This window comes from Euphorbia lathyris, chromosome 2 (genome assembly GCF_963576675.1).
Source record: "Euphorbia lathyris chromosome 2, ddEupLath1.1, whole genome shotgun sequence".
In the NCBI taxonomy this organism is placed as follows: domain Eukaryota; kingdom Viridiplantae; phylum Streptophyta; class Magnoliopsida; order Malpighiales; family Euphorbiaceae; genus Euphorbia; species Euphorbia lathyris.
In genome coordinates, this window is record NC_088911.1 from 49,396,345 (window position 1) to 49,540,523 (window position 144,179).

The 144,179-nt window shown below is 39.1% G+C and overlaps 4 protein-coding genes across 7 annotated transcripts; 3 read left to right on the top strand and 1 right to left on the bottom strand.

Annotated features, from left to right (window-relative positions):
• Positions 1–1,116: 1,116 nt before the first annotated feature.
• Positions 1,117–2,298, top strand: LOC136220412 (HVA22-like protein c). 2 transcript variants are annotated; one of them, XM_066008234.1, is made up of 5 exons: positions 1,117–1,260; positions 1,370–1,396; positions 1,475–1,597; positions 1,673–1,925; positions 2,085–2,298. In XM_066008234.1, exons 1-5 carry the CDS (start codon positions 1,199–1,201, stop codon positions 2,121–2,123), a joined length of 504 nt encoding a protein of 167 aa, XP_065864306.1. In that variant the 5' UTR covers positions 1,117–1,198; the 3' UTR covers positions 2,124–2,298. The 2 variants fall into 2 exon arrangements, with proteins under 2 accessions (XP_065864306.1, XP_065864305.1); XM_066008233.1 differs by having other exon boundaries at positions 1,119–1,260; positions 2,081–2,298.
• Positions 2,299–22,883: 20,585 nt separating this feature from the next.
• On the top strand, positions 22,884–23,695 carry LOC136220413 (disease resistance protein RPV1-like). Its single transcript, XM_066008235.1, has 2 exons — positions 22,884–23,369; positions 23,449–23,695. The coding sequence occupies exons 1-2, from the start codon at positions 22,909–22,911 to the stop codon at positions 23,576–23,578; spliced, it is 591 nt and encodes a 196-aa protein (XP_065864307.1). The 5' UTR covers positions 22,884–22,908; the 3' UTR covers positions 23,579–23,695.
• A 7,950-nt stretch (positions 23,696–31,645) lies between these two features.
• Positions 31,646–39,063, top strand: LOC136218131 (protein FAR1-RELATED SEQUENCE 5-like). Its single transcript, XM_066004888.1, has 3 exons — positions 31,646–36,875; positions 37,234–38,582; positions 38,673–39,063. The coding sequence occupies exons 1-2, from the start codon at positions 36,834–36,836 to the stop codon at positions 38,314–38,316; spliced, it is 1,125 nt and encodes a 374-aa protein (XP_065860960.1). The 5' UTR covers positions 31,646–36,833; the 3' UTR covers positions 38,317–38,582; positions 38,673–39,063.
• A 159-nt stretch (positions 39,064–39,222) lies between these two features.
• On the bottom strand, positions 39,223–60,131 carry LOC136218130 (protein MAINTENANCE OF MERISTEMS-like). 3 transcript variants are annotated; one of them, XM_066004887.1, is made up of 7 exons: positions 59,874–60,131; positions 44,438–44,623; positions 43,786–44,340; positions 42,943–43,219; positions 41,890–42,842; positions 41,375–41,799; positions 39,223–39,365 (listed from the first exon to the last, which is right to left on the bottom strand). In XM_066004887.1, exons 3-7 carry the CDS (start codon positions 43,828–43,830, stop codon positions 39,332–39,334), a joined length of 1,734 nt encoding a protein of 577 aa, XP_065860959.1. In that variant the 5' UTR covers positions 43,831–44,340; positions 44,438–44,623; positions 59,874–60,131; the 3' UTR covers positions 39,223–39,331. The 3 variants fall into 3 exon arrangements, with proteins under 3 accessions (XP_065860959.1, XP_065860957.1, XP_065860958.1); XM_066004885.1 differs by lacking the exon at positions 39,223–39,365 and adding an exon at positions 41,069–41,306 and having other exon boundaries at positions 41,389–41,799; XM_066004886.1 differs by lacking the exon at positions 39,223–39,365 and adding an exon at positions 41,069–41,306 and having other exon boundaries at positions 41,389–41,799; positions 43,786–44,623.
• Positions 60,132–144,179: the final 84,048 nt, after the last annotated feature.

Here is a 144,179-nt window from a genome sequence, read left to right on the forward strand (position 1 = left end):
GTCGACGAGGAGCAATGGTTCAGAGTCAACCAAGGATAAAAAAAGTCAACCTTCAAAAACCACAAAATTTCCAAGTAGCTCGGTGAGCTATGGCAGAAGTTGGAATTGATTCCTATCGAAACTCTATTCCGAAAGGTCCGATTTTATCCGATCAGAAAAAGTCTAGAAGACCTAATCAGATTAGAAGCTGACCAAGAGCATTATAGGTAGGGGATTTTGTCCATTGTAATATTATGAATTTAGTTTCTAGCTTAGTTATAGTTCAAATTATATTTTCGTTTTTTACATTCCGTTAAGTTTATAATTTCATTTTACTTCAGTTTTATTTAAGTATTTTGTTCCATTCATCAAAGAGTAAATATCGCTTTGTCTTTCATCTCTATTTATTCAATTTACATTGTTATATTAACAATCCAATTTGATAAACATGGATTCATTCTCATTCCATCTTAATATGTCTCTTTTTTAAACATTCTTTATTGGAAATGCTTTTAATATTACATTGTTGTTGATGAAAAATCTTAAACCACAAGTAAAAAAGAATGGAGGAAGTAAATGGTTAAAAACAATTTGATTTATAGCATCTCCAATAGAGGGTGCCTAAAAGAGTGGCAGCTGATGTGGCATCAGGTTTGACAACTTTTAAAGGGTGCCCACTATTGGAGTGATTGTGGGTGCCAAGGAAAGTTGTCAATTTTTGGCAACCTTGTTTAATTATTTTTTAATATATTCTCCTAGAAATAATAAATCTGGAATATTTTTTTATAATAAAATAATAATTTATAGGATTATAGTGGCAACTTTTTAAGCAACCTCTATTGGAGCATTTTTTAAATTAAAGTTGCCAAAAATGATGTGGATGAAAAAGACAATAAAATACTATTATTTTAGTAAGTTTTGGTACTCTTTTAGACGCGTATGTTGGAGATGCTGTTAGAGACATATTTTCGTAGAAACAGAGATCTTTAGGTGTTTTATTCCAACAATTTCATGGTTATTTTCATTGCATAAAACAAAATAGTAGTAACCAATCAATCGGTGCCTCTTTTGTTGTGCATACCACAAAGTCTCCTTTTCACACTTTATCTTATTCTCTTTTTGACCCTTTTTTATCATCTTTTCATTAAATCAGTCTCAGTTTACAGTGCTTCTCCACTTCTCTCTATAAACACTCAGCATCTTGCTTCTCAACATAGAAATGGGAGCCTCCAGCAATAACTTTCTCCAAGTTGTCGCCAAAAACTTTGATGTTCTTGCTCTGTAAGTTCTCCTTAATTTTCTTTTGCTGCAGTTTTTGTATACATTATGCTTATTTTCCAACTCAAAAACGACTTTTAATTTAATTAATTAATTCTCAAATGCAATGCAGGCCTCTGGTCACTCTTGTTTACCCTTTGTAAGTTCACATCTCTGTACTCTACTAAATGGTTTCAATCTGAAGAAATTAACTAATGTTGATGTTTATAATTAACAGATATGCTTCAATTAAGGCAATAGAGACTAAATCTCTCTCTGATGATCAACAGTGGCTCACTTATTGGGTTCTTTACTCAATGCTCACCATATTCGAGCTAACTTTTTCCAAAATATTGGAGTGGTAATTATTCATTCAATCATATATATATACTATTAAGAGGTATTTAATATTAATTAAGTAAAGTTAATGATGCAGTTTACCCATCTGGGCTTATGCAAAGCTGATCCTAACATGCTGGTTAGTGTTGCCACATTTTAATGGGGCAGCACATGTTTACAAGCACTTTATTAGGCCATTCTACATTAACCCACAATCTACTGCTCAGAGAATCTGGTTCGTTCCAAGAAGCAAAGATAGTCTTTTTACTAAACAAGATGACATTTTAACTGCTGCTGAGAAATATATGGAACAACATGGTACTCAAGCTTTTGAGAGGCTCATTAACAAGGTGCGCTGTTTGACTTTCCCAATTAAAGTTTATTATTTTACTATGATTGACAACTTGAGATATCTAACTTAAACAACTTGAACTTGAGATCTTTACCGTTCAAACATGTTTTTTTGTATATTAATAATTCAAGATATGTAATAATTTTGCTGCAGACAGATAGGGAGGAAAGAGCAAGGAGGGGAGGCAATTACATGATCTTTGATGATGACTACATATATTGAAAATTAAGCATATATATATATTTGTGGCTTGTTTGCAATGATATAAATGTATCCTGTTTTCTAGGTGAAGTATTTTGTTTATGCAACAACTGAATCTATCTATATATGTTTGTTGGAGTATGGGGTATCTATGTTTTACCTCATTCTTATGTTTGCTTTATCTTAAATATTTTAATTTTTTTTAGATCAAAAAGTTTAGGGATGATTGGTCTCCCCACTCAAAAGTCAGAACAAACCACACACCTAGAATTTATATTGAAATTTACAGATTACCTAGCTAAAATACAGTAGAATGTATAGCTGTCATATTATTGTTTAGGAAGTAATGTCCTTGTATTGTATAGGAAAGAATCTCACTGATTATAGGAAAGTCTACATATTAGCGATTTTAATTAAACCCTACTTATACATGTATATATTCATCGTTATTTCTAAATACAAACATTAAGATTGCAATTTAAATTTATGGTATCAGAGCCACTATTTTATTACAACTCTAGAACCAACTGATTATAACTTTGGAACCAATCCCCTCTTTTCATGCTATTTCTCGGCGACCTCAAATGGCAGTGGCGCTCTTGTCAATCCCATTAATGGTCAGCCCCTTATAAATAATACTATACAATTGCATAAATATTAAACATCTCCTCTTAATTCTGACATTTTAAATTAACAACATGCGAAGATGACTTGATTGATGTTATCATATTGGGTGTTTATTTATGCATTTTGGAGGAGCGTTTAACGTTTTATTCCAAGGATCAGGAAATATAATGTTTGGTTAGATTCATATAACTGTAGTATTTAACATTTTCTCTAAAAAAACTGGAGTGTTTTGAAGCTTTTGAGCTGTTTGTAATTATTTTTTATTAGCGAAATTATCTTGAACAAAGTTTTGTTGCGTTCAATAAATTTTTTATTTTTTATTTTATATAGATTATTTTTATTAATTTGGGTAACACGTTTTTTATAATAGGATAAGGTGCAAAAGCACCCCCAACATTTATAAATAGGAGTAATTTTACTCTTAACTTCTAAAATAGTGCAATTATACCTAATGTTGGCGGTCAAGAGTAATTTTACTCCTAACATTGACAAGTTAGGTCAATTTGAGAAATAATTCATCAAACTATCTTCTTGGTCATGAATATTATCATCTACACTCCACTTGTGCATCATTTTATCATCATTAGTAACAGATTACAAATATATGAATAGACGTGAAATTTTATTAAAAAATAAATATATTGTCTGTATTTTGCTAAATTTATAAATATTTATTTTCAATTTTATCATTAAATCACAAAAAATAAATATGTAAATGATATGTGCAATTGGTGTAGAATAAGAAATAGAATACCTGTGTTTATAATAATGTCTGAAATTGACATTAGCTGTCAATGTTATGGGTAAAATTGCATAATTTTAGACGGTAAGAGTAAAATTACTCCTAGTTGTAAACGTTATTAGCATTTTTTCACCTTATCCCTTTTACAATTTCTTTGTTGATTAATTTAAAACATGCCCATAATAGACATTTTAAATCTAAACAACAACAGTTCAATATAATTTTACCAAACTTTAATAATTAAACAGCTAATAGCAACAGTTAGCAGCAACCGCAACAACTATTAGTTAAAAGCTGAACCAAACAGATAGGGCCAGCCCTGGGCCTAGGCCCGGGGTGCGTCGGCCTAGGGCCCAAGGCCGGAAGGGGGCCCAAAAAATACGCAGATGACCCCAATGCACAGCACCGTCCGATCCTAGGTCCTCAGGCAGTTGGCCCGGCCTTTGTCTGCCCTCCCCATCACCACGCGCACACACCGCGGCAAATGGCGGCACAGGTACGAGACACTAGATGGTCTTGCCCCCCTCTTGGCTTTGTCAAATGCAATTGTGACGCAGCTACCTTTAAAGCTGAGGCCCGGAGTGGGGTGGGAGCTTTGCTTAGATCCTCTGATGGTTCTTTTATGGCTTGCCGTAGTCGCCTAATCCCAATTGTTGAAGATATCAGGGAAGTTGAAGCGTTAGCCCTTCGGGATGCAATGCATTGGTGCATTTATCTTAATTGTATTAATGTGTTGTTTGAGAGTGACTCCTTGATTGTGGTTAATAGTGTCAATTCGTCTGATCCGGACTTGTCAGTTTATGGATCAATTATTCAGGATTGTAAGTCTTTGTTAAGTTATCGACACGATTATAAAGTGTCTTTCTCTCCACGCTTAGCGAACAAGGGAGCTCATGTCGTTGCACGACATGCCTTGTCCAATGCTAGCGAGTTTGTGTCCTTTTCTGCCTCGGTTTGGTTGCAGGAGTCTATTGTTGCTGATTTGATTTAAGGAATGAATTTCATTTTTGTTTCAAAAAAAAAAGTATTACAAATAAATTCAAACTAACATAATGGTATTGCATTGTCTTCCAACTAAAGAAGGCATGAGTTTGATTCCTAGTTTTGTAATTTTTTTGATATATTTTTAATATATAAATATTATGGGTAGTCAAGAGTAAGAAGACAAGTTTCATTTTATTATTTCATTTTAGAATAACTATTTTTAATTTGATTAAATTTAAAAATTAAAAAAAATTTCATTTTATTACCTTAAATTGATTAAATTTAAAATTTAAAAATTAATTTATGCAATGATATGAATAAAAATCAATTAGTAAATTTTATATTAAAGGGGCCCTTACTGTTTGTTTTGCCTAGGACCTCTAATTTATCAGGACCGACCCTGCAAACAGACCCTTAATATATCAATTGAATATCGTCCTAGAGTCTGTAAAATTTGAGTCTGTAAAATTTGATGTGAAGAACGATAGTTGGAACATACATGACAATTCAATTTGAAACTATCCAGACCACTGCCATGTATGTATAGTCGCCGAAACTTCAATTTCTTTATATATCAATTCCCAATTTCGTGATACCAACTATAGAAACAACAAGCAACCCCACCGTCATGTGATAGGTTAACAAATATTTAAAAATATATTATTAAGTTGAAAAGATAATTAAAAGTATTTTTATTTTTTTAAAATGATATTTACATATTTAGAAAAATACAAACTTCAAAATTGAATTACAATGGTATAAAATGAATTTAAATATGAATTTAGTTCATAAACTGTCAAATTAGTAAAAAAAATAAAATATCAAGCATATGATTTATGGTTTTAATTTAGAAAATTGTGTTTTCGGAGCAGTATTTTGTCGAGATGTAAGAATAGTTTTTTTTAAGATAAAAATACCATGGATTGTAATCTAAACTCAACAATGTATTTCTTATTTTTTTTTTTCTTTTCTTTGAAAAGTACGTATATATAATTCCAAATAACATTTAAAAAGAATAAATATGAATAGAAACCAAAAAGAAAACTAAAGAATTACTGTAGCAATTCTCTCGAAGCAAGCGAAGAAGATAGCGTTACTGTTTCAAGCAGCATGAGCAGTGATCCTGGCGAACCGACGCCGGCTAGTCACTATGCTTCCCCGGAGCAAGAAAAAGGTTAAGGGAGAGGATGGGGCGTATGAAGATCCTGGTGCCCAAGACTCAATCCAATCACATGCGAGAAGGAAGGTCACCTGGAAAAATGCAGTCCTGGGCCGAGCTGAAGATGAAGATTCTGATATGGAATTTGTCCCAGAGACTGACCCTTTCCTTCAAGAGGAGCTGTGGCTTGATAATTCTAAAGACAAAAAGGAGGAATATGATGACCCTCGCTGCCCATTGATACGACTATCGGTGGCAGACAAGAAACAGCTATGGAAACCTTGGCGTCACTCCCTAATCATCAAAGTCTTAGGCAAAAAGGCAGGATTTTGTTTCTGCAGCAGAAAATCACACAGTTTTGGGTTCGGGAAGGCACAGTTTCCTTGATTGATCTAGAGAATGAATTCTATATAACAAAGTTCTCAAGTGCTAACGACTTTGAATTGGCTGTGAGGGGAGGCCCCTACCTAATAGTTGATCATGTGCATGCAATACAACGATGGAAACCGAACTTCGACCCCCACAACGCCACAGTCAATCGCATCCTCATATGGGTCAGATTTCTAGGGTTGCCCATGGAATATTATAATCACCTCTTCCTGACCAAGCTGGGAGCTAAGTTGGCAAAGTTCACTCAGTCGATAAGAAGTCTATCTCGGTTGAGAGATGTAAGTTCGCCCGAGTTTTTGTAGAGGTAGATCTTAATAACCCTTTACTCTCCAAATTCAAACTTAGAAATACGGTGCATATAATTGAATATGAAGGGCTCCATATGATTTGTTATGAATGTGGGAGGTATGGTCACTCATTTGAACATTGCCCGGAATCTCAAGCGGTCAGGGAAGCTGAGCTACAATGACAAAATGAGGCGAACCAAGGTTTGGAGCTGGACAAAATAGTCAGTGAAATTATTGCAAAGGATTATGGACCGTGGATGACAGCAAAGAAACCGGTTAGACGCAGAAACAGAGCAAACTATACTGACGCAATGAAAAACCAGGAACAACAACACAATGTACAATCCATGCCTAGCATAAAAGCAATGTTATAGGAAGAACCAGGGCAAAAGGCCCCGCACAGTGGAGACCAAAAGAGTCGAATCCCTTTCGACGATAACGGATAGGGATCACGCTTCAACATCCTATATGGCATGGATGAAGAGGAACAACCGGAGTAGCACCGCTAGGTATACAACCTCCAACTGCAAATACAGAGGTCATCTCAACACCTAGACTAGAAATTTCAAAGGGTGAAACTCAGAATTTGGAGAAAGAACAACAAACTGGCAAACGATCAACCCTGAAACAGGATAGATGTGCCACACACCCCAATGAGAGCCCAATGAAGGTTGATAAGCCGGATAAATCGATAATCTCAGACAAAAAGCTGAAGCATCATGGTAGCACCCCACACACGGGGAAGACAGGTGGTGTAAATAAATGCTCTATCTGATTCAGCCATTCCGAATCCTCCACTCAACTTTAAAAATTCATGGATTGTCTAGTTTGGAATGTAAGAGGTGCAGGGAATAGAAACACACGCCTACATGTCAAAGATATGCTCCGGATTACAAGCCTCCGATTTTTGCTTTGTTGGAAACCAAAGTTAGTGGAAATGCAGCGGATCGAATTGTGGGTAAGTTCCGTGGTTGGCACTGTGTGAGGTCTGAGGCTCAAGGTTGGTCAGGAGGGATCTGGGTGATCTGGGAGGACAACTTAGTGCAAATTAAGGTCCTTCAAATTCATAATCAATTCATTCATTGCGAGGTTAATCAAAATGGCAAGCTGGTGAGTTTACTTTCGGTAGTGTATGCAGCCCTGTGTCTCTATCAACGGGAAATCCTCTGCGAAGAATTAGTCGCGCTAGGCCGGGATATAGCTGTCCCTTGGCTACTTATGGGTGATTTCAACGATATAGGTTCCCTAGATGACCAAAGGGGAGGCAGTGTACAATATCTCAACAGAGCCCTCAAATATAAGGCATTGATGGAGGAATGTGGGGTAATAGATTTTGGCTTCTTAGGGCTTTGATTCACTTGGCGATGCAGACTTCTCTCGGTCCGCCTGGATAAAGTATATGGAAAAACTTTAAGCAGAACCGCCTTTCAGGATGCCTCCGTCATCAACCTTCCTTTCCGCCACTCAAACCATGCACCAATCCTGTTTAAAGCTAATGGCCTGGTGGGGAGCAAGGAGCGCCGCCCGTTTCGGTACCTAATGGCTTGGGAGGACCATACAGGATTTGACAGTATTGTGAAAGATTTGTGGGTCGGCAATATTCATCCAGCAATGGCAGCCACCGAATTCCGTACACGCGCTGTCAGATGGAACACACGTGTCTTTGGCAATCTCTTTGCTAGAAAACACAGAGTTCTGAAACGACTTACAGGGATCCAAAAATTACAAACCTCTGATGATAGTTTGTGCCGACTCGAAAGAACACTTCTAAATGAACTTACAGCACTCCTTAGACAGGAAAAAACACTGTGGTTCCAGAAATCCCGAAGCACATGGATATCCAAAGGAGACCGGACCATAAAGTTCTACCACCTCTAAACGATTATTAGGCGGAAACGGAACAAAATAGAAGCCATTAAAGATGAGAATGGAAATTGGTTGTATGATTTAGAGGATATCAGGCATCATGCCCTTCAATTCTATAAGAAACTCTACCAGGAAGAGACGAATCAGCCTAGTGATCAACTCCAAACGACAACAACTTTTTGGAAGGTTTTAGAGGCACAACTAGCAAGCATATTTCGGCCTGTCACTAAGGATGATATCAAAACATCACTCTTCGACATGAAGCCTACTAAAGCACCAGGTACGGATGGCCTTCCAGCATTCTTTTTTAAAAAACATTCGGATACTGTGCAAGAATCAATTTGTCATTATATTTTTAAGATTTTCGCTACTGCTGAGAATATTGATGTGGTGAACCAAACCTTGCTAGTACTCATCCCGAAGGTCCCCAATCCTACCTATCTTCTCCAATTTAGACCCATTAGTCTGTGCAATGTTGTCTACAAACTCGTAACTAAAATTATTGCTAACCGGCTTCGTCTACTACTCCCTGATATTGTTGTTGCTAGTTAAGGTAGCTTTATCCCCGTGATCTAGATAATGGATAATATCGTAATTGCACAGGAAGCTATCCACTCAATATGCATAAAAAAGCCAGAAAAGGCATTATAGCAATCAAGATAGACATGGAAAAAGCCTATGACATACTAAAATGGGATTTTATTGCTGAAACTATGACCTAAGCAGGCATTCCTCCAAGCTGGAGGGAGGTGGTGAATCGATGTGTAACCAGTAGCTCGATGCAAGTCCTCATCAATGGGGAAATGACATATATGTTCATCCCTACCAGAGGTGTCAGACAGGGGGACCCGATATCTCCATATATCTTTATGTTGTGTATGGCTCGATTAGATCACATGCTTCAAGATGTAGTGGGCTCAAATACCACCAGACCAATAAAATTGTCTCGGAATGGAGCGCCAATTAGCCACCTGTTCTTTGCCGATGATATCCTAGTTTTTCTGGAAGTTGACAACCAACAAATTTCAAGCTTCATAAGGGTTATGGAGAGATTCTGCGAATTCTCTGGCCAAAAAATTAATTTGCATAAGTCCAAATTATGCGTCACAAGGAATGTCCCAATGCACCTAGCCCGTCAAATAAGCAACACTTGCCACATACCTCTTACTAAATGCCTTGGGAAGTACTTAGGTGTTCCATTACTCCACGATCGGGTTAAGCTGACTACCTTTGCTTAAACAATAAACCATATGCAATCCAAACTTAGCTCCTAGAAAGCGAGCTCATTGTCCCTTGTTGGTCGGATTACATTGGTCCAATCCGTCACATCGGCTTCTCCGAACCACATAATGCAAACCAACAAGCTCCCGAATGGTATGATGAATAGAATGGACAAACTCAATCTGGCCTTCATCTGGGGAAATACCCCCCAAGGAAATAAATTACACCTCCTACCTTGGGATAAAGTCTGCCTCCCCAAAGATAAAGGGGGTACGGGGGTTAGGAAAGCGGAAGATAATAACAAAATACTCCTGATGAAGCTGTTATGGCGGTTATGGAAAGAGCCTCAGGCATATTAGGTCTCGGTCCTCACGGCTAAGTATCGGAATGACATCATTTTTAGGGGGGCACAAAGAATTGTAGGAAATCGATCCCACCTTTAGTGGAGCCTTCATGAAGTGTTCGACGAATTTGTTGCGAGACTCTCTTGGAGCATTGGTAACGGGAAACTAGTCTCCTTTTGGGATGACAGATGTGTTGGTCCCTAGTAATTAGTTCCACGGGGGGGGGGGGGGGGGGGGGGGGGGTTAGGAACTAATATAACTTTTTCGCGTTCAATTATGCTGACTAGAAGTTATTTTAGGAGTTTGTTAACTCAGCTTTTGGTCAGCTTGGTGAGATATGTTTTAAGACAGCTTTAGTCAGATGTTGACTAAAGGTATTTTCTTGTAAGTTAGGAATTGACACTCTTGGAGGTCAGCTTCTAACTCAGCACCACTTATTTACTCAAGGTCAGCTTTGGCAATTTATATGCTGAGTAAATAAAGCAAACAACACATGCAATATGAGAGAGAGTTTAGAGATTACTCAGTATCACTTATCCTGGTTCGGCCTCTCTGCCTACATCCAGTCCCCAGAGTCCTCCGGGCTTTTTGAATCCAATACTGAGCTCTTTAACGGTAGAGCACAAACCAATTACAAGGCAGTTGAATATGCAAGAGTACCTTCCTCTATTCGTCTACTCAACTCCTACTAAGTGCTACAACCCAGCACCTAGATTTCTCTACCACTGAATGCTTACAACCAAGCACTCAGCTTAACACTCTCAATATTCCTATTGATCATAAACTTGTTCTTTTTCAACTAAAGAACACTTTAGATGATTACAAAACAATCAATCTAGCATTTACACAGAGAATGAAAAGTTGGTGTAAGATCTTTTTGTATTTGAGTGCTTTCAAGATTTTCTCTCTTTGTATTTTTCTTTTGATGCTTCAGTGATTATCCAAGGTTCTTCATTGTCCTTTTATAGAAGGAAAACTGCATATTTGGATCGTTTGAATTGTTGTTACCGTTAACACCAAAACGGCTCTTTTAAGGGACAGATTCTGGTCAGCTTCAGTCTGTACTGCCATTCCCTTCCTCTGTTTTCTCCAGGCGTCAGGTTTTGTCTTCATGCATCAGACTTGTCTTTTTGTGCCAGTTGTCTTTTACCAATAATCCAATGACCCATGTTTCTTGGAATTAGTCTTTTGTGTGTCTTCGAGGTTTCAATTATTGGTGCAGAAGATTGGCAGACTTTGTCCTTTAGTGAACGGATCCTCCATGCTGTCCTGACTGTCACTCAGCTTCATTCGTTATCTCCGAATGTTCTACTTCCAAGCTGAGTTCCTTCTTAGTCAGCTTCGTTCTGGCGACTTTGAAGGAAGATTCTGATGCTAAGTTCTACTCCACTCAGCTTCTCATACTTTCATGCTGAGTTCCGTTTAACTCAGCTTTGGCTTATGCTAACTTCTAACCTGTCTTACTTTATATATATATATATATATATATATATATATATATATTTGCACTCAATATTGAACAAACACATTAGTAGAATTAAATCAAAGCATTTAATTTTATTGCCTCTTTAATCATGGATGATTTTGTCAAATCAAAATCTTGTGGAAAGGTGTTTCAACAAACTCCCCCATTTTGATGTTGGCAAAATACATAATTATGGAACTCAGTTATAAGTTACCCCATGATTGATATTTTTGAAATGACTCCCTCGTAAGGGTTGCACATATTGTCTTAACTTAATTCTAAACCTTCCAAGATTTTTTGAATTATCTTTAAGACATTTGTGTATACTGACTTAGTTTTAATGTTGGATTTTTCAAGATCTGAATTTTTGAGTTTTAAGTCAGCTTTCAAAAATACTAGAAGTATGTTGTTACTCAGTTTATTATCTAAGTGTTTTAGTGTTAATTTATACTGAGTATGTTTTACTTCTTAACTTGTTTGTTCAATTTTATCGACTATATTGAGAAAACAGTACTTGGCATAGATTAAATAAGAAAATAAAGCAAACACATACATGAAGGTTTCTATGCACGTTCTAAACAAACATTTACTAGACTACATCTAGTTCTACTTCTTCTTCTTCTGAGTTTGGTGGTCAGCTTGAGCTATTCCTTTACCTTTGTCTTTACTTCCTGAGACATTACCTGGAAGCTGAGTTCCACCTTGACTTGTCTCCCCCGTTTTGCCATCATCGGGTTTATAAAGGAAGGTTTCATTTCGTGCGGCATTGGAAAGGTAATGGGAGTAGCGCTGAAGCCGCTTAGTGCTTTCACCCAAACCATCAATAACAGGAACACTGTCATCCTGGACATGCCGAGGAACCCGGAGGGAGCTGCTGTTCATGCTAAGTAGGCATTCAAGGGATTTGCTCAGCCAGGTGAGCGAGCCGGTGATCTGACCAAAAGATTAATGGTACATCTTGAGCAAGGCAGAATCATAGAACATCCGCTGGGCATTGTTGATGCGCATGGCTTTCATAATGGCCTGGGAAAAACTCAGGAGTTCACTGTTGGAAACTGGATCAACATCCATTTGTGCCTTGTTGATGTTGAGTATGCTTACTGCTTCACTCAGCTGGTCAATTGTACACTGAGAAGAGGAGGATACTAGGTCACGCGTACTGGTCAGCTCAGCATGAAGCTTGGTAAAGCATTGTTGAAGTTCGATAGAGGTGGCAAACTCAGCATTGCCAGGGGCGCTTGATTTGGTCAGTTCTTCAGTTAACTTGGTAAAATATCCTTGAAGTTCAGTAGAAGTGGCATACCCTGGATTGACTTCCGTTAGCTATTGAATTTTGCCTTCAAGCGAATTCATATGGTTCGCCATTGTGAGCACCAATTCGGTCAGTTTTGCTATTTGATCTTGATTGGGTTGCCGAGTCTGAACCGTAGTCATGATGCTGACTAGATCCTTCAGTCCTCTGAGTTCATTTAGGAGCTGAGTGATACCTGACAATTGGGAGGACTCAGCTTGAGTAGATTGATTTGCATCAGCTTGAGGAAGGTTCAAATCTTGAAGCAAGGACTGAGCAGAAGCAATGATACGGCGTCCTGACTCTGTGGCATTCAAGTATGTGAATGTTGCAGCATGAGACTCAGAGGCTGGTATTGAGCTTGATGGTGGTGGAGGAGTTGGTTCTTTGCCAGATTGAGTACCTTGATTGGTACCTGGTCTTTGATTGATTTCAGGAGCTGTGTCATCAACATTCTGAGTTGGAGGTGGAGTTTGATTAGGCATGTTGACCTGCTCATCTTGAATGGGTGAAGTGGAAACAGGATTTGATCCATCTTGAGCAGCTTGGATTGGATCTTCAGGGGTTTTGGCTTGTTCCTCATCCTGAGTAACAGAGGCTTGTTTTTGTACGGGATCTGCTGGAGGTGACTCAGTTTCAGCATCATTCGAGAAATACTGGAACTGGATTGTGGAGAGGTCAGTCTCAATATCATCAATAGGAAAGTTGTCCATAAGATCAATTCGCTTTTGTGCCTTCTTTTTGAGTCTCCGTCGTGTTGGAGCTTTTGGGGATGAAGGGTCAGCTGGAATACCTTCACTGGACTCAGTAGCAACTGTCTCCTCTTCTACATATGGATTCTCAAGTTGCTCAGCATGATCCTGAACAGCAACATTTTCTTCTTTCTCAGCTGTCTCCTCAGCATTATCCTGATGTTGCTCAACATTAGTGGTTTCTTCCTGCTCAACATGAACTTCTTCCTCAGCATGAGTTTCAGCTTCCACTTCTCTCTCAGTTTTTTTTACTAGGTCAGTTCCATGACCTTCAGAGATAGCTCCATCTAGGGGATCAGTTTCAACTGTTTTTAAGGTGTTAACCTTCTTCCTTTTCATCAAAGGGGATTCAGGTGTTTCTTCTTCAACCTCAGGCTCTTCTGGCCTCTTTCTCTTCTCTGCTGACTCAGCTTTTTCCTTAGCCTTGTCAGCTTTAACCTTTTCTTGAGACGACAGCCTCACCTTCTTTGGGATAGCATGAATGTCTTTGGAGCAAGTTTCAAGAGCCTTCCTCTTCTTCTTCTTCTTCTTCTCAGCCTGAGCTGTCTTAGGGGACTCAGCATGAGCCTCCACTTCCTTTTCAGGCTCATTTTCAAGCTCAACTTCTAGTTGCTCAGCTTCTTCATTTTCCTCAGCATCTCCAACTTCTTCATAGCCTTTCAAGGGTTGATTGTACAACAATCCATCCAGCAGAACTGCAGTGATTTCACTCCCCAAGCTAATTGTTTCATTTATCATCTCGATCTGCTTGTCCTCGAGAATTTTTGTGATCAGAGAGCCCAAACGGAGTTTCTTACCACCTCGTTGAAGAGCTCCAACTAAGAAGACTGGAAGATTGAGCGGAGTGTAGGTCAGCATGTGCCATATGAAGCACTGCTCAAAGTTAGAGGCAGATGAAGCTGAGCTGAGTTTGGGGAAGATAAAGTTGGTCAGCATGTAATGGACCATCTTTTGTTCTTTACCCATACAGGTGATGGGTATTTCACCTTTATGATCCTTGGGTTTACAGAACCCCTTGATCTTCTCAGCATTGTCTTTTGGCACTTTCTCTTTTGTTGTTCTAAACTCAATTCCTTCGTCTGGTAAATCTAGTAAGGTGGCTAGATAGGCAGGGGTTACGGTGATTTTCTGACCTTTAACTAAGGTCTCCAAATAATCAGAATCATCTTCATGAACATATAGATTCGAATATAATTCCCGTACTAACCTAGGATAGGTTGTTCCTGAGAGAGAGAAGAGACCAGTCCACTTGTTCTTCTCGATCCAGTCACAAAATGGTTTCTCAGAGGTGACGAATCCTGGAGAGAACCATCTGCATTTCAGAACCTCCAGATTGTTGACCTTTTTGTGTAATTTGATCATCTTTCTTTCTATTTGCGTCGAAGGACCCGCGGGGTCAGCCTGAGTGGGTTTCTTTTTGATTTTGCTAGAATTCGAAGCATTCGTGATGTTGAGTGCCTAGTTTTTGTTAACATGATTTTCTCTCTTTAAATAACTCAACATACGTTGATTACTCAGCATGTACTTCTACTCAGCATAAGGTGATTACTCAATATTTATATCTACTCAGTATAATCACATAATGTATATGTCAACTTAGCATAGGGTGATCATTTCAAACTTTGGTGGATAGAAGTTTCTTATTTGTTAATTTACTCAGCATGTTATTTGCACAACCATTCAACATTCCACTCATCATGGCAATCACTCAACATTCAATTTTTCATATAGATTTACTTAGAGTGGATTTGACATACCGATGGCTTCCCTTAGTGTATTGAATTGTTCTAGTGCCAAGGGCTTAGTGAAGATATCTGCAAGCTGCTCATTTGTTGGCACATAGGTCAGCTTGATCTCATCTTTTAGTACGTGATCTCTAATGAAGTGATGTCTTATGCTAACATGCTTCATCCTGCTGTATTGGACTGGATTCTTAGATAAATCAATGGCACTCTTGTTATCACATTTGATCTCTATCGTCTTTGTTTTGACTCCATAATCTTCAAGCTGTTGCTTTATCCATAGGACTTGTGCAACACAGCTTCCAGCAGCCACGTACTCAGCTTCGGTTGTAGACAGGGCTACAGATGATTGCTTCTTGCTGAACCAAGATACTAGACAGCTTCCGAGGAAATGACATCCTCCCGAAGTACTCTTCAGTTCTAGCTTATCTCGTCCATAGTCAGCATCAGTATATCCAATGAGTGTAAAGTCATTTGAAGTTGGATACCATAGACCTGCATCAACTGAGCTTTGCAAGTATCTAAAAATTCTTTTCACAGCAGTTAGATGAGATTCCCTGGGGTCAGCTTGATATCTAGCACAATAGCATACTGAGTACTGAATATCAGGTCTACTAGCTGTGAGATAGAGTAAAGAACCTATCATACCTCGATAGAGTTTACTATCACTTACTCTTCTCATCCTTGCATAGGACAGTATCAGTACCCATGGGGGTTGATATTGGTTTGCAATCTACCATGCTGAATTTCTTTAACATTTCCTTGGTGTTCTTAGACTGACTTATAAAGATGCCATTCTTACCTTGCTTGATTTGAAGTCCAAGGAAAAGTTGAGTTCACCCATCATCGACATTTCAAACTCAGTTTGCATCTGTTGGCTAAATTCTTTGCACAAAGACTCGTCAGTAGCACCAAATATTATATCATCTACATATATCTGTGCAAGTAGGGTATGTTTACCCTTTTTCTTAATAAACAAGGTTGTGTCAGCTTTTCCCCTGACATAGTTCCTGGTCAGCAGGAAATTGGTCAACCTCTCATACCAAGCTCTTGGAGCTTGTTTCAGGCCATACAGGGCCTTTTTGAGTTTATAAACGTGGTTTGGAAACTTTGAATCTTCAAACCCAGGAGGTTGATTAACGTATACCTCTTCGTCTATAAAGCCATTTAGAAACTCACTTTTTACATCCATTTGGTATAGTTTAAAATTCATGAAACTAGCATAGGCACACAATATACGTATAGCTTCTAGCCTAGCAACAGGTGCAAATGTTTCTCCATAGTCTATACCTTCTTGCTGACTATAGCCTTGGGCTACAAGTCGAGCTTTGTTTCTAATCACATTTCCATGCTCATCTAGTTTATTTCTAAAGACCCACTTGGTTCCTATGGGCTTTTGATTCCTAGGTCTAGGTACTAGATCCCATACCTCATTTCTGGTGAATTGGTCAAGTTCTTCTTGCATGGCATTTATCCAATATTCATCTTGCTCAGCATCAGCAAAATTCTTTGGCTCAAGCATTGAGACGAAGGCAACATTACTAAGGTATTTTCTAAGCTGATCTCTGGTCATCAACTTGTTGTTGGCAGCATCAAGAATGGCCTGTTCTGTATGCCCTCTTGGGATCTTTATTTCCTTGGGCAATGTTGAGTCGTTTGGAAGAGGTGTTTCCACAATCTCTACAGGAATAGATTGGTCAGCAAATGATATTTCCATTTCTTGCTTACCTTGGGTCAACTTCTGTATAGATGACACAGAGGCTTCTGGTTGATCAGCGGAAGCTGAGCTTGGTTCATCTTCTTCAAGCTGAGCTGACTTACCTGTGGGGTCAGTTTCATCGAACTCAACATGTACAGACTCTTCTACAATTTGAGTTCTTTTATTAAATACTCTATATGCTTTACTGTTTGTTGAGTACCCCAAAAAGATCGCTTCGTCAGCTTTAGCATCAAATTTAGCAAGGTTGTCTTTTGTATTTAGTATAAAGCATTTACACCCAAAAGCATGAAAGTATCCAATATTGGGCTTTCGTCCTTTCCAAAGCTCATATGGGGTTTTCTTAAGTATAGGTCTAACTAGAGCCCTATTCAGTATGTAACATGCCGTGTGAACAGCTTCACCCCAGAAGTACTTAGGAAGCCTATTTTCACTCAGCATTGTCCTAGCTATTTCGACAATAGTTCTATTTTTCCTTTCAACAACCCCATTTTGTTGAGGTGTTCTAGGAGCGGAGAAATTGTGGTCAATACCACTGGTTTCACAGAATTCATCAAACTGTTGGTTTTTGAATTCTCCACCATTGTCGCTTCTAATGTGAGCTACTCTTAGGTCTTTGTCATTTTCAAGCTTTTTAATCAGTGTGGTAAACATCTCAAGAGTTTCATCCTTGCTACTCAGCAAGATGATCCAAGTGTACCGAGAGAAATCATCTACAATAACCAAGGAAAATTTCTTACCTCCCAAGCTGAGTGGCTGGATAGGTCCGAAAAGATCCAAGTGTAGTAATTCCAATGGTCTTTTGGTTGAGACAATGTTTTTGCTATGAAATGACTTTTTAGTTTGTTTGCCTTGATGACAAGCTTTACATAGTTGATCTTTTTCAAACTTTAATTTGGGTAATCCCTCAACTAATTGCTTTCTAGCTAATTTGGCAAGAAGGTCCATGCTGACATGCCCAAGTCTTCTATGCCATAGCCAGGAGTTGTCCTCTTTAGACACTAAGCATATGTTTTTAGAAAACTATTTTTCTAAGTTCAACATGTATACATTTTCTACACGAGGGGCAGTTAAGATCAATTCATTTGTATTTCCCTCGAGTATTTGACACTTAGTATCATCAAATACAACCTTTCTGCCGCTCTTGCAAAGCTGAGCTACACTCAGCAGATTGTATTTGAGACCTTTAACTAAGGAGACAGACTCAATGGTTGGGTTACCTCCGATAGTACCTGAGCCGACTATCTTACCCTTCTTGTTGTCTCCAAAGCTTACGCTTCCACCTCGTTTAAGCTCTAGTGTGATGAACTGAGTTTCATCACCTGTCATGTGTCTTGAACATGCGCTGTCTATATACCAAAGTTTTGATTTCTCCACGCATGTCAAGCTGACCTGCATTTTAAACTATTCGTTTTTAGGTACCCAATTCTTTTTGGGTCCTTTCTTGTTAGTGTAAATAGGTGCAAAGTCATATTTTAACTTGTGACGACATACATTTGTAGTATGGCCACTTTTACCACAAAAGCCACACATAGTTGCCCTTTTAGGGTGATATTGAGTGTGGTCAGCATTGTTGTGCTGAGCATGCCAGCATACCTTGGTAGTATGACCTTTCTTACCACAGAAGTCACATTGGACAGTCTGTTTGTTATGCCAGCACACAGCTTTTGTGTGTCCTTTCTTCCCACAACAGCTACATTGAGTAAACTGTTTATGCTGACCAGTACCTGAGTACTCAGCATGGGGTTTATTCTTAGTTGAACCTTTTATTTGGTTCTGTAAAGTTGTGACATCCTTTCTAAGTTTCTTTGACTCAGTTTGAACCTCCGTGACAAACTCATGTATGATTTGCATGTTGGTATGTAAGTCAGAGTTGTCCTGGAGGAGATATCGGAGGTCACTCAGCTTGACCTCTTCAATCTCGTCACACCGCCTGCTGAGTGCTTTAATCTTTTTGTTAAACTTCTTAGTTAGTGTATATAAGTCACTCAGGGCATTTACCATTTCGTTTCTAAGCAAAAGTAAGGATGTTACCTCATTGTTGTTTTCCTCCTGCTCGGAATCTTCAGAGAGGTCAGCTTGCTCAGATTGGGATTGGTCAGCTCCATCATCTGCCATGAAACATATGTTGGATGTTTCATTTTGCTCAGCTTCAGATGATGTTGACACATCACTGTCACTCCATGTGGCTACCATAGCCTTTTTGCTTCCCTTCTTCTCCTTTTTGAGGTTGGGACAGCTTGACTTGATGTGCCCAGTTTGATGACACTCAAAACATGTGACAGACTTCGAGCTGTCCTTCTTGTACTTGTCACTTGACTCGGCTTTATACTTGTCATTTCTTCTAAATGACCTTTTGCCGTTTCTATCATTCCTCCTGAACAGCTTCTTCATCTTTCTGGTGAACATGGCTATTTCCTCATCATCAGTTGACTCAGCTTCAGTCGAGTCAGCTTTCATGACAAGTGACTTTTGTTTCTTATCTTCTGATTTTTCTTTCTCTTTAGCTTCAAAGTTTTTCATAGAGATTTCATGGGTCAGCAGGGATCCGATCAGCTCATCATATTTATAGGTAGTCAAGTCTTGAGCTTCTTCTACAGCTGTTTTCTTTGCTTGCCAGCTCTTAAGCAGACTTCTCAGGATTTTCTTCACCTGTTCCTCTTCAGTGAAGTTCTTTCCAAGCCTTTTTAGCTCGTTTATAATATTTGTGAACCTTGCGTTCATTTCTGAGATGTGTTCATTCTCATTCATCTCAAACAGCTCGTAGAGTCTCATATGTTGATTGACTTTAGACTCCTTAACTTTGCTTGTGCCTTCATAGGTTACTTCAAGCTTCTTCCAAATCTCATGTGCTGACTCACAACCTGAAATCTTATTGTATTCTGCAGCATCTAACGCACAGTGAAGCATGTTTATAGCCGAAGCATTATTTTGTAATTTTATGAGGTCATCCTCTGTCCACTCAGCCTCACTTTTAACAATTTTCTCATTGTTAACAGTTTTGTATGGCACATGTGGACCTTGAACAATTGCAAGCCATGCACTCATGTTTGTGGCTTGAATAAAGTTCTTCATCCTATTTTTCCAGAATGTATAATTTGACCCAAAGAATAGGGGGGGTCTAGTGATTGATAATCCCTCAGGGAGTATCTGTGTTGTTTGGTTTCCTGGAAGGAACCGAGTGCTATTCTCACCCATTTTTAGGGATCAGCTCAAGATTGTTAAATCTTTGAGTAGTGAGCTTAGGCTCTGATACCACTTGTTGGTCCCTAGTAATTAGTTCCAAGGGGGGGGGGGGGGGATTAGGAACTAATATAACTTTTTCGCGTTCAATTATGCTGACTAGAAGTTATTTTAGGAGTTTGTTAACTCAGCTTTTGGTCAGCTTGGTGAGATATGTTTTAAGACAGCTTTAGTCAGATGTTGACTAAAGGTATTTTCTTGTAAGTTAGGAATTGACACTCTTGGAGGTCAGCTTCTAACTCAACACCACTTATTTACTCAAGGTCAGCTTTGGCAATTTATATGCTGAGTAAATAAAGCAAACAACACATGCAATATGAGAGAGAGTTTAGAGATTACTCAGTATCACTTATCCTGGTTCGGCCTCTCTGCCTACGTCCAGTCCCCAGAGTCCTCTGGGCTTTTTGAATCCAATACTGAGCTCTTTAACGGTAGAGCACAAACCAATTACAAGGCAGTTGAATATGCAAGAGTACCTTCCTCTATTCGTCTACTCAACTCCTACTAAGTGCTACAACCCAGCACCTAGATTTCTCTACCACTGAATGCTTACAACCAAGCACGCAGCTTAACACTCTCAATATTCCTATTGATCACAAACTTGTTCTTTTTCAACTAAAGAACACTTTAGATGATTACAAAACAATCAATCTAGCATTTACACAGAGAATGAAAAGTTGGTGTAAGATCTTTTTTTATTTGAGTGCTTGCAAGATTTTCTCTCTTTGTATTTTTCTTTTGATGCTTCAGTGATTATCCAAGGTTCTTCATTGTCCTTTTATAGAAGGAAAACTGCAGATTTGGATCGTTTGAATTGTTGTTACCGTTAACACCAAAACGACTCTTTTAAGGGACAAATTCTGGTCAGCTTCAGTCTGTACCGCCATTCCCTTCCTCTGTTTTCTCCAGGCGTCAGGTTTTGTCTTCATGCATCAGACTTGTCTTTTTGTGCCAGTTGTCTTTTACCAATAATCCAATGACCCATGTTTCTTGGAATTAGTCTTTTGTGTGTCTTCGAGGTTTCAATTATTGGTGCCGAAGATTGGCAGACTTTGTCCTTTAGTGAACGGATCCTCCATGCTGTCCTGATTGTCACTCAGCTTCATTCGTTATCTCCGAATGTTCTACTTCCAAGCTGAGTTCCTTCTTAGTCAGCTTCGTTCTGGCGACTTTGAATGAAGCTTCTGATGCTAAGTTCTACTCCACTCAGCTTCTCATACTTTCATGCTGAGTTCCGTTTAACTCAGCTTTGGCTTATGCTGACTTCTGACCTGTCTTACTTTATATATATATATATATATATTTGCACTCAATATTGAACAAACACATTAGTACAATTAAATCAAAGCATTTAATTTGATTGCCTCTTTAATCATGGATGATTTTGTCAAATCAAAATCTTGTGGAAAGGTGTTTCAACAAGATGGCTAGACAACCTAAGACTTCGAGATGAAACCATAATTCCAGTGGCTAGTTAAATCTCAGACTGGAAGGTGGATGATTTTGTGGATAGTGACAGCCAATGGAAATGGGCACTCTTTGAGGACTACTTTGATACTGGTATTCTTCTACGGCTCAGATGTATCCTGGTTAAAATGGCGTCGGATATCAGTGATATGCCTAGGTGGCAGAACTCAACATCTGGGAACTTCAGCTGTAAGGCTACGTATACGTTCATCACTGCTAGGAACCATGAGGCACCGCATATGTCTTGCTTCTCACAAACTTGGAAAATTAAAGCACCTCAACGGACAAAAACCTTCACTTGGCTCTGTCTACATGATAGAATCCTAAGAAACACGGAGAGGAAGCGTCGCCACCTTGTAGAGTCAGGAACCTGTCCGAGATGTAATATTTCAGAAGAAACTGTCTGCCACGCTCTCCGTGATTGCAAGGTAAGTGCAGATACCTGGAATTCTGTTATATCGTTCCCTTTCTGGAATGAGTTCTTCTCGATACCAGACTCGCAATGGTTCAGATACTGCATCTCAAAACTTGATAGATCCTTCGGCGTTACAAACTAGAGAGCGTCCTTTGTCATAACTGCGAGATTGCTCTAGGGCTGGCGTAACAAAATACTATTTCAACCGGACTTCGCTCTCCCCCTGACAAAGGACGCCTGGTTGAGCAACTGGTGAAGGAGAATGAGAATTGCTGGCAATCTATTCTTGCACAAATGAAACGCCCAAACAAGCAGGAAGTCTGGCTTGGATGGGATAAACCCCGCAGTGGAGCCTGGAAACTCAATACGGATGGTTCATGCTGGAGTAGCAACGGGCGAATTGCGGCTGGGGGCCTTCTTAGAGACAACTATGGTAGATGGATATGTGGATTCACCCATAACATTAGGTACGGGAACTCATTCGAAGCGGAATTGTGGGGGATCTTCTCGGGTTTAACAATGGCTCTAGGACAGCAGACGACCACAATACTGGTAGAGACAGATTGCCAAGAAGTTGTTCAATTCATCACCCATCCTTGCCCCTTACACCACCCTTCCCGCGCTATAATAAGGAATATTCAGCTCCTAATAGAAAGGTTTCAGACAGTGAATGTGACTCACATCTATCGAGAGAAGAACCGATGTGCAGATCACTTAGCAGCAGCAGCAGCTTTCGGATCTCCACTTGGGGTCAACGACATTGAGCAGGCCCCTGCAGAATTGCTACGTACCTCTTCTCCAAGCGGACTTCCCTCCCTAGGTTGATTACTACTTAATGTAGCATCTTTTCTTTCTATATCTTGTTCTTTCTTTTTTTCCATGTAACAAAAAGAAAAAAACATTGAAAAAGAAAAAAATAAAATAAAAATTGGAATGAAAGACGAAAATGACATTGAAATTAGAATAGTCAAATGAAATTTGTAGGAAGAAGCATGCAATAGTTGACTTGACTTGGTAATATATATTTGTAGGGAAGGCAAGGCAATATGATTAATAGAATAGAATAGAATGGGTGGTTCTTCCTCAAAAGTGTTCATTAGCTTTAGAGGTGCTGATGTTCGTGAGAATTTTCTGAGCCATCTTTTCTCTGCTTTGGAAAGAAAAAAGATCAAAACATTCAAGGATGAAAATCTCAAAAGAGGAGAAGAAATCACATCATCACTTGTTGAAATTATAAAGAAATCAGAAATATCAATTGTAATATTCTCCCAAGACTACCCATATTCACCCTGGTGTCTTGATGAGCTATTTACAATACTAGAGCGAAAGAAAAAGAAAAAACAACTAGTTGTACCTATTTTCTATAAAGTTGACCCGTCTGATGTTCAGGAAGTCAAAGGAAATTATGGGTCTGCAATAGCTCAATATAATCAACATCCACAGTTCAGAGACAAGGTCAATAAGTGGAAGCTTGCTTTGACGGAAATAAGCAATTTAGCTGGCTTCTATTCTCTTGATTCTCAATACAGGTACTATCTTTTTCTATTCTATTTCTCAAACATATATATATATATATATTCTAATTATTTATTTTGTTAATGTGGTTAGGCCTGAGGCTAAATTAATTGACGAAGTTGTTAAATACGTCGCCGTGAAACTAAAAGACAACGAAAGTATGATCGTAGCTGCAGTAACAGCTGGAGCAACAGCTGGAGCAATAGCTGGAGGAGGCTGCTAGCTATTCGTATTCGGATATCAAACCTGTAATTTACCATTCTACCTTAATTTTAATTGTAATTGTGTGACTGTTATTTTTTAAATTTAATTTGAATTTTTATGTGTTCTTCTGCAATCATTCTATTTCAATTGCCTCAGTGAATTCCTTTTTTATATACATGCCAGTAGATATTATCCTTACAAGTGTAGAGTATCATTTCTTTGCACTTCTCCTCAATAACAATGGTAGTGCTCATCTGTAAACCACTGTTGATTTTAATGAGAAGAAATAACAAGTTTAAATCCAAATACAATTATTCTACCTATGTTGGAGAAAGTTCAGATAAATCTTTTTATAATATACACATCCTTTTCATTTAAATAAAATAAATGGACACAAATAAGTGAAAGCATAGAGTACCATTAGTCAAATACTAACCAAAAATAAAATTGTCAGCCCATGAGATGGATCATCCAATACTAAATGTGTATTAATAAAAAAGTTCAAAATGGATAAGCAGTTAATTTTCTTTTTACATGACAATGACATATATAGCTCCAAAATGAATTTTGACTATCACATGTCAAATTCTTTTTTGGTAGGAAAAAGTTTAGGTAATGGTAGTTCTACCCACTTCCAAAGTTAGGGCAATTTAGACCAATTTTACAAAAAAAAAAAAATATTGATAAGATAAAGTACTAATGTAGCTCAAACTTTATTCTGAAGAAATTTTTTTCAGCCAAGTTGAAGGACCAAATTTGCATATATCTAATAAAAAAAAAACCATGATTTTGTATAACCTAAGTCAAAATTATAGTTGCACTACTATGAGCAAGTATGCCCCCTAATGCCCACCACTTTCTCTCTAAGCTCATAATGATTATAAAAATGCTTGGAATATCCGAAATTCATGTCCAAATCAATCTCACGCTCATTATGGGTAAATTTCACCTATGGTGTACAACATTTGTCCTATTTCACAGTTTGGTGTACAACATTCAATTTGTCTTACTAATATGTACGAACTGAGGGATGACCTCCCACTATGGTGTACAACCGGTGAAAATGACCGGTCAACACGAAAGTCAACACGCCACATCATCCATTTGACCGGTCAAAAAGTCAATATTAACATAAAATTACATATATACCCTTTCTTCTTCTTTTCCATTTCCATTGCTTTCTCCACCTTTTGTAGTTGCAGTTGCCGATTCATTGCTCTCTCTCTCACTCGCTTTCTTCATTGCCCTCTTTTCCACTATACCTGAAGCTTTCCCAAGATTTAAGCATGGAAAAATCAAAGAAAATAAATTTCTGGAATTTCTGGGAATTTTTTTTCCCAATTAAAGCCTCCATTAATGTTTATTTGTTAAACAAATCTAAAACCATAGCATGAAAATTTCTGGACAATTTGATTTTAGGTTTTGATTTTGGTAATTGAACCGTGAATGTCGAATTCACAGATTTTAGAGCATGGGAATTTCTGGGTAATTTTTTCCCAATGTATTTAATCGACCCAATACTATACTTGCTGCAATTATCACCTTCACGCCAACAAATAACTTCGTATTCATGCTGTTCTTTCGCTTTCACACTACAAAACTGAGGCATCTTATCTCGTCTACAACAAACCTGTCTGAAATTTCATATACCCCATCATCTGGCAGTAGATTTGAGTGTAGCCAAGGACTAATATACAAAAATTTGCCTCTTATAAGAAAAGAGACGTATGTCTCGGGCGTTTCATTATCTTGCTTTACGCTTCTCCTCTGACATGTGATGAAATAACTTTGCCATGGCTCTTCTCTCACAATCCTACATCATTCAACATAAAATTTCATGACCTTTTCGCCAGAGTAAATATTCCAGAATGAGCATAGGGTCAAGTTGAAGACGTAATTTGCTATCCAACCATATTGAATATCCGAGAAGATAAGCATTAAGCAGCACTCATTCTGACCTTTGAATCAAAAGGTAAAACTACGAATGCTTATTTGTTGAACAAATTGAAAACCAGAGCATGAGAATTTCTGGGTAATTTGATTTTAGGTTTTGAATTTGGGAATTTTGAACGTGAATGTTGAATTCACAGATTTAAAGGCTTGTAGGTATTAATTAAAGAAAGAGAATTTTATGAAAATAATGGTGAAAATGGCTATTGAATTAGAGAGAGAAAGAGTTAGAGAGAGAAAGGAGTTAGAGAGGGAGAAGAGTTAGAAAGAGAAAAGAGCCATGGCAAAGAGAGAAAGAGAAAGTTGAACAAAAGAGAGTGTATTTTTATTTTTTATTTTTTTGGGATAAAGGGTATTTTGGTAATTGTATATGAGGTGTGTTTAATTAAAGTTGAAAAATGGTGAGGTGGCGCGTTGACTGGTGTTGACCGGTCATTTTCACCGGCTATACACCATAGTGGGAGGTCATCCCTAAGTTCGTACATATTAGTGAGACAAATTGAAGGTTGTACACCAAAGTGTGAAATAGGACAAAGGTTGTACACCATAGATGAAATTTACCCCGCTCATTATCCTCAGTATTGATGCTTCATTCAGCTTAACAGAGAGATGCCTGCTGCAAGCAACGCCCATATATGCTTTGCCAGAGAACGAATCCTCTTGATTGTACCAATTTTAATCTCTTCTCTAATGTCAAGGACTTTTCTGCCAATGGTTTCTTATTCGGATTTTTTCAATTACAATCGGTAGTATCTTCAAAACAAAAAAAAAAATTAGTTGCAGGTGATTTTTTTGAAAGAAAAAAGTATTTTTTTTTTGTCTTTTGTTCATTCACAAGTTTCTGACTTTTATTAATGAGATTTACCCGTTTCCTCCATTGTTATTCCATCCATATCCAAAATTCCAAATTTATATTCAAACGTGAAGAAACTAAAAAAAGCAATCATTATATCATAAACCTTACATATTAGGAATGTCTCGACATAGATATCAAATAAAAATGGACACTTCAGCACATAAGTATTTTGATTTTTAATATGTTCATAAGTACCAAAATAGACTGGTTGTGATCTTGGAAAGTCGTCTGCAGAATGAAACGAAGACCTTCTTACGCAATGATTGCGGGACCATGCGACGAATTTTGTTGGTTCGATCCCACGTTAGTTTATATGGTAACTTTGACGAGTCGCTCCGTTTGAAAGGGTGTATATAGTGTTTCACGGAGTTGCAGTGATCTTGTGCTTGAGTTTCTGGAGCATATATTTTGCTTGAGTTTCTTTATGAAAGAAGTATCTTGTGCTTGTGAGAGTTGATAGCAGTATTCACGAGTTGCGGTGATCGTTCATCCGTTCATACGAATTTATCTGAGATCAAAAGGCAATCAGTTTGAGGTCTTCGCTTTCTGGATTTCGGTAGCGAGACATGAGGTTAGTCCTTTCTTTCTGAGAGCTTGTTAGTGCTTTTCTTTAGTTCTGTTAGAGTTCCTGATAATTGTTCCGAAGTTGGGGGGAGGTGGAGTGTTTCTTTATTATGTCTGCTGAATCTAGTCGGGGAGTGGTGGTGAAATTGATTGGTGTTACCCCTGGTTATTTCATGCTATTTGACTTCGGTATAAATCGTCAGAGGAAGTGTAAAGCTTCTGGGGGGTAAGGCAAGTGAGGGTACGTAGGGGGGAGAAACCTTGGGTGCGAGGCATTCATGTGGTGAGGTTGCCTCCCTCAATTGCTAGGCCCGTTGATGGTGTAAAGTCTGGTATGTTTGAGGTTAGTGTGAAGGTTCTCACTTACCTGGTGAGCAAGGGTGAGATTCTATCATGTTTGTATAAATGGGTGAGGAAGAAGGTTTCCAGCCATTGATATTGCTCCTTGATCTCTTCAAGATCCTCTTTAGTCAAGGAAGACGGTTGGTTGGGGATCCTAGGGTTAACTTTCCTAGGTTTTTTAGCTACCTCTTCGTCTTTTGAAGGTGGGTTTTGAGGTTGAGGTTAACGAACTTTCTTAATAGAAGCTTTAGGAGCCATAAGGGAAAGAAATATTGCAGAAAAAATGAAGAAATAAAGAGTATAAAGAAACTTACATGTTTTGCCAAAAAATCATAGAGGTAGAAGAACAAATGTCGTCTATAGTTATACTGCAATTTATAGAAGAGAAGGAGAATGAAGAGTTTTGAATTCATCTAAAGCACTTATTAGTAGAGGTAATAAATGCTTTAGGAGGAAAAAGGCGCATTAATTGGGAAGTCATAAATGACATCATTACTTTCAAAAGTAATGATGGCATCCAAATGACCGAACAAGCCCTAAAGGGCATTGCAAAAGACTTATTATTTTGAGGGGGGCTACTAATATGGTACGAATAATATAATGGGCTTAAGCACATAAGCTCAGACCCATTATTTCATATATCTGGCCAGTCCATCCAACTAAGAAGGGCCTTTCTAGAATTAATGTAAAGGAGGAGCTTCGGATTCCAAAAAGCACGCTTAAATCACTTCATTGTGGAAATGTAGGTTCCGAACTAATAACAAGCTGACACGTGTACAATGGCACAAACACTAATGTCTATAAATAGCACAAAAATTAGGAATCAGGTACACAATTCTATATTCACTACTTTCACTAAATAGCTTTCAAATTACATATTTCTCATACTAACTTAGGCATCTGAGAGGGTTCGCTCGTCTCCGTCCCCTGTCTGACTGTTTCCTCCCTTTTCAGGTGACTCAAGACACATTATCAGAAAGTAATTGATATCCTAATATCACTAACTAAACTAATTTAGCAAGGATATTTGGGCTTTTAATGAGAATATGCCCCCTCGTTATGAGCCATTTTTGTAGTCGTATCTATGTTGTTAACGGGCCGTTTATGACACGTATATATCAGGTTTGCATGGTTTGGTCTACTTTAGTCAAGCTTACATGATGTATCGATAGGAAGAGAAAGAGTTGTAGGAGTCGCATCTGTGGGGGAAATAGACGGATCAGAATGCTCGTATTACTGGGATGAAGAGTGTTGCGCATGCTGCACACACCGAATTGTACCATCGGTATACCTCAATTCAGTTTGTCTAATCTGGATGCGTTGCGAGAAGTAGGAGAGGCATCGAGAGATGAAGCAATTGAAAGAGTTGGCCCAACATGAGGAAAAGAGTGCCACCGAAACCTAAGAGAAGTTGAGTCAGGAACTTGATATGGTGAAAAAAAGAGTGCGGAGAATGATGATAATTCGGGGATGAATTCTTTTAACTATGGGGAGAATGATGTGTCGAAGATCAAACAATTCAATTTTTAGAGAAATATGATCTAGTGGCAATCGGTAAATTCTGCCAAGTTGTGGAGTATCCGGTTTTTGTGATTTCAAATCTTATGCTGCATGAAAATGAGTCTAATAGCAAAACTCATGGTTTTGCCATGACTTTCGACCTTTTTTAGCCAAATTCGGCCTCTAAGGCTCTTATTTTTACAATTTTAGGTTTTTAGGCGTTTTTAAGAAGTTTTGTTTCTTTAAGATTTTGTCGCTATTGGGATTTGTGTTTCCTTTTTTATTTTGAATTCCTGTTGTTTTTAAGACTTCTTTACCTATTTAAAAGGCTTGCTCTCTTTTGTATTAATCATATTATTAATGAAATTGTGAGTTTCGAATTTCCAAAGTTATGAATTTTGAGGGTTTCTATTAGGGCATTTATGCGTTGAATCACCTATTAGTAATGAGATTGTTTTTGTATTGTTCCTGCTGCGTTAGTTGGTATCAGAGCTAGGCCTAGAGCAACAACTCAAAAATAAGCTTGGAGAGATGACTCAGTGAATGGCCGAACTGTTTATAGATGAGAAGGAAGAGGAAGACATGTTTATTAGTCCATAACCCGTTTTTGACGAGGAGAATGGTGATGATAAGGAAAAGGAATGGACCGAATATGGTGAACCAATCTTTGATCATGAAACTATGGATGAAGAAGTGGTGCATGAAAATGAGGTAGTATATGTTCTAAATCAGAAGGCGATAGACAAAGAAGTTAAGGTTCCTACCAAGAAGCAGCACCATGTTGAGATCGAAGTGGGAGATTATGTATGGATGGGTTTTTTTGCAGGAAATTATAAAAAAGTGTCTACCAAGAAGATTAGCTCAATAGAAATCATTGAGAAGGCGATTCCTTGGATGAGGAAAAGTCTAGGAAAAATTTGGTCCACCTAAGGAGAATGATGCGGACAAAGATCGAGCAATTCGGTAAATTCTGTCATGTTTTAAAGTGTCAGATTCTATGTTTTCGAACCCTATTTTGATTGGAAGTGGTTCAACGGTCAAAACCCATAAAAATGATATGGGGGCTACCCTCTTTTGGCCAAATTCGATCGTCTAAGGCCTCAAAACCGTGAATTAGTATTATTTTCGAATTAATTTGTATATTTCTTTTTAGTTTTGCTTTTCTAATTGAGATTCTATTTTCACATTCCTTTTATGATTCGAATTTAGTATTTTTCCTATTGAATGACTTGTTATCATTATAAGGAGGGAGCTTATTTTGATTAATGAAATTGTGATATTTCATATTACCAAGTTCTTGAGAATTTTTAAGGTTTCTAGTAGCGTATTCGTGCATCGAATCAACTATTAACTATGAAACATATTCTTGTTATTCATGTATCTCTGGTATTCATAAAATCAACAGGTTTATAGAACCCTAGCTTTCTGACATTGAACTGAATCAACAGGCTGCTAGCAAAACCGATTAGTTTCACTGCGTCAGTTGCTTTTAAAAATTTCAACAAATGATTGAAAAAGTCTTCTTGGAAGATGCGATTGAGCATTGCTCAAGTGTTCCTTTTAAGTGGGTAAGGATACTTTATATAGGAGTGAAGAGTCCTATTTAGAATATGAATAAATTAACTTTATTTTATATAGGAAAGAATCCCAATAAGACAAAAATCATTCTATTTAATAGCTATTTAGGGTCATTGAAAAGACTCATACATAGAGTAAAATTTGAGGTGGAGTTAAAAACTAACTCTTCCTCAAATCACTAACAGTATCCACATCCTCTCTATTATTGATGAGTTTATCTTCACTCTTAGTTCCTCCTTATTTTATTTTTTTTATTAATACGTTATTACTAAGGAGTGAATATGATGAGTATTATTAGAGATGATATATATTACTCACTTTTCAAATCATTAAAGTGCCATTGGGTACGTTGTAGTAAATGTTTTAATGGAATGCCCATTACAATGGATGTTCATTATCATGTTTGGATTAGTTTATTGTTTTTATCGTAATGGAATCATAATTACGTTACTCAATTTTTCTTCACAAATTTATGTAATGAAGATTATATAAAAAATACGCATGAATTCTCATTACGACTAGTTCAAATATATATTTTTATTATTTATATTTATTATCTATAATTTTTATTAAACGGTAAAATGTAAAATAAGAAAAATGTGAAAACGGAAAAATACAAAAACACGAAAAATAGAAAAAATGGAAAATGGAAAATTATGAAAAACAAGAAAAAACATGAAACACAAAAAACGAGAAAACGAGAAAAACGCGAAGGATGGGGAAAACATGAAAATGCGGAAACAGAAAATGGAAAATAGAAAAGACGTGAGAAATGCAAAATGCAAAAAAAACGTGAAAACGTGAAAACGCGAAAACGCGAAAACGGAAAAAACGAACAAAAATTAATAAGTTTTTAACCATTATATATGGATGACGTATGCATATGAAAATTTGAGAATAGTTGAAGTTTCTAACTACATTTGACGAAACAAACATAAGTATTGTAATAATACGTACATTTCACCAATTTTTTTAAAAAATTTACCAACCAAACACGGTAATGGAATCATTATTACATTATAATTTTGATTATATTACTATATTGACTATATTACATTATATTACACCAAACGGTACCTAAGTCTTTCTTCTCTCACTATTGGTTTTAGAAAAGATTCGAGAGTGTACTAAGAGTCATCTTTAAGTGCGGATTATACTTCTACAAGTAAAAACCTAAGATTGAAAAATAATAAAATTGGCACCTTGAATAAATTGAAAAATCTATATGAGATAATTTATGGAGCACTAAGGTTAAAAAGGATGGTATATTAGATGAAGATGAGTTAGGTTGACTCTTATAAAGTGGATGTAGATGAAATAGGGATAAGTGTGGGTGGGGTTGATGATGATAATTATTATAGGTATGTGAAATAAGGAACAAAAGCCATCAATCCTTTCTGAGAAAGAAGTAGCACAGCACGCAATTCTTTGGTTTTTTATCACTCTATTCCTTCTTCTGCAATCATCATGTCTCTCCTTTCTTCATCATTACTCCCTCACCCCTTCTTCTTCTTCTTCCTCTTTTACCTTATTCCTAAACTCCCTCTTCTCCCTTCCATCGCAACATCAACCATGGCTTCTCACGAGAAGCAGAAGAAGAACAAACCCTACTCTTATTTTCCTCCTTTCCCTTCTTCTTCTTCTTCTTCGACTCTTTCTTCTCTTCTTTGATTTGTTATCTTTTCTCTTGATTTCTTCGGGAAATGAAGCATCACGGTCCGATTGTTTGCTAGATCAAGCCTATCTCTTTTCAATTAAGTTTTATTTGGGGTTTCTTATGATCAAGAAATGAATAAAGAAGATACAGTTTCTGGTTTGTACGGTATGTGTGTTTTCTTACATCTATATGTTATAATTATCTGTTGAAAATATCAAATATAAGATGATGATGATGATGATGATGTTTTGGGTTTGGTTGGATTGGATTGGATTGGTTTGGTGCAAGTTTGAGATCTGGATTTCTATGTGTATTCATTTATTATGTATGCTTTAAAATAAATAATATCCTTCTTTGACTCCCTATCAGATTTCTATTTCTATTTCTATGCTGATATCTTATGTACTAATATCTATATGTTTCTGTGAAACTATATCAATCATACACTTTTCTGCCACATTTCTACTCAATTAGGGCTTCTTTTCAATTCTGACATCTCTGATTATATTTATTTGTTATATAGCATATTCTTGATAACTTTTGAATAATTATTAATTTGACCTAAGAAATTCTCTGCAACCAAAATCATATTTTCCCTCAGAATCTGCAATTTTACAAAGATTTTTTTGTTATATATATGGTTTGCTTGACAGCTCCTTGGATTACTGCGTTCTTGGAGAAGATGCCATGAGCTGTTAAGCACCAACAGGAAACATAGTTTCCAATCAAATGGGACATGTCCAAAACCTACCTTATATAATCATTACTACTTTGATAAATTCAGCAAATATTCATGTTTCTTAATGTACATGCATGTAGATGAATTCTTATCACTTACCTGTTTTCAGCTCTTAATTCATCAATTCGTGTTCCGTATTCCATCAACTCTTATCATTTACCTGTTTTAACCCACGAATTGAATGAAAAGCTTATACAAATAATTAAGGTTAATAACTTTTATTATTAACTTATATACTTTTCACATTTTTTCAAAAAATAACCCTTAGGACTTGTTTTCAAGTTACTAGATGGATTAAAATTTGGAGAATAAATAAAGAAAAATAAAGGAGAAAAATTGATTGTTACTAATTTTCTTTTCACTCAATTTGACTCAATTACAATGCAATTAGGGAAGTTATTTATAATCTAAGATGATTGTTCACTAAAATATAGCACTCTTCACTAAAATTCTGTGTAAGTTAACTAAGTTTAGTGTCAAATGCATCTTTTAAAGTAAACTTGCTCCTTACTCTCAAGCTTTCTACATTTTTCTTGAAGATTTGTTTACTAAGTGGCTTTGTGAAAATATCTGTCATTTGATCATCCGTCTTGTAATACTCAACATGAACATGGCCTTCATTCACAAGTGGTACTGGATGTGGGTATGCTTTGTCCTTCCATGAATAACGGGCTATTTATGACCGAAATAGTAGAAGAAATGTTGTCACAAACCAAAGTGGTTGACTTGGTTTGCTTCTGTGACTTTCCAAAATTTCACGTAACCAAATCAGCTGACATCTTGTATAAGATGCAGCGATATATTTAGCTTCTGTAGTAGAAAGCGCCACTATTTATTGCTTCTTCGAGCTCCATGAAATTGTGTCATTATTTATTGCTTCTTCGAGCTCCATGAAACTGCGCCACTTTTGGCAGCCTCCTAGTGAATGGAATAAGGTTTCATGAATCTACTCACCAAGCTAACAACATACACGGTGTCAGGCCTTATAGTAGTTAGATACTCCAACAAAACTCCTAAACATGGTAGAATTAACAGCCTTCCTTCACATTCCTTGGATAACTTCAAACCTGTGATTCATGGAGTAGAGACTATATTCAGGGCCGATCCTGAGATTATGGTGGCCTAGGGGAAAAGTAGCAAATGGGAGCCTACTAAATAAGTGGACTAGGGGCAAAATAGCAAATGAGAGCCTGCTAAATAAGTATAAGTGAAAAATAAAGTAAAAAAATCAATTATATGAAAGAAAAATTATATAAAAAAAAGTCACTAGCATAGCTAGGAGGATTTCGAAAAGCAATTGAAATATTTGGATAACAATCTGCTCATTTGGAAAATTGAAGAATTTTAAATGTTAACATTAATAATTTAGATAAAATCATTTGCAACACTTTTGTTTGTTAAAAAATATCATCTGCATCAACATGCGAAAAATTATTATAAAAAAATATAGTCATAAATTTGTGTTATAATTGTTTAGGCCTAAAAATTATATTTATTATCATTGCATCATTTAAGCTTTTAATTTTTATATTTTCTTTTTATAAAATTTTGTTTTTGGGCCCTCTCCATTTGTCTAGATATATGCTGCGATTTGTTTAGGCATGTGATTATTTCTGTAACTGTTGCATCTTTTAAGATTTACTTTCTGTATTCATAATTTTCTTGAAAAAATATTATTTTTGGGCCCCTCTATTCCTTGGGCCCTGGGCAGGCGCCCCTCCTGCCCATGCCCAGTGATAGCCCTGACTAGATTAGCATTCTCCATCTTGAACTTCTTTAGAACTTATTTTGCATAGCCCCCTTGTGAATTAAAGATTCATTTCTTTGATCGATGAACTTCAATATGAAGAAATGATGAAGTGCTCCCAAATCTGTCATCTCAAATTCTGCCATAATGAGTGCTTGAATTCATTCAACATTTCCTCATCGTTTCCGATGAAAGTAAGATCATCAACATAGAGACTAACAACCATGAATCTTCCTTGAGGATCGCCTTTGATGTATAAAGTATGTTCATATGGATATTTCTAAAATCGATATTTCTCAAAATAATTAATGTGGATGTACCAAGCTCTAAGAGATTGCTTCAACCTATACATAGTTTTTTTCAACTTGTACGCTTTATTTTCTTCTCCTTTCATGACAATCCCAGGTGGTTGATCAACATAGACTTCTTCTTTGAGAATAGCATTCAAGAACTCAGATTTTACGTCCACTTGGAACAACTTCCAATTATTTTGAGCAACAAGAGAAATAAGTAACCAAACCATCTCAAGTCTTGAAATGGGAGAAAATATCTCCATAAAATATTTTCCTTCTTTTTGTTGGTACCTTTTTGCAACAAACATTGTCTCGCACTTATTAATAGAGCCATTTGGATTCATCTTTGTCTTTTACACCCATTTTAGTCCTCTTCCACAATCACGATTCATCTTTCCTTTAATTCTCTTTGTTTATTCTCCAAATTTTAATTCATCTTCAACAAATTGACATCAGAGCTCTATTCGATCAGAATGAAAAACTATATTCCTCTCTCTTGTGCCTCTCAATTAACTAAAGAAAATTATAGTAAATGGATTATCCAAATGAAGACTCTTTTTAGATCTCAAGAAGAATGGGAAATAGTTGAAAAGGGGTATACTAAAGTTGAAGTTGAAAATGAGGAAAGATTAACACAGGTTCAAAAGGAGAGTCTAAAAAAATCGAGGAAGAAAAACCAATAAGCCTTGTTTTGGATATACCAACAGGTACAAATGAAGCAGCTTTGGAGAAAATGGCTTGTGCCACTTTGGCAAAGCAAGCATGTGAGATTTTAGAATGCATTCAAATGATATGAAAAAGTAAAAGGGTTCGGTTTCGAACTCTTCGAGAGGAGTTTGAATTTGTATAAAATGGAGTCGGAATCCATTTTTTTATTATTATTCATATGTATTTTCTATAGTCAACTAATTAAGAAGGAATGGTGAAACAATGAATGTTATCCGTGTCATTGAAAAAATATTTTGTTTTTCGGACTCTAGATTTGACTAAATTATGGTAGCCATTGAAGAATCTAAGGATTTGAATACCGTGACCATTAATGAACTTGCAATTTCGTTGCAAGTTTATGAAGAAAGATTAAATAAGAAGAAGAAGGAAGGAGTTTTGGATCAAGCACTCCAATCAAAGTTGTCTCTAAATAGGAAGAATGAATATTTAAAAAATCAAAGAGGTAGTAATTGTGGTCGTGGAAGAGGAAGAGGCTCAAATGCTTATAGAAGATGATATCATTCAAGCAATGAGAAAATTTGATTATTTACATGTTTTTTTCACTCAACTTAACTTAATTACAATGCAAATAGGGAAGTTATTTATAGTCTAAGATGACTCTTTACTAAAACACATGACTCTTTATTAAAAAATACGACTCTTCACTAGAATTTTGTGTAAGTTAATTTAATCTAGTGTTAATAGTATATGTTATACATGTGTGTGTTCTTTTGAGCAAGTAAAAACCTAATATAGAAAATGTCTTCTTCTTTTTTTTGATAGGCGACTAGAAATCTTTATCTACCAATGTTTGTGATGTTTTTGTTTTCAGGAAGTCACTTTAAAATGTAATTATAAAGTTAAGATATTCCTAAAATATTTATGTTTTTCTGCTTGTTTGAAAAAGTCGAGTAATATGTAATCTTTAATTAATTCACATTATCATATATATTCTATGTTCTTTCTAAAATATTTTGGCTAATTTCTCCAATAGATCTTTAGAAATACATGAGAAATATAAAAGTTTGTATGGAGCAGAATTTATATTGTTTTGTTAGTTACAAATTTGAAAGTGTAGTTTTAGATCGCATTTCTTTTAAGTTCAATCTTTTTTTTGTATAATTCATTGATTAGGTTTTCAAAAATATTCATTGCATATGTAGATATAAAAGCTAATTTTGCTAATATACAATGTATAAGGGTATTGCTAAATACCGCCCTTAATTTCCGTTTCACCGCACTGTTTTGACCATTTTACCCTTGCCACTTTTTTCCCCCCTAAAACCTTAAAAACTCTCTCTAGTTTTCTCTCCCGAGCACAAATCCCGGATTTGAAAAAAATGGATCAAAACATTCCCGAAGACAATGAGTTCGAACACGAGGTAATATTACGAGAATTAAAAACGTTATTAATCATTTTTTTATTTTTTTTATTCGAATTTTGCCTGGGCGGGTGGCGATTACCACCCGTTCCTTAGGCCGATCGGATGAACTACCCGATCGGCCTAAGGAACGGGTGGTAATCGCCACCCGCTCCACCCATGGAACGGGTGGTACGCGCCACCCGTTCCACCTTTGGAACGGGCAGTACGCGCTGCCCGTTTCCACCTATGGTGGAACGGGTAGCCTGCCCGTTCAGGCAAAAGTGGACAGAAATTGCCCCGAACTAATTTCGAACGGGAGAAATAGGCCCGAAGTATTTTTTTTTGTAATTTTAATGTAAATTTTTCGTATATTCAGGTACCGATAGAAGATTGGAACCCCGATAACATTGATTATAGTTCGCGTTTTATAACGGATACCGTTTTCCCCTCCAGTCAGGATGCTATTGATTGGGCAAAAAAGATAGCTATTCAGAATGGGTTTGAGCTTGTAATATCTTCGCACAAAAATGGGGGTAAACAGAAGTTGTTGCGCTGTTCACGGGGTGAACGATATAGAGGTGTTGTGAAAAATGATGAAGATCCTGCAATTAGGAAAAGTAAAACTAAAGCGTGCCGATGTAAATTTCAGATTAAAGCCTATCAACATGCAGACCTTTCGGGATGGGGGATAAAGGCTAAGGCTGGGTTAACTGGAATGCATAACCATACAATGCGTATGTATCCAGAGGGAAGTCGGCAAATGAGCGGACTCAGTATCGCATCTAAACAAATTGTGCGTGATATGTCTTCAGCTCAAGCAAAGCCTTGTGCTATTTTAGCAGCAGTTAAAGAAAAACACCCAGAGGACAACTCAGTAATTAAACATATATATAATTACAGGGACAAAATGAGGAGGGACGCGTTTGAAGGTAGAGACCTGGCTAGTCAATTCTACCATATTGCTGTGGAGAACAAATATGTCAATTACACACAGGCTGATTCAGGTGTGATAACGCATGTGTTCATGGCACATCCAGAGTCAGTTGATATGTTCAGGACTTACCACTGGTACATCGGCATTGATTCAACGTACAAAACAAACAAGTACAAAATGCCGTTTGTTGAGATTGTTGGGATGACGCCATTCAATAATAACTTCAAGATAGCGTATGCTATTGTTAAAGACGAGACCGAAGGGAGCTATCGTTGGATTTTGCAAAGGCTGAAGATTTTGCTTGGGGATGATCTTAACCCGACCGTTGTTGTTAGTGACAGGGAGCTTGGGTTATTAAAGCCGATACAAGAAGTTTTTCCACAAGCAGCGCACTTGCTATGCACTTGGCATATTAATAAGGATGTGGAAGATCGTGTGTATAGAATCATTGGAGATAAAGGCCTTGCCTCTAAATTCAAGAATGGCAAATGGAGAACAATATTAGAATCATTAACCATTGAGTAGTACGAGACCAATCTTATGATGATGAAGGAAAAGATGAGCAGGTTCAAAGGAGTTATCTCGTATGTTGAGGAGACGTGGTTGGTGCATAAGGAGAAGTTTGTTGTTGCTTGGACAAAGGAGTTCCTACATTTTGGTAACACAACTACTTGTCGAGTGGAGAGCGAACATGCTAGTCTAAAGCAATGGCTCAATACGGCAACTGGGTCCCTTGACACGGTATGGCAGAAGGTTCACAAGCAGATTGAATCACAAGCAACCAATATAAGGTATTTGCAATTTCTTCTACTGCGATTTTGGAATTTGCATTTAGGGTTGTATCAGTTCACTAACTAATAATAAATTTGTCTTCGTATCAGGTACATGCTTGAACAGTCGCGGCTTCGTCAATCAGTCACTTTCACCGGACGCCCATTAAGCCAACTTGTATTCAAAGTCTCTCATTATTGTCTGCAGTTGTTGAATCAAGAGTTAGAGCGTATGAGAGGGTTGAGCCATGAAGTGTACGTGCGTTGCGGTTGTGTATTGAGAACATCGCATAAGATACCATGTGCATGTGAACTGAAACGAGCTTGTGATCTGGAATAAATGATCAGTTCTGAGAGTGTTCACGTGTTTTGGAGAACACTTTTAATCAATCATGGTCACACTGATGAAAATGACGGGCGTAATGATCTGAACGAGGAGCAGCGATATTTTAAGTCCTTAGTGGACCAAGTCTCTAAAGCCGACCCATCCGTAATGCGTAATATTTCAATGTTTATCCATGATCAACTACACCCTGATCAAGCTCAGTACACCGAACCCGATGTCAAAATTAACGTGCGGGGGCGACCTAAGGTGAGCAAATCCACAAAACGTATGCCGAGTTCTTGGGAATATAATGAAACTCGTCGTGGACAGGCTCGTTCTACTAGTTCATCTAGGAGTCGTGGTAGAAGTGGCAGAATTAGCTCGTCATCCTCGGTACATAATGCTGCCTCATCAGGTAAATTATATCTGATAAACCTAACTTTTTTTATAACTGTTTTGCAATATAGAGTTGTTTTACACTAATATACATGAATGCAGATGGAAAAACGTATCATGGTTCTGAATTCGTACATTCCGATAAAATAGTTGGCATAATTAAACCATGCGTCGAATCATACTACGACGTTGTAGGTGATGGAAATTGTGGTTTCCGTACGGTAGCAACTTACATTTTTGGTGACGAAGAAGCGTGGCAGACAGTTAGGCATCACATTCGAAATGAAGTAATTGCTAACCGTTGTTTGTATCAAAGAGTGTTTGTTGATACTGTTGATGCAGCTCTTCGTAGAGTAAGTTGGGACGGTGCAGGTTGTACGTCGGATTATTGGATGATCGTTTGGGATGACTTGTGGCCGGTTGCTACCATGTACAATTCTGCTATCATGTTATTTGGCTTCTCAGGTGGGGACACATTAGCGTTGTGTGGTACTATCTTACCATTGTATGCCGCATCGACTGCTACAAGACCATCACGTGAGATTTGTATAGCTCATTTAGGGAATCACTGCCAGCACTACATACGTTTAAATTTATCGCCTAACTTTCCGGTGCCCCCTATAGTACACTGGTGGTTTGTGCACCGAGGCCAAAGCGTTGTAAGATGGGAGCGCTTCTATCAGGATAGGGTGACACAGTAGACCAGATTGGCCCAACTTAGGGGATATTAGTGGTTGATATTCTATAATGTTACAGGTGAATTCTGATGAATTATGTGTGGTTCTGTAATGTTACAGGTGAATTGTGATGAATTTTGTGTGGTTCTGTAATGTTACAGGTGAATATTGATAAATTTTGTGTGGTTCTGTAATGTTACAGGTGAATTGTGATGAATTTTGTGTGGTTCTGTAATGTTCCAACGTCTATATTCCAACGTCTATATTCCAACGTCTATATTCCAACGTCTATATTCTCCATCTATAAAATTAAACAATGTTGCTACTTCAGTTATCCACATTTACTCTTTACATTACGATCAACGAAAACTCTCAAACATAAATGGCTTCATCTGATTTTACCAACGAGTTCCCTAATTTTCCTCCCGAGAAAAGCATATGTTTTGCTTCAAGCTTCCGTCTGCTGGTGAGTTTCCAATATACTCACTACACATGCTGTGGTTCTTATGTTATATGTATTACATGCCTTTTGAATTTGCTCTAGAGGAATGGTTGAACAATTTGAATGAAGGAAATATTCCTAGTCATATTCAAACATTTCTGAAGTGGTTTATGCCTATTGATGACTGGAAAGCTATGTTCGCCAGACTATTGCGTGATAATCAGAGGGGAATCATCCCTAAAAAAAAATTCAACTCCATCATCTTTTTAAGATGGACAGAGTCTGAAATTTCTCATGAGGTTCATCGAACTTATCCTTACTCGATCGTGAAAAATTGGGATCGCTATAAATTAGAGGTTCGAGTACTACAGAGTATCAGCGCTTCAAAGAACGATTACCTGCCAGGACGAGCTTGGCCAAGAAATAGAGGAAATGCTCCATGGAACATTTTTCCTGTGGAATATGAGACGAATATTGCAGAGGAGAAAGAGATATACCTTGCAATACAGTCAGGTGTACCAGCGACATCTTCACCAAACATTCAGGTGTACGAAGAAGATAGTGACTAATGTCTTTTTTTCCGGTTTATGTCGTTGTAATGTCTTTTTTCAGTTTATGTCGTTCTAATGTATTTTTACAGTTTATGCAATTTATGTCGTTCTAATGTATTCTTAAATTTGCAATAATAACAAAACATACCACAAAAAAGTACTAAAATATCAATCCACCAAATTCTGTCAAAATAGTACTAAAATACTACAAAATACAGTCATAACTCACTTGGCCAAATGCCAAGCATCCATAATCTCCTCTAACGACTGCCTATATACAATCGCAGCATCCTCGTCCAGATGACTCATGTGATCCAGCACAGTTTCACCCCAGCCAGATAATCGACTAACCCACTGTAAAAAAGTAAGGAACAAAAAATAAGGTTAATATCATTTCACATTACTAGACCAGTCAAGAAAACCAAAAATAACTTACAATCTCACTGTTCGAGCGAGTATAAACAGCCGGTCCGGGTGCAACAATCTCCGGAAGTAGACGAGGGTGTGAGTGACGGGTGTACCAATGCATGTACTGATCCTCACAATCTGATGGAGTATGTGCTGGAGTGAATACAGACAGTATAAGGACGGACGACTGGGGAAAAGAGTCCCAAATACCCTGCACCATCACAGCTGGCACCTCTACACGATACTTCAAATTGGTCCACGGGCGAACAGCCTTAGAAGGCTGCAATATCGGTCTAGGAATGGTCTGCACATGTCCAAGCTGTCGAAGGCATCGCCCCGGCATGTACGGCTCGATCACATCCCGATACCGTATCCATCCAGAATATAGAGTCCTCGGGGTCTCAGTAATGGCATCAGGGCCATACGGCATCCACATGACCTACAGATGTATAAAATTACATTAACACATACAAGTAATACACAAATTTGTTTTAATTGAATAGTATTTATAATTATAAAGCAAGTATACCTCATCTGCTGTCAACACATCAAGCCGGGCACGAAATGCTCTCAACCGCTCATCGCTCTTCTCCATCGATATAGATGGCCACAACGAAGCCCTAGGAAGATCCGGGTCAACTGTAACTGCCTCTCGATGTGGCCTGAAGCAAGGAAAATACTCGTAAATCCAGGACTGGAGCAATGTCATACAACCCGTCATCTGCCCGCAATCTCCTCTGGTAGCAATACCAAGATGACGGTATAGATATGCTAGTGCAGCTGATCCCCAAGAAAGTCCAACGGCTCCAGCCGCCGAGTCCTGCACCTCTAATAGACAAGAAGGTCGGATGCGGTCACCACTCTTGTCTACGAACAAGGTGGAACCGAGCATCAGCCACGTCCAAGCTATAGCCTGGGTCTCAGAAATCCGATCACCTCCACAGCGCTCCATGACGGAAGCGGCTCGTATACCACCAGAAGCATAATGACGGGCATCTAACTCAACCCGAGTCGCCCCAAACAAATCCATCACGCACTCCTTAAGCTCATCAACAGTCGCATCAGCAGTCACCATGGCACCATCTACGGGGATGCGCAATATCTCCCACACATCATGCATCAAAATGGTCATCTCGCCAAATGGCATGTGAAATGATGACGTGTCTGGCTGCCACCGCTCAACAAATGCTGTGATCAGTGCAGCATCTATGTGACTGTGCATAATACCAGGTAAATGGAACAAGCCAGATGACTCGATACGCGACTGAATCGTCCGGAAAGAACCACTGTACCATAATCTCAGCTTCGTGCAATACCCTGATCTGGTATGACACCTAAGGACGCCCCTGTCCTGACCGGCCCATATAGCACATGCAATATGTCCCAAAAAGCTCGGGATCACAGCACCATCAAATGGACCCCCGGGGACGGGGTCCTTCACAACCCAGTCATCCTCTACACTCCTCGATCGCTTGCTGCTACCTGAAATTACAGCAAACGGTAGACATTAATTTTTTAGTATATTTTTCAATAATCACGATTAACACAAATACAAATAAACACATTTTTTAATTTCTCTTACCAGAAGAAGATGTTGCGGTAGAAGAAAATCGTCCGTCTCGACCCCTCGTCACAACGCCACGATCTATGGGGATAGTATCAGCACTAGGACGATGCATAGAAGCATCCCCGTCCATGTCTATACCAGCCGCCTCATCCCGTCCCTCAGCACGCTCCGCTTGTGCAGCATGTGCCCTCCGGGCGTCCGCCATAAACCGCTGCTGCTCCTCCCGGTCCCGCCGAGCAGATGCAGTAACAGGACGTGAAGACGTGCGTCTAGGGTCAGCTCCCTCCTTATCCTGTAATATTATTTATTTATAAGGTATATTCAATTTAACATAATTTTTTTTTCTATACGTTCGGGTTTGCCTACGCCCGGTCCGTGCAATTTTTTTTAAAAAAAATTCAAAATTTGCCCCTTTTTGGCCTGGGCGGGTGGTTTACACCACCTGCCCTAAGGGCCAAACGGGTGCGGCGCACCAGTCGGCCTTAGGGCCGACCAGTGCGGCGCAAATGTTTGGCCCTTAGGCCAAACGGGTGGCGCATGCGCCCCACCATAAGGTGGAGCGCATGCGTTGTACGCGTTCCACCTTAAGTGGAACCGTACGTCGAGCGATCCACCCTAAGGTGGATCGCATGCGCCGCGCGCTCCGCCTTACGGTGGAGCGCGTGCGCCGTGCGATCCACCCTAAGGTGGATCGCTCGACACTATGCATCTCCACCTACGGTGGAACGCATAGTTCATGCGTTCCACCGTAGGCGGAGATGGATTCCGGCGCCCGCCTAGGCGAAATTCTGGGATTTTAATCCCGAATTTCGGCCCGATTACTCACGATTTTGATAATTTTTTTATGGAAATACTTACCGTAATACCCATGTATCCTTTGCCGATGCCTCCTCTTCGTGCCATCTCGTTTTTGGTCGGTTTTTTTTAGAATGGAAAAGATGTTGAGAGGATTTGGAATTTCAAAACTTATGTTTGAAATAATGAGAAGGGCAAAAAGGTCAATACAGGGCGGTGAACCGGAATTTTAGTGCGGTATATAGTCGCCCACATGTATAATAGATGTGAAATAGCCAATAAAAACTTGAATATATATATAACGGTTAATGTTATTTAGTTTGCAAACTACAATATTCAAGATATTTGACCTAGCAATGTACGGTTGACACCGTAAGAAAACATTTGAACTAGCCACTTAAACTAATAGATAAAATTTATCAAAAAAAACTAATTGATAAAATCTAAGAATAATTTTTATATATTACCTCTGATATATTATCATATGTAAATATCTAAATGTGTATAATATGGATTTATTCTATTTGTTAAAACTTTATTAACAAATAAGGCTTAGACAATGGCGCTCTAAGGCTATGGGGCCTTCCCGACTTACTCCACTGCTGCTCCATTCTCACACTTAAAAAAAACAAAAAATCAATAATTCTAATGATTAGTCTTTTAGATCAATCATGTATTGCAATGAATAGAGCACGATGGTATGATTTTAATTTACCTTGTTAATGTAGGATAAATAAAGGACCAATTGAATCATTATTATGGGGCTCAAACCAAAGGCCCATATCGTGAAGAGCTGAAGGAAAGAATTAACATGCTTAATTGGAAAGCTCCAGCAAGAAGGCACCTAATTGTACATGTGGATTAACGGGAGCTTCAGATTTCAACACCACGCTCCTAATCCCTAGATCATGACAAAAATTACGGAGTGACATAAAGGGATTAGGGTCTGTAGCCAACCAACAGTTATAATTTATTATATATATAATTTATAATTTTTTTTATTAAAGGCTGGTTATCGAGGAGGAGCCGAAGACGGACATCCCAGCTATGCTGGCACCCCCGACCTCAACCCCATGACCCCCGAACCAATATTATTAAAAGAAAAAATAAAAAATCCGAATACAAAAGAATGAAAGAGAAGAGAAAAAATACAGAACATGATCAAGAGAACCGGTAAGAGCACCATCCTCCCCTATTGTGAAGAAAAGCCGATTCACAAAAGCCCGGAATATCATCCCACCACGTAAAACTAGAAGCCGTCCGTCCAAAGTTTGCAAGCGAGTCAGCAACTTGATTGCCTTCGCGGAAAATATGAGAAATAACACAGTTCATAGCTTCAACCTGTGTCAAACAATTTAACCAATTCTGTCTAATTACCCAAGGAACCGATGTGGATTTGGTTTTCAGCATCTGCACTACATACATAGAGTCACTTTCAATCCAAATCTTCCGCCAACCTTTGTTGTAAGCCAAATCAATAGCATGAACAGCCGCAGACAACTCAGCAAGGAAGGCAAACGAACTGGTGATTGGAAAAGCAAATGCACCCAGACACAAACCAGTACTTGAGCGAAAAATTCCACCGCACCCGGCCGGTCCAGAGGAACCCAAAAACAGAGGCATCAGTGTTAATCTTCGTCCAATCCCTCGGAGGAAGCTGCCAAACAACCGGGATGATTCGCGGCCCTTTAGCAAGCCTTTTAGGAATCCCGAGCTCTCTTAAAACTTGTGTTTCCACTAACGAATTCCATGTAGTACCCCGACCCGTGTGAGAAGATTCTCTCAAGGCTCTCCAAATGCGTCTTAAAACCATTACTGTTTCCGGTTTTTCATCCTAAAAAATGCATCTATTCCGAGTAATCCACAATGCCCAAATAGAATTTCCAATTGCAACTGCCCATAATTCAGAAATTTGAGAGCTAAAGCGCTGAACTATGGCATCACTTATTAGAGCTTTAAGTGTCGAGCTTGTGTTGATCCGGCGTCCAAACAATGAGCTAATACCTTGCCATATGATTCTAGCAAACGGACAAGTGACGAAAAGATGATCAATTGATTCCACATCAGACAACCATAAGCTGCAGCGCGAGACAATAAAACATCCACGTAATCTCAGCTTATCGTGAGTAGGCAAATAGCCGAGATAGGCACGCCATGCGACCAACGAATGTGCAGGAGGAACGCATGGATGTCGAAGGAAACGACACCATTGTTGCTGATCAACCGGATCCCTAAGCCAAGCATACAACAATTTAACAGTAAGAACCCCACCTATAGCAGGCTTCCACACGCATTTATCCTCCGCGTCCTTTCCACGCTTAATGCGTCGAACCCTACCCTCAACATCTGAAGGAAGCACAGGCAGGTTATTCCAACTATCTCCATCCAGATAATTTTCAACCGAATCCGAACAAGAACGTTGTTGTCGAGCAGTTAACCCAACCTGAGCAGCCAGTGAGGGACACATCCATCCCCCGTTCCAAAAGTTTAAGGTCGAGTTCTGACCGATCCACCAAAGACAATGTTGCGAAATTTCCAAATAAATGCCCTTAACCGAAGCCCAAACAGACGAGTTCAAAACCAAATGACGCGGCTGTCCCGCTTTGTTTAAGAAACAGGTTCTCAGCAAGTTAAAACAGAGCGAGTTGTCCTGAATTAAGCCCCAAACCATCTTCCCAGTCAGAGCCTTGTTTAAAAGAAACAAATCCTTTATGCCAAGCCCTCCATCTTTGAGATTTTGACAACATACTTTCTAAGGAACCGTTACCAGCTTCCTACAGTGAATTGAACCGGACCATACAAAATTCCGTATAATTTCAGTCATACGGCAGAGCAACGTAGCAGGCCACTTGTAAATAATAAAAGAATGAATAAAGCTCCCAGTGATAACAGAATTTACCAAGGCAACTCTACCAGCCATTGACAAACAATTGCCTTTCCATTTAGTAAAATGGGCAAGGACCCTGTCCATCAAACAATTTAAATGTGAAGTTTTTGGCCGGCCAAAAAATAACGGGACACCAAGATAATGAAAAGGAATCTCCCCTCGACGAATTCCAATTATACTGGCCAGATGATTCCCACATCCAGCAGTGACAAAAGAACCCAGGAAAAGCTCCGACTTATTCCAGTTAACACATTGACCCGAAATAGAGCCATACATCTCAAAGACTTCCTTGATAACAACAAGATTATTCATAGAAGCCCTGCAAAATAAAAGAATATCATCCGCATATAATAAGTGAGTGGGAAAAACCCCTAATGAGGTATAACGCATCGGATCCAGACATCCAGTGCTACTCAGAAGTAGAAGCCAACGACTAAGAAAGTCCTCGGCAATTCCAAATAGAATAGGAGATAATGGATCACCCTGTCTAACCCCTCTAGAGCATTTGAAATAGCCACTGATGACACCATTATTGAGAATTGATATTCGAGCAGCCGATAAAATGTTTAAAATCCAATCCCTGAATTGTAAAGAAAAACCAAACGCATCCATTACAGCCAATAAAAAATTCCAGTTTATCGTATCAAATGCTTTCTTGATATCCACCTTTAAAGCCAAATTTCTGCCAAAGCATCTTTTCCGAAGCATATTAGTGCCCTCCGAAGCCAGGGACATGCATTGATGAATACTCCTTCTAGGAATGAAACCAAACTGATTCTGTGATGCAATGCGGGAAGCAACCAAAGCCAACCTGTCTGCCAGAATTTTTGCAATAATTTTATAGCTGAAGTTGCTCATAGCAATGGGCCTAAAATGATTCAAAGAAAGTGCCCCCTCAATTTTCGGAATAAAGACCATAATGCTTGAACTCAAACCAGGATGAAGCAAACCACTCGTAAAAAAACTTTTGACCATAGCAAAGACGTCCAATCCAACAATATCCCAAAAAGACTGAAAGAAAACCCCAGTAAACCCGTCAGGTCTAGGCGAACTGCCTTTATCCATTGAAAAAACAGCCAAGCGAGAACCTCATTAATATTCGGACATTTAATTAGCGATTCATTATCCGAGTCAGAGACCATACGCGGAACAACATCATAAACTAAATCATAATTATGTGGCAGAGTGTCCTCATTTTTAAACAAATTTGAGTAAAAATCAGCAATATGCGTACTAATTATTTGTGGATCAGAGACCATTTCATCCCCAATTTGCAGGACCGATATCCCAGAGGCCGCAGCGCGAGTGGAAGCCATACGATGAAAAAAGCTAGTGTTCCGATCTCCCTCTTTTAGCCATTTAACCCTGATTTTGTCACGCATGAAAGCCTCTTTTTGGCGCAGAACATTATCAAGATGGGCATGTGCATTAAGCTCAGCATGATGAAGATTAGAAGAGTGTCCATTTTCAGAAATATCCGCCTGAATCAGAGCCAGCTGAGATTCAGCAGCAGTAATATTGGCATCAATATCCCTAAAAATTTCTTTATTCCAGCAGCGCAGGACAGGGCGAAGCCTCCTTAGTTTATCACACAAAGCTTGCATTGGAGGCAATCTAGGATGAGTCCCATTCCAAAAATTGGCAATAACCTCCCTAATACTCGGGTGCATACTCCACATAGATTGAAATCTAAAACGAGAAGCAATCCGATTACCCTTTGAACAGCTGAACAACAAAGGACAATGATCAGAATGATGACGCGACAAAGCATTGCAGCTAACTGAATCCCGAAAATCTGTGAACAAAGTAGATAGCAAAACACGATCCAGACGACTTTCAACTCTCGCAGAACCAGCTCTGCCATTGGACCATGTAAAAAACGCCCCCTGTGTAGAAAGATCAACAAAAATCCCTGAGTCAATAAACTCACGAAACTCTCTACACGGTCGCGAAGCAGGAGGCCGACTAGATTTCTCATGAGAGCCAAGGACCGCGTTAAAATCACCAATGAGAATCCAATTCCCTTTTAATCTACTTTGATGAACCAAAATATCCTCAAACATATTAACACGACGATTTGCCCAAACACTTCCATAAACAAAACAAACAAAAGTATTCAAAGTCGGCAAACTCAGGATAACATATTGATCATGCCGAACATGGATACTAGAAGCAAAAGAGGAATTACTCCTAGCAAAAACCCAAAGAGTAGGAAGCTCCCTATTATTCATGGCCACCAAAGAAAAACCAAGTTTTCGCCAAAAGGCATCACTCACTGAGTTGAACTCCACCATAGGCTCAGCCAGACAGAAAAAATCCGGTTTATGAAGCAAACACAAACTATATAAGTAACCCTGGGTATCCCTATTTTGGATACCCCTACAATTCCAAAAAAGAACAATCATTTAAAACGAACCGGAGGTTTACTGGCTCGCTTATCGCGAGATGGCAAATTCTCCGTTGTTGTCATTATTCTTTCCCTGCGCCTTCCTTTCTTAGCGTTGACAATGTTCCAGCTATTTTCCTCCTCCTCTGCCATATCAGCCCATGATTTAGTGTGCGAAGATGATTCAGACGTTGAATCGACACCCTTACAAACAGGAAGAATATTATCCATCCCAGGAGATGCTGGCCGATCAGCATCATCGCAAATAATCTCATCTTCCATTCTGATCTGCGGACTGCCAGGCAAAGCCGAATCAACCTCCTCCACCAGGGTTCGAGCAGCAGCAGAAGGCCCAAGCTCTGAAATAATCCGGGAAGTGACCTGCTGAACCGGAACCACATTCTGCACATGGTTTGGCTTTTTCCCCAGTGTCCTATTCTGTGAAACCATGACACGCTTCCTTTCACTGATCACAGCCTCTGAAGCTTTTTCTTGCTCCTTCCGAACTCCAATTGGTTTTATATTTTTCCTACAATCATATGCCATGTGACCAATATTTGAACATACTTTACAAAAGCTCGGGAGCCGTTCATACACAACATCAATCCATATTTGCTTACTCATAGGGGTCAAAAAAACCCCTATCTTTGGGTACGGTTTTAGGACGGTTTTTAGCGTTATTTAGTTAATAAGCGAGCAATTCTCGCATTTAAATGCTTTTGTGTGAGTTAGTTAGAAATTGGAAATGTTTTATTTACTTTTCGTTGTTTAGGCTCGTTTTATGATCAATTTAGGCAAATACGACCGAAATGGCATGCATATTATAATTCCGTTATCTTTTGAAGCTAATTGATCCGTCAAAAGTCGCACCAAACGAAGCGTTTGCTCAAAATAAGCGATTGGCGGGTCAATTTAGCCTTTGGACTAATGCTATCTGGAGTTTTTGTGCATGCGCAGGGATAAGTTCGGGCGAAAAACACACTTTTGGCATTCGGCGACCGCGCAGAGGCGTGCCGGGCAAGACTGCTCGACGAACTGGCCTATTTAGGCCAGCTCGGGCGAGCAGTGCCTGCTCGGCGAGCAGACCTGCGGGAATTGGTCAAAAAGACCAATTCTGCCCCCACGACTCCACGACCGGCCCCACGACTTCCTACCTGCATAAGGACACGAAATAGGTCAAGAAAAGGGCCCGAGCCGCGCCTATAAATAGGATTTTTCCAATGTAAATTAGATATCTTTTATCTTTGTAATTTTCTTAGCTTTTCACCTTGAGAAATCCTCTCCACCTCCTCCATATCCTTCAAACCTCCATTGAAAACACCTCCGAAGCTTCGCTCACCGAGGATTGCTCAAGCTCCATCCTTAAGTCCTAGGAAGACGCCTGCATTGGTAGACAGGTTCCCTGAAAGGGATTTTTCTTCTTTTATATTCTGTCTAGCCTCTGATCCATGTTATGAATCCTAGGCTCATTGTATCTTCGTGACAATACTTTCATCTTTGATATATATTATAGTTTTGTTTATTCAATTGGTTTATTGCTTTAATCTTTGTCTTACGCTTTGTCTGATTGGTTTAACTCATTCGATAATCCCAAAATTAAGTTGGCACATATTACGAGCTGAATCTGACCTAGTCAGTACCTATAGGATTGGCGACCCTATAGAAGATTAAGCCCAAATTGCTGAGCCTTAGAGCTAGTTTCGGCCTTACAAGGGAATCACGAACTAGGGACCTCAGGAGGATAGGTAGGGTTAATCGCCTCAGACACAAGTGACTTAGATTAGGTTTTAATTCAATTGCTTCAACAATCTATTTTCATTATCATCATATCCCTTCATGTTCCTTCGGATAATTGCATTGGTAAAAGATCACCTAGGAGTAGTTTAACTTAATTAGGGGTAGAGTAACTTAATTAGGCGTAGAATAACTTAGTTAGAATTAGATAACTTAGCTAGGGATAGTATAATTCAACCTAGGAGTAGACTAACTTAAGCAAAACCAAACTCAAAACCCCCAAAGCCTAGATAACACCTGAGACCAAGTAATTCGATACTTGCAGAAATAAATCCTGTGGACGATACCTGGACTTTTCCAGAATTTTATTACTTGATAATGACGGGGTACACTTATCCCTAAGATCGGCCTCAACCGCGTGAGGCCGCGTCAAGTTTTTGGTGCCGTTGCCGGGGATTTATTTCTTCTGCAATATCGAACCAAATGTCGATTTGTTAGTTTAGACATTCGTTGTGAATATCCTTGTTTATATCATTTATACTTGTTTATATATATACTTGTTTATACATACACTTGTTTATACTTGTTCATATTTATACCTGTTTATACATATACTTGTTTATATATACACTTGTTTATATACGATTCTTTTTGTGAATATCCTTGTTTATATCGTTTGTGAATATTCTTTGTCTATACTTATACTTGTTCATATTCATACTTATATATGCAAATACTTGTTTATTCGTTTATACCTCAGTATATATGACATTTCTATACTTGTTTATATCTACCGTGTTTTCTCATGAAACGTGTAGTTGTTCATACCTATTCTTATTTATACTTGTTTATACAAACGTATATTTATACTTGTCAAATTCATCTATACTTGTCTGTTTGTGCTTGTTTATACCTTTTATACTTGTTCATTCTTATATTTATATTTGTTCATATTCTGATTCATACTTATACATACTTGTTTATCTCTACTAGTTTGTACCATATACACCAATCTATATCTGTCAATAAATAAGAATACTTGTATAAAACTGTGCGACCTTGTATGATGTGTATAATTTTCTTTCATAGGAAAAATTTCTGCTTTCATTTATTTCTTGTATTTATTTCTTCTCAGCATATGCCTACAAGATCAGCGAGAATACCGTGTGTCCCTCTTAACCCTGAACTTGAACGTACTCTTCGCGGGAGCAAACAGATTGGAAAACTGAAGCAAGACGAGATCATCGAGCCTATCAAAATGACTGACAATGAACGGAACAATGAACGGAACGCTGAGAACACCGGGCCAGAAACTGACACTCGTCTGATGAGTGAGATCCTGGCACCACACCGACACCAGCATCTGTCCGGCATTGCCGCTCCGAATATTCCGGCCAACACATACGAAATCAAGTCGGGTATAATTCACTTGATTCAACAGACCGGATTGTTTGGAGGGGAGGCACATGAGAGCCCGAATGATCATCTGGATCGCTTCCTAATGTGCGCAGACACTACGAGAACAAATGGGGTTCCTCAAGATGCTGCTAGGCTGAAGTTGTTCCCATTTTCTCTAACTGGGCAAACTTTGGAATGGCTAAGAACACTGGAGCCCGGATCAATCACGACTTGGGCAGGATTGGAGAAGGAATTCTTGTCCTACTACTTTCCTCCCTCGAAGACAGCGATGCTCAAGGGTGAGATCACCTCATTCCACCAACCTGAGCACGAAGCGCTCCATACATCTTGGACCAGATTCAGAAAAATGTTGCGCATGTGCCCTCATCATGACATACCTAAGCATCAATTGGTGAGCGTCTTCTATCACGGATTGACACCCACTAACAGGGCTATTGTAGACTCCGCAGCGGGTGGAGATTTGTTCAGAAAGACAGCAACAGAGGCGTATGACATGATTAATAAGCTGGCTAGGAAGAGTGTGAAGTGGCAAGAACAGAAACTCGCTGGCCCCATAAGACAGCGGGTGTTTGCTGTGGAAGAACAAGAACAAAATCCGAGTGTTGCGGATATAAGTAGGAAGATAGATGTCATGTTGGCTAGATTCAGCCAACCTCCCACCTGTGTGCACTGTGGCGGCGACCACCATGGAAAGGATTGTCAGGCAGGTAGCCCTTTCACTGGAGACGGGGTGAAGATGGTCAATTATGTTGGGGGGCAACCGAGATACAACCAGAACTATAACAACTACAGCCCCAACAACCACAACTCCTACAACAACAATAACTATAGGAGGCCTCAGCACCCGAACCTATCTTACGGGAATTCAAATCAAAATGTGCTTCGACCTCCCAGCGGTTTTGTTCAAGAACATAAAGATCAGGGGCTTGGCATGCCCCCATATCAACAGCAGAATCAAGGACCAATGCAACCTCCTAAGGAATCTGACGAGGTGGTTACTCTCTTAAAGGAGATCTCGGCTAGGCTTGCCAACAATGAAGCTTTCTGCAAGGATCTGAGCAATCAGGTAGCCCAGATCAATAGGGACAGGCAGGAAAGGCCACAGGGTTCTCTCCCAAGCACAACGGAGAAGAATCCAAAGATCCTGAGAAAGGATTGAGTAAGGGGGAGAAATCGAGTTCTCCTCGGTTTAAATTCAAAGCTTGAACAATTATTTCTACAATTTTCTTTTTTCTTTGTTTTGGTTAAATTTGGTTGTTAGTTTTTAATTCGTATTTGCACCCCATACTCTCTCTTTAAAAAAAAAAAAAAACATATTTTTTTCACGCCCTGCTCGCCCAGCCGGTCGGCCGAGCCAGCTCGACCGACACGGGGCCGTTCGGGATTTCTAAAAATCCCGAATTAAAAAAAATAAAATAAGGTTAGGGGATGACTCATCATCCCCTTCCTTACCTCCTTCTTCTTTCTTTCTTTTATTCTTTTCTTTCTTTCCTTCTCTCTTTTTCTTTTTCCCAAACCTAAACCCCAAATCCTCCATACTAACCCGAATTCAACAACTAAGGTATGCATTCTTACCTATTTTTTATTTCTAACATGTTTATAGGTTTAGATTTTAGTTTAGGGTGTTAATTTTTGAGATTTGGGATAAACCTGAGTTTTGGGTTTTTTTATCTTTTTTCTCAAATAACCTTTTATTTGCTTTTAATTCTTGATATTCTTGCAATATATAGTTTCATTATGATCAATATGTGGTTTGGGTATGATTTTTGTTCTTAATTTATGAATGTTTGGAGAAATTGCTCAATTTGGGTAAAATCTCCATTTTAGCTCAAATTCCAACTATTCAGTTTATAGTTGAAAACTTGCCAATGGAATTCTACATCACATTCTTAACACATTTTGGTCACTGGGCATCGTTGATTTTGCACGAATTTGGAATTACGGGTAAATTACTTAGGGACTGAAAGCTCATGGTTTTGGTCCCTAAGTTTCTAAGCTATGGTTTATGCCTAATTGTTGGTTGTTTGGGGGTTTATGTTTATATTTGTGAAGAAATTCTAACTAGTCTGTTTGGTCTATCTCTCAGGTACTATGGGAAGGAAAGGCAAGGCCACGATCACGGTTGACAATGAAGCCGACTCTGACATCGAATTCAGTGACGCCCTACAAGCTAAGTATAACCCACTTTTTGGACTGGTCGGTGAGCGAGAGGGGCTGTTGTATCATTGGTTTTCTAGGCAAGAACTTGCCACTCTGATCATTGTTGACCAAAAATATCTAGCATCTATAGGTCTGCAAAAGGATTTCAATAAAATCCTAAAATTCCACGGTTGGCATAGACTGGCCACAAAAAGGACCCTAGTGTATTACAACTTCACTGTAGAATTTCTGACCACCTTGAAAAAGGAGCTGCCTGCGGGGTGTGGTAAGCATTCTTTCAGACTGAACGGTAGACCATATCGTCTCAGTGACACTACGTTAGCAGCTTTGATGGGAGTCTATAACCATCCAGAGGCAGTCTCGGGTTTTGAGGAACCCATGACAAAAGATAAAGCTTGGGAACAATTAACAGGCTTATCAGAATTTGACTCCCGCACTGCTAGCCCAGTCCACCTTTTAGACCCATTGTTAAACCTTGTACACAAGTTTGTGGCTCACAACTTGTTAGGCAAAAATGAGAGCAATAAGATCTCAAAGACAGAATTGCTCATACTGTGGTGTGTGGCCAACCATAAACCCGTTAATAATATCAAAGTCATCTTTGAAGGCTTTTCAAGCCAAACAAGTAAAAAACGCGGGTCCGTTGGCCTTGGACATTTGGTTACCAACTTCCTTGATAGCCAATTCAAAGATTTGGACATTCAGGAAGCTGGTTTCTACCCAACTTTGCTTAACTCCACATTTCTGGGGAGATCTACTTTCCATTCAGTTTTAAACAGGAACTCATCAGGAGGAGCAAGCTCTAGCAGAAGGGTGCAGAAAAGAGCACGAAACCCACCACAACAGGGAGAAGAAGAACAGGGAGAATCTGAGGAAGAAGGAACTGCCGCAGCAGGAGACCAAATGGAAAACCAAGCGCCGGGGACGGAGGCCCAGTTTCAAGTCATCAACACCATGATGGCAGAAATGAGAGATCTTAACCTACGGACCTTTAACACTGTTCAACAGATGGACCAACGGTTCACTAACTTTGAGCAGAATATGGACCGAAGGCTTTCGGGTCTTGAATACGTAGCGGCAGACTACTGCGAACGCTACACGACTCCACGACTGGTCCCACGACTTCCCACCTGCATAAGGACATGAAATAGGTTAAAAAGAAGGCCCAAGCTACAACTATAAATAGAACTTTTTCATTGTAAATTAGATATCTTTTATCTTTGTAATTTTCTTAGCTTTCACCTTGAGAAATCCTCTCCACCTCCTCCATATCCTTCAAACCTCCATTGAAGACACCTCCGAAGCTCCGCTCACCGAGGATTGCTCAAGCTCCATCCTTAAGTCCTAGGAAGACGCCTGCATTGGTAGACAGGTTCCCTGAAAGGGATTTTTCTTCTTTTATATTCTGTCTAGCCTCTGATCCATGTTATGAATCCTAGGCTCATTGTATCTTCGTGACAATACTTTCATCTTTGATATATATTATAGTTTTATTTATTCAATTGGTTTATTGCTTTAATCTTTGTCTTACGTTTTGTCTGATTGGTTTAACTTATTCGATAATCCCAAAATTAAGTTGGCACATATTGCGAGCTGAATCTGACCTAGTCAGTGCCTATAGGATTGACGACCCTATAGAAGATTAAGCCCAAATTGCTGAGCCTTAGAGCTAGTTTCGGCCTTACAAGGGAATCACGAACTAGGGACCTCAGGAGGATAGGTAGGGTTAATCGCCTCGGACACAAATGACTTAGATTAGGTTTTAATTCAATTGCTTCAACAATCTATTTTCATTATCATCGTATCCCTTCATGTTCCTTCGGATAATTGCATTGGTAAAAGATCACCTAGGAGTAGTTTAACTTAATTAGGGGTAGAGTAACTTAATTAGGCGTAGAATAACTTAGTTAGAATTAGATAACTTAGCTAGGGATAGTATAATTCAACCTAGGAGTAGACTAACTTAAGCAAAACCAAACTCAAAACCCCCAAAGCCTAGATAACACCTGAGACCAAGTAATTCGATACTTGCAGAAATAAATCCTGTGGACGATACCTGGACTTTTCTAGAATTTTATTACTTGATAACGACGGGGTACACTTATCCCTAAGATCGGCCTCAACCGCGTGAGGCCGCGTCACTTACCCTCTCGTTCAATACCCAGTTTAACAGGTAGATCATTAATCAAATCAACATCAACTAACATCCTGGCATAATGCCCAAAGTCACCTTCAAGAGTGGTATTATCAAATCTGATAAGCCCGCCTATGCCCTTAGCAATATCTGACAGAATTTGGGGATCCCAGTATTCCCACGGAAGAGAGTATAATCTAACCCAAACCTGGGCATTCGTTGATTTCACAGCATAAGGGTCAAAGTCTGAAATCCATGGTTGCAAGCGAAAGGTTCCCGGCTTAATATTAATAATTCCCCGCGCGAGAAGCTGATTTTTAATCTCCTGAGAATCCAAAACAACATGGAAAAATCCTCTCCCAATAGAAATTAGGCGCCAAGGTTTCTTCAAACCCCAAAGTTTTGTTAACGCTTCCTTCAAAGTAGGGACCTTCCATGGGGCGTGCCCCTTGTTGAGAATTAACCTACCAATAAGAGAAGACGAACACACAACAGCCTGTCTATCATAAGCAGACTGATTAATTCTTACCGATCTAAGACCTCCAATATCTGAAATCACAGCAGATGAGATGGGTGTCGAATCCAAATTCCCAGCAAGAACCTTTGCAAATGATCTTCCTAAAACCCCAGAATTTGATTTATCCGACTTCAATCCCGATTGCAGCGGCGGAGTTTTCAATCCCGATTGCGACGGCGGCGGAACTCCGTACAATTGTGGAACAGTGGCCCTAGGATTGAATAGAACTCCTATACTAAGATAATTATCCAAGTAATCCATGGAAGAACCAGTGAAATAGAAGCAAAAGGCAAAGGAAAAACAGCAGATCATAATCGCCCTCACTTAAATCTCCCGCTCAATCAAACCCGCAACCAAACCAGCAAGAGAGAAACCGCAAGACTGGTGCGAGAAACGTAGGAGAGGAGAGAACGATCCACAAATTGCTAAGAGGAATTAATTAAGTGGCGGATGTGAGAATTTGATGAAGCAGGAGGGTGATCTTCAATTTTGATCCACCAATCAAATTCGTGAAAAGTGGGATTAATTGAACCCTCCATTTTCTTATCATTCACAATAATTAATTAAATAATTTTAAGTCAAATCATGTTATATCTTATACAAATGCCATTGGAGATTCAAGCCATCAATTAGAGTCCCTCACTGGATCTGTGATCGCCTTCTTCAACTGCCTGTCACCAGAAATATTCCTGAACCTTTCCTCGCCGGACAACTCGAACAGCAAGGCAGACCAGACAACAATGCGAGATGGCGGCAGCCACGCTGACAGACTGCGAAGGAACGAACCGACAACGTAGTGACGTGGACGGCAGGCGGACAGCGGAGGTAAACGATGAAGGCGGAACGGAAGATGTCTCCGGCAGCCTTGGAGGAGGAGCTGTCCAGATCTCGTTCGACCTAATTTCGTGTCACACCCGACCCTAAATGGCATCGGATACGATGGAAAGACAAGATGACGAACGTCTACCTATCTACAAGACAACCCTATCTTCTACGGAATCGACCGATCACTTTTTTTAAGCGTAAAAGCTTATTAACGCATCACTATTAATTCAACCGGATTATCTTTTAACCTATTATATTCTTCACCCAATTTTCCTAATTAAAATGTTTATTAAAACTATTTAAAATTTATTTTTTATTTGGCTTGGACTCGATAATTTTATCAAACTTCCTACGTATCCCGGTTCATCCTTTAATATTTAAATCGGGAATCAAAGCCACGTAGTTCTACCCATCTAAATAATTTATTTTTCTAACTAAACTATTATTACGACAACTCAAAAAAAAAAATTCTAGCAATAATATGGTTAACAAACCAAAAATGATAATTCAAACTTTATAGAAGTTAATCTACTTATAAACTAAATACCAGTTGATAATTACTTGCTAGATTCTTTTTACTCCATACCTGTTACCATACACCCATAAGCATAAGAAGAATTCAATTTACATCATCTTTGTTCTTGTTTCTATTAGTTAAATAAATTCTCTTATAAGATCATTCATTATTCTCATTCTATTCCACTTGTGTTAAAGAATTCAATGAGAATTGGTCCGAGTGGTAAGGCGTTGAATCTCTGCTTGACAGGTTTGAGGTTCGATTCCCCACTCCGTCAAAATTTAGTCCTCATTGGTAGGTGATCTGTAAATTCCACTATAAACCCTCATCGAGGTCTATGGTTTGCCCTGACCTAGGGAGTGGGTAGACCTACCCTTACCTAAACTTTTGTTCACCAAAAAAAAAAAAGAATTCAATTATATCCATGTTCCATTTCATGAAGAAAATTCATATCTGACATATACCGAATAAGCTTTCGTCTTTTTTCGGATTTGTGTAGAATAAATTTATATAGTATGGTTGCCTTAGGTCGTATACATTTGATTTTATTTTATTCTTTATTTAGTTATGAATTTCATAACATTAAGCAGACAAACCAACTCCAAGTTTAACACAACTCCTTTTATTACACAAAACCCAACTCAAAGCCTAAAACGACTCTTTTACCAAAGAATCTCATTTAACGTCTAACGCGACTCTCTTTATCAATCGAATCAACTTGAGTCTAACATGACTCTGTTTACTGAACCATTCAACTCAAAAGCAACTCAAAACCAAACAACTCACGTTAGTGAACACAACAAAAATGTACTTAAAGACCAACTCCAAAACCTAAATCTACAATCACTTCCAGCAATGAAACAATGGTCCCTTGTCATGATATTTAATCTCGGAAGCCACGAGGAACAATTTCTCCCCACCCATGACGAAAGATTTAGATTAATTACATATCTACAACTGAATTCAGACTCATTATTTCTCAATACCGAATGAGTTTTCTCAAGCATTAGTTAAAAGGTTAGTACTTCAATATTGTATCAGATTAGTCCTTGATATATGTTTGATTCTTATCCTTACAAAGTTAATTTATCAACATGGTAATACCATATAACTGCTAAGAAAATTGACTTTCCAAGTGAATTTTTCTAACCTTTGCAAATCTGACCTTACTATAATCAAAATGTTTAAGCTGTACACAGGTAATAGACAGGTTAAACTAAAGCTACAAGTGAGGGTCTAAAATGACCCTTAAGAAAAACATAATGATCTCAGACAAACAACAACAGCCAGGAATAAGTAGAATGCAGGATTTCCTTTACGGAATCAAAGGGAAAATGCAAAGAGAACAACAACGAATACACAAACCAAAGCTAGAGCCAACAAATATCAGTCTCACCTCATGAACAAGCAACATCTAACAACACAGCTAAACACCCATTTCAAATCAAAAGACTCAAAATAACCTTTCTGCCTCTAGGAGTTCTTAGAACACGCAGGAATCCGAAATAAGAAGAAGAATCAAAGTCAGAGAGGGGAATAGGGAGAGCAAAGGGTCACAAACCTCAAACTTACCTTTGCATGTGAGTTATAGACCGACCGAAACTCCTAAAAAACTCAACTTCTACATCAGAGACGGAAACTGCCGCTGCTATCATCCGAACTGGTCCAATGAGGCCTCCTAAAGGTCTGAACTGAGCGAGAACCATAGAAGACGGTTAGGAAAGCCCCATCGAGAGTATTCGAGAGTGAAATTTTGAGAGAAAAGGAGGTCGGTATCCATGGAGTTGAGAGAGAAAGTCGACCGCCCTCCTCCTTCCCCAAATCACGAAGAACTGGTTATGTTAGACAGCTAGATTTAGAAAAAATTTAATTTAAATCCTCCAAACTACTAAAATTTTCAGTTAAGTCCCTTAGTGTTATAATTCCCTCTTTAATTTATGCTAACCTTTCAATTAAATCCCAATTCTTCTAATTCATATAATTAGACCTTATTTATCACATTTCTATCCATATTTGTTGTTTTCTTGATTCGATAAAAGAAAATTCGGTGTCTATAATGAATCTCAATTCTTGTAAAAATATAAAAAAATTACTCGAAAATGTTATCTCGGATCTAATTGAATTAAATGAGTTGTAGAAATATTATTCTCAAAAGTAAATTCAAATTAATCTGCAAAATTTTCTTTGATTTTAATCATATAATTAAAATACTCTCAATTGAAATCAACTTTCATCACAAATAATAAATTAGGTACGGACGTGACATTTCACTCGTCCAGATCCAGAAGATATATATAATTTATAATTACTTATTACAATTTAATTATTTATATAGAATTATTATTATTTGTATATTATTTATAGGAAAAAGTACAAAAATAAACCTTGTGGTTACATCTATTTTCGATCGCACCCCTGTGGTTTAAAAATTTACAAAATGGTACATTGAGGTTCATTCCGTTAGCAAATGCATACTAAATTGACTAACGGTGTTAAAAGTCAAAGGAAAAAGAGTTAATTTGATCTTTATATTTATTTATTTTATAAATTAACCCCCTTTATTATCTAATTATCACAAACAAACTCCAAAATAAAAAATAAAAATCAAATACATCATCTTCCCTATCTCTTTTTAATTTTTTATTTTTCTTCTTCTTTCTCTATCTTCTCTTTCTCCTCTTTTTATTAATTTCTCTCTCTAAAATCAATTGAGTTTGCTGTTATTAAGGTACTTAATTCCAATTAACCAATGTTTTCATTTTTATCCAAAACCTCTGCTTTCGGAGATATGAAGACAGAAAACACAATAAAAATTGGTGGGATGGGATGATTTGATTTTGCATTCTTTTACTCTATTTGAAATTACGCATGTGAGGCTGCTAAAGTAACATGCCCACAAATCTTCACCGGCAAAACAAAATTGTAGAATTGATCTTTCATTACTCCTCATAGAAAGAAAGAAATAAAAGCATAAATTAGCAAACCTCATAAATCGGACTGAACCATCGAAGACGGAATCTGGGAAGCCGAAAAACATTGGATTCGGAGAGCGGAGTCAAGAAGCCGGTGGTAGGGATGTTGAACTCGGCGGCTACAACTTGCATCCATTGATCATCTTTGAGTTCCTGGAGTAAACATACTACTCCAGGATTACCTTGAAGGCTGAATCAGTGAAGGCATCCACCTCCTATTCATACAGATTGAAATTAGGAGATACCATGCATGCACATTAACTTTCGTTTTGTAAATTCCTCAATAATGAATAACTAAAAGACTAGAGATGTTTTTCATATTTTAAAGAAATTCAGTTGATTTTAGAGATAGAAATTTATAAAGAGGAGAGAGAAAGAATAAGAAAAATAAAAAATTAAAGAGAGATGAAGAAGATGGTATATTTGATTTTTATTTTTTATTTTGGGGTTTGTTTGTGATAATTAGATAATAAATGGGGTTAATTTATAAAATAAATAAATATAAGGACCAAATTAACTCTTTTGCTTTTGACTTTTAACACTGTTGGTCAATTTGGTATGTATTTGCTAACGGAATGAACCTCAAGGTACCATTTTGTAAATTTTTAAACCACAGAGGTGCGATCGAAAATAGGTGTAACCACAAGGTTTATTTTTGTACTTTTCCCTTATTTATAATTATAATTATTTATTATACTTATAATTAGTTATATATAATTTATAATTTATTATATATATAATTTATCATTATTTATTATAATTATAATTTATTATATATAATTTATTCTTTATCATGATATACATATATAATTTATCATTATTTATTATAATCATAATTATTTATATATCAAATTTATAATTTCAATTTAGTAGTATTCAGTTCAGTTCAATAGTGTCAGTTCATTTTTTTTACCAATTTAACTTTACATAAACAGTGTCATTTGCCATATGAATTTATTCAAAAATGATAGTTGAAGATAAAGTTAAAAAAATATTACTAAAATTCCTAATTAAGAGTTACATAATTAATATAGTTTTATGAAGATTGAGAGTTTTGAGATCTATCTCTTCTCTTTTAGATCTTTCTCTCTCTTTTAGATCTATCTTCTCTTTTTCAGATCTGGCTTCTCTCTCTCAGATCTGTTGTCATGGTGAAGAATTTTTATGAAGATGGAGAATTTTGAGATCTATCTTCTCTCTCTCAGATCTATTTCTCTCTTTTAGATCTTTTTTCTCTCTTTTAGATCTATCCTCTCTCTCTCAGATCTATTTCTCTCTTTTATATCTTTTTCTCTCTTTTAGATCTTTTTCTCTCTTTTAGATCTATCTCCTCTCTCTCTCTCTCTCTCGGCTAGGGTTCATGGTAAAGCGTGTTAGGGATAGATCTAGGGAGAGGGGGGCTGTGGCCGGCGAGGGGGGGGTCGGATCTGGAGGGGATTTGCGGCAAGGAAGGGGGCGGTGGCCTGGTGGTTTGGGGCGAGAAGGGTGAGGCAAGTTTTGTTGGCGGCGAGCGTGCACCTGGTGTAGATCGGGCCGGGGCGCTTGGCGGGGTGGAGGCAGGGGAATCCAGGGGCGTCGGTAGGGATCTCGTGGGCATGGATGGTGCGTCGGCAGGGTTCTCGCGGGCGCCGCCCGTGCGGCTGGGGACGGATCTTTGCGATCCACAGGCGGCAGATTCGACAAGGTTGTCGCGGCTGGGTGCGGATCAATGGGAGATACGGGCGGCTGGGTTTTCTGATGCCGGGGGTAAGGCTCCCCCAATCTCGAGGGGAGAAGTGGGGCCGGGGGTGCCTGGCGCAGGGCTATGCGCCGATAGTGCCGGGCACTGCCCAGGCGCTGCCGGCTCCTCGGTCGGGCAGTGGGCTGGGGCTGTCGGCGCAGTGCCTTGCGTGGGATCCTCTTCTCCGGGCTGTGAGGGGCAAGCAGGGGCTACGACGGGGAGGCAGGCTGCCTCGGGTCTGGATGTTTCTAATAATTCGGGAAGGGTGGGTGTTGTAGGAGTAGCTCATGGGAAGACGGTCTCCCCCAGACCTAGGGTTCAGATGAGCGAGATTGGTAAAAACTCTTGGAAGGACACGGTCATGGGGGTGGCTGAGGAAGAGCCGGTTTTAGAGGAAGTTTTAATGGTGGGAGATTCTGATGATATGTTCTCGGATTCTGATGAGGAAGATAATGGCCAGGAGGATCCTCTCTGTCCGGTCATTAGACTTTCCGCTGCAGAGAAGCGTGAGCTTAGAGAGAAGTGGAAGGTGTCTTTGATTGTTACTGTCCTGGGTAAGCGAATTAGTTTTAACTATTTTGCCCAAAGAATACAAGCGCAGTGGGCAAGGAAAGGTAAAGTCAGTATTACTGACCTGGAAAATGACTACTATGTCATTAAATTTACTAGGGTTGAGGATTATAATTCGGTTATCAAGGGAGGCCCATATATCATTTCCAATCATGTTTTGGCCTTAAGGCCTTGGGTTCCTAATTTTAATCCTCACGACTGTTCGGTTAACAGGATCTTGACTTGGGTAAGATTCCCGGGCCTTCCCATTGAGTACTACAGTGAAAACTTTCTGAGTAAAATAGGAGGTTTGGTTGGTAAGGTCCACCATGTGGACAAGACTACAATTGGGGCCATTAGGGGTAAGTTTGCTAGGGTATGTATAGATGTTGATCTGGCTAAACCTTTACTTTCTAAGTTCTGTGTTCAGGATAAAGTGTTCTTTATTGAGTATGAAGGTTTACATAACATCTGTTATGATTGTGGCATGTATGGTCATTCTCAGGAGGGTTGCCCTAAAAGGGAGAGGGTTGTTATAGAGAGGGTTGAGAGTAGTGTGCGGATTACTGGAGGGAACCAGGGGTATGAAGGGAACTTTGGTCCCTGGATGGTGGCAAAGAGGCCCGCTAGACGTAGGAATCAACCTGCAGTGGTTCACAATCGTCCTCCTGATATCAACACAAATTCTAAGTCCCTTTCTCCTAAAGCTACTGTTATTCCAAATGTCAAGGAGAAGCCTGTCCTCAAAGCTAGAAAGGAGGCTGGGGTTTCTTCAGTAGCCTTGCCTGGGTCCAGATTTGGGGCCCTGATGATTGAGGAAGTTCAAGAGTCAGACCAAGATGAGAATCATATGGATGAGAGTATTCCAGGATTAGAGTCTGTAGATCCAGTCGAGAAGGTGGTTGAATCTGTGAACCCACTTTGTCTCTAAGGATGAAGCCCAGGGGGGGACCCTGACCCTTGCAGCTAGAAGGATGAAGAATTCAAATGAGGTTAGTATTCCTGTTCCTGGTATTGATCCTGGGATTGGGAAATCTATGGGAGTTAACAAAACTAATATGAAAAAGCTTAAAGGAAAACAAAAAAGTGGCCTTAACACTTTGGCGTTTCCAGATAAGAGGGGGCCCGGGGGTACCTCGGTAAGGCTCTCAGGAGCCCCTAGTAAATACCTAGCTTAGGGTAGGGGTGTGGTCAGTTGTCCTCCTTTCTATGGATTTGTTATTTTGGAATGTTAGGGGTGCGGCTAGCAAGGCTACCCGTATCCATATTAATGATCTTATTAAGCAGTTTAATCCATCTTGTTTTGCTCTTTTGGAAACTAAGATTAGTGGTGAGAAAGCAGATGAGGTGGTTAAGAAGTTTAAGAACTGGCACTGTGTTAGATCGGAGGCAACTGGCCGGGCTGGGGGGATTTGGCTTTTTTGGAGGCCAGATCGGATTCATTTTGATATTCTTAGCATGGATAAGCAGTTCATTCATTGTAAAGTGAGTATTTCCGGCAATACTTCCTTTTTTATTACCCTTGTGTATGCTGACCCTATCTTGTCTAATCGAAAACGGCTCTGGGAGGTTCTCTATTCTATGAGTGTCAGCATTTCGGAGCCCTGGTTTGTGGCGGGTGACTTCAATGATATCGCCTTTATGAGTGATCAGAGAGGGGGATCCAATCATTATGTTAATCGCTGTCTGCATCACAAGAATAGTATGGATTTATGTGGGCTTTCCGATCTGGGGGCTTCTGGTCATAAATTCACTTGGAAGCGTAATAATACTTTTGTTCGATTGGACAAAGTCTACGCTAATGTTTTAGCTCTAACTTCCTTCCCCGAGTGCTCTGTGTTGAACCTCCCGTTCCGTCATTCGGATCATTGTCCTATTTTGTTTAGACTTTTGAGAGGTAAGCACCCTAGGGGTAAGAGACCGTTCCGGTATCAGTTGGCTTGGGAGTCCCATCCTAAGTTTAAAGAGTTCGTTCATGAGAGTTGGAGACCTCATTCGTATGTACTGCAAGCTGCTGAAGGGTTCAGGAATAAGGTGCAGGGGTGGAATAGGAATGTGTTTGGGCATATTATCAGAAGGAAGAACAAGTTATTAAAGAGGATGGAGGGCATTCAACGCAGGTTGGAGGGGAGGTTTGATCATAGCCTTGAGGGCCTCCTTAGAACCCTTCAGAAGGAGCTGGAGGCTGTGCTTAGGCAGGAGGAGTTCCTTTGGTTCCAGAAGTCTCGGAAGTCCTGGATTAGAGATGAGGATCGTAATACCAAATACTTCCATCTCTCTACCCTGATCAGAAGGCAGAGAAATAGAATTGAGGCCATTAAGGATTCTAATGGTGATTGGGTTTATGAAGATGAGGTTATTCGGAACTTAGCCCTAGATTTCTACAGAGAGCTGTTCAAAGAGGAACCTGTTCTTTTGGAGAGGGCTCACTCTATTGCTACATTTCCTTTAATCAGTGAGGATTGTAGTCAGGAGGCCTTTCAACCTATTTCCCGAAAAGAGATTGACCAAGCTATCTTCAGCATTGGGGCTTCTAAAGCTCCTGGGATTGATGGTCTTCCGGCGGGCTTTTACCATAAGCATTGGGATGTAGTGAAGGAAGGCATCTATAATTTTGTCTTGGGGGTGTTCAGTGGTTCGAAGGATATTGAGCTGGTTAATAGAACCCTCCTGGTTCTGATTCCTAAGATTGATAAGCCTTCTTCCTTTTTGCATATGAGACCTATCAGTCTTTGTAATGTTCTTTACAAAACTGTTACAAAGATTGTGGCTAATAGAATCCGTGGCATTCTTCCTGCGATCATTTGTCAGAATCAGGGTAGCTTTGTGCCTGGTAGACAAATGATGGATAATGTGGTGATCGCCCAAGAGATGGTCCACACGATGAAGATTAGGAAGGGGAGGAAAGGCATTGCGGCTCTGAAGCTGGATTTAGAGAAGGCCTATGATCGAATTAATTGGGATTTCTTGATGGAGAGCCTTGAGAGAGCTAGAATCCCGGACAGTTGGAGAAGTTTAATTAAGGTATGTATTTCTTCTCCTGTGTTTCAAGTTATGGTCAATGGGGATATGTCGGAGGAATTTTCCCCGGGCAGAGGAATCCGTCAGGGGGATCCTATGAGCCCTTTCCTTTTTGTTATTGCTATGGAGAGGCTCTCTCACCTGATTCAGGATGCGATTGATAATGGGAGTTTCCACCCTGTGGCGATCAACAGCTTCTGTCCCCAGGTGACTCACTTATTCTTTGCAGATGATGTCCTTATCTTTCTTGAGGGTAATGAGGAGCAGTTGAGAGTCATTATGGATATTCTGGATTGTTTTTGTTCGGCCTCTGGGCAGAAGCTTAATATCCAGAAATCTAGGATGATGTGCTCTAAGAATATGAATCAGAGAGTCTGTAAGAGATTAAGTGATCTCTCAGGTATTCCTCTTACTGATTCTCTTGGGAAGTATCTGGGCGTTCCCCTCCATAGTGAGCGTGTGTCTAAAGGCTCCTTCAAAGAGACTTTGGATAAAGCTAATTCGAAGTGTGCCATTTGGAAAGCCAAGACTCTGTCTCTCGCTGGCCGCCTCACGTTAATTCAATCTGTTAATTGTGCTGCTCCCAATCACATCATGCAGGCTTGTAAGCTTCCGGATCCTGTGCTTAATGATCTTGACAAGATTAACCGTAGGTTCCTGTGGGGGGAAGCTGCGGAGGGCAGGAAGATCCATCTTGTGCCTTGGAGTGAGGTTTGCCAGCCTAAAGATTCTGGGGGTCTGGGTATTAGGAAAGCAAAGGACAATAATAAAGTTTTATTAATGAAACTCCTTTGGCGTATGTGGCAAAACCCTTCCTCTCTTTGGGTTCGCCTCCTTTGTGGTAAGTATCGGAAAGACAAAATCTTCGGGGGCCCGAAAGAGAGAGTTGCTAATTGTTCCTTCCTCTGGAAAGGACTTAGTGCTGTGTTTGATGAGTTATGCTTGGGAGTTGGCCTGGAGGTGGGGAATGGTAAGTCCATTAGTTTCTGGTTTGATAACTGGATTGGGGATAAACCGTTAATTGAGGTGTGTTCTTCCCCCCCCCCCCCCCCCCCCCCCCGCCTAGTGATATACGCAACTGGAGGATTGCCGATATGGTTGACTCGGAAGGGGACTGGATCTGGTCAAAGTTTGATACTTTCTTTAGCCTTGAGACTCTCCTTAGAATGCGGGGAGTGAAGGTGAGTAATCAAGAGGAAGACTTGGATAGGCACTGTTGGGCGCTGACTAACAATGGAGTTTATTCTTGCAAATCGGCCTTTGAAGCTTTCTCTCTCTTTAGATCTGATCCTCCCTCGGATGTGTGGAAGTCGATTTGGACCCTTAAAGTTCCTTTCCGTATTAGGAGTTTCCTGTGGCTGGGCGTTAAGGACAGGCTTCTTACTAATTCGGATAGGCACAGAAGGCACTTGGCTGATTCTGGAGCTTGCAGTAGATGCAGAGGCCATGTTGAGACTTTGTGCCATGCTCTTAGAGATTGCTCTAATAGTAAAGAGGTTTGGAGGAAAATTCTCCCACACCATATTTTCTCTTCCTTCATGGCACATTCTGAGGTCGACTGGTTCTCTGATGGTGTTAGAGGAAAGTTGCTTCCATACATGGAGCATGGTGACATTTTCTTTGCTATTATCTGTCACCAAGTTTGGAAATGGAGAAACGAGGAGATTTTTGGAGATAAAACTGTTTTTATGACAAACTTAGCTGATTTCTTCTCGAAAAAACTTTTCTCTATTATCGATAGTTTCAAAGGAGAGTCCCTTGCCAGAGCCTCTCAGTGTTGTGATGTCCATCTCGTGGGATGGAGCAGGCCAAGAGAGGGGGTTGTGAAGCTGAATACTGATGGTTCCTGCCTCAGTAACGGTAAGATTGCGGCTGGAGGTGTGCTTAGAGATGTAGGGGGCGTCTGGCTTTCTGGGTTCTCCCAGAATTTAGGGTTGGGTTCTTCCTTTTCTGCGGAGCTCTGGGCTATTCTTACTGGAATCAATCTTGCTAAAAGGCTGGGTGTTAAGAGGCTCTCTGTGGAGTCTGATAATTTGGAAGCAATCAAAATGATTTCTGAGAATCATTCTATGGGTCTTAACAGTCGCAACCTCATCAAAGCTATTATAAGGCTTTGCTCCTCCTTTGAGTTCGTAGAGTTCAGACACATTTTTAGAGAGCAGAATCGTGTTGCTGATCGCTTGGCGGCGGCGGGCCATGAAGGGACGTTAGGCGTTACTACCCTTCCTGTTTCCCCTAGTTTCATCTCTCATCTTCTCTTAGAAGATAGGATTGGGGTTAGCTTCCCTAGGCTAATTCCTGGGTAGTTTGTTGTTATTCGTTTTTCTTTTCCTTTTCTACCAAAAAAAAAAAAAATAGTGTTAGTTCAGTTCAGTTTACTTAATTTCAGTAAAAAAGAACAAAGTCTTACACTATGCATTCAGATAGAAGTCCTTCTAGAAGATGTCTCACCATATAATCAAATCCATCCCAAAGATAAAACAGCAAATAGTAACTCAAAACAATCATCATACCATCCAAGTTAATTATTAGAGTCATCGTGAGCCATTAGATTCTTTCTCGTTTTCCATCTTTTGGAGCTAAAAATCATATACAAATTTGTTACTTTCTCTTTCTTAACTGACACATGTTACTCGTCTTTGTGTATACATGTAACTTCCATCTGAGCTTTGAATTCAGTGAGAAAATTGAAGGTTTTCAAATTTATTAATTCACGTTTATTTCTAATGATGGTATTATAATTTTTTTTGCAAGCTCTTTGATTTTCTTTCGATTTCCTAGTAACTCTATTTTTAACCATTAAGAATGCAAACAACAAATGCTCATTAAGAGCAAAAGATACTCCAAGAAGTCCATACTTTCTCCCATCTAGAGAAGCGCCAGCATTATATGTCATTGTCCAACACACACATCAGGAATTTTCACATGCACCTTAATGAGCAAGTGAATTTGTTCATTCACCGTTAGATCTAGGCTTATTAGAATCTAAGTCTCATAATGCTTTGAATCTCCACCTTAGGATTCTAATAAGCCTAGATCTAATGGTGAATGAGCAAATTCTACATACTCATTAAGGTGCATGTGATCAAGACTGTTAGTTTATTTATTAATGAATTTATATATTTTATACAAATAATTTTTTAAAATATTAAATTTATCAACGCAACATGCAAGTACACAATTAGTGACAAACTGATAGTTAATAAACAAGCTCATACTAAGTTACATTTAAAATAGAAAAATTAATGACAGAAAAGTGTAAAAACTTAAAATTGGGTGCTAACAAGTAATTAAAGAAAATTAATTAAAAAATAGAAATGTGAAGGATGAGATGAGATGAGAGGCATTTCAACTCCTCATTCACGCAAATTTACGTGCCTTTGAAATATTTCCTAAAAACCCATTTAAATTCTTTCTCTATTTTTGTTTTTTTGAGCTAAAAAATATGTACATGTTTGTTAGTTTCTCTTTCTTAACTAACATATGTTACTTCTCTTTGTGTATATATGTAGCTTCTATATAAGCTTTGATTTTAATAAGAAAATTTAATGTTTCCAAATTTATTCATTCACATTTATTTCTAACGATGGTATTAGAGAAATTTCGCCAGCTCTCTAATTTTCTTTCAATTTTCTATTAACTCTATTTTCAATCATTACGAATACAAACAACAAATGTCCATTAAGAGTAAAAGATATTCCAAACAATCCATACTTTCTCCCATCTAAAGAAACACCAACATGATATTTGGTTTTATACAATTTGCCCAACACACAGATCTTCAATTAATTAATTTATTAATGAATTTATATATTTTATATAAATAGTTTTTTGAAATATTAAATTTATCGACGCAACATGTAAGTCACGATTAGTGATAGAGTAGTAGTTAATGAACAAGATCATAATAAATTACATTTAAAATAGAAAAATTAATGAAAAAAAGTGTAATAGCTTAAAATTGGGTGTTGACAAGTAACTAAAGGAAATTAATTAAAAAAAAGAAATATGAATGATGAGATGAGATGAGAGGCATGCGCGTGAGGGATCCGAATTTGTCTCCAGGGTGATTGGCGTGGGTTCTGTGTGTGACCGGCGTTGTGTGCAGTTTTTGTCCGATTTGGCTTTCGCCTGTGCCGATGAAGGAGCGGGATCGCTCTAGGGAGAGGGAGAGAGCCAGGGCGGCGTTGGGGGAGCACCTAGGGGGCTATTTTTGGGTGGATAGAGAGGAAGGGAAGGGGAGCGGTGGGTCGGTGAGGTTGGCGGGGGAGAAAGAGGAAGGAGGTTATCGGGTTGAGGCAGTGGCTGGATCTGCCAGGGGGGCTTCGGTGGATCTGTCGTGGTGGAGGTGTGCGTGGACCGCGAGCGGAGTGCGTGGAATGAAAGCGGAGATACCACTGGCGATGGGAGGGGAGAGATGAAGGGAGACAAGGCACATGACCAGGAGGGCGAGCAGGCCGGCAGTCCGAGGGAGTGGGCCGGCAGTCTAGGAGGGCGGGCCGGCAGTCCAGGTGATTGCGGCTCTCGCCGATTCCTCGTCTATTTTGAATTTGGCTCTGAAGACTTTTATTGATGCTTTACAGAATAATTCTAACGAGAAAGGTTTGGGGAAAAACTCCTCGAGAGATACAATGATGGGGGGTGGTAGAGGAAGAACCCGTGTTAGATGAAGAAATTGTTGAGGAGGATTCAGAGGAGGTCTATTCTGACTCTGATATTGAAGATGGAGAACAGGATGACCCATTATGTCCTGTGATTCGCCTATCCTCGGCGGATAAACGCGCCCTCAGGTCTAAATGGAAGTTAGCTTTAATAGTTACTGTGCTTGGTAAAAGGATTAGTTTCAATTATTTCGCCCAGAGAATCCAGGCGCATATCATCATGATTGGAGAATGAAGCTTACCGAACGATGTCTCCCAAGATTTTATGCCCAGTACCTACGACATCAGTAAGTCTTGTTCTACTTTCTTTGCCCGGCTTTAGATTATGTCATCAAATTCACCAGGGCGGAGGACTTTAATGCTGTTATTAATGGTGGCCCGTATATTATCTCTAATCACGCTCTGGCATTAAGGCCATGGGTACCTAATTTTAATCCTCATGACTGTTCTGTTAATAGGATTCTAACTTGGGTAAGATTTTCGGGCTTACCTATTGAGTACTATAATGAAAGCTTTCTTAATAAAGTTGGTGGTCTTGTGGGGAAAGTTCACCATGTGGATAAAACCACCATTGGGGCAGTAAGAGGTAAGTTTGCCAGGGTCTGTATCGATATTGATCTTGCTAAGCCTCTTTTGTCTAAATTCTGTGTTCAGAATTCGGTTTACTATATTGAATATGAAAGCATTCATAATATTTGCTATGAGTGTGGTATGTTTGGCCATGCGTATGAAGGGTGTCCTAAGAGGGAGAAGCTGGTCGAAGAGGTTATGGTGGCTGATAAAGAGAGAGAAGAGGAGATTCGAGGTGAAGGGAGGAACTTTGGACCCTGGATGATGGCTAAGAGGTCGGGTAGGTGGAGGACTCGGGCATCTGTTGTCCAGAACTGTCCTCCTGACATTAGTAAGGAGATGATTTCTCTCCAGATTGCCCCTGAAATCAAGGAGAGGCCTCCCAATAAGAAAGTTGGTCCTGGTAAGGAATCGACCCTCGGTTCTGGATCTAGATTTGGGGTTCTGTCTATTGAGGATGCTTAGGGTTCTGACCATTCAAACGAGCATGCCAGGATTAGAATCTGTTGAACCGGATGCCAATAAAGTGGAGACTGTTAACCCTCTGTTTGAGTCCAAAGCTGTTGCCTTGGAGAGCCAAAATCATGCCTCATTTGGTAAGAAGAAGCTTAATGAGGTTAGTACCCCGAAAAACTTTAATGATAATTCAAATGCAAAGGCTATGGGGGGTCAATAAAATGAATATGAAAAAACCTAAGGGTAATCAGAAACATAACCATAGCTCTTTGGATGTTTGGGACAAAAGGGGGCCAGCTGGTACCTCTTCAAGGCTCTCAAGAGCCCCAAATAAATACATGGTTTAGGTTGCTGGGCCTATGGTCAGTAGTCTGCCTTTTTGATGGATTTTTTTGTATGGAATGTTAGAGGTGCGGCTAGTAAGGCTACCCGTATCCATGTTAAAGATTTAATTAAGCAATTTAACCCTTCTTGTTTTGCTTTGCTGGAAACCAAAATCAGTGGCAGTAAAGCAGATGAGGTGGTTAGATCGGAGGCTACTAGACCTGTCCATGGGTCGGGCTGGGCCGGGTTCGGGCCGGGCCTGACGGGCTTTTCTGTAAAAGTGCTCATCCCAAGCCCAGCCCAGTATTAATTTAGACGGGCTCGGGTCGGGATGGGCTCGGGCTTAAAAATCAAATCTCAAGCCCAACCCATATAAGCCCACCTAAAAAAATATTATTAATTTTTAATTATAAAAAATTAAATTTATACTTAAAATAAATATCTAATTATAAATATATAATATTTTTAATTAATATTAATAAGGCAGGCCGGGCTGAGCCGGCCCGTGATATTTTCATATGGCCCAAGCCCGCCCAAAAAATAGACGGGCTTTAGCGGGCCTGGGCCGGCCTGGGCCTAAGAGTAAATTTTATTGTCTAAGCTCGACCCAAAGGACACCGCCTGGGCGGGCCGGGCGGGTACCCGGGCCCATGGACAGGTCTAGAGGCTACTGGCTGGGCTGGGGGGATTTGGCTTTTCTGGAAGCCAGATCGTGTTCAGATTGAAATTATCAGTATGGATAAACAATTTATTCATAGTAGGGTCAGTTATCCTGGTAATAAACCATTCTTTATCACCCTTGTTTATGCTGATCCTATCTTGGCCAATCGTAAAAGGTTGTGGGAGGTTCTGTATACTATGAGCACAAGTATTTTGGATGCTTGGTTTGTGGCAGGGGATTTTAATGACATTGGCCTTATGAGCGATCAAATAGGGGGTGGGAACCACTATGTTAACAGATGTCTTAACCATAAGCAGAATATGGATTTATGTGGGCTTTCAGATCTGGGAGCTGCTTGTCATAAATTTACTTGGAAACGCAATAATGTTTTTGTTCGTTTGGACAAAGTTTAGGCGAATATAGCGGCTATCTGTAGTTTTCCCGAAGTGAAAGTGTTAAATCTTCCTTTCCGTCACTCTGATCACTGTCCTATTTTAGTTAATTTGGTTAAAAACCATCGGCCTAAAGGGGATAGACCTTTCAGATACCATGTGGCCTGGGAATCTCACCCTGAGTTTAAGAACTTTGTTCAGGAGAATTGGCAGCCCCACTCCAATGTTCTCCTTGCTGTTGAGGGGTTTAGAAGGAATGTGGTGGGATGGAATAGAAATAACTTTGGCCATATTATCAGAAGGAAGAATAAACTTTTGAGCAGAATCGAAGGCATTCAACGGAATTTGGAGATTAGATTTGATCATAGTTTGAATTGTCTTCTTAGATCTCTCCAGAAAGAATTAGAAGCTGTGTTGAGGGAGGAAGAGTTTCTTTGGTTTCAGAAATCATGGAAAACTTGGATCAAAGATGGAGATCGCAATACCAGGTTTTTCCACCTTTCTACTATTATTAGAAGGCAGAGGAATCAGATTGATGCTATCAAAGATTCAAATGGAGACTGGGTCTATGAGGATGAGGACATTCATCGTTTGGCCCTTAATTTTTATAAAGACTTATTCAAAGAGGAGAGTGTGAATTTGGATAAAGCTCTTTCTAGGACTTCGTTTCCTAGTTTGGATGAGGAAACGATTCAGGAAGCTTTCCATCCTATTGACCAGAAAGAGATTGATATGGCCTTCTCTAGTATTGGAGCTACCAAAGCCCCTAGGATTGATGGTATTTCTGCATGTTTTTACCACAAACATTGGGATACCGTGAAGGAATGTATTTATAGTTTTATTAAAGGAGTTTTCAGTGGTACTGAAGATATTAGGCTTGTGAATAAAACTCTTCTGGTCTTGATTCCGAAAGTTGAAAAACCTTCCTCCTTTTTACAAATGAGGCCTATTAGTCTGTGTAATGTGTTGTACAAAGCTATTACAAAAATTGTGGCTAATAGGCTTCGGGGTATTCTTCCTGATATTATCAGCCAAAATCAAGGCAGTTTTGTTCCTGGCAGAGAAATGATAGATAATGTCGTTATAGCCCAAGAGATGGTTCACTCCATGAAAATCAAGAAGGGTAGGAAAGGTATTGTGGCTCTTAAGCTGGATCTGGAGAAAGCTTATGACCGTTTAAACTGGAATTTTCTTCTGGATAGTCTGAAGAGAGCTGGCATCCTGGATAACTGGAGGAGTTTGATCGAGGTCTGCATTTCTTCTCCTGTCTTTCAGGTTCTGATCAATGGAGATATGTCGGAGGAGTTTACTCCCTCCCGGGGTATCCGTCAAGGGGACCCTATGAGCCCTTTCTTATTTGTTATTGCAATGGGAAGATTGTCTCACCTGATCCAAGAGGCTGTGGGTAATGGAAATTTCCACCCTGTTTCCATCAACAGGTTCTGCCCTTCGATTACCCATTTGTTCTTCGCAGATGATGTTATGGTCTTTGTGGAAGGGAATGAGGAGCAAATTGGTGTGGTTATGGACATCCTTAACTGTTTCTGCGCTGCTTCTCGACAAAAGCTCAATATCCAAAAATCCAGGATGTTGTGTTCAAAAAACATGAGTAAGAGTGTCTGCAAAAGGCTAAGTGAAATATCTGGTATTCCTTTGACTAATTCTTTGGGTAAGTATCTGGGGGTCCCTCTCTATAGTGACAGAGTCTCTAAAGCATCCTTTAAAGAGATTATTGACAAAACTAGTGGGAATTGTGCCATTTGGAAAGCTAATACTCTTTCTCTTGCTGGCCATCTTACTTTGATTCAATCTATCAATAGTGCGGCTCCTAATCATATTATGCAAGCGTGTAGATTGTCGGAGCCTGTTCTCAATGATCTTGATAAGATCAATCGGCGTTTCCTTTGGGGGAACTCGGCGGAGGGGAAGAAGATCCACCTTGTTCCTTGGAAGGAGGTTTGCCAACCTAAAATCATGGGAGGTCTGGGGATTAGACAAGCCAAAGACAATAACAAAGTTTTATTAATGCAGCTTTTGTGGAGAATGTGGCAACTCCCCTCTTCTCTTTGGGTTCGTCTCCTTTGTGGTAAATATAGAAAAGATAAGATTTTTGGGGGCCCCAAGGAGAGAGTTGTCAATTGTTCTTTTCTTTGGAAAGGCCTCAGTTCTGTGTTTTCAGAGTTTTGCTCTAGGATAGGTTGGGAGGTGGGGAATGGGAAGTCCATCAGCTTCTGGAATGATATCTGGATTGGAGGCAAATCTTTATTAGAGGTGTGTAGATCCCTGCCGCCTAGTAATATCCGCAATTGGAAGATCGCTGATGTGGTGGATTCTGAGGAGGATTGGATTTGGTCTAAATTTGAATCTTTTTTAGTCTGGATACGCTCCTAAGGATTAGAGGGGTAAAGATAAGTAACAGGGAGGAAGATAAGGATAGTCATTGTTGGGCATTGACAAACAATAGGGCGTATACCTGCAAGTCTGCCTTTGAGGCTTTCAACCAAAATGGTACAGGTCCTTACTCTGAAGTTTGGAAAATCATTTGGGCTTTAAAAATTTCTTACCGCATTAGGAGCTTTCTGTGGCTTAGTGTTAAGGACAGGCTACTCACTAACTCGGATAGAAATAGACGGCATCTGGTGGATTCAGGTGCTTGCAGCAGATGCAGAGGGCATGTGAAACTATTTGCCATGCTCTTAGGGACTGTACTAGAAGTAAAGAGGTGTGGAGAAAAGTTCTCCCTCACCGCCTGCTTTCTACTTTCTTAGCTCACTCTGATCATGACTGGTTTACAGATGGAGTTAGTGGGAAGTTGTTAGCTAACCTTGAGCATGGTGATATTTTCTTTGCTATTGTTCGTCACCAGATTTGGAAGTGGAGGAATGAGGAAATCTTTGGAAGGAAAATTGTTTCTATTCCTAATTTAATTGAGTTCTTCTCGGAAAAAATGTTCAACATTACTGATAGCTTCAAAGGAGATTCTCTTGCGAGGTCAACCCAAAAGAAGACTGTTCACCTCCTTGGTTGGTGCAGGCCTAGGGAAGGAGTGGTGAAATTAAATACAGATGGATCCTGTCTGAAGGACGGTAAGATTGTTGCAGGAGGTGTTCTGAGAGATGATGGGGGTGTCTAGGTGTCTGGGTTTACTCAGAATCTGGGTTTAGGTTCGTCCTTTTCGGCTGAACTTTGGGGGATCTTTTTTGGCCTTAAACTTGCCATAAGCCTGGGTTTGAAAAATTTGATTGTTGAATCTGACAACCTTGAGGATATTGAAATGATTTCCGAAAAAAATGCTATTTGTTTAAATAGCCATAACCTTATCAAAGGAATTAGAAGGTTTTGCTCTTCCTTTGATTTCATAAATTTCAGCCATATCTTCAGAGAGCAGAACCGGGTAGCGGATCGTTTGGCGACTTCTGGGCATGAGAGCATGATGGGTGTCACTACCTTTTCTTATCCTCCTGATTATCTTCACTCTTTGCTTATGGAAGATGTGGTGGGGGTTAGCTTCCCTAGGCTAATCCCAGTCTAGGTTTTCTTGTTCTTTGTTTGTCTTTTTCCTTTCCTGTTCCTACAAAAAAAAAAGAAGAGATGAGAGGCATGTCAGCTCCTCATTCACGCAAATTCACGTGCCTTTGAAATATTTCCTAATAACCCGTTTAGATTATTTCTCGTTTTATGTTTTTTAAGCTAAAAATTTGAATGTTTCCAAATTTATTCATTCACATTTATTTCTAATGATGGTATTATAGAAATTTCACTAGCTCTTTGATTTTCTTTCAATTTCCTAACAACTCTATTTTCAATCATTACGAATGCAAACAATAGATGTCCATTAAGAGCAAAGGATATCAAAGTAGTTCGTACTTTCTCCCATCCAAAGAAACACCAACATTATCTCTCGTTATATACAATTCGCGCAATGCACAGATCTTCAATTAGTTTATTTATTAGTGAATTTATATATTTTATATAAATAATCTTTTTGAAATATTGACTCCATTTGGCAAATAACGATTAGCTAATTACCTTTTTGTTTAGCTGATTTGACACTACAAAAAAACACTTTCATGCACGAAAAAAATTATCCAAAAAAACATTGAATTTTGTCCCCTATACTTATAGGGACAATTTTCTCGTCCTCATTTTTTGTCCTTGTTTCCTCCATCCTTGATTCTATTGGGGACAAAAAAATTAATGTTGTCCCAGTTTAAATGGACGATTGTAGTCCCCTCTCTTAAGCACGACTGCCGTCCCCGTTGAGAGGGACGATTGTCATCCCTGTTCCTAGAGATGATATGTCGTCCCCATTAAGAGGGATGACATTTTATCCCCGTTCCTAGGGATGACGAGCTGACCCTATTGATAAGGACGATATTTTTTTCCCCTTCATAGGGATGACATATCGTCCCCATTCCTAGGGACAACATTTCGTCTCCGCTGATAAAGACGACTGTCATCCCCATTACTAGGGAGATCATTTTGTCCCCATTCTTTGGGACAACTGTCATCCTTGTTTATAAGGAAAACTATCATCCTTGTTTATAAGGACAATTGTCCTCCCCGTTCTTAGGGTCAATATTTTGTCTCTGCTCATAAGGACGATTATCGTCTCTGTTACTATGGACATCATTTTGTCCCCATTTTTAGGACGAATATCATCCTCGTTCATAGGGACAACATGTTCCCATGAGAGTGCTACTATATCCCTATCAGACAAACCCATTCGGTAAAAGATATCCCTGAAATTTGAATGATCTTATAAGAAAAAAAATGAAGAAAAGAAAATGTAAGTTTCAGATCTTGTATAATCTATTAACATCAATGAAATGCTTGAGAGTACTTATCTTCGATATGATAGTGCAACAAATATTACAATCACGTTGAATACCAATTGTTTGATAACACTGGAAAAAATATAGAAAAAGATAATAACATATGTATATACTGGTTAAGAAAGATTGATCAAATATATATTGAACAAATATATGAGTCAATATTACTAGCACTTGATAAAAGAATTTTTGGAAAGAAACAGGTTTATGGCAAATTGATGGTGCTGTAATATCAAGAAAAAATATACCATCAGAGAATAATATTAAAAGAAAAAAACATACTATAACTACTAGTGATTCAGCAACATATAACTACTCTACTCAAAAGGAGTTTAATCTACTTTAATGAGTCTAATTCAAACAAGCATTTTATTACATAAAAATGGTCAGGAATTTTCACATGCACTTTAATGAGCAAGTAAATTTGTTCATTCACCGTTAGATATAGACTTATTAAATCTAAGCCTCATGATGCTTTGAATCTCCACCTTAGGATTCTAATAAGCCTAGATCTAACGGTGAATGAACAAATTCTACATACTCATTAAGGTGCATGTGGTCAAGACAGCAAAAATGTAGGGTTTGGTCTACTCTACATGTCGTTTCATATGATTTTCAAGAATAATTGAGAGTAAGAGAAGAATAGATCTAATGTTCCTCGAGTATTCAAATGAATATGGTTCAGGTTGGTGTTATTAAAATGTTGTTTATGTTTAACAATTTGGTTGTAATTTGATATTTAGAAACTGTTTCATTAGTCAGCTTCATCTAGCTTAAGCTTAAATAGCTTCCATTCAAGTCATGAACTCAGACAGTAATAAGGCAAGGTGCTGACCTCTTTAAATACATGTTATACAGATGGGGATGTCACAACAGAAAATGGAAGAGCTTAATATTAATTCAACGAGAGCGAGCAACTCGTTTATTTATTAACAAGCTTGTTAATTCTGTTTTAAAACTTTATTCAAAAACATCTTATTAATCATGTTCATAACTTACGAGCTTTAAAACCTACAAAACTAATGTTTCACACAGAACTAGCTAGTTTTGTATTTGAAGAAATATCTTGTTCATGAACACTAACTGTATAGTCGAGCTTGTTCATAAGCTTGTTCACGAACCTTTGTTCAAAAACATCTCATTAATTGTGTTCATAATCTATCAGTTTTACAACCTATAAAATTAAAGTTTCATACCAATCTATGTAGTTTTACATTTAAAAAAAATAACTTGTTCATAAACAATAACGTTATTCAAGCTGAGAAGAATAAAAAAAAACTAGTTGAACACGTTGACTCAGATCGATAGCATAAACAATCTAAGGCCTTGTCACTTAACTTGTAAGAATTTTTGATCACTTTAAAAAATTACATGTAATTCTCCATAATTAAAAGATAAAGACTTGAAGAAATACTAGAAACATCATCTTCCATATTAAGTTTAGAATTGACGAATGAACAAGATATTGAGGAATTGTCCATACGTAAAATCAGAATTCTTGATACGGGCCTTTTCCACATAAAAAGGGAATCTTTTGTTACAATAGAAGCAGAAGTGATGTAGATTATTCAAGAATCGTAGATCTACGAAATGAGCGTAGTGTTGAACTCTTTCGCACCCCTTCCGAAATCAATCAAGGATTTCCATCGAAAGCTGTCGTTACGCCGAGTTCTTCAATAGCTTCGGTTACTGATTCAAGCTTCTACGATCAGATCTGCAGATACTAGTTCCTAACTTTCTAGCTGAAAACGTTCAGCCATCTGTCAATTTATAGCATTCCTAGTATTTGAATAGAGTATAAAACTAACTGAGTTATTACTTCACATCTGTAATTAAAGACCATAGAGCATCAAAGAAGACTCTTCTCCATTTAATTTAAAGAATACTAAACAATTTTAGTCCCATTAGGCAAATCAACCCAAGAACTAGTTCTACAGCCAAAAATTCTATAACAAAAAGAATGGATAAGGTACCAAAATAAGCTTATGGTTTTTGGAGAAGTATCAATTTAGGCTTCATATACAAAATAGGACCAATATAGGCTTAACGTTTAAAAAAGGGTACCAATTTAGGCCTCGATAACGGAACGAGACACGTCATTGATATTACTCCGTTAAGTTCTGTCAATTGTATATGGAGGGAGAAATTAGAACTTAACGGAGTAATAGGAGTGACATGTTCAATCCGTTATCGAGGCCTAAATTAAAATTTCCTCAAAAACCATAGACCTATTTTGGTACCTTATCCCTAAAAATAATGAGAATAACACTTCAAATTTAGAAATGAATTAACTAATCACCTCAACACCAAGGCGTCCTTTCATAAATTCAACAACTTGAACCACATCTAAATTCAAATCTACAAATTCAGCAGTTCATGGTATTATACATAAGGGTATAGTTTCTATAATCTACAAGTTACCTTTTGCATCATCTTCTCCTAAAAAGTAAGACCATGCAAGTATCAAATTTATGGCTTCTATTAGGAAATCAATAGATGAACAAATGCACTTCAAATTTAGAAGAAAAGGCAACATTCATTTGCTTAAGGAAAAGCTTAATAATATGTACCAGTATCTCATAGAAGACCATTACACTTCTTTTCTTGCTTCTTCCTTCCACAAGTGGCATCTAACATACTACTTCATGCTCTCTTTTTCTTTTGATTCAGAAAGTATTGGTTCAAGTACTTCATTACCACTTTACAACATGTAAGATAAACAATAGTTGGAGGAGTAATATGTTTCGCCTTGTTTATTCACGTAAATAAGGTACATATATATACATGAAGTATTTAGCCTAACCCTAACTGGTTTCCTCCTCAACGTGTATCACTACAGGACTTCCTAATGTACAGGAGTTCTATTTAATCACAAAGACTGTTGATACATCGATTCTATTTAATCACAAGACTTCTAATACTAATATATGTCTATCACCCCCCCTCAAGCTGAACAGGGCGAGCTCGAACTGTCAGCTTGTAACGCAGTAGTTGAAACCGTGTACGTGCCAGGGGTTTAGTAAAAACATCAGCAGTTTGATCCTCGGTTGAAATATAGCGAACAACTAAAGCCTTAGCACGAACCCGTTCACGAAAAAAATAGAAGTCAATCTCCAAATGTTTACTTGAGTTATGAAAAACTGGATTAGCAGTCAAGTAAATGGCACTTAAATTATCACACCAGATCACCGGAGGGGAAGAAAGAGGAAATCCAATTTCTTTCATGAGCATTTGGAGCCAAACCAGTTCTGACGTAGCTGTTGCAATGGAGCAATATTCCACTTCAGTCGACGACCGTGCGACAGTACGTTGCTTGCGACTGGACCACGAAATCAGGGATGATCCCAGGAAAACAGCAAAGCCACTGGTAGAAATACGATCATTCGGATCGCCCCCCCAGTCCGCGTCTGAATAGCAGTGAAGTTTCCCAATGGGGCCATGAGCCATAAAAATTCCTAACGAACTGCTGCCATTAAGATACCGCAGAATCCGTTTAACGGCGCCCCAGTGATTAATCGTCGGTGCATGCATGAATTGGGATACTTTGTTCACTGATTAGGAGATGTCAGGACGTGTGAATGTCAAGTATTGCAAGCTACCGACGATGCTCCGATACAGAGTGGGATCCGAGAAGGCAGTGCTATCACCAAGTTTTAATTTTTCAGTGCTATGAATGGGACTAGTCACAGCCTTACTAGTATCCATGTTAGATTTTGCAAGGATAGACTGATAATATTTCGATTGGGTCAATAGAAGGCCATCATCCGTCCAATCAAGTTCAATACCCAAGAAAAAGGAGGCACGACCAAGGTTCCGAATAGAGAACTGAGTTTCCAAGAAAGAAACTAACTGGTTCATGAGAGCAGAACAACTACCGGTAATGAGAAGATCATCAACATATATGAGGCAATAAACACAAATAGGTCCCTTAACATAAAAATATAGTGAGCTGTCAGTTTTGGAACCCTTGAACCCGAAAAGAAGTAACTTCGAAGTTAACTTCTCATGCCACATGCGAGGTGACTGCTTAAGACCATACAAAGACTTGCGGAGCTTGCAAACAAAGTCAGGGTGCAATGGATCAACAAATCCCGGAGGTTGAGTCATATAAACTGTTTCCTGGAGATCGTCGTGCAGAAATGCATTCGAAACGTCAAGCTGAAAGACAAACCACTTGAGTGAAACCGCAAGAGCAAGTATAAGTCGAATAGTGGTGGGTTTCACGACAGGGCTAAAGGTGTCAAAAAAATCAATCCCGGGATGTTGGTGATAACCCTTTGCAACCAAACGGGCTTTATATCGCTCAATAGAACCAGTAGCCGTTGTTTTTACCCGAAACACCCATCGATTATCAACTTTATTCGCACCAGGAGGAAGAGGAATGAGAGTACAAGTTCCATTAGCAATAAGAGCATTATACTCCTCATCCATAGCTTGACGCCAACGAGAACCTTTAGATGCCTGAGCATAAGTGTGTGGTTCAGCAGCAACTGTACTGTAAATTTTGGGTCGAAAAATGCCTGACTGAGACCGTGTGACCATGCGACGGGAGGTGACAAGCTCCTTGAGGGCAAGAACCAATGGCGACACAGCTTCAGTCTCAATGGAAGTAGACATGGCGTCCCGACCAGGAGTAAGTGACGCTGATGGTGACCGTAACCCATTCACAGGATGCAAAAATGGAGCAGCTGCAGTTTTAGAGGTGGATGCAGAAGGGGATGCTGTATCATCAGCTGAACCCATGGATGATGCAGGAGAGGACTGAGCGGCTGCCCCTGAATCTGAATAAGGAGGAGAAATGTGTTGCGGATTAGAGTTGGACGATTCTGTTTGTACAGGTGTAATATGTTGCTGAGGTGTAGGACTGGTCAATAGTTGGAACGTAACAACTGGGGTAGGAAGTAATGAAGCTTCTGGATTATGGATTGCCGAGGAGCGCATCTTCAACAAGTCTTGGAGGGGAAACACCTGCTCATCGAAAAGAACATGACGTGAGACATAAGATTTATTTGAGACCGGATCATAACATTTGTAACCCTTATGTAGTTTACTATATCCCAAGAAAATGCACTTAACAGAACGAGGTTCAAGTTTATGAGCAGTATATGGACGTAACCACGGGTAACAAAGACAACCAAAATACGTAATTTAGTGTAATCAGGCGAAGCACCAAACAGAAGATGATATGGATTATCAAGGTTTAATGTAACAGTAGGCAAACGATTGATAACATACACAGCCGTGTCAAATGCATAAGACCAAAAAGAAGCAGGTAATTTAGCATGATTCAAGAGAGCAAGACCAGTTTCAACAATGTGCCGATGTTTGCGCTCAACACAACCATTTTGTTCGGGTGTATAAGGGCACGAAGAACGTTGAACAATCCCATTATCAGATAGATATTTAGTTAAAGCACGAAATTCACCTCCCCAATCATATTGAAAAGTTTTAATGGGAACATTAAAAAACTTTTCCACAACAGTACGAAAGCGAATAAAGGTAGCAAGGACCTCTGATTTTCGTTTTAAGAAATAAATCCAAGTGTATTTGGTGAAGTGATCAAAGAATAGCACATAGTATGAATAACCATCATGGGAGGAAATCCGAGCTGGACCCCAAACATCAGAACAAATTAATTGTAAAGGTTGAGTGGCAATAAATTGAGACTTAGAAAATGGTAATTTATGAATTTTACTCAAACTACAGTCATCACAAAGAGTACTTGATTTATCAGAAGAAAACAAAAGATCATTTGAAACTAATAATTTCCTAACAACTGGAATAGCGGCGTGCCCCAAACGAGCATGCCAAGTAGATAAAGCAGCAACATTTAATTGAATTGGAAAAGCGGAAGTCGCAGATGAGACTGGAAGGTAGTAAAGTCCATCCTTACTCCGGCCCTTGAAGAGCGTTGCCTTCGTTTCCAAATCCTTAATCAAAAAAGAGTCAGAAAAGAATTCAACAGAAATACGGTTAGATGCCGTTAGTGAACGAACTGAAATCAAATTATTATTTGCAGAAGGGACGAAGAGAACGTCACGGAATTGAACATGTTTACCATTTATATCACAAGAAAATGAACCAATAGAATGAATGGGGAGTTTAGAACCATTACCAAGATGAACTTGTTCAGGGCCATTGTACTCAGAATGGAGGTGCAGGTTTTCCAAATCCGAAGTCAGGTGATGAGTGGCTCCGGTATCCATAATCCATTGGTCGTTGGTTTGAGATGTGGAGGCATTATTTGATGTAGGGCGGGGGTTGATACGTTGCTCTTTGGGAAATATTAGGGATGAACAGTTTTTGGAGATATGTCCACGGCCTTTGCAATTATAGCACAGAAGAGTAGAAACATCATAGCCAGCTGATTGAGTCTGAGGTGAGGAATTCCAAGTATTCATACGTTGGTGGTTGAAATTAGTGGCACCACGGCCACCTCTTTGGTTTCGACCACGACCACGGCTTCGATTGAAGGTACCACCGCGGGCGGTAAAATTAGCCGTCGGAGGGATGACAGTAGGAGATTCAATGCTTGCATCTCGCGCCAATTGAATTTCTTCACTTAACAACAGACCAAATAATTGATCAAAGGAGTGATGACGGATACCAGCTTCAAGAGAACGGCAGAAAGGATGGTACGAAGGTCCAAGTCCAGCAATGATACAGGCAACAAAATCATCTGGGCTCATAGGTTTTTGCAAAGCTTCAAGTTGATCAAACAGAGCCTTTGCTCATTGCATATAAGGGGTGATTGCTTCAGAATCCCTTTTTAAGGTTAACAGCTGGTGACGGAGATTACGTACCTGTGGTATAGAACCAGATGCAAAGGTTTGATTGAGTTTGGTCCACGCCTCATAGGCTGTTTTAGAGCCGATTAATTGCGGTAACATATTATCAGAAATACAGTTGAACAGCCACGACATAACTTGTTTGTCTACCTTATTCCATTGAACAAATTCAGTGCTACCCGGAGTTAGGGTAGTCTCGATTTCAATATGATCCAGACGATCACAGCCAGCAAGTGCAAGTTCAACTTGCGTTTTCCAGATTAAGAAGTTTGTTGACGTCAGTTTGGAGGAGAGACCATGAGAGAGATAGGAACCAGACTGCGAGAACAAGCTTCCCTGCGGAGCAGAACCAGTCGAAGGACCAGACGAACTGAGATGAGAGGAGGAGTTGGTTCGACTTTCTGTAGCAGACTTCTTTTATCTAGGCAAGGCACGAAACAGACAAAGAAAAAAAGGAGAATAGGATCGATTGGTGATGAAACCCTAGAAGGGCTCTGATACCATGTAAGATAAACAATAGCTGGAGGAGTAATATGTTTCGCCTTGTTTATTCACGTAAATAAGGTACATATATATACATGAAGTATTTAGCCTAACCCTAACTGGTTTCCTCCTCAACGTGTGTCACTACAGGACTTCTTAATGTACAGGAGTTCTATTTAATCACAAAGACTGTTGATACATCGATTCTATTTAATCACAAGACTTCTAATACTAATATATGTCTATCACAACACAATTTGAAAAATCTTAACAGAGGCTGATTCATAAGAATTAAGCAGGTAAAATTGAAACAAACCTTTATCAACTTACCTGGTTCTTGTACGAAAACCATCTGCAATAAAATATTTATAAGATAAGAACTCTATTTTCTATGAAATCAAAATGAGCTCATTAATTTAAAGCCAAGTACAAAGTAACTTGAGGTAATACGTACTCTGGTCCTAATTATCTCTCTCACTTGAATTTGTATCCTGGTTAATAAATGGGGAAAACCATAAAAAAATGGGGATTTTTTTTTATTTTTGTAGGTATTTTGATCTTAAAATATGTCAAGCAAAAATATCACCATTTTAAGGTTGAAACTTTACATGCTGAATGCTTACCTCATTTATGAAACCGAGATCAAAAATAGGGCAAAATTCGAATAACTTAAACTACATTGCACGTGATTATCGCAATCTTACAGGGAATCAATGGTCCAAGAAACAACAAAAAAGACTGGAAACACGATGGGCTCTCCAAGCATCTAGAGCAGTATGTGGAGCTTTTCTTCATTTAGATACTAAGTCGGTTGAGTCTTCTATGCATCGCTTAATCACACTGTAAATTTAATATGGATCTTCTATGCATCACTTAATAACACTATAAATTGAATATACAGTATACCAATCGCATATATTGTATTCATTGTTAGCCTACAAAGCATGTATTTGCAAGCTTATTCAAAAGCATCACAATGGAATACTAAATTCTAATACAAATCTAAGCACCACAATGAAAAGCTAGTACATGTAAATGATAATGTAAATGGTATATATAGCAACGACTGAAAGAACTAGCAATAAAAATGGTTGAAATCAAGAATAAAAAATTAGTACCTTCGGACAAGCCAATCTTGTTCTATTCCCCTTAAAAAGTACGTCATGTTTTGTCCCTTTCAATCATCATCATCGTCAGCATTGATCACGTTAACATCTTCATCACTATTAACTTCTTCATCGGTTTTAAGTTGATTGTAGTCATCATCATCATCATGGGTTCAGCATCATCTATGGGTCTTGTTGCATGAAAATCACCAATGATCTCCTCTTCTTGGAAAACATCACCATCTCCATTTATCTTAGAAATATCCTCTAGTGATTGAAAAGGCAATTTATATACATCCCTAGGATGATTTTTCACCACAATAAGCCAATTTAGTTTTTTGGGATCTTGAACATAAAAGAGTTGTTCAGCTTGGGAAGCTAAAGTAAAAGGTTCATCCATTTTTAATCGACCATTGGCATTGACACTTGTGATCGAGAAATCATCTACTCTATATCCACTTCCTTTATAGCTCACATCAAACCATTCACATTTGAATAAGTAAACACAATTCATTCCTGAGTACTAGATCTCCCAAACATCTGTCAAATTCCCATAATACTCTTTATCACAAGAACTATCATCACCCCTAAACAAGACTCCTGAATTTTGACTCTTGTGATGCAGTTGACAATTTACAGTATAAAAACGATATCCATTCACAATATGAGCTGAGTAACACTTGTAGCGTGGGTACGGACCAAAAGCAAGATTTATAAGATCCTTAGAAATAATATTATGTTCATTTAATTCATAGACCTGCAAGTTCATCAATAATATGAATGTAATTTATTTAAAAAATAGACTATTAATGATATATAACCTCAAACATGCAGCTATGATAATCCATGCATATATTCACATACATGATCATGGAAGCATTTTGGAAATTTTGCATTATAATGTTTCCTGAATGCTCTACTACTCATATTTGGCAATGAATTATTGTACTTCCTGTACTAATTGCAACTTATGAAGAATAACTAGATAAGTAATAAACAAAATATAATAATTTCTTAAAATAAAATATATGGTACTTACTCGGCATATGGCCACACTTCTTCACAGTTGTTGAGGATGTAAAGATGTGCCTTGTGTTTCCAATCATCAGTTAGAAATTTCAAATCACCTTTACCTACTGGTCATCCAGCTTTCCTAAATATTGCCAACTCAATACCATCTCTATTTTGATCGATCCCATCAAAATTCCTAGGATTCTGATTAAAGATCATGTCAATTCCTACCAAATATCTTAAACAGAAAGTCAAACGCTAATAGGAAATATATGCTTCTGCTACTGATCCCTCATGTTTAGCCTTATTCTGGACGTTTAGTTTTTTCATATGCAAGTCTCTCTCAATAAAATATATCCACCGATATTGGACATTTCCAAACTCTTACAACATAAATCACAAAAGAATGCACTCAACTCAATAAGTGGCTCAACGACATCTTTCAGTAGGAACCCTCTAATGGCTATATGAAGAAGCTTCTGTAGGAACATATAACAGTCGTGAATTTTTGTTGAAACGCCTTTCCACATGATTTTTATTTGACAAAATTATTTATATTAATCCCATGATTAAACAATTAAATTTAAGTGCTTTGGTTTAATTGTACTAATATGTTTATTCAATATTGAGTAAGTAAACTGACTAGAACAGGAACTAAGTGTTCATAAAAAGAAAGACAGAACAAAGTCAGCATAAACAGATCACACAGTTGAGGCTGAGTGAAATACAACTCAGCGTTGCAAAAGAAATGTCTTCTTCAGAAATGCTTGAAGGCGAAGCTACGGAGTCAAGCTGAGCAACTTTCCAAGTCGTCGCTAAGTCAAGCTGAGTAAAGATCAAGTCAGCGCCAATAATCCGTTTACTAGAACACAAGGTCCGATAAATCGTTGCAACAAATCAGAAGCCTCAGAAATGTGATCAAGGACCTTTTTAAGACGCATGGACCGTCTGGCATTTGGCAAGAAGACAAACCTGGCGCTAGAAGATGAACCTGGTGCAAGAAGATGAAACTGGCAAGCCTGCCTCCTGAACAAATCAGAAGACAGGATTGGCCTGCGGTTCTGGAAGCTGACCAATGCATAACGAAAGAAGACCGTTTACTCTCAACGGATATGTCCTATTTCAAATCATTGAAGCTTCAGAATTCAGTATAAATGGACAAGTTCATCACTTGGATCATTGCGGAATACATACAAGAAAAACAGAAGCAAAATCCTCACTAAGTCAAAGAATCCAAAAGAGAAGCTGTCAGATTAGAAAAAGCAAGTTCTTACACCAAATTTCAATCATTGTGTAAAAGTCTAGAGTGAATTGTATTCATCTAAAGTGTTCTTCGTTTAGTGAGAAAAATCTTGTATCAATTGTAAAGGTTAGAAGACTGAAGCTGAGTACTCGGTTATAGTACTCAGTGGTAGAGAAATTCTGGATACTCGGTTATAGTATTCAGTGGTTGATAGAATTGAGTAGACGAATAGAGGACGGTACTCTTGCATACTCAGTTGCTATTGTAAACGGTTTGTGCTCTACCTTTAAAGAGCTCAGTAGTGGATTGAAAAAGCCCGGAGGGATTCTAGGGACTGGACGTAAACGGTGAGGCCGAACCAGGATAAGTCTGCTGAGTAATCTTTAACCCTTTCTCTTGATATATATGTATATGTATGTGTTGGTTGCTTAAATTACTCAGTAAATAATTTATACAAGCCGACGCTGAGTAATCAGAGTGCTGAGTTGGAAGCTGACCTAAAGTGTTACTTCCCAACTCACAATTGAAACAGCTCTAGTCAGTATCTGATTAAAGCTGTCTCACACTTCACTCAGTCTTGCTGACCTGAAAATGAGTTAAATTATCGAACATTTAATTAAGTCAGCATTAATAAGCGAAAAAGTTATATTAGTTCCTAACCCCCCCCCCCCCCTTGGAACTAATCCTATTACATTACACGGGACCAACAAGTGGTATCAGAGCTCAGTAGCTCACTATTCAAGATAAAACTATCTTGAGCTGATCCCTGTAATGGCTGAGAACAGCACTTTTTTCCTTCCAGGAAATCAAACAACACAGATACTCCCCGAGGGATTATCTATTAGTCGGCCTCCACTGTTCTTCGGGTCAAATTATACATTAGGGAAGAACAGGATGAAAAACTTTATTCAGGCAACAAACATGAGTGCATGGCTAGCTATAATCCAAGGCCCGTTTGTTCCCTATGAAACTATTGATGGTGTAAAGTCCGTCAAAAGTGAAGATAAATGGTCAGATGATGACCTTAAGAAATTACAAAATAATGCTTCGGCTATAAATATGCTTCACTGTGCGTTAGATGCTGCAGAATACAAAAAAATTTCAGGTTGTGAGTCAGCACAGGAAATCTGGAAGAAGCTGGACGTTACCTATGAAGGAACCAGCAAGGTCAAGGAGTCCAAGGTGAATCAACAAATGAGAGACTATACGAGCTATTTGAGATGAACGAAAATGAAGACATCTCTGAGATGAACTCAAGATTCACCAACATCATAAATGAGCTTAAAAGACTCGGCAAGAACTTCACTGAAGAAGAACAAGGGAAGAAAATTCTAAGAAGTCTTCCCAAGAGCTGGCAAGCAAAGAAGACTGTCGTAGAAGAAGCTCAGGACCTGACCACATACAAGTACGATGAGCTCATCGGATCTCTGTTGACCCATGAGATCTCCATGAAAAAATTTGAGGCCAAAGAAAAGACTGAGGACAAGAAACAAAAATCTTTTGTCATGAAAGCTGACTCATCAGATGATGAGGAGATGGCCATGTTTACCAGGAAGATGAAGAAGCTGTTTAGAAAAAATGACAAGAACAGCAAAAGGCCATTTAAAAGAAGCGATAAATACAAAGCTGAGTCTAGCGACAGCAGACACAAGAGGGATAGCTCTAAGCCTGTTACTTGTTTCGAATGCCATCAAGCTGGGCACATCAAATCAAGATGTCCTACTCTGAAGAAAGAAAAGAAAGGCAGTAGAAAGGCAATGGTGGCCACATGGAGTGACAGTGATAAGTCAACCTCATCAGAAGTTGATGCCACTGAGTCAGTAAACATCTGTTTTATGACTAACGAAGCTGCTGACAACTGCCGATCTGAGCAAGCTGACCTCTCCGATGGGTCTGACCATGAGGAACACTCTAATGAGGTAACATCTATACCCTTGCTCAGAAATGAGATGGTTAATGCCCTGAGTGATCTTTATACACTGATCAAAAAGTGTAACAAGAAAATAAGAGCACTCAGCAGGCAATGTGATGAGATTAAGGAGGTTAAACTCAGTGACCTTCGACATCTCCTTCAGGACAACACTAGGCAAGATGAAAATCTTAAAATCATGCATAGATTTGTCTCTGAAGTCCAATCAGATTCCAAGAAACTGAGGAAGGATATCACATCACTATAGAACCAGCTGAATACATCGGCTAAGAAGAGGTTCCATCCAAAAGCTGAGTGCTCAGGTACCAGTCAGCAAAGGTGGAATACTCAGCGGAATGTCTAATGTGACTTCTGTCGAAAGAAAGAACAGACCACAAAGGTATACTGGCATGCTCAGCACAATCGTGCTGACCAAAAATGGAAATACCCTCAAAGGGTAGTTTATTGAGACTTTTGTGGGAAAGATGGCCACACCATGAATGTATGCCGTCACAAAATCAAATATGATGCGTCACCTGCTGACTCTAACAAACGAGGACCCAAAAAGAATTGGGTACCTAAAGATAACTAGTTACATTGCAGGTGAGCCCGAGGTGCGCGGAGAAGTCAAAGCTATGGTACATTGACAGCGTATGCTCGAGGCATATGACTGGTGATGAAACTCAGTTCATCACACTTATGCATAAACGAGGAGGAAATGTAAGTTTTGGAGACAACAAAAAGGGTAAGATAGTAGGGTCAGGTACCGTTGGTGGTAATCCTACTATTGAGTCAGTCTCCCTAGTCAGGGGTCTTAAATATAACCTACTGAGCGTAGCTCAGCTGTGTGACAGCGGTAGAAAGGTTGTATTTGATGCCACTGAGTGTAGAATACTCGGGGGAAAAACAAATGAATTGATTTTAACTGCCCCTCGTGTTGAAAATGTTTTCATGCTAAACTAAAGAATATATGCTTATTATCAAAGGAAGATAATTCCTGGCTATGGCATAGGAGACTTGGTCATGTAAGCATGGACCTCCTAGCCAAAGTAGCAAGAAAGCAACTAGTTGAGGGATTACCCAAACTTAAATTTGAGAATGATCAATTATGCAATGCTTCTCAGCAAGGTAAACAAACCAAAAAGTCTTTTCAAAATAAAAATGTAGTCTCAACCAAGCGCCCATTAGAGTTACTACACTTGGATCTTTTCGAACCAGTCCAGCCGCTGAGCTTGGGTGGTAAGAGATTTTCCCTGGTCATTGTAGGTGACTTTTCTCGGTACACTTGGGTTATCCTACTGAGTAGCAAGGATGAAGCTTTTAAGATGTTCTCAACACTGATTAGAAACCTTGAAAATGACAAAGACCTAAAATTAGCTCACATCCGAAGTGATAATGGCGAAGAATTCAAAAATCAACAATTTGATGAATTCTATGAAGTCAGCGGCATTAACCACAATTTTTCTGCTCCTAGAACTCCTCAACAAAATGGGGTAGTTGAAAGGAAGAACAGAACCTTAGTTGAAATAGCTAGGACAATGCTGAGTGAGAATAGGCTTCCAAAGTATTTCTGGGGTGAAGCTGTCAACACAGCTTGCTATATACTCAATAGGGCTTTAGTTAGACCTATACTTAAGAAAACCCCCTATGAACTTTGGAAATGATGAAAACCCAATATTGGATACTTTCGTGCCTTTGGTTGCAAATGTTTTATTTTAAATACTAAAGACAATCTTGCTAAGTTTGATTCTAAAGCTGATGAAGCTATCTTCTTAGGGTACTCAACAAACAGCAACGCATATAAGGTGTTTAATAAACGAACTCAGGTTGTAGAAGAGTCTGTACATATTGAGTTCGATGAAACTGACCCTGCAGGGAAGATAAGTCAGCCTACCGAAGACGACCCATGCTCAGCTTCCGCTGACCAAAATAGAGCCACTGAGTCACAGTCTCAAGGGCTGACTAAAGGTAAGAACGAACCTGAAATTATCTTTGCTGACCAATATAATCCTGCAGAGATTGTTGAAACACCGACTCCTGAAAACTCAACACTACCAAAAAAGATCAAGATTCCAAGAGGACACTCAGAGAAGTCCATTCTTGATGCTGCTGAGAACACCCTGATGACCAGAAATCAACTCAGGAGATATCTCAGTAATGTTGCGTTCGCCTCAGTTCATGAACCGAAAAACTTCTCAGAAGCTGAGCACGATGAATTCTGGATAAACGCTATGCAAGAGGAACTTGATCAATTCAAGAGAAATGAAGTATGGGATTTAGTGCCTAAACCGAAGAATCAAAAGACCATAGGAACAAAATGGGTATTCCGCAATAAGCTAGATGAACAGGGAAACGTAGTCAGGAACAAAGCCAGACTTGTAGCTCAAGGTTACAGTCAGCAGGAAGGTATTAACTATGGTGAGACCTTTGCACCCGTAGCTAGATTAGAAGCAATAAGAATCCTATGTGCATATGCTAGTTTTATGAACTTTAAACTGTTCCAAATGGATGTTAAAAGTGCATTTCTTAATGGAGTTATAAATGAAGAGGTTTATGTTAGTCATCCTCCAGGGTTTGAGGATCCAAAATTTCCAAACCATGTTTATAAACTCAAAAAGGCTCTGTACGGTCTGAAGCAAGCACCACGTGCTTGGTATGAAAGACTGACCAATTTTCTGCTGACCAGGAACTATGTTAGAGGAAAAGCTGACACAGCCTTATTCATTAAGAAAAAGGGTAAAGATACCCTGTTGGCACAAATATATGTAGATGATATTATCTTTGGTGCTACTAATGAATCTATGTGCAAGGAATTTAGCAAACAGATACAGACTGAGTTTGAAATGTCAATGATGGGAGAACTCAACTTCTTTATTGGACTTCAAATCAAACAAGGCAAAAATGGCATCTTCATTAGTCAGACTAAGTATGCTAAGGAGATATTGAAGAAATTTGATATGGAAAATAGTAAGCCAATATCAACCCCCATGGGTACTGACATTGTGCTTTGTGCTGATGAGAAAGGTAAGTCAGTAGACAGCAAACTATATCGAGGTATGATAGGCTCTCTACTCTATCTAACGGCAAGTAGGCCAGATATACAGTACTCAGTATGTTACTGCACAAGATATCAAGCTAACCCTAAGGAATCTCATTACATTGCTGTAAAAAGAATCCTTAGATATTTGCAAAGCTCAGTGAATGCAGGTTTATGGTATCCAAACACAAATGATTTCACACTCGTTGGATACACTGACGCTGACTATGGATGAGACAAGCTTGAGCGGAAAAGCACTTCAGGAGGATGTCAATTCCTCGAAAGCTGTCTAGTGTCTTGGTTCAGTAAGAAACAGTCGTCAGTTTCCCTGTCAATAACTGAAACTGAGTACATTGCTGCTGGAAGTTGTGTTGCACAAGTCCTATGGATCAAGCAACAGCTGGATGATTATGGAGTTGAAACCAAAACGATTGAAGTCAAATGTGACAACAAGAGTGTCATTGACTTATCTAAAAATCCAATCCAACACAACAGGATGAAGCATGTCAGCATAAGGCATCACTTCATCAGAGATCATGTACTCAAGGGTGAGATCAAGCTAACCTATGTTCCAACAGCTGAACAGCTTGCAGATATCTTCATGAAGCCATTGGCTCGTGAGCAGTTCAGCATACTAAGGGAAGCTATCAGTATGTCTAATCCTCTTCAATAAATATCTGAGCTAAATGAATATTGAGTGATTATTATATGCCGAGTGATCATTACATGTTGAGTAACTATCATATGCTGAGTAAAACTGAATGCTATGAAATCACTGTATACTGAGTTGCTATATATATTGAGTGATTACTAAATGTTGAGTTACTTCACATGATATGAATCCCTTCTACGCTAAACTGAGCACTCAGAACTCCAAACTTTTAGTATCCTATATGCTGAGTAAGACAACTTGCGAAAATTAATGTTTGCACGCGTATTTAAGTAGCCACCTAGGATGACGTAAGCGTAATGATTAAAAACCCATACGCCGAACGTGTCATAAATGTCAGAATTTAAAGTCGTTGGATGATTCAAAACCAAACCGCCATTCTGACCTATCAGATCGACGCGCTCCGACTATAAATAATGGATGATTTCCCACCAACTTCTCCTTACGCTTGAATCATTTCGCAAACACTCTCTCTCTCTCTCTCTGAATTCCCTAATCTTCTGTGTTTCTCAAATCCTCAAGAACATAATGTCTAGCGATTCCCAGAATAACTCCGACGAGCAATACGATGACGATCGCTCAGACATTAATCCAGCCTCTCCTACTGAGCATGAATATAACGAGACTTCCTCAGAGTCTCAAGAACGGTTACATGGTCAGCATGACAAATCTATCCCCAATGTCAGCATCCCTAGCGAAAACCCTAAAACCAACCAACCAACTTCATCGAAGAAAAAGAAGGAGAAAAAGAACAAGAAACCTAAAGAAAGGACGTTCTCTCCGGTCCTCAAAAACGTTAAAACTCTCAAAGTTTTCCATTACCGCTGATTCTCCAAGAGCTTCGTACAAGCTGAGCAACCCTTCTGCGAATGGATATCAAAGAATGGCTGAACCGACCTCTTCTCTCTTCTTGGAACCACTTATCTGCAGTTAGTAAAGGAATTCTACACAAACCTTAAGGTAGCCGATGATGACTGCAACTACATGATCACGAAAGTCAAGAACAAGGAGTTCACCATCACTCCCTATTATCTTGCTAAACTGCTAAAACTGAAGGAAGAAGGACCAGAACTCAGGTGCACAAACGACTAGCTACACGTTGATTACGACGCTGAGTTCTGCAAACCCAAAAATGATAAAGGTGAAATCTCCAGTACGAGTATGGGTCAGCCTAAAAAACAAGCCCACTATATACTGACCAACTATCTATTCCCTAAGGTCAATGCCTCCTCTTCAGCCTCAAACTTCGAACAGTGCTTTATTTGGCACATGTTGAACTACAAACCGCTTAATATGCCCGTCTTTTTAATTGGGGCCTTTCAACGGAGCACGGGGATACTCAGGATGGGCTCCTTAATCACCAAAATCCTTCAGGATCAAAAGGTCAGTCTAAAAGAGGAAATTGACATAGAGGGCACTGAGATCACCTCAGTGATTCTATTTGGCTTAGCTCATAGCCTTCCCATCAAACCTAGACCCTTGGTCGAAGAAGCTCCTGTTGAGGAAGATGTGGTTGAAGAGACAACTACTGAGCTGTCAAAGAAAGGAAAGAAAATTATGGTTGAAGCAGAACCTGCTGAGCGCACTAGCCAGGAAAGAAAGAGAAAAGCTGACCAAACCCCACCAGCCAGGGATATTAACAAAACTGCCAAGAAAATCAGGGTGGTAGTTGGTGGAAAGAAAGCTGCTCCTGCTGAGCAAGCACAAGAAAAGCCAGAGTCAACTGAGAAGAAATAGAAGAGAGCTGACCCTGAGGAAAGTGAGGAGACTATTGAGCAACCCCTAAAGAGGAAGAAGACCTCTGGGATGACGCCGTTGGAAGCCAACCCCATTGACTTCGTCATTCCTAAAGAATCTCACTTTCTGCGAGCTCAGGAGATCGATCTGGAAAAGACACCTTGTGATCAGGAGGAAGAACAAGGTTGTACTGAGGAACCGGCTCATGCTGATAAGATGGGTTCTGCTGAGCCGAGTAAAACAGCTACTGCTGAGCAGACTGATGAGCACGGAGTTAAGTCTCCAGTAAAGGACAAGGTTGAGGAGAACCTCTACGCTGCCTTAGGACTCAATTTCTCTTCTGAGTCACCTGACTCCCCTGTCGCTGACCCTTCTCCTCCAACCAAAACTCCAAAGGTCAGTGTAGACAAGAATTTCAAATGCAAAGCCCAAAAACCCAACATCATCGATCTGTTGGATGAATCACCGCTAAGGGACCCAATCACAGACTTGACCGGGCTCTAGTTCCAATTCTTCACCACCATCACTGAGCCAACTCCAGACCAAGTAAAGGAAAAATAAGCCTCTGTTTCTCAATCTGAGGAACAAGCCACTAAGGGTACAATTTCTGCCGACACTTCTGCTCATCCTTCCATTGAGCAAGTGCTCGAAGTTCCTGCTGCTCAACCCAAAGAGTTAGCAAAGGAAACTCCACCTGCTAAAGACAGTGCTGAGTTGTCAACACCTTAAAGTTCTACTCAACTTCAGACTGACACTGAGCAGGTTAATAATTCTGCTGATCAAAATCTTCCAACTCCTATCAAGCAGACAGTAAGCCAGTCAGCTCCTACTGCTGGCATCAATAATACAAGTGCAGCTAATGACTAAGCTGGCACTTCTACTTCCGAGCAGCACCAAACTCCTCCACCATCTGGTGCTGACAAAGAAACGGCCCCTGAGACTATGCCAAATCAAACTGAAGATGATTCTTACACTTTTCTCAACGCCTCTGAGTCAGGTCGGCGAATCATCAACTCAGCTCATACGCTTCTTCAAGCCATAGATCAGTCTCAAGCCGATGCTGCTGGGTCCGCTCCTGTTGAGTCTACTCAATTTTCATCCGTCACGCAACTTTTGACCGAACTTAAAGGTCTCAAGGAGCTGATGAGTGTTATAACCTACTTGGTCTCTCAGCAGCCCAAGCAAGAATTCATGGTCAAGCTGGCCGAAATTCAATTGATGATGGTAAACCATATGAACTCCATCGAAGGAAAACTTAATGCCTTATCAGCTGCGAACTCAACATCTGCAACCTCTACTGAGGTCACTCAGCACTTTACCCAGCTGACTGCCGAGCTAACCGGTTCTCGTGAACTTATATCCTCCTCTTCTCAATGCTCCATAGAACAAATTGGAGAAGCTATACGCTTACTCAACTTAAGCAAAGAATTCATGGTCAAGCTGGCCGAACTTCAGTTGATGATGGTAAACCATATGAACTCCATTGAAGGAAAATTTAATGCCTTATCAGCTGCGAACTCAACATCTGCAACCTCTACTGAGGTCACTCAGCACTTTACCCAGCTGACTACCGAGCTAACCGGTTCTCGTGAACTTATATCCTCCTCTTCTCAATGCTCCATAGAACAAATTGGAGAAGCTATACGCTTACTCAACTTAAGCAAAGAGAAAATGGATACTGACCAGGTCAAGACTAATGACATCTTGCACTGCACCAGGTCAACACTTGCGCATGTCCGGCACATCAATGCTCAACGACATTCGTATGATACTGTGATGCTCAGGATGTACCATCAATCCTATGCACGAATGACTAACTCTATCACTTGGATTGGGAAATCTCTTGAGTATTTACTTAGTATGCTCAGCGCCAACATTAAAATCACAGCTTCGAGTATGGCCGATGGCGTGCAAGTCTTTAAAGGTCTTAGAGAAAGTACGGGTCACATGCAACACTATTCATCCATACTGACTCGTGCTATTCAACAAGGGCAGTTCCTTGCTCCTCCCCTTCAATCGAATGATGCTGGCAAAACGAGGGAGAAAGAACAAGCTAAGCAAGCTGCTGGAACTCAGTGGAAATCGGGGGAGAAAGCTAAGGATAAACAGCCAGCTGCCGGAACTCAGCAGAAGCCTCCTGGTTCAACTTCTGCTGACCCGAGCAATCCAAGTCAGCAACAAAGAACAGCCAAGGGCAAAGGCAAATCTAACCAAGTTCAAGTCAACATGAAGAAATAGATTAGCAATAGTCTTAGCTTATGACTTGTGATTTTGTATCTGGCATATCTTTGTTAAACTGACTATCTATACAAGCATCTTTCCCTACAAACTGACTATATTTATGCGATGCTTACTTGCTATGTTTGTATGCTGATTGAACACATGACCACTCATTGAACAACAAATTAAAACTTGTGAACATAGAGATTAAACAAGTAAATCATACTCAGTACACCCCAACTTTGATAAATGAAACCATCTTTGATACTTGAACTTAACGTAATATCTCTGATACCTAAATATAGATAAGTATCAAAGCTGAGTAATGACCATACGTTCCAAGTATTGACCCACTTCTGAAAACTGACCTTAGGCTCATCTTAATTAGATCTTGAAGGTCTAGAATTGAACCAAGTCAGTAAACGCAAGCTTTAGTTTCACTCGATTAGATCTTAGAAGGTTTAGAGTTAAAACTAAGTCAATAGATGCAACCCTTACGGGGGAGTAATTTTAGAAGAATATGAAAGGTCAACTTTTATGGGAGCTCAACGCTGAGTTCGAACTAAATACTTTTGCCAACATCAAAATGGGGGAGTTTGTTGAAACACCTTTCCACATGATTTTGATTTGACAAAATTATTTATGTTAATCCCATGATTAAACAATTAAATTTAAGTGCTTTGGTTTAATTGTACTAATATGTTTGTTCAATGTTGAGTAAGTAAACTGACTAGAACAGGAACTAAGTGTTCATAAAAAGAAAGACAGAACAAAGTCAGCATAAGCAGATCACACAGTTGAAGCTGAGTGGAATACAACTCATTGTTGCAAAAGAAATGTCTTCTTCAGAAGTGCTTGAAGGCGAAGCTGTGGAGTCAAGCTGAGCAACTTTCTAAGTCACCACTAAGTCAAGTTGAGTAAAGATCAAGTCAGCGCCAATAATCCGTTTACTAGAAGACAAGGTCCGATAAATCTCTGCAACAAATCAGAAGCCTCGGGAATGTGATCAAAGACCTTTTCAAGACGCATAGGCCGTCTAGCGTTTGGCAAGAAGAAAAACCTGGCGCTAGAAGATGAACCTGGCACAAGAAGACGAAACTGGCAAGCCTGCCTCCTGAACAAATCAGAAGATAGGATTGGCCTGCGGTTCTGGAAGTTGACCAATGCATGACGAAACAATACCGTTTACTCTCAACGGATATGTCCTATTTCAAATCATTGAAGCTTCAGAATTCAGTATAAATGGACAAGTTCATCACTTGGATCATTGCGGACCACATACAAGAAAAACAGACAAGCAAAATCCTCACTAAGTCAAAGAATCCAAAAGGGAAGCTGTCTGATTAGAAAAAGCAAGTTCTTACACCAAATTCCAATCATTGTGTAAAAGTCTAGAGTGAATTGTATTCATCTAAAGTGTTCTTCGTTTAGTGAGAACAATCTTGTATCAATTGTAAAGGTTAGAAGACTGAAGTTGAGTACTCGGTTATAGTACTCAGTGGTAGAGAAATTATGGATACTCGGTTATAGTATTCAGTGGTTGATAGAATTGAGTAGAAAAATAGAGGACGGTACTCTTGCACACTCAGTTGCTATTGTAAACGGTTTGTGCTCTACCTTTAAAGAGCTCAGTAGTGGATTGAAAAAGCCCGGAGGGATTTTGGGGACTGGACGTAGGCGGTGAGGTCGAACCAAGATAAGTCTGCTGAGTAATCTCTAACCCTTTCTCTTGATATATATGTATATGTATGTGTTGCTTGCTTAAATTACTCAGTAAATAATTTGTACAAGCCGACGCTGAGTAATCAGAGTGCTGAGTTGGAAGCTGACCTAAAGTGTTACTTCCCAACTCACAATTGAAACAGCTCTAGTCAGTATCTGATTAAAGCTGTCTCACACTTCACTCAGTCTTGCTGACCTAAAACTGAGTTAAATTATCAAACATTTAATTAAGTCAGCATTAAATTTTACGCTCCTTAACGTTAACATACCTAGATATTTTTTATAAATATCCATCTGGTGTCTTCAAGTCAGCCAACATCTTACATAAAACTATTTTGTCATTTTCAGAAAGCATATAACGAGCCAATGGAACACGTACTTTATCTCCAACCACGGTTGGGTGAAGTTCATGTCTGATACCAATGCTAACCAAGTCCTTCAAATGTTTAGTGTACCTTTAGCTTTCCCTTTGATCTTCATCAGAGTCCCTAACACATTATCACACACATTCTTCTCGATATGCATGACATCTAAATTATGACGAATAAGAAGTGTCTTCCAATAAGATTACTTAAAAAATATACTCGTTTTTCTCCAATTCTCAAAACTATTTGAAGCATTGTATTTCCTTTTAATACCTCTATTGAATGGCAACTGAGTGAAATTGTCAAATTCCTTTAACACATTGTCACCTAATAAAGGTGTTGGCCTCTTTCTCATCTCTATTAAACTATTAAACGACCTTCTGTCTATACGCCATTTATGATTAGAAGGCAAAAATCTCATATGATCTATATAGCATAACTTTTTCGAAGCACGAAGGTATTCAACGCTAGTATGCTTATGGAAAATATGGCAAACCTTATAACCTTTCGTTGACCACCCTAATAAGTCAGCATATGCCAAAAAGTCATTGATAGCCCAAATGATTGATGCATATAATGTAAAATTTTGTTTGCTGTGAGAATCATATGTCTCCACGCCATCAACCCATAACTCTTTCAATTCAGAAATTAGAGGCTACAAAAATATGTCTATACCCATTCCTGGACTATGCTCACTAGGTATAATCATCGGCACTAGCAAGTTTGATTGTTTCATGCACAACCAAGGAGACAAGTTATAAGGTATAATAATTACAGGCCAAATGTTGTGTTGAGAGCTCATGTTTCCAAAAGGTTGAAAACCATCAGTTGTCAAACCCTTTCTAACATTACGAGGGTTATTGAAAAAATTTCATATTGATCATCGAATGATTTCCATGCAAGACTGTCAGCAGGGTGCCTCATAATTCCATCATCAACCCTCATTTCCTTATGCCATCGCATGTTTGATGCCATCTCTATAGACATAAACAACCTCTGCAACCTTGGTCTTAATGGGAAATAACGCAAGACCTTGTGCGGTATTTTCTTATTATCGTTTGAACTATCACAAGACTTCCACCTAGACAACCCACATATGTGACAAGATGTTGCATTTGCAAATGGACCCAAATATAAAGTGCACATATCTTGACATACATCGTATTTTTCATAATGAAGACCCAAACGACGGATATATTTCTTTGCACTACTGTATGACTTGGGCATAGTATGTTTCCCATTCAGTATTATCTCTCTTAATAAACTAAGTAAATCACCAAAGGATTTATTTGTCCATCTATGAAAACTCTTCATGTCAAGTAACTTGACAATAGTGGCCAATTTCGAGAGTTCACATCCTGAATGCAATTTCTCCTTAGCTTCATTTAGTAATCGATAAAACTCACCAGCATTTCCTTTAGGTTCCTCTAGCATACTATTACTTGCAGAATCATTATCAATTGAACTATCATGATCAACACCACAATCCAACCATATCATCATTAGAAACATCATCATTATCATTGTCATTTGGATCTTCATTGATACCATGTTCTTCATTTGGAGACTCCCCATGAACATACCAAACTCTATAGATTGTCATAATTCCAAATTTCAACGAGTGAAATCTAACTGTAGATTCATCATTATAAACAACATTTCTACATTTTTTGCAAACACACTGAATCACGTCAGTCAATAATTTTAATCTATACGCATACTTCAAAAAAGTTTCAACTCCTTCAATGTAACTATGATCTTTTCTATTGTCAAAAGCCATCCAAATCTTATCAATATCCATACCGCTTATGAACAAATCTGAAATTAAAGAACAGATTAACATTATGTATAGTTGATTTATCATGGAATAATGAGGATTAAGTGTCAAATATGATATTAGAACTAAGAAAAAAAAATTGAGAGCAAAATGAGCATTACTCATTTCACCAATGTCTTAAATTGCATTTTTTTTAGAGTTTGAAACAAAATTTAACAGTTCCTCCATAATTTATATCAAGTAGAATTTAAATTTTGAAATTGGCCTATCAAGGGCTTAAAGTGAATTTGTCTTTGAATTTTATGGCTTATTTTACATTTAGTTACCTAGCTAGAAATATCATGATATAAGACAAAGCCTACTTGCCTAGCTACAATAGTCCAATGGCTTATACGTACAACTACTTTATTTGCATCAAGACAATCATAAAGACAGACCTCACCCAAGGCCGCACTAAGATACGATCTTGGTTTCTAATATAGAGGCAGGAACTCTATTCACAATTCCCAAAATTTTAAGCCCAAAATATTATGTATATGGTTAAAAAGAAGAGGAAGGATGGTCATTTGATAAAGCTAACACTCAGTCAGGTATTTTGACAAACACCTTGGTGATGAAAAAGGCCACCAAATCACAAACATACCTAAAATCCCCAAAATAATCAGATGCAAAGAAATTTTAGACTAAATTCAGACAAAATAAGTAGTTTCATTCGATAATAGAACTCACAATTATGGAGATGAATAAATTAGACCACAAATTAAAAAAATGAAACAAAATTAAAGATTCAAATAAACGAATCATCAAACCTCTGTGGATGAATGTTGGAGAGGAATGGCAATGATGAGAAGCAGCTTCCGTGACTGTTGGAGGCGGAGTTCTGGTGGCTAACATTGTCTCGCCTAACTCGCGTGGCAAGGGTATTGCATTTTCTCAATTTTTGCTTAAGAAATTGGGAGGAAAGAGGGAATGGCAATTTGGGATAGACTATAATTAAATTTGTTTTATTAAAAAGCTTTGTTTAATGAAACTATGTAGTTTTAGTCTATTGATTTTTTTATTAAATATAATAATTTTAAATAGATCACATTTCAAAGTTTGATTCCAACGAATCTAAACAATTTAACCACACACATATTCAAGTGGTTGTCTCTCATGTGTTCCGTGAGGGAAATCAAGTGGCGGACGCTCTTGCTAATTACGGACGTCTGGCCTCAGATTTACAAATGTGGAATACCCTTCCAGACTTCTGCTCCCTTCTTGCGAGAGATAATGCCCTTGGTAGGGATATGCTTAGATTTTCTTAAAACATTCTTTGTACTGGTTTCATACTTTTTTCATCTCTTCATTTATATATTTGGTTCTTTACCTTTTCGGGGATGCCAACCTGGTTGGAATTCCCATTGGGCTAAATCCGTATTTCAAAAAAAAAAAAAAAAAAAGTTTGATTCCAACAATATCTTATCAATCCATTTTTATATAAGCCCCAAACTTATTCATTCCATATTTCTATTGTTTATTTATTAAAACTAATTTGTGATTAATTGGATTTGTGAGTGGAGCCGCTCGTGAGCGGATTTGCATTGATAAAAGATCAATTTGATTTATAAATAAGTCGAGTTTGATAACAAATTTAAGGCTCAATTATTATGAATTTAGGCTTGAACCGAGCTTGATGTTTGGTTCGAACTTGTTTATTGTCTGATGAGACGAGTATGAGCATGCCAAAATTGAGCCACTCATGAGCGGCTTGGCGTTCAGATCGATAAAATCTTGATTCTTGATCGTATTCAGTCCAATTTATAAATAAGTCGAGCTTGATTACAATTTTAAGGCTCAATTCGTAAATATGAATTTAACCCTAATGTGTTAAGTGAAATGGAGATTTAGCCTTAACGTATGAAATAGTGCAAATTTAACCCTAACTTTTCCAAGAAAGATCCATTTTATCCCTACGTTATAGAAAATTAGGTTTGTTTGGAAGGTCTTATGTAACAGTCAAACTAGTATTTTCAAAATTTCAATAGCTCAGGCTAAATTTGATTTTCCTTAGAAACACTAGAGTTAAATTTGCACATTTTCGTACGTTAGGGTTATATCTGCAATTCATTTAAGATGTTAGGGGTTAAATTCGGCCTTTATCCCATTTTGTTTTATTAAGGATCCCTTATTTCTTATTTCGTCTAGGATCCATAAAATGTCAGGACCGGCCCTGACCTTGATTACAATTTTAAAGCTCCATTCCTAAATAGGATTTAGTGTTGTCTTGACAAATGAAACTACTTGCACGAGTTAGTGCTGCCTTGACAGATGAAATTACCTACACAAACAGCTTTTGAGGGCAGATGATGGATGGTAAGTTGAAGATTAATGTTAGAGGACATATAGTAAATATTGCTCACTTGACTAGCAATGCTTTGTCCTTGGTCAACAATTATGACACTCTTTATTGTTAAAAAGTAGAGTTACTGAACTATGCTTACTCATCAGATAGTTATAACTAATATATTGAAAGTATATAATCAGTCATTTGGAATCATACATATATGTATTTTTTAATAAGTTTACTCATAATCTAAAAATTCATCTAAATTGAAATCATAACATTTAAAAATTCATCATAAACCAAAAGTACCTGGACTATAGCATTGAAAATTGCAAAAACTGCATACAATAAATTGCGGATCTGACCAGTAGAAAAATATAAGGAATTCTATTATATTATATATAACCCAATACAAATCAGAAACACACTATTACGTAGTGTTGGGGTTTAGTGTCCTATAGACAATTGTTCTAGGATACGAACTTAATGTAAATGAATTGTTCTTTATATCATTTGTTTTAATGAGATATATGTTTTATAACTATATAAAGACAATCCCTTTTAAGCACTAAATAAAGTCTAATAAAAGGAAATCCGTAAGTTTGTTTAAAGTGATTATAAAGTGTTCATACAAGCATGAAGTGAGACAAAACTTTATAATAAACTGATAAACTTAAAATCACCCCAAGTCAAGTGGTATGTTTAGGATTGATATATCACAGTTGAGACTTGCATGTAACAATGTCTTCTGTCCGACAGAAAGCTGATCTCACAAGCTTCATATATACAGATATCTGGACAGTTACATGGATCCGATGAAAAGTAGTTCATTAGGATTGGGGATCCGATTTGAGATAACAGGATGGGTAGATTCATCCTTGTCACTTGTTCATCTCATTGGTATTAATAGGTATAACTAATCCTCAGACTCAAAGGAATATTAATTGGTATTCTAGATTACGGAATGTGACGCTTTGACTCTAGTGTAACACGATCCTTAACAGAGATGACTCTGGGGTGTGAACAGTAGACGTTGGGTATCACAAGAAGTGATTACGGAATCGTTATATATTGGATTGAGCATTTATCACTCCCGATAAATGGGAGATACATCCAAGGATCGCTTGTAGAAGACTCGACTCTAAATCCTTGCAAGGTGATAGGTTAAGACTTGAAATACAGATTTCACTTAACCTATCTATTTGAGTTGACTCGGCCTGTACAAGTAAAACGAACGTCTCGCTATATGTGACTTGACATCATCCATAGTCATAAGATTCAGTTCAAGGATGTAGTTGATAAAGGATCGAATTATACTGTAACTAATACGAAAAGGTTAACGACAGAATCAACCTGTCTTCTTATGGCTCTGGGGGAATGATTACGGACTTGCTAATCACATACTATGTACATCATTCCGTTATGCAAAGATTAAATATAATTCTTTGAAAATTATTTAATAACGTTGCATACGACTAGAAGCAATAAGAACCTAATGGGTCACACATAAGACTTGGAACCTAAAAGAGAGATAGATGTTAATTAATTGATGGAAGCCCAATTGAGCCCAATAAGGCCCATGGACCAAAAGGGAAGGGGTAGAAATTCATGTAGTAAAATACATGAATAATTAATTTGATTTTGTTAATTTTAATTGGATTAGGATTATGAATTAAATTAATTAAGAGATAAATAAGTTAGGAGTTTTAATTAGATTATAATACTCCTATTATTATCCAATAAGGTTATTATTATTATCATTAATATATTAGATATATAATGAGATAATAATTAGGAATTCTATTCCGAATTGAATTCCTATTCAGTAACCTAATTCTATCTAACTAGGGATTAGATACAAGAGATTATAAATACCCCCACCCTATAGGATTTTCGAAATCTAAGAGTGCAAACCCTACTGAGATTTTCGAAATCCCCTATAGTGCAAGAGAGAGAAAATTTCGACACCCCCAGTTCGAGGACGAGATTTTCCACGGCTTCCTTCCGATCAATTGATTTCATCTATTTCTTTTATCCTTGATCTTGTGTTGATTAATTAGAGGCAATCTACTTTGGTTGCTATTCAACGGTTGATTCTAAATTAATCTTCCCGTATTTTATTTCGTGTTTGGGAACTCGGAGAAGAGTTGTGGGCACTTCATTAACAACGGTAGATTGATCATCAAAAGGTAATTCTTCTTATCCCTCTTTATATGAAATAACGATTAACGGATCTTAGGGTTAATGGAAATAGGTTAAAAATTTTATATTTCCGCTGCTATACCTTAGGCTAATTTCCAACTGTGGTATCAGAGCCATCGTTAAATCCGTTATTTCATATATGAAAATTTAGAAGTTTTTCAATAGGATTGAATAAATATTTATAGTTAGGATTAATTAACAAATTGTTTTGATTAATTAATTCTAAAGATAAATAAGTTTTAATTAATTGTTAATTAAAATAGATTATGCGTATGTTCCTAATTATTTTGATTGATAATCATTATAACAAAATCTATTAGTTTAATAGTTAGATTGATAAAATCAGTTTTATTAATTCTAAAGATAAAACGAAAATCTATAGTAGGTTTTCCTATTTTCTGAAAATCGTTTTAAAACCGTTTTAGAACTGATATATATATATTTAAAATTGTTATTATAAAAAAAAATAAGTACGACAGCAGCTCGAGTCGCGCCTCGCGGCGCGACTGGCCGCTGCCGCAAGGCAGCGGCGGTTCAGCCGCCCTAGGGCTGCTGCCAATCGGCAGCAGCCCACTCTCGGGCCCGGTCCGAGACCCACTTGAATTTTAAATTGTTTAAAATCGGTTTTTATATATATTTAAATATATATGTTTCAGAAATTGATAGTTTTCTGTTTTGATTATCGAATGAAAATTTGTTTAAAAGTTTGTTTTACCAATTTGTAAATCAAAATGTTGAATGAATTAAAATCAAAATAATTGGGACGTGCATAATTAAAGTTTTGTATAGTTATATTAATCTAAAAATTAATATAAAAGATACGAAACTATTAGAAGTAAAATTGGATGAAAGTTAATTTGATAAGTTAATGTGATTAACATAAATATTACATAATATAGTTATGTAATCAACCAATTAAATTTATTTAATTGAGTCTATGCATGTTTGGAGTTATGGACATATTTGGACCCTCTTTTAGTCTTTTGGTATTTTTGAAATAGGGCCTGCGAGTCCTGCCTTTCTACTATCTATTGTAATTTCTCCTCTCATCTAATTCCCTTCAATTCAATTGAAGTTTTCTTTAGTAGTATAGAAATTAATATGTAATTTCAAGGCGCCATGGAGAAGATGGAGGACCTAAAGAGAAATATGTAATAGTTAGTATTTCCTTAGGTTTGCCCTTTTATTCCGTCTCTGGCTCGACGGAATAATTTAGATGATATGTCCATAACCCCAATGTATGTGAATGTATGTGTCTGATGTATGCTAAAGCAAATCAAGACTAAGTTAGATTATGAGACCTAAAATAAAATCCCTCATTAAAAAGTTAAGTAAATAAATAAGTTATTAAAATCGGTTGCCCCTCCCTAATATTATAATTCAGCCGGCAGTGCTGGGGGCCTTTGGGTTGTTGAGCAAACTCAAGCTCGGGGTCTTACGGTAACACCTGAATTATCGAAAATTACTTTTCATGAATATGGGGTAATACTTAAATTAGATTATGATAATTGGATGAGCAAACTAATGTTGTCATAAACTAATGGGCAAGATGGTTGGGATTAATGTGAATAGCATATTAGTTACTAATGTGGTTAGTAACCCAATAACCTAGGAATCACATTAAAGATGTGATTGATTACATGAATCTACCTAACGAATGAGACTAGCTTGTTGAGCAAACTCAAGGCGAAATCTCAGGAGTTAGGATCCTAGCTCACTAAAGGATTTGTGAAATTCTTCGAATTAATATTTTTTTTAAAAATTTGCGCAATGCGCTTACATTAAAGAAGAAAGAAAAATCCCCACCAGACCCGGATGTGATTCGAACCCATGACCTCCCAAGGCATAGGTAAGCTCTCAACCACTAGGCTAAGAGCTTCACCACAATTCTTCGAATTAATATGGAGGGCTATTAATTTGGCAAAATAGTGGGAGCAATCTAAAATAAACTAAAAGGCCTATAATTTTAGATTGATATACTTTAAGAAAATGAATGACATACGTTTACTCTTTCTCACTCTCAGGTTTAATTAAACACACTCTTAAAATCATGACTAAAACCAATTTGCAAAACATTCTTACCGATAACAAATTGAATGGTTCAAACTTCACCGACTGGTTTCGTAACCTCAAAATCGTTTTGAAGTTCGATAAAATAGGGTATGTACTTGATACATCGATACCCCATCTCCCTGCTGATGATGCTCCCATTGAGGAAATTGATGCTTACCAGAAGCACAAGGTTGATGATGATCATGCCGGATGCATCATACTTGCATCGATGACACCGGAATTACAAAGGCAACATGAGAAAATGGATGCCTATTCCATCATCATGCACCTAAAGGAATTATTTGGGAAACAAACCAGGTGCGAACGCTACGAGATATCCAAGTTGCTATATCGTTGCAGGATGCAAGAGGGCACATCTTTCATGACACATTGTGTCAAGATGATTGGCTACATTACCAAAGTTTCTAGTATTGGATTTGCGATGGATAACGAATTAAGCATAGACTTAATTCTTCAATCCCTCCCAGAGAGTTATTCACAGTTCATTATGAACTATCAGATGAATGACTTGCAAACCTCTCTTGAAGAGCTTGCAAACATGCTCAAGTCAGTTGAGCCCAATATGAAGAAAGACAAAGCCATACCGGCTCTTATCATTGAGGGATCAAAGAAGAGGAAAAGGAATTCTCCCAATCCTAAATATCCCAAGAAAGGTAAGAAAGTCGTGCCCAACAAAACTAAGGGAAAGGAAGTGAAGAAGCCCAAAGGAGAGTGCCACTTCTGTGGTAAAGACTGGCATTGGAAGAGGAACTACAAGGAGTACCTAGCCTCCCTCAAGAAGGGAAATGGCGGTGCTTCAACATCTGGTATGTTTTATATTGAAATAAATACAGTTTCACAGTCTGAATCTTGGGTACTTAATACCGGATGTGGATCTCATATTTGTACAAATATGCAGGAGCTAAAACAGACTAAGGAACTAAAGAAAGAAAGCATAAACTTGCGAGTAGGAAATGGAGCAAGAGTTGCCGACCTCGCAATTGGAGATTATGTTTTAAATTTGCCCTCTGGGCTTGTAATAGAATTAAGGAACTGTTTGTACGTTCCGCAAATATCTCGTAACATTATTTCTATTAGCCGTCTTGTTGACGACGGTTTTCATATTTCAATAAAAGACAAGAGTTGCAATTTTTATAAAGATTCGATCTTTTATTTTTCAGGAATATCACAAAATGGGATTTATGTGTTAGATGACAAAATTCCTGTTTTTGCAATTGATACCAAAAGACATAAGCTAGATAATTCAACTTACTTGTGGCATTGTCGTTTAGGCCATATAAACAAGAGACGCATGCTAAAGCTACATTCAGATGGGCTTATAGATCCAATCGATCCCGAATCATTGGAAACATGCGAATCATGTTTAAAAGGTAAAATGACAAAGACACCCTTTAGCAATAAAGGTGAGCGTGTATCAAACACTCTAGGACTCATTCATTCAGATGTATGCGGTCATATGTCAGTCCAAGCAAAAGGAGGATTCAAATTCTTCATAAGCTTCATAGATGACCATACCCGATATGGTTACATCTACTTGATGAAGCACAAATCAGAAGCTTTTGAGAAATTCAAATGCTTCAAGAATGAAGTAGAAAATCAATTAGGAAAGAAAATAAAGACTCTTCGATCTGATCGAGGTGGCGAATATCTTTCAGATGATTTTCTGAATTATCTAACTGAATGTGGGATATGCTCACAATGGACACCTCCCTATACACCACAACACAATGGTGTATCCGAGAGGAGAAACCGTACCCTACTAGATATGGTACGATCCATGATGAGCATGGCCTTACTTCCAAAGACGTTCTAGGGCTATGCCTTAGAAACTGCCCTCTTCACCCTAAACCGAGTACCAACTAAATCCGCTAGTTCCACACCATATGAATTGTTCGTTGGTAGGAAACCCGTGTTCTCATTCATGAGAGTATGGGGTTGTTCAGCATTTGTCAAACGCATTGCGTCCGACAAACTAGATTCTAAATCTGATAAATGTTTCTTCATTGGATACCCTAAGGAAACTGTGGGATATTACTTCTATCATCCAGATGATCAGAAAGTGATAGTATCCAAACATGCAACCTTCTTAGAGAAAGAGTTTCTCGAAGAAAAACAAAAGGGAAGCATGATTGAACTTGACGAAGTTCAAGAAGAAGAAACACCGACTGAAACAACAGAGGCAGTTGAGGTACCCGGAGGAGTCCCATTAGATGAGACTCCAGTGCCACCTATTCGTAGGTCACAAAGAGTTCGTGAACTCCCAGTTAGATATGGTTTTCTAGTGGGAGATGATAATGAGGTTCCCGTGTTAGACGATGAACCCGAAAACTACGAAGAGGCTCTTACTAGTCCAGATTCTAAAGCATGGCTTGAGGCCATGGATTCTGAAATGGATTCCATATATACTAACCAAGTGTGGACTTTGGTTGATCCACCCGAAGGGATAAAACCCATTGGGTGCAGATGGATCTTCAAAAAGAAAACAGACATGGATGGAAAGGTTAGAACCTACAAAGCTAGGTTAGTAGCGAAAGGATATCGTCAGAAGCAAGGAATTGATTATGACGAAACTTTCTCTCCTGTGGCTATGTCCAAATCAATCAGAATCATGCTTGCAATTGCCGCTCACTACGATTATGAGATTTGGCAAATGGATGTGAAAACAGCTTTCCTAAACGGAAACCTGCTTGAGGATGTATATATGATACATCCTGAAGGTTTCATATCGAAGGATGCAAATAAAGTTTGCAAACTTCAGAGATCCATTTATGGACTCAAGCAAGCATCAAGAAGCTGGAATAAGCGTTTTGACGAAACCATAAAACAATTTGGTTTCGAACAAAATTGCGAAGAAGCTTGCATTTACAAGAAAGCAAGGGGGAGCTCTATAGCATTTCTCATATTATATGTGGACGATATATTATTAATGGGAAATGACATTGCTCTACTACAGTCGGTAAAAGTATGGTTATCTGGTAACTTCTCAATGAAGGACCTTGGTGAAGCAGCTTATATACTTGGTATAAAGATCTACAGAGATAGATCAAGAAGACTGATTGGTCTTTCACAGGCTACATAAATTGAAAAGGTGCTAAATCGGTTTAGCATGCTTGAATCGAAACGAGGTAACTTACCCATGCTACATGGAGTAAAGTTAAATAATCATCAATGTCCTAAAACCGATGATGACAAAAGACGCATGGATGTAGTCCCGTACGCCAGCGCAATCGGTTCCATTATGTATGCTATGCTATGCACTCGACCTGACGTAGCGTTCGCGTTATCTGTAACAAGTCGTTACCAAGGAAATCCGGGAGACGAGCATTGGATTGCCGTCAAGAACATTCTTAAGTACTTGAGAAGAACTAAACATATGTTCCTAGTGTACGGAGAAGGTGATCTGAAAATAGAAGGATTTTCAGACGCAAGTCATCTCACAGATGAGAATGATTTTAAATCCCAATCAGGATACATGTTTATCTTGAATGGGGGCGCGGTCAGTTGGAAGAGTTCCAAGCAGGGAAGCGTAGCTTTCTCTACGACCGAGTCAGAGTATATCGCAGCTGCGGAAGCAGCAAAGGAAGCGGTTTGGATAAGAAAGTTCATTACAGAACTTGGTGTGGTGCCTGACATTGTAAATCCCATTACACTGTATTGTGATAACAATGGAGCCATTGCGCAAGCAAAGGAACCACAGTCTCATAATGCGTCCAAGCATTACCTTAAGCGATACCACATCATAAGAGAGATTGTGGCTAGAGGAGATGTGAGAATAGAAAGAGTACCTACAGAGGACAACGTTGCAGATCCGTTGACAAAGCCCTTAACCCAGAGAGTACATGATCGTCATCTAACTTCTATTGGGATAAGTTTTAGAAACAATTGGCTTTAGTCCAAATGGGAGTATGTTGGGGTTTAATGTCCTATAGACAATTGTTCTAGGATACGAACTTAATGTAAATGAATTGTTCTTTATATCATTTGTTTTAATGAGATATATGTTTTATAACTATATAAAGGCAATCCCTTTTAAGCACTAAATAAAGTCTAATAAAAGGAAATCCGTAAGTTTGTTTAAAGTGATTATAAAGTGTTCATACAAGCATGAAGTGAGACAAAACTTTATAATAAACTGATAAACTTAAAACCACCCCAAGTCAAGTGGTATGTTTAGGATTGATATATCACTGTTGAGACTTGCATGTAACAATGTCTTCTGTCCGACAGAAAGCTGATCTCACAAGCTTCATATATACAGATATCTGGACAGTTATATGGATCCGATGAAAAGTAGTTCATTAGGATTGGGGATCCGATTTGAGATAACAGGATGGGTAGATTCATCCTTGTCACTTGTTCATCTCATTGGTATTAATAGGTATAACTAATCCTCAGACTCAAAGGAATATTAATTGGTATTCTAGATTACGAAATGTGACGCTTTGACTCTAGTGTAACACGATCCTTAACAGAGATGACTCTGGGGTGTGAACAGTAGACGTTGGGTATCACAAGAAGTGATTGCGGAATCGTTATATATTGGATTGAGCATTTATCACTCCCGATAAATGGGAGATACATCCAAGGATCGCTTGTGGAAGACTCGACTCTAAATCCTTGCAAGGTGATAGCTTAAGACTTGAAATACAGATTTCACTTAACCTATCTATTTGAGTTGACTCGGCCTGTACAAGTAAAATGAACGTCTCGCTATATGTGACTTGACATCATCCATAGTCATAAGATTCAGTTCAAGGATGTAGTTGATAAAGGATCGAATTATACTGTAACTAATACGAAAAGGTTAACGACAGAATCAACCTGTCTTCTTATGGCTCTGGGGGAATGATTACGGACTTGCTAATCACATACTTTGTACATCATTCCGTTATGCAAAGATTAAATATAATTCTTTGAAAATTATTTAATAACGTTGCATACGGCTAGAAGCAATAAGAACCTAATGGGTCACACATAAGGCTTGGAACCTAAAAGAGAGATAGATGTTAATTAATTGATGGAAGCCCAATTGAGCCCAATAAGGCCCATGGACCAAAAGGGGGGGGTCGAAATTCATGTAGTAAAATACATGAATAATTAATTTGATTTTGTTAATTCTAATTGGATTAGGATTATAAATTAAATTAATTAAGAGATAAATAAGTTAGGAGTTTTAATTAGATTATAATACTCTTATTATTATCTAATAAGGTTATTATTATTATCCTTAATATATTAGATACATAATGAGATAATAATTAGGAATTCTATTCCGAATTGAATTCCTATTCAGTAACCTAATTCTATCTAACTAGGGATTAGATACAAGAGATTATAAATACCCCACCCTATAGGATTTTCGAAATCTAAGAGTGCAAACCCTACTGAGATTTTTGAAATCCCCTATAGTGCAAGAGAGAGAAAATTTCGACACCCCCAGTTCGAGGACGAGATTTTTCACGGCTTCCTTCCGATCAATTGATTTCATCTATTTCTTTTATCCTTGATCTTGTGTTGATTAATTAGAGGCAATCTACTTTGGTTGCTATTCAACGGTTGATTCTAAATTAATCTTCCCGTATTTTATTTCGTGTTTGGAAACTCGGAGAAGAGTTGTGGGCACTTCATTAACAACGGTAGATTGATCATCAAAAGGTAATTCTTCTTATCCCTCTTTATATGAAATAACGATTGACGGATCCTAGGGTTAATGGAAATAGTTAAAAAATTTATATTTCCACTGCTATACCTTAGCCTAATTTCCAACACGTAGAACTAATTTACTTAAAATAGTTAATGAAAAAAAACAGATATAGAACAAAAAAATAGAGCTAGAATAATAGTTTTATCACTTGTTAACTAACTAATGATAAATGATTACAAAAACAATGTCTAACACATAAAAAGTAAAAGAATTATTGAAAAACAATGTCTCATTCTTTCGGATTATATTAATTTTATTGCCTTAGATATTCTCCTAACTATATACTTGTCTGCTCTAGTGGGAGTCGGAATGGAGTGGGATCTATACCAATAATTGAATGGCTTTTATGAGTTTGTTTGGTTATGGAACTTGTGGTGTTGTGCTTGATCAAAAAGTAGTACACATGGAGGGCTCCTTTATTAGATTTTGCTTTTCTCTACAAATTAAATTATTCAAGGGGAAGGGGGAAATTTCAACTGTAATATGTATTTCATATTCCGTACAGTTGTAGTTTTTCTAAAGCTGACAACACTTTATACTTAATGAACTGTAACAGCTCTCATTGTACAGGTAAAACTATAGGTGATTGATTACCTAAAAATGAGAAAAAGGGCTAAAACAAGTCAAGTGGGTCTAAACTCCAAACAGAGTAAATGGAAGGGTAAATGCAAATACTGTTGAAACACCTTTCCACATAATTTTGATTTGACAAAATTGTTTAAGAGTAATTAAAAAATATTCTAAACACACTAAGTTTAAATGCTTTGATTTATTCTACTAATGTGTTTGTTCAATGTTGAGTTAAATTGTTTATAAGACACAAAGATTAAAAGGCCCAAAGCCCAATACGGAAGTCAAAGCCCAAGTCAAACAGTTTAAGGCAACTCGGCCCGCATATGTCAAAACGCTGTCGTTATGTACAAAACGCAGCTCAGCGGAAGAAGGATCTAGAAGACCTTCGTTGAGCAACTTCGGGACGAAGCTGCTGAGTTGATTCGACAAAGAGTACAAGACAGCAGCTGAGTAAGAACAACTTCCAGACAAAGTGTTTCCACTTTGGGTAAAGTTCAGAAGACACAGAATGCTGTCTAGTTGACCTTACCATAAATGGAGAGACATTCTGCCGAGCTGACCAAAAGCTGACCGAGGACAGAAGATACTCAAATCTGATTGGCCGAGAGCTCTGAGCAAGACTGGGTGACAACGACAGGAAGCCGTTTCCCTCCAACGGTTATTTCGAAATTCGAAATGACCGATGCCTCAGACATCTCTATAAATAGAGCCCTTCAGTTGCTTCATTCTATACAGAACTTGATCAAGCCATTACGCTGACCAAAATTCTACTCAAAGTTCTGCAAGAAAAAGCAAAGCAATCTTACACTAAATTTCATATCTTTTGTGTAAAAGTCTAGAGTGATTATTCAATCATCTAAGGTGTCTTAGCAATCGTTGTTTAGGACAAACACTTATCATTTCTAGAATTAGAAAGGAGAGGCTGAGTACTCGGTTATAGTACTCAGCGAGAGATTAGGATTGAGTAGGGGTATAGAGGAAGGTACTCTTGTTATACTCAGTTTCTAAGATTGTAAAAGGTTTGACGCTCTACTGTTAAAGAGCTCAGTAGAGAATTCGAAAGCTCGGAACGTGTTCCGGGGACAGGACGTAGGCTTAGAGGCCGAACCTGGATAAATCTACTGAGTAACATATTTCTAACCTTAAACTCCTTTATATATCTATTGCTTGCTTAAACAAAAACTGACCAAGTAAAGAGGTCAAGCTGAGTTGTGCGCATTGAATATCTGAGCTCAGGAATAGACTCTAAGTGCTATCTCCTGACTCAAGTAAAGAAACTGACCTAGTCACCAGTTGACTAAGCCAGTATCTTGCTATTCACTCAGCGCCGCTGTTAAAACCTTTTTCTCACGAAAAAGAAGTCTGCCCTAACAAAAAATTTTGAATAGTTCCTAACCCCCCCTTGGAACTATACTTGTAACGTTATAAGGGACCAACAAGTGGTATCAGAGATTAAAAGCTCACTGTAAAAGGTTTAACCACCTTGAGCTGATCCCCACTATGGGCGAAAACAGCACTCGGTTTCTCCCAGGAAACCAAACAACTCAGATCTTACCTGAGGGGCTGTCCATTACTCGGCCTTCCCTATTCTTCGGGTCTAATTATACCTTCTGGAAGAATAGGATGAAAAATTTCATTCAGGCTACAAATATGAGTGCCTGGCTATCCATAGTCCAAGGTCCATTTGTACCTGTCGAAGTTGTGGCTGGCCAAACAGTTGTTAAAGCTGAGGCCAAATGGATAGAGGATGATCTCAAGAAGCTACAAAATCATGCTTCGGCTATAAACATGCTTCACTGTGCGCTCGATGCTGCAGAATATAATAAAATTTCAGGTTGTGAGTCGGCGCAAGAGATTTGGAAGAAGCTGGAGGTCACCTACGAAGGAACCAATAAAGTAAAGGAGTCCAAGATGAACCAGCAAATGAGACTGTACGAGCTGTTCGAAATGAACAATGATGAGGGAATATCTGACATGAATGCAAGGTTTACAAACATCATCAATGAGCTCAAGAGACTTGGGAAGATCTTCACTGAGGAAGAACAAGTCAAGAAGATACTCAGGAGTCTTCCTAAAGACTGGCAAGCAAAGAAGACCGCTGTTGAGGAAGCTCAGGACTTAACCACCTACAAATATGACGAACTCATCGGCTCGCTGCTGACCCATGAGATATCAATGAAAAACTTCGAGGTGAAGGAAAAGTCTGAGACAAGAAGCAGAAGTCCCTTGTCATGAAAGCTGACTCCACTGATGGAAACTCAACAGACGACGAAGAGATGGCTATGTTCACCAGAAAAATGAAAAGGCTATTCAGAAAGAATGACAAATATTCTAAGAAGCCTTACAAAAAGTTTGATAAGTATAAAGCTGACTCAAGCGACAGCAAATACAAAAAGGACAGCTCAAAGCCTATTACATGCTTTGAATGTCATCAAACTGGCCATATCAAGTCAAGTTGCCCCACGCTGAGGAAAGAAAAAAAGAACGGCAAAAAGGCAATGGTGGCAACATGGAGCGACAGTGATGAGTCTTCATCAACAAAAGCTGAGGCCACCGAGTCAGCGAAGATATGCTTCATGGCTGATGAACTTGCTGAGCCGTGCGTCTCTGAGCATGCTGACCCCTCCATTGCATCTAACGATGAGGAGCAATCAAATGAGGTAATATCACTACCCTTGCTCAGAACTGAAATGGTTAATGCCCTGAGTGATCTCTATACACTTGTCAAAAAGTGTAATAAAAAGGTTAGAGCACTCAGCAGGCGATGTGACGAGGTTGAGGAGGTCAAACTAAATGACCTTCGATATCTTCTTCAGGACAACTCAGATTTGCATAGTAACATTGGAATTATGCAAAAGCTTGTCTCTGTGGTCCAATCAGATTCTAAGAAACTGAGGAAGGACGTCACATCCATTTAGAACCAACTAAAGGTTCCAAACAAAAGAAATATTCCTCTGAATACTCAGTACCGAAGTACTGGTCAGCAGAGATGGAATCCTCAGCGGAATGTCCAGTGTGACTTATGTGGGAAGAAAGGACACACCACAAAGGTGTGCTGGCACGCTCAGCACTGGGGTGCTGACCAGTCAGTGAGAAATCCTAAACGGAAAGTCAGCTGTGACTTCTGTGGAAAGAATGGCCATACTGTCCAAGTATGTCGCCATAAAATAAAATATGATGCTTTACCTGTTGAACCTAACAAGCAAGGACCCAAAAAGAATTGGGTACCTAAAAGTAACTAGTTACAATGCAGGTAAGCCTGAGGTGTGCTGAGAAGTCAAAGATGTGGTATATTGACAACGCATGCTCGAGGCACATGACTGGTGATGAAACTCAGTTCATCATGTTTGAGCGTAAACGAGGAGGAAGCGTAAGTTTTGGAGACAACAAAAAGGGTAAGATAGTAGGGTCAGGAACCATCGGAGGTAATCCTACTATTGAGTCAGTCTCCCTAGTCAGCGGACTCAAATATAACTTACTTAGCGTAGCTCAGCTATGTGACAATGGGAGAAAAGTTATATTTGATGCTACTGGATGTAAAATATACGAGGGAAAAACAAATGAGTTAATTTTAACTGCCCCTCGGATTGATAATGTCTTTATGCTAGACTTAGAGAAAAAGTTTTCAAAAACTGTATGCTTAGTTTCAAAGGAAGAAAATTCCTGGCTATGGCACAGGAGACTCGGTCATGTAAGCATGGACCTCCTGGCCAAATTAGCAAGAAAGTAATTGGTTGAGGGACTGCCTGAACTTAGATTTGAAAAAGATCAATTATGCCACGCTTGCCAAGCTGGAAAACAAACCAAACAATCTTTTTATAGCAAAAACATTGTCTCAACTAAGCGTCCGTTAGAATTACTACACTTGGATCTCTTCGGTCCAGTCCAGCCGCTGAGTCTGGGTGGAAGAAGATTTTCCTTGGTCATTGTAGATGACTTTTCTCGGTACACTTGGGTCATCTTGCTGAGTAGAAAGGATGAGACCCTTGAGACATTTTCAAATTTGGTTAGAAAACTTGAAAATGATAAAGACCTAAAAATGGCTCACATCCGAAGTGATAATGGTGGAGAATTCAAAAACCAACAGTTTGTTGAATTCTGTGAAGCCAGCGGCATTGACCATAACTTTTCTGCTCCTAGAACGCCTCAACAAAATGGGGTTGTTGAAAGGAAAAACAGAACACTGGTTGAAATAGCCAGGACAATGCTGAGTGAGCATAGGCTTCCAAAGTATTTTTGGGGAGAGGCTGTTAACACAGCGTGCTATATTCTTAATAGGGCTCTTGTTAGATCTATACTAAAGAAAACCCCCTACGAACTTTGGAAAGGACGAAAGCCCAACATTGGATACTTTCGTGCCTTTGGCTGTAAATGTTTTATTTTAAATACCAAATGAATGACTTGCAAACCTCTCTTGAAGAGCTTGCAAACATGCTCAAATCAGTTGAGCCCAATATCAAGAAAGACAAGGCCATACCGGCTCTTGTAATCGAGGGATCGAAGAAAAGGAAAGGGAATTTTCCCAATCCTAAACATCCCAAGAGAGGTAAGAGAGATGTGTCCAAGGGAAAGGAAGTGAAGAAGCCCAAAGGAGAATGCCACTTCTGTGGTAAAGACGGGCATTGGAAGAGAAACTGCAAGGAGTATCTAGCCACCCTCAAGAAGGGAAAAGGCGGTGCTTCTACGTCTGGTATGTTCTATATTGAAATAAATACGGTTTCATTGTCTGAATCTTGGGTACTTGATACCGGATGTGGATCTCATATTTGTACAAATATGCAGGAGCTAAAACAGACTAAGGAACTAAAGAAAGGAAGCATAAACTTGCGAGTGGGAAATGGAGCAAGAGTTGCCGCCCTCGCAATTGGAGATTATGTTTTACTTTTGCCCTCTGGGCTTGTAATAGAATTAAGGAATTGTTTATACGTTCCTGAGATGTCTCGTAACATTATTTCTATTAGTCGTCTCGTTGACGACGGTTTTCATATTTCAATAAAGAACAATAGTTGCAATTTTTATAAAGATTCGATCTTTTATTTTTCAGGAATATCACAAAATGGGATTTATGTGTTAGATGATAAAACTCCTGTTTTTGCAATTGATACCAAAAGACATAAGCTAGATAATTCAACTTACTTGTGGCATTGTCATTTAGGCCATATAAACAAGAGACGCATGCTAAAGCTACATTCAGATAGGCTTATAGATCCAATCGATTCTGAATCATTGGAAACATGCGAATCATGTTTAAAAGGTAAAATGACAAAGACACCCTTTAGCAATAAAGGTGAGCGTGTATTAGACACTCTAGGACTCATTCATTCAGATGTATGTGGTCCTATGTCAGTCCAAGCAAGAGAAGGATACAGATACTTCATTAGCTTCATAGATGATCATACTCGCTATGGTTATATCTACTTGATGAGGCACAAATCAAAAGCCTTTGACAAGTTCAAATGCTTCAAGAATGAAGTGGAAAATCAATTAGGAAAGAAAATAAAAACACTTCGATCTGATCGAGGTGGCGAATATCTTTCTGATGATTTTCTGAATTATCTAACTGAATGTGGGATATGCTCACAATGGACACCTCCCTATACACCACAACACAATGGTGTATCCGAGAGGAGAAACCGTACCCTATTAGATATGGTACGATCTATGATGAGCATGGCCTTACTTCCAAAGACGTTCTGGGGCTATGCCTTAGAAACTGCCCTCTTCACCCTGAACCGAGTACCAACTAAATCCACTGTTTCCACACCATATGAATTGTTCGTTGGTAATAAACCCGTGTTCTCGTTCATGAGAGTATGGGGTTGTTCAGCATATGTCAAACGCGTTGCGTCCGACAAATTAGATTCTAAATCTGATAAATGTTTCTTCATTGGATATCCCAGGGAAACCATAGGGTATTACTTCTATCATCCAGATGATCAGAAAGTAATAGTATCCAAACACGCAACCTTCTTAGAGAAAGAGTTTCTCGAAGAAACACAAAAGGGAAGCGTGATTGAACTCGACGAAGTTCAAGAGGAAGAAACAACGACTGAAACAACAGAAGCAGTTGAGGTACCCGAAGAAGTCCCATTAGATGAGACTCTAGTGGCACCTATTCGTAGATCACGAAGAGTTCGTGAACTTCCAGTTAGATATGGTTTTCTAGTGGGAGATGATGATGAGGTTCCCGAGTTAGATGACGAACCTGAAAACTACGAAGAGGCTCTTACTAGTCCAGATTCTAAAGCATGGCTTGAGGCCATGGATTCTGAAATGAATTCCATGTATACTAACCAAGTTTGGACTTTGGTTGATCCACCCGAAGGGATAAAACCCATTGGGTGCAGGTGGATCTTCAAAAGGAAGACTGACATGGATGGAAAGGTTAGCACCTACAAGGCTAGGTTGGTAGCGAAGGGATATCGTCAGAAACAAGGTGTTGATTATGACGAAACCTTCTCTCCTGTTGCTATGTCCAAATCAATCAGAATCATGCTTGCAATTGCCGCTCATTTTGATTATGAGATTTGGCAAATGGATGTGAAAACAGCTTTCCTAAATGGAAATCTGCTTGAGGATGTATACATGATGCAGTCTGAAGGTTTCATATCAAAGGATGCAAATAAAGTTTGCAAACTTCAGAGATCCATTTATGGACTCAAGCAAGCATCTAGAAGCTAGAACAAGCGTTTTGACGAAACCATAAAACAATTTGGTTTCGAACAAAATTGCGAAGAAGCTTGCATTTACAAGAAAGCAAGTGGGAGCTCTATAGCATTTCTCATACTATATGTGGACGATATACTGTTAATGGGAAATGACATTGCTCTATTACAATCGGTGAAAGTTTGGTTATCTGGTAACTTCTCAATGAAATACCTTGGTGAAGCAGCCTATATACTTGGTATCAAGATCTACAGTGATAGATCGCGTAGACTGCTTGGTCTTTCACAGGCTACATACATTGAAAAGGTGCTAAATCGGTTTAGCATGCTTGAATCGAAACGAGGTAACTTACCCATGGTATATGGAGTAAAGTTAAACAATCATCAATGTCCTAAAACTGATGATGACAAACGACGCATGGCTGTAGTCCCGTACGCCAGCGCGATCGGTTCGATTATGTATGCTATGCTATGCACTAGACCTGACGTAGCGTTTGCGTTATCTGTAACGAGTCGTTACCAAAGGAATCCGGGAGACGATCATTGGATTGCCGTCAAGAACATTCTTAAGTACTTGAGAAGGACTAAAGATATGTTCCTAGTGTACGGAGAAGGAGATCTGAAAATACAAGGATTTTCAGACGCTAGTCATCTCACAGATGAGAATGATTTTAAATCCCAATCAGGATACCTATTTATCCTAAATGAGGGCGCGGTCAGTTGGAAAAGTTCCAAGCAGGGAAGCGTAGCTTTCTCTATGACCGAGTCAGAGTACATCGCTGCTGCGGAAGCGGCAAAGGAAGCAGTTTGGATTAGAAAGTTCATTACAGAACTAGGTGTGGTGCCTGACATTGTCAATCCCATTACTCTGTACTGTGATAACAATGGAGCCATTACGCAAGCAAAGGAACCACGGTCTCATAATGCATCCAAGCACTACCTAAAACGATACCACATCATAAGAGAGATTGTGGCTAGAGGAGATGTGAGAATAGAAAGAGTACCTACAGAGGACAACGTTGCAGATCCGTTGACAAAGCCTTTAACCCAGAAAGTATATGATCGTCATTTAACTTCTACTGGGATAAGTTTTAGAAACAATTGGCTTTAGTCCAAGTGGGAGTATATTGGGGTTTAGTGTCCTATAGTCAATTGTTGCGGGATACAAACTTATTGTAAATGAATTGTTCTTTATATCATTTGTTTTAATGAGATATATGTTTTATAACTATATAAAGGCAATCCCTTTTAAGCACTGAATAAAGTCTAATAAAAGGAAATCCGTAAGTTTGTTTAAAGTGATTATAAAGTGTTCATACAAGCATGAAGTGAGACAAAACTTTATAATAAACTAATAAACTTAAAACCACCCCAAGTCAAGTGATATGTTTAGGATTGATATATCATGGTTGAGACTTGTATGTAACAATGTCTTCTGTCCGATAGAAAGCTGATCTCACAAGCTTCATATATATAGATATCTGGACAGTTACATAGATCCGGTGAAACGTTGTTCATTAGGATTGGGGATCCGATTTGAGATAACAGGATGGGTAGATTCATCCTTGTCAACTGTTCATCTCATTGGTATTACTAGGTATAACTAATCCTCAGACTCAAAAGAATGTTAATTGGTCATCCTGAATTACTGAATGTGAGACTTTGATCCTGCGGTCCCACGATCCTTAACAGAGATGACTCTGGGGTGTGAACTGCAAAGGTTGGGTGTCACAGGAAGTAATATCAGGGTAGTTATACATTGGATTGAGCATTTATCACTCCCGATTAATGGGAGATACATCCAAGGATCGCTTGTGGAAGACTCGACTCTAAACCCTTGCAAAGTGATAGCTTAAGAGTAGAAATACAGATTTCACTTAACCTATCTTTTTGAGTTGACTCGGCCAAGAACAAGTAAAACGAACGTCTCGCTATATGTGACTTGACATTACCCATAGTCATAAGATTCAGTTCAAGGATGTAGTTGATAAAGGATCGTATTATACCGTAACTAATACGGAAGGGTTAACGACAGAATCAACCTGTCTTCTTAACGGACTCTGGGGGAATGATTACAGACTTGCCAATAACATACTCAGTACATCATTCCGTTATGCAAGGATTAAATATAATTCTTGAAGAAATTAATTTAATAGTTGCATACGGCCAGAAGTAGTAAGAACCTAATGGATCACACATAAGACTTGGAATCAAAAGAGAGATGGATATGATTAATAGATGGAAGCCCAATTGAGCCCAGTAAGGCCCAAATATATGGAGGGGGCAAAATTTGTATATAGAGATAAGGAATTGATTTTATTCCATTAATCCTAATTTGATTCGGATTATGAATTAAATTAATTAAGAGATAATTAAATTAGGAGTTTTAATTGGATTAATATACTCCTATTATTATCCAATTAGGTTATTTATTATTATCCTAAATATATTAGATATATAGTGAGATAATAATTAGGAATCCTTTTCCGAATTGGATTCCTATTAAGTAACCTATTCCTATCTAACTAGGGTTTAGATTCAAGCAACTATATATACCCCCTCCCATGTGAATTTCGACTAAGCCTCTAACCTCCCCCTATAGTGATTTTCGAAATTACTAATTAGAGAGAGAAAAAGAATTCCCATCCCCTAGTTCGTGAACAAGAATTCATACGGCATTCCATCGATTGATTAATCTTATTCATCCCTCTTTCTCTTTGATCTTGTGTTGGTTAATTAGAGGCAATCTATTTTGGTTGCATATCATAAGGGTTGATTTCATCTTAACCTCTCCATGTTAAACTTTGTGGTTGGAATCTCGGAGAAGAATTGTGGGCGCTTCTTTAACAACGGTAGATTGTTCATCGAAAGGTATTCCTTCTTATCCCTCTTTATATGAAATAACGATTAACGGATCCTATGGTTAAAAGGAAATAGGCTAAAAATTTTATATTTCCGCTGCTATACCTTAGCCCTAATTCCCTTCAGTGGTATCAGAGCCATCGTTAAATCCGTTATTTCATATATGAAAATATAGAAGTTTTCAATAGGATTGAATAAATATTTATGGTTAGGATTAATTGACAAATAGTTTTGATTAATTAATTCTAAAGATAAATAGAGTTTTGATTAATTGTTAATTAAAACTGATTATGCTTATGTTCCTAATTATTTCGGTTGATAATCATTATAACAAAATCTATTAGTTTTATAGTTAGGTTGATAAAATTAGTTTTATTAATTCTAAATGATAAAACGGAAATCTATTGTAGTTTTTCCTATTTCTGAAAATCGTTTTAAAATTGTTTTAGAACTGATATATATACATATATATATATATATATATATATTTAATAAAAAAAAATATATGACGACAGCAGCCCGAGTCGCGCCTCACGGCGCGACTGGCCGCTGTCGCGCGGCAGCAGCCGCGTGCGGCGCAGGGGCGCCGCTGCCGCAAGGCAGCGGGGTCCCGCGTGCCCTAAGGGCTGCTGCCAATCGGCAGCAGCCCGCTCTCGGGCCCGGCCCGATACCCACTTGATTTTAAATGGTTTAAAATCGTTTTGTATTAAATATATATATACGTTTCAGAAATTAATAGTTTTCTGTTTTGATTATCAAATGAAAAATTCGTTTAAATGTTTGTTTTTACCAATATGTAAATCAAAGTGTTAAATGAATTGAAATCAAAATAATTGGGACGTGCATAATCAACGTTTTATATGGTTATATTAATCTAAGGATTAATATAAAGATACAAAACGATTAGAAGTAAAATTGGATGAAAGTTAATTTGACGAGTTAATGTGATTAACCTAAATATTACATAAGCCGGTTATGTAATCAACCAATTAAATTTATTTAATTGAGTCTATGCATGTTTGGAGTTATGGACATATTTGGACCCTCTTTTAGTCTTTTGGTATTTTTGAAATAGGGCCTGCGCGTCCTGCCTTTCTACTATCTATTGTAATTTCTCCTCTCATCTGATTCCATTCAATTCAATTGAAGTTTTCTTATAGTAGTATAGAAATTAATATGTAATTTCAAGGCGCCATGGAGAAGACGGAGGACCTAAAGAGAAATATGTAATAGTTAGTATTTCCTTAGGTTTGGCCTTTTATTCCGTCTCTGGCTCGACGGAATAATTTAGATGATATGTCCATAACGCCAATGTATGTGAATGTATGTATGTCTGATGTATGCTAAAGCAAATCAAGACTAAGTTAGATTATGAGACTTAAATAAAATCCCTCGTTAAAAAGTTAAGTAAATAAGCAAGTTATTAAAATCGGTTGCCCCTCCCTGATATTATAATTCAGCCGGCAGTAATGGGGGCCTTTGGGTTGTTGAGCAAACTCAAGCTCGGGGTCTTATGGTAACACCTGAATTATCGAAAGTTATTCTTTCATGAATATGGGGTAATACTTAAATTAGATTATGATAATTGGATGAGCAAACTCATGTTGTCATAAACTAATGGGCAATATGGTTGGGATTAATGTGAATAACATATTAGTTACTAATGTGGTTAGTAACCCAATAACCTAGGAATCACATTCAAGATGTGATTGATTACATGAATCTACCTGACAAATGGGACTAGCTTGTTGAGCAAACTCAAGGCGAAATCTCAGGAGTTAGGATCCTAGCTCACTAAAGGATTTGTGAAATTCTTCGAATTAATATGGAGGGCTATTAATTTGACAAAATAGTGGGAGCAATCTGAAATAAATTAAAAGGCCTATAATTTTAGATTGTTATACTTTAAAGCAAATGAATGACATACGTTTACTCTTTCTCACTCTCAAGTTTTTGTTTAAACACACACTCTTAAAATCATGACTAAAACCAATCTGCAAAACATTCTTACCGATAACAAATTGAATGGTTCAAACTTCACCGACTGGTTTCGTAACCTCAAAATTGTTTTGAAGTTCGAGAAAATTGGGTATGTACTTGATACATCGATACCCCCTGTCCCTGAAGATGATGCTCCCATCGAGGAAATTGATGTTTATCAGAAGCACAAGGCTGATGATGATCCTGCTGCTTGCATCATACTTGCATCGATGACATCGGAATTAGAAAGGCAACATGAGGAGATGAATGCCTATTCCATCATCATGCACCTAAAGGAATTGTTTGGGAAACAAACCAGGTGCGAACGCTACGAGATATCAAAATTGTTATATCGTTGCAGGATGCAAGAGGGCACATCTGTCATGACACATTATGTCAAGATGATAGGCTATATTACCAAACTTTCTAGTATTGGATTTGTGATGGACAACGAATTAAGTACCGACTTGGTTCTTCAGCCCCTCCCAGAGAGTTATTCACAGTTCATCATGAACTACCAAATGAATGACTTGCAAACCTCTCTTGAAGAGCTTGCAAACATGCTCAAATCAGTTGAGCCCAATATGAAGAAAGACAAGGCCATACCGGCTCTTGTAATCGAGGGATCGAAGAAAAGGAAAGGGAATTTTCCCAATCCTAGACATCCCAAGAAAGGTAAGAGAGATGTGTCCAAGGGAAAGGAAGTGAAGAAGCCCAAAGGAGAATGCCACTTCTGTGGTAAAGACGGGCATTGGAAGAGAAACTGCAAGGAGTATCTAGCCACCCTCAAGAAGGGAAAAGGCGGTGCTTCTACGTCTGGTATGTTCTATATTGAAATAAATACGGTTTCATTGTCTGAATCTTGGGTACTTGATACCGGATGTGGATCTCATATTTGTACAAATATGCAGGAGCTAAAACAGACTAAGGAACTAAAGAAAGGAAGCATAAACTTGCGAGTGGGAAATGGAGCAAGAGTTGCCGCCCTCGCAATTGGAGATTATGTTTTACTTTTTCCCTCTGGGCTTGTAATAGAATTAAGGAATTGTTTATACGTTCCTGAGATGTCTCGTAACATTATTTCTATTAGCCGTCTCATTGACGACGGTTTTCATATTTCAATAAAGAACAATAGTTGCAATTTTTATAAAGATTCGATCTTTTATTTTTCAGGAATATCACAAAATGGGATTTATGTGTTAGATGACAAAATTCCTGTTTTTGCAATTGATACCAAAAGACATAAGCTAGATAATTCAACTTACTTGTGGCATTGTCGTTTAGGCCATATAAACAAGAGACGCATGCTAAAGCTACATTCAGATGGGCTTATAGATCCAATCGATCCCGAATCATTGGAAACATGCGAATCATGTTTAAAAGGTAAAATGACAAAGACACCCTTTAGCAATAAAGGTGAGCGTGTATTAGACACTCTAGGACTCATTCATTCAGATGTATGCGGTCCTATGTCAGTCCAAGCAAAAGGAGGATTCAAATTCTTCATAAGCTTCATAGATGACCATACCCGATATGGTTACATCTACTTGATGAAGCACAAATCAAAAGCCTTTGACAAGTTCAAATGCTTCAAGAATGAAGTGGAAAATCAATTAGGAAAGAAAATAAAAACACTTCGATCTGATCGAGGTGGCGAATATCTTTCTGATGATTTTCTGAATTATCTAACTGAATGTGGGATATGCTCACAATAGACACCTCCCTATACACCACAACACAATGGTGTATCCGAGAGGAGAAACCGTACCCTATTAGATATGGTACGATCTATGATGAGCATGGCCTTACTTCCAAAGACGTTCTGGGGCTATGCCTTAGAAACTGCCCTCTTCACCCTGAACCGAGTACCAACTAAATCCGCTGTTTCCACACCATATGAATTGTTCGTTGGTAAGAAACCCGTGTTCTCGTTCATGAGAGTATAGGGTTGTTCAGCATATGTCAAACGCGTTGCGTCCGACAAATTAGATTCTAAATCTGATAAATGTTTCTTCATTGGATATCCCAGGGAAACCATAGGGTATTACTTCTATCATCCAGATGATCAGAAAGTAATAGTATCCAAACACGCAACCTTCTTAGAGAAAGAGTTTCTCGAAGAAACACAAAAGGGAAGCGTGATTGAACTCGACGAAGTTCAAGAGGAAGAAACAACGACTGAAACAACAGAAGCGGTTGAGGTACCCGAAGAAGTCCCATTAGATGAGACTCCAGTGGCACCTATTCATAGATCACGAAGAGTTCGTGAACTCCCAGTTAGATATGGTTTTCTAGTGGGAGATGATGACGAGGTTCCCGTGTTAGACGACGAACCCGAAAACTACGAAGAGGCTCTTACTAGTCCAGATTCTAAAGCATGGCTTGAGGCCATGGATTCTGAAATGGATTCCATGTATACTAACCAAGTTTGGACTTTGGTTGATCCACCCGAAGGGATAAAACCCATTGGGTGCAGGTGGATCTTCAAAAGGAAGACTGACATGGATGGAAAGGTTAGCACCTACAAGGCTAGGTTGGTAGCGAAGGGATATCGTCAGAAACAAGGTGTTGATTATGACGAAACCTTCTCTCCTGTTGCTATGTCCAAATCAATCAGAATCATGCTTGCAATTGACGCTCATTTTGATTATGAGATTTGGCAAATGGATGTGAAAACAGCTTTCCTAAATGGAAATCTGCTTGAGGATGTATACATGATGCAGCCTGAAGGTTTCATATCAAAGGATGCAAATAAAGTTTGCAAACTTCAGAGATCCATTTATGGACTCAAGCAAGCATCTAGAAGCTGGAACAAGCGTTTTGACGAAACCATAAAACAAATTGGTTTCGAATAAAATTGCGAAGAAGCTTGCATTTACAAGAAAGCAAGTGGGAGCTCTATAGCATTTCTCATACTATATGTGGACGATATACTGTTAATGGGAAATGACATTGCTCTATTACAATCGGTGAAAGTTTGGTTATCTGGTAACTTCTCAATGAAATACCTTGGTGAAGCAGCCTATATACTTGGTATCAAGATCTACAGTGATAGATCGCGTAGACTGCTTGGTCTTTCACAGGCTACATACATTGAAAAGGTGCTAAATCGGTTTAGCATGCTTGAATCGAAACGAGGTAACTTACCCATGGTACATGGAGTAAAGTTAAACAATCATCAATGTCCTAAAACTGATGGTGACAAACGACGCATGGCTGTAGTCCCGTACGCCAGCGTGATCGGTTCGATTATGTATGCTATGCTATGCACTAGACCTGACGTAGCGTTCGCGTTATCTGTAACGAGTCGTTACCAAGGGAATCCGGGAGACGAGCATTGGATTGCCGTCAAGAACATTCTTAAGTACTTGAGAAGAACTAAAAATATGTTCCTAGTGTACGGAGAATGAGATCTGAAAATACAAGGATTTTCAGACGCTAGTCATCTCACAGATGAGAATGATTTTAAATCCCAATCAGGATACCTGTTTATCCTAAATGGGGGCGCGGTTAGTTGGAAAAGTTCCAAGCAGGGAAGCGTAGCTTTCTCTACGACCGAGTCAGAGTACATCGCTGCTGCGGAAGCGGCAAAGGAAGCAGTTTGGATTAGAAAGTTCATTACAGAACTAGGTGTGGTGCCTGACACGGTCTCATAATGCATCCAAGCACTACCTAAAGCGATACCACATCATAAGAGAGATTGTGGCTAGAGGAGATGTGAGAATAGAAAGAGTACCTACAGAGGACAACGTTGCAGATCCGTTGACAAAGCCTTTAACCCAGAAAGTACATGATCGTCATTTAACTTCTACTGGGATAAGTTTTAGAAACAATTGGCTTTAGTCCAAGTGGGAGTATGTTGGGGTTTAGTGTCCTATAGTCAATTGTTGCGGGATACAAACTTATTGTAAATGAATTGTTCTTTATATCATTTGTTTTAATGAGATATATGTTTTATAACTATATAAAGGCAATCCCTTTTAAGCACTGAATAAAGTCTAATAAAAGGAAATCCGTAAGTTTGTTTAAAGTGATTATAAAGTGTTCATACAAGCATGAAGTGAGACAAAACTTTATAATAAACTAATAAACTTAAAACCACCCCAAGTCAAGTGATATGTTTAGGATTGATATATCACGATTGAGACTTGTATGTAACAATGTCTTCTGTCCGACAGAAAGCTGATCTCACAAGCTTCATATATATAGATATCTGGATAGTTACATAGATCCGGTGAAACGTTGTTCATTAGGATTGGGGATCCGATTTGAGATAACAGGATGGGTAGATTCATCCTTGTCAACTGTTCATCTCATTGGTATTACTAGGTATAACTAATCCTCAGACTCAAAAGAATGTTAATTGGTCATCCTGAATTACTGAATGTGAGACTTTGATTCTGCGGTCCCACGATCCTTAACAGAGATGACTCTGGGGTGTGAACTGCAAAGGTTGGGTGTCACAGGAAGTAATGCCAGGGTAGTTATACATTGGATTGAGCATTTATCACTCCCGATTAATGGGAGATACATCCAAGGATCGCTTGTGGAAGACTCGACTCTAAACCCTTGCAAGGTGATAGCTTAAGAGTAGAAATACAGATTTCACTTAACCTATCTTTTTGAGTTGACTCAGCCAAGAACAAGTAAAACGAACGTCTCGCTATATGTGACTTGACATTACCCATAGTCATAAGATTCAGTTCAAGGATGTAGTTGATAAAGGATCGTATTATACCGTAACTAATACGGAAGGGTTAACGACAGAATCAACCTGTCTTCTTAACGGACTCTGGGGGAATGATTACAGACTTGCCAATAACATACTCAGTACATCATTCCGTTATGCAAGGATTAAATATAATTCTTGAAGAAATTAATTTAATAGTTGCATACGGCCAGAAGTAGTAAGAACCTAATGGATCACACATAAGACTTGGAACCAAAAGAGAGATGGATATGATTAATAGATGGAAGCCCAATTGAGCCCAGTAAGACCCAAATATATGGAGGGGGGCGAAATTTGTATATAGAGATAAGGAATTGATTTTATTCCATTAATCCTAATTTGATTCGGATTATGAATTAAATTAATTAAGAGATAATTAAATTAGGAGTTTTAATTGGATTAATATACTCCTATTATTATCCAATTAGGTTATTTATTATTATCCTAAATATATTAGATATATAGTGAGATAATAATTAGGAATCCTTTTCCGAATCGGATTCCTATTAAGTAACCTATTCCTATCTAACTAGGGTTTAGATTCAAGCAACTATATATACCCCCTCCCATGTGAATTTCGACTAAGCCTCTAACCTCCCCCTATAGTGATTTTCGAAATTACTAATTAGAGAGAGAAAAAGAATTCCCATCCCCTAGTTCGTGGACAAGAATTCATACGGCATTCCATCGATTGATTAATCTTATTCATCCCTCTTTCTCTTTGATCTTGTGTTGGTTAATTAGAGGCAATCTATTTTGGTTGCATCTCATAAGGGTTGATTTCATCTTAACCTCTCCGTGTTAAACTTTGTGGTTGGAATCTCGGAGAAGAATTGTGGGCGCTTCTTTAACAACGGTAGATTGTTCATCGAAAGGTATTCCTTCTTATCCCTCTTTATATGAAAAAATGATTAACGGATCCTATGGTTAAAAGGAAATAGGCTAAAAATTTTATATTTCCGCTGCTATACCTTAGCCCTAATTCCCTTCACAGTCTACACCTGCAGAGATTGTTGAAACACAGACAGCACAAGACATCAATCTACCCAAGGAGATAAGGATTCCAAGAGGGCACTCAGAGAGTGCAATCCTTGATGCCGCTGAGAATACCCTGATGACAAGAAATCAACTCAGGAGATACCTCAGCAACGTAGCTTTCGTCTCAGTTCAGGAACCAAAGAACTTCGCTGATGCTGAGCACGATGAATTCTGGATGAGCGCAATGCAAGAGGAACTTGACCAATTCAGAAGAAATGATGTATGGGAGTTAGTGCCGCATCCAAGAAGTCAGAAGACCATTGGAACAAGATGGGTCTTCCGCAACAAGCTGGATGAACAAGGGAATGTAGTCAGGAACAAAGCAAGGCTTGTAGCTCAGGGCTACAGTCAGCAAGAAGGTATTGGCTACGGTGAGACCTTTGCCCCAGTGGCAAGGCTAGAGGCTATTAGAATCTTATGCACTTATGAAAGTTATATGAACTTTAAGCTGTTTCAAATGGATGTTAAGAGTGCATTCCTTAATGGAGTTATAAACGAGGAAGTTTATGTAAATCAACCTCCAGGGTTTGACGATTCAAAATTCCAAAACCACGTTTATAAACTCAAAAAGGCTCTGTATGGCCTCAAGCAAGCACCACGTGCTTGGTATGAGAGGCTGACCAGTTTCCTGCTGACTAGAAATTATGTCAGAGGCAAAGCTGATACAACCTTATTCATTAAGAGAAAGGGTAAAGATACCCTGCTGGCTCAAATATATGTTGATGATATTATTTTCGGTGCTACTAATGAGTCAATGTGCAAGGAATTTAGCAAGCAAATGCAGACTGAGTTTGAAATGTCAATGATGGGAGAACTCAACTTCTTCCTTGGACTTCAAATCAAACAAGGCAAAAATGGCATCTTCATCAGTCAAGCTAAATATGCCAAGGAGATATTGAAGAAATATGAACTTGAAAATTGTAAGCCAATATCCACTCCTATGGGCACTGACACTGTCCTCTGTGCTGACGAGAATGGTAAGTCGGTAGACAGCAAATTATATCGAGGTATGATAGGCTCTCTACTTTACTTAACAGCAAGTAGACCGGACATTCAGTTCTCAGTATGCTACTGTGCTAGATATCAATCTAACCCTAAGGAATCTCATTACATAGCTGTAAAAAGAATCCTTAGATATTTGCAAAACTCAGTGAACGCAGGTTTATGGTATCCCAACACTCATGGCTTTACACTCGTTGGATACACTGACGCTGACTATGGACGAGATAAGCTTGAACGAAAAAGCACCTCTAGAGGATGTCACTTCTTAGGAAGCTGTCTTGTATCCTGGTTCAGCAAGAAGCAGGCGTCAGTAGCCTTGTCTACCACTGAAGCTGAGTACATTGCTGCTGGACACTGTGTTGCTCAAGTCCTATGGATTAAGCAACAGCTTGAAGACTATGGTGTTCAAACAAAGACAATTGAGGTCAAATGTGACAACAAAAGTGCAATTGATCTATCAAAGAACCCAATTCAACACAGCAGGATGAAGCATGTCAGCATAAGACATCACTTCATTAGAGACCATGTACTCAAGGGTGAGATAAAGCTGACCTATGTCCCAACGGATGAGCAGCTTGCGGATATCTTCACGAAGCCACTGGCTCGTGAGCAGTTCAGCATACTGAGAGAAGCCATTGGTATGTTTAATCCTCTTCAGTAAATTCCTGTTCTAAATGTAAATTTATGTTGAGTGAATTACTACGATGAATGATTTATTCAAATGCATGCTGAGTGATTGTTATGCTGAGTACTTAACGCAAAATATATATCAATACTGAGTAAATGTGCACACCGAGTAGTAATCTCAAACTGAGAAATCATCCTTTTATATACTACTGACCACTCAGGATATAAAACGCTTAGTATTCTAAACGCTGAGTGTTAGATCCGTTGCATTAAATGCAAAAGCACGCGAATAGCCACCTAGGATGAAGTATGCGCTGAATGTGTCATAAAAGCCAGGATCTTTGTCGGTTGACAATCCCAAGGCAAAACTGACACATGGATTCGATAAGATCCACTCTTCACTGCTATAAATAATGGGTAAATCCCCATTCTTTATTTTCTTTACACTTACCGAATTCTCTGGCAAAGCACTCTCTCTCTAAAAACTCTCAAAGCTTCCCAATCTTTTTCTGAAACTATGACTAAGGTTTCCGTTAACATCTCCGGTGCCGGTCACCCCAAGATCAGTTCCGATGAACCTTCCAGGCAAGCTACTTCGCCTGAAACTACAAAGGTCACTACGCCGAGCAAAGGCAAAGCTGGCCAAGCCACCTCATCTAAGGGAAAGCCGACCAAGGTCAGAACCTACACCAAAGTTTTCGCAGACGTTAGAGAATGGAAGATAGACTTCTCTAGATGGGTCTCAGAAGCCTTCGTAAAAACTGAGCAACCCTTCTGCGAATGGATATCGAAGAATGGCTGGACCGAGCTGTTCTCCATTAGAGATCACACCTACCCTGACCTAGTAAGGGAGTTTTACCACAACCTCCGAGTTGCCAATGATAACCAGGACTATCTGGTAACTGTGGTAAAGGAAAAGACCATTTTTATAAACCCTACCTATCTTGCTAACTTGCTGAAGTTAAAGAATGAGGGAACAAAACTAAGGCGGTCTGGGGATCACGAAGGAACTGGGTACAATACCACCTTCTGCAAGCCCGCTGGCCACTCTGGCGAAATCTCCAGCACCTCAATGGGTCAGCACCAAAAGATGGCCCACTATCTGTTGACCTACTACATTTATCCCAAGATCAACTGCACCACCTCAGCAACGAATTTTGAGCAATGCTTCATATGGCATATGCTGACATACAAGCCGATCAACATGCCAGTATTCTTGATTGCTGGTTTCCAAAGGAGCACTGGAACTCTCAGGCTGGGCTCGCTCATCACCAGAATCCTCTTAGATCATCAAATTGATCTATCTGAGGAAACTAAGGCTAGAGGATCTGAGATAACCGCTGCTTCGCTGAGGGCTTTAAAGTACAATCAGCCAATTAAGAAAGGGAAAATTACTGATGAGGCTGATGAGGAGTCAACTGTCCCAAAGAAGGGCAAAAGGACAAAGACTCCAGCTGCCCGAAAGAGGAAAGCTATTGGGACTCCTTCAAAGAAGGCTGAGCCTCAGGCCAAGAAGCATAAGTCAGCTGCTGAAAAAGGTCAGGAGAGACCTAAGTCAGCTGAGAAGAGGAGCAGGCAAGATGAGCCTGAAATAGAGGAAAGAATAGATGCTGATGAGCAACCTCAAAAGAAGCAGAAGTCTTCTACGCTAACCCCTATTGATGCTATCCCCACTGACATCATCGTTCCTGGTGATTCTCACTACACTCAGTGTCAAGGAACTGAAGCTGAGCATCAAGAAGATGATGTGGAACTGGATGATCACTTCATCACACAGGTGGAAGAAGAACTAGATAACGATGATCAGGATGATCAGGAAGTAGAAGAAGAAGCAAGCGGCCAGGATGACGCTGAGGATGCTGAGGAGACAGCTAGTGAAGAAGAAGCTGCTGACCCAACTAATACTGAGCTGGGTACAGATAAAGAACAAGAACAAGTTGACCAGCTTACTGCTGATCAAGAAGAAACTTCTCCCTCTCACTCAGGAGAGTCTATCCAAGCTGACACTCCTCCTCGCAGAAGAAGATTAGTTAAGGCAAGTCAGAAGTCTGTCATTGACCTTCCTGTTCAAAAACCAACTGTCCCTGACCTTGTTATCCAGAAGCCGACCAAGGATCCTTCTACACTCAAGCTGAAATTTTTTAGAAAACAAACATCTTCTACTCCACCGGATTCTCTTGAAAAGCAAGCCTCTGTTTCTTCACCAAAAGAACACGCCGACTTGAATGCTTCCGCTAACTCTACAAGCCAAATGGAGCAAATTCCCGTCAATGCTGTTACTCCAATGATAACATAGAGATATTATCTCGAGGACCAAAAGGGATATTCACCTTGAGAACGCCGCGTATTAATCCCCAAAGGAGAGCCGGCTGGCGGATCTCCACGGTCCTGCTCAGAGAGATCCGCTGGCGAACCTATGAGGCGAATCTCCTCCTTCACCTGACTCGCCACAGTAATGGCTAACCGTCGACTCGGCCATAAAGACCATTAATGAGCTATCAATTAGCTAACCACCAGGTTAAAAATAACCTGTAACCGCCATTAATGGAGCATTAATGGAGACTTTCTAGTTGCTGAAGGTTACGACTTCCTAGCTATATATAGCCTACATCCCTAGGCTATCAAGGTACACATTCTCACATCCTTTGTCAATTCAGTTTGTTCCCTTGATTCACCTTACTGACTTTGGCATCGGAGCTTCCCCCCATCGAACCCAACGACGCCCCCACAGGGACGGAAGTTGATCAGAATTTCTCTACTTGTTATCAATTGGTGCGGTGAACGTGGAATCCTTAATCGAACAAAGGGTTTTTCGTTCACATTAAAAAACTATGACAACTAGAGATCAGAATCCCTCTTCAGGGATTGAAACACCATTAGTTACACCATCTAGTGCTGGCCGCACAGATTTAACTACTCCTGCAATGCACGTCGAAAGTAGTATGAACCCAGATGCTTTCATCAACATGTGTGCATAAGCAATCGGAGAATGGTTTGGGCCCGAGACGGGGAATCGCCTGCAGTCATTTATGACCCTCCCTCCGCATTGGAGCATGGCGTCCACATCGACTGTATCATCTTGGCCCTTATTAAACTTTGGACCGGGTGCCCAGAGTTCTTCATTTCTCCAAGCTCACAACACGGATTCTATGGTAACTACCACGTCAGCAGGTGGAGAACGTCAAATCAATCGGGAGTTATTCCCTAATGGCGCAGAAGGAAGTCAAAGAAACGATTCAACCCTTCCGGGCAGATCTACGGGTCCTGGGTTAAATCTGGGTGGGTCCAATATCCCGAGGCGCCCACGGACAAATCTCTCCCTTGGCGGATCCGAAGGGCGAACACACAAAAAACATAGAAAGGAGAAAAGTAGGCGGTCTAAATCACCTTCGCCTTGACGACCGAAATCCTCCCGTCGTGGCAGATCGCCCCCATCTACTGGTCGTAGATAGAGTAAAAGGCCAAGGGAGACACCCCATTTGAGTGTTCCACCGCCGTCGCCACCCCTAGGAACTGTTGGACACATCCCGTCAGGAAGCCATGAAGGGGGTAGTGGGCAAGCTCCCCCAGGTGGGGGGCGGAGGAGGTAGTAGCGGAGGAGGAGGCGGACGTGGAAGCAGAGGAGGGCGTTCGCCATCAGATCCATCATCTGGGTCAAGCTCTTTTTCCTCTCCAAGCAGATCTCCACGAAGGGGTCGCCCAAGGGCGGATCCGGAGAATTTTGATGATAGAGTTAGAGCTCTGGTACTCCGTATGAATGAAGAAAATGCCAGGCATAATCCGTTCGCCAATAGAGATTCGCCTTTCACAGCTTGGATTGAGGCGGAGGAAACAAATAGAGCTTTTAAAATACCTAATCTCGCTATATACACAGGTGTTGACAATCTAGAAGCTCACGTCAGAAAATACCGAATACTGCTTAAACTCAACCGTGCCACCGAGCCTGTGCTCTGCAAAATGTTTGTCACCACGCTAGGGGGTCCAGCCTATGGGTGGTTTCAGTCTCTACCTCCGGGCTCGATAAACAGTTTTGATCAATTGAGCAGGGAATTTTGCACTAAATTCGCCGGCTGTATTCCTCCATTGGTTAAATCAGGGAAGCTTTTTGAGTTAAAGCAGAAGGCGAACGAATCCCTTCGGGAGTACGTGGACACTTTTAACCAATTGTGCATACAAATCGTTGATGTGGATATCTCCGTAGCAGTGGAATGTTTTGTGAGAAACACCACTTGTAAGAGCTTGCAAGAAGATCTAATTCGAAAGAAACCCACCAGCATGGCAGAATTGATGGAGCATTGTAAAGACTTTATCGAGGTGGATGACATTCACCGAGGATCACTGTCATCGCCTAAAAGGGACAAGGGCGAATCTCGCCATCGAGATAGAGACAAAGACAAGCATCAGGATACTTCCTCTAGAAGCAGGCAAAGAGGTTCTAAGAACAAATCAACGTTTGTCACCTCTTTCACACCTCTCAACGCCTCTAAAAGTGAAGTCCTTATGTGGATCGAGAACAGTCAACACAAACGGAGCATTTCATACCCCGAACCAAAAGGGGGGGAGTACACCAATACTGGTAAAAATCCTAAAAATTATTGTAAATATCACAGGAAAAATGGCCATGACACCGATGCATGTTGGGAGTTAGATCGGGAAATCGAGCGTCTCATTGAGAGAGGCAAATTGGATCGGTTCATCCAAAGTGATGGCAAGAAAGGAGATGGCGATAGATCCAAAGAGGACCCAAAGAAGAAGGGAAAGGGTACCATTAATGTCATAGCAGGCAGACCTGGATACCAACCAATGCTGAAAAAGGCAAAGACCACCGCTCTTGATAGGGCATCGAAGAGACCAAGCCTATGTACGCATGGCGCATATAAACAACGGATCGCCGCTTACCATGATAAAAATGCCAAGCTTGTGGATATGAATGTAGGTGATCTTGTGCTCCGAAAGGCCGACAAAATCCAGTCTCGAGAAGGCAAGGGCAAGTTAGGGCTCAACTGGACGGGTCCGTATCAAATAGTGGACAAGATTGGATTCGCCACATTTAAAATTCAGGACATGAAGGGCAACACATTGCCGCGCACATGGAACCTCCAAAATCTCCGCAAATATTTTGTCAGAAAATGAAGTGTACACACGGTCTTGAGTACTCTTTTTCCTTTAGTAAGCTTTTTCCCACGTGGTTTTTCTTATTAAAGGTTTTAACGAGGCTCACCTGTAAGACCTGCTTGCTATAATAAAGCATTTCTCCTATTAATAAACATCATTTGTTCCATTATCTGTGTTCTTTTTAAAGTTTATTGTAGCAATATCAATATTCCAGTCTTAAAAAGAAGGGGGGGCATCCAACGCGCTCTCCGCATTAATAAAGTATCGCTATCTCATAGCTATTTTTTCTCCTTGGACATAAGAGAATCAATCTTATAGGCGGATCCATCTCTGAGAGGATCCCAATCTCCGATAGAGTTAAAATGATCCTTGGATGCAAGGTCTTTACACTCTCTTACATATCCTTCCCAAAAAAGGATTCACAAGTCCTACGGGCGGATCACTTCACCTCAAAGACAGGTAGCAAATTGATCCCCTAGACAGCTTTACTTCCTTCAATGGAATAAAACAGCTTCTAACCTTCACAAAGGTCCATGCAATGGAGTATGGCTGGCCACCTATTCCAAAATAAATCCTATATGCCTATATATTTACTTACGCAAACGTAATAGTAAAATAAATAACTGCCATAAAGGATTAAGCAAATTGTACTTAAAGGATTTTTTACAAATCACAAGTAAACAACTAAGTAATAATAGGAGCATCCTCCTTTACACTATCTTTGCTTACGGCGCTTGCCTGGGAAACCTCCTTCTCCACAGCCTCGGATACGCCAACCAAAGGAATCTCCTTCTCCACGGAAGATGTGGGACCGAGAGGAAGGGCGTTATCAGTGATCGGTTCTTCACCCGCCTTGGGGGGCACTTCCTCGAGCTCCACTAGCGTGACATTAGTGGAAGGTTTGCTTTCTTCCATGGGTCCCTTCATCCATCTCCGAACATATTCGCGGAGGTATTCCTTAGCGTCTGACATTTTGTCATATTTGGCTACATCCTCTGGGTCGGGGACAGCGAACTGCGGATCTATAAAATTAATCTCGGGGTGCGCCAGAGAAAAGTACGCCATGAGCAGTTCGCCATAATAGAAGGCTTGTTCGCCCGCCATATATTCAGCTTCTCCTAGGGCGTCCTCATGGTTCTTGGCGTCTGTCACAATCTTTTCCTTTAGCTTCTCAATTTCCGCATCCCTAAGGACTAAGGCTGCTGTGGCAGAGGTAAGGTTCGCATTAGCAGAAGCGATGTTCGCATTGGCTTCCGCTACCTCCTTCTCCAACTTTTCAATGGTTGCCTTATCCGCCACACCTTGAAGGAGCTCGGCTTCCATAGCACGTATGCGAGTATACATCTGTAAAAAACAAACAGTTTCGTTAAAAGAAAAGAGCAAAGGACCAACTTTTTCTACAAAAGGAAATCCTTTCTAGGGGACTCACCATAAGGAGCTCCGCTTTCCCCTTTTGCGCATGAATGGAACCAGGAATTTGGTTCTGATTCCTTTGCACTTCGCCCACCTGACCCAGGGCCTCATCCAAGTCGTTTATGATGGATTCATTCTCAAAAGATCCTTGAGCGCCATATTTAGCGGACCAGTATCCGCCCATATCAGGCTTCGCCATCTGCACAAACATTCAAGGGTCAAAACTCAAGTCCAAAACTTGATAAACAGATAAAAATAAAAGGCAACTTACCTGTTCCATCTCCCCTACAGGCATGGCGGACCTCATGGCATCCGCCATAAGCTTAAGACCTCCAGAAGCTACAAGTTTCCTCCTTTTTAATGGCGGCTCAACCGCTGTTCCCGCAGGGCGTTTTCCCGTATCCGTTTGAGGATTCGCCGCTTGATCTTTCCTACGCGCCTCAGCCTCTAGGAACTTCCTACGCTTCTCTGCAATAGCGTGATTGGCCTTAGATAAACCCCTGCCAAAGAAAACATTAAAGTAATCAAAGTTCAAGAAGAAATAAAAGTTACCTTGGTCAAATTGCGCAATCTTGGAGTAAATGAACTGCTCCCTCTCTCGGCGAATCAACGGAATATCACTCATCATGAAGGCTAAAGCGTCTGCGTATGTCCATGCATCCGCCTTGATCTTTTTCATGAGCTCTGCCACCACGTCATGTGTAAAGGCTTGGGATTCCAAAACGAGGGAAAACCCAGTGATTCGCCCTCTTTTATCTTCACATAGAAGAATTTCTCATCCCAGCAATGGACATTGGACATTTTGTCACTAAATGGCGAATATACTCCGAATTTGGCGAATGTGAGATAGGATTCGAACTTCCGTTTCGAGGGTTTATGGAAAGCTCTAAAGACACGACCCGTATATACCACTCCTAAATTTGAGGCGAGGTAGCAGTCTAAAGCAATATCCAACCAACCGTTGGGGTGCAGTTGGCTGGCCGTAATATCAAAGTAGGAGAGGATGTCCGCCATCATCTTTGGGAGAGGAAGTCGGAACCCTCTCTCCACATGACTGCAATATACTGTTAGAAAACCGCTAGGCGGACAGGAGGGTCGTTGATGGGCTGCGGCTAACTGAGTCTCATAATTATTGATCCAAGGGAAGCGATTCGCCAGATCCATTAGATCCGTGACATTCATACGAGATGGAGTAGACTCCGCTCGAGGGTTCTTTTTCCTAGGTGGGATTGAAGAAGAGGCCATTGTCCCCGGAAAACACCTGGACTTAACGGCCGGAGCGGTATCGGAGACAGAAGTAGAAAGAACTTGATTCCTAGTGGAACGAGTTTGGTAGCGATTACACGCCGAGTTATACAACCCAGCTAACTCGGAGCTAATGGAGTCCTCGGAGGAAGATGAGTCCTCCGATGACGAAGTGGTCCAACTAAAATCAACTACTATTTCAAGGGAAGGGGCCGAATTAAAAAGCTCTGAAGTTGATCTAGAAGATGAAAAAGAACTCCTAAACATTCAGAACAAATCGAGTAAGGAAAGATGAACTTACATGAAATCGAAAAGCTTTGAACTCTGAAATTCCCAGGAAGAGCTTCGAGCAGTAAAGAAGAAAGTGAAGATGAAATGGAGAAGAAAGAGAAAACGGGGGAGGAAGAAGGATGTCTTCTCTTTCCTGGGGCAGTGCGTCCGTTACACGTGTCACTCCTCGATTGGCATCGAACAGAGTGCTCATTAATACAGATGTTCATGACGGCGCGCGGAAGCTCAAAAGCCTTAAAGGACTTTAAATGAATTTTGGGGGGGGGGGCTTCTGATAACATAGAGATATTATCCCGAGGACCAAAATGCCGGCTGGCGGATCTCCACGGTCCTGCTCAGAAAGATCCGCTGGCGAACCTATGAGGCGAATCTCCTCCTTCACCTGACTCGCCACAGTAATGGCTAACCGCCGACTCGGCCATAAAGACCATTAATGAGCTATCAATTAGCTAACCGCCAGGTTAAAGATAACCTGTAACCGCCATTAATGGAGCATTAATGGAGACTTTCTAGTTGCTGAAGGTTACGACTTCCTAGCTATATATAGCCTACATCCCTAGGCTATCAAGGTACACATTCTCACATCCTTTGTTAATTCAGTTTGTTCCATTGATTCACCTTACTGACTTTGGCATCGGAGCTTCCCCCCGTCGAACCCAACGACGCCCCCACAGGGACGGAAGTTGATCAGAATTTCTCTACTTGTTATCATCCAAGCATTATGCTGACTCAGGACATTGCTGCTCCAGTCAGCACAGACAGCATTCGGATTACTTCTTCTCCAATCAACACTTCTTCTGATCAATCAGCTCTACCCGAGACTCAAGTGCAGATTGAAAACACACTTCCAGTCACTGACCATGTTATTCCTCTGACTCCTTCTCCAACCGGTCACACTGAGGAAACTAGGCAAGTTAATGAAGGCTCTCTCAGTTACTTGCATGCCACCGAGTCTGGTAAAAGAATCATCGACTCGGTGCAAACATTAATTAAAGACCTTCATCAAACCACTCCACCTGCTACTGGGTCTTCTACTGTTGAGACAACTCAACTCTCACATGTAACTCAGCTTCTCAATGAAGTTAAGGGATTCAAGGATTTGCTAAGTGTCATAGTCTCCATTCAAGCACAGCAATCTAAGCAGGATTCCATCACAAAGCTGGCTGAGCTCCAGTTGACAATAGTTCAACATCTCAACACTCTTCAAGGTCAAGTTCAGACCTTGTCAGCTGCGAACACACGATATGCAACTTCTGATGAAGTCAAAATGCTCTTTGCTCAGCTTCACACTGAGCAAATCAAGACCAACGAGCAAGTGGTCTCCTATTCTCAATGCTCAGTAGAGCAAATTGGAGAGGTTGTTCGATTGCTGAACTTGAACAAACAAGAGATGGACACTGACGCCATGAAGCAAAATGAGATATTGTCTGTCACCAAACAAACCTTCAACCATGTACGTCACAGCAACATTCAGCGTCAATACTACGACTCAGCCTTGCTGAAGACATTTCATCAAGTAGTTGCTGGTCTGTCAGATACAATTACCTGGATAGGTAAATCTCAAGCTTTCTTAGTAAGCATGCTCAGCGCTGCTGAACTCAATATACCCAAAGAGGTCTCAAATGATGGAGTTGCTGTCTTTGACGACGTCAATGAAAGCGCCGATAGACTTAAGGTGCTGTCCACAGAACTGACTAGAGCCGTCTTAACCGACGCCTTTAGGCTTCCTCCTCCCGATGCTGACAAAACGGGGGAGAAAGAACAAGCTAGAACACAGCATGAGCCTAAGAAAAAGAAATAGAAA

What these genes read in the sequence shown, in the direction of transcription:
- LOC136220412 (XM_066008233.1), top strand. Translation starts at nt 1,199, where the DNA reads ATGGGAGCCTCCAGCAATAACTTTCTCCAAGTTGTCGCCAAAAACTTT. An exon ending in GTCACTCTTGTTTACCCTTT is followed by an intron (nt 1,397 to 1,474) that starts GTAAGTTCACAT and finishes TATAATTAACAG; the next exon opens with ATATGCTTCAATTAAGGCAA. An exon ending in TTGAGAGGCTCATTAACAAG is followed by an intron (nt 1,926 to 2,080) that starts GTGCGCTGTTTG and finishes ATTTTGCTGCAG; the next exon opens with ACAGATAGGGAGGAAAGAGC.
- LOC136220413 (XM_066008235.1), top strand. Translation starts at nt 22,909, where the DNA reads ATGGGTGGTTCTTCCTCAAAAGTGTTCATTAGCTTTAGAGGTGCTGAT. An exon ending in TCTCTTGATTCTCAATACAG is followed by an intron (nt 23,370 to 23,448) that starts GTACTATCTTTT and finishes TAATGTGGTTAG; the next exon opens with GCCTGAGGCTAAATTAATTG.
- LOC136218131 (XM_066004888.1), top strand. Translation starts at nt 36,834, where the DNA reads ATGGATCAAAACATTCCCGAAGACAATGAGTTCGAACACGAG. An exon ending in ACAATGAGTTCGAACACGAG is followed by an intron (nt 36,876 to 37,233) that starts GTAATATTACGA and finishes TCGTATATTCAG; the next exon opens with GTACCGATAGAAGATTGGAA.
- LOC136218130 (XM_066004885.1), bottom strand. Translation starts at nt 43,830, where the DNA reads ATGGCACGAAGAGGAGGCATCGGCAAAGGATACATGGGTATTACG. An exon ending in AAGGATACATGGGTATTACG is followed by an intron (nt 43,220 to 43,785) that starts GTAAGTATTTCC and finishes ATAATATTACAG; the next exon opens with GATAAGGAGGGAGCTGACCC. An exon ending in CTCGCTCGAACAGTGAGATT is followed by an intron (nt 41,307 to 41,388) that starts GTAAGTTATTTT and finishes ACTTTTTTACAG; the next exon opens with TGGGTTAGTCGATTATCTGG.